Source organism: Quercus lobata, chromosome 5, assembly GCF_001633185.2.
Source record: "Quercus lobata isolate SW786 chromosome 5, ValleyOak3.0 Primary Assembly, whole genome shotgun sequence".
In the NCBI taxonomy this organism is placed as follows: Eukaryota; Viridiplantae; Streptophyta; class Magnoliopsida; order Fagales; family Fagaceae; genus Quercus; species Quercus lobata.
Genome location: NC_044908.1, coordinates 72,016,293 through 72,160,471, shown reverse-complemented (window position 1 = coordinate 72,160,471; position 144,179 = coordinate 72,016,293). Strand labels below are relative to the sequence as shown.

Sequence of the window (144,179 nt, the reverse complement as noted above, 5' to 3'; positions counted from 1 at the left end):
TGAAGCAAATTTGAATTTTACTTTCTGTCCGAATGGATCAGTAGTAATTCCATCATGTTCAACAAGAAAGGGATACAAAGCATTAATAAATGGCAGACCAAGAATCACTTTATCAGTCATATTTTTGACAAGAACAGAAGGAATCTTGAAACAAACATTATCATGGCACACCTGAGCATTATTCAATTCATACTTAATTTTCATTTGAGAACCATTAGCAGAAACCAATCTTTCAGTAGATTTCTCAAAATATTTTGAGGGGATTAATCCTTCTTGGATACAGTTCATATCTGCACCAGAATCAATCATAGCAATAACAGTGAAATGATAATCAGGAGAAACAACAATTTTAACTTTTGTAAACCATTTTGGAGGAAATAATTTATTAACAAAAGCAAGTTGGGGATCAGTAAAAGTATCAGGAGTACCTTTATCAGAAAGAAGAGCTTGTTAACTGGATTCATCTCCATCATTGTGCTCATTTTGTTCCTTACTGGATTTATTAAGATCTTTATCAAGTTTTAACATTGTCAATTCTTGTTTGAGATTATTGTTATCACTTTTCATGCTTTTAAATTCGTGTTTTAATTCAATTATCTCTTGTTTAACAATATGAATTTCATTATGGAGATCATTAACAGTTAATTCTTTAGTTTTCTTTTTATCAAATCTTTCCAAAGTTTCTTCAAAACTTATAGTAGATTTTGGTTTCTTACCAGTTTCATCTCTTATCAAATTTTTCTTAAACCCATCCAAATATTCTTTCTGGAGTTCAGGGTTTTGAATTTGATTTATTAGTTGAATTATCAGTTTTTCATCTTCTTCACTCTTGGAGAGAGTATTAATAACATTGCAACAGGAATCTCTACAACCAATTTTAATATTAGGAGAATCAGAAGAATCATCAGCAGATTGATAGCAAGAATCAGATGAAGAAGAAAAATCATCTTCCAAAGAATCAGACAGGGTGTTTGATTCAAGGATTCTGAATAATTCTTCTTGCACATTATCATCAATGTTTAACATGTTGAACTTGTTTTTTAACTTACCAGGCTTTTCTTTACAGTCTTTACTAAAGTGTCCAGGTTTACCACAGTTAAAACATTTACCTTTATTTGATCTCTGTTTAACATGTTTTTTAGAAACATTTTTCTTTTTAGCATAGAAACCATTGGGTTTAACAAAGTTATTTTTGTGTTTTTTATAGCTTTTATTATGTTTTTTACTTTTTTGCTTAGAAGGAGCAATAGGAGGCAAACCATATTGTTCACAGAAATTTCCCATTTCATATTTAGCTTTTCTTTTATTCTTTAATTGGTGTTTTAACAATTTTTCATCATTGCACATATTAATACCAAGTTTTTTAATAGTACTGAAAATATCACCATAAGTTAAATTATCATAATCAATAGAATCATTTTTACCCATTAATTCTTGTTTTACCTTATGAGCAAAGATTGGAGGCAGACCGTCAATAAACTTTTCTTTCCAATAAAGCTTATGGCAATCTTTCCGGAGCATCACCCTGGAAGTAAAAACATCTTGGTACCATCTATAATCAGACATAGTTGGACAACTCAAATTATTCAAATAATCAGAAACACGGGATGAAATATTGGATGGAGTACCAACAAAATGTTTGAGAATGGTATAGATCAAGGTATTAACACCATCAGGAATACCACAACCAATACTTTCATCAAAAATAGGCAAACCTTCATCATTCTTTTTAACAGCATGTTTAATAGAGTCTTTGGATTCTTCAGTGATGTATGAATCCCACCATCCACGAAGAGTACCAGAAAAACCAGTAAGAAGCAAGTTAACAATTTCAGGTTAATCAAGATCATGGTTGTTTTGATAAGCAATACCAACCATAGACATGTGACTCATTTTATTAATGATTTCCTGTTCAGACAAACCATCAATATTCCATTCATAGAGCTTATCAGCAGAGATAGAAAACTGTGTTTGAAAAGATCTCTCTTCAAACTGCATATCAAGAGGAGTAGGTTTTGGATACCAATTTTTTGTAAAAGACATGGGTTTGGAGTTCCCAAAAAATCTTTTAATTTCTGGGAAATCATCATCAAAGATTCTTTTTGCAGGAACAGAAGAAACAGAAGAAACAGTATCAGAATCTGTATTTTCTTCAGAAACAATTTCTTTTTTGGAAATAGTTCGATTAATTGGAGTACTTGTAGAAGTACCAGTACCCTCAGTTTTAATCTTTAGATTAGAAAGCATTTTGTCAACAATTTCAAGAGTCTTGGACTGAGAGGTTTTAAACATAACTTTTTCTCTTTGACTGGGTAAATCAATCAAAGGTTTCTCAGTTTTAACAGGAACAGATTTTTCAGAAGCAGAAACAGATTTTTCAACAAATTTTTCTTCAATACGGTCAAGCTGTTGACCAATAATATGCAAAGATTGATTAGTGAAATTGTTTTGTTCAATAAGACTAACAATAGGAGTTTGATCATCAGCAATTTTGAAAGGAGAGGCCTTCACTTCCTCTTTTGTCACTTCATCCTTTTTGGTAGTTATCAAAATAGAATCAAGAGGAGGATGACTAGATCTAATAATGGTTTTATCAATCTTAACAAAATTTGATTTCTTTATCACATTCAAATGTTGTTTTGAAACCTCATTATTTGGAACATAATGGTTTTCAAGAAAATCAAAAAACAAAATATGTTTTTTCAATTGATTCATCATTTCCAACCATTTTCTTTTAACACGGTCTTTATCAGACTGAGCAAAATTATCTTGGAAATATTTTCTCTTGGTTTTGTTTGATGCAAGCATAAACTCATTGTACAAAGAATCCCAATCAATTTCAAAATCATCATTTAAAACAGTCAAAACTCGTAATTGATTTTGGTAAACAGGAGGAGTTTCAATAGGAGAATCAAAATCAGATGGAGTAACAGAAACAGAGTCTTCCTCATCTTCATTAGCAGTTTTACTAAATGGAGTGGAAGTTTCAGGTTTAGTTGAATAGTAAACAGAGCTAATTTGGGATTTATCACTTGAAATACCTTTTAGCTTTAAATCAGAGGCTGTTTCCAAATTCTTTTTCAAAAATTCATTGATCTCGCGATCTCTTTTTGAAATACTTTCAGATCCAGCAAAGGAATGTCTTCCTTCGTTGATTCTCAAAGGTGGATTGTTTTGAAAACTTATTTTAACAGTACCATCAAGATATTGTTGAATATGGGTGAGATCAAGCTCATCAAAAATGGGTTTAGCAGGAGGGGTTTCTTGTTCTAACACCCAATCATTAGGAAGTTTAACATCTTGCCATTGAATCATTTTTGGAACTTGGATTTTGGCATCAGGAGTTGAACATTGAATTAACATGGTTTTACCTGAAGGTTCTCTAGGCATTATAGCACAAGGATTCATTTGAGTACCCATAAGTCTATAATAAATGCGGTAAATCAAAGCAAAAGGCTTACTACCCTCTTCCATGTGATAACCAGATGAAGCAATATTCAATGTCAAAGCTTTAACAATATTAGGATCATCCAAAGCAAGAGTAAGATCAGGATAACAGTTAAAATAAACAGGACCATCATACAAAGAAGCAGTGATCATACCAAGAATGCTATCTTTAAAAATCTTAAATCTAGCATCTCTTAAACACATGAGAACAGAAGCATTAATACCCTTTCGGGTGAGTGGTTTAATAGCAACTTGAACCATACCAATATGCAAATAACTGAATTTTTTAGCAGCAATGAAGTCATTAATATTCTTTTTAGTAAACAAACAGCATTTTTCATGAATTCTTGAAATAGAGAAAATTTGTTCAACAGTTCTAGCTTTATAAGCAGAATGAAAAGTACTTTCAACAAAACTAGTTTTATAAATAGTTTTAGTATCAACTTTAGGAATAGTCCATTTACGAAAATCAGGGATCACCTCATTATCATCAATAGTGTGATCTTCTTCATTTACAATATCAGGAGGACAACTAGTCCTGGAGCTGATAGAGGAGTTGGATCTCCACAACTTATCCATACTAACCTAGGTTCAACACTCAGTTATCATGTTTTTCTCACAACCGTTGCATTTCGTAACACATACCCTAACCAACCTTATACCTCTCATGCCCTACACGCCCTCTCTTGGCTCAAACGGGCCTTACAGCTAGGTTCTAGGACTTCACTTTACGACTAGGGTGGCGCCAACGACGGTAAGAAGGGAACACAACAACGGAATATCAAGCGTTCGGGTAGACACAGACAAGAGACAAAGAACACAACCACACTACCACCGGCCAGAAAAGAGTGGCTCTGATACCATAAAGGGGGAAGGGGACGCACTGCTGAAGAGAAGGAGACGGAAGCACAATAATAATGTAAATGGAAATAATGTAAAGAACTTGAAAGTAAATAACTTGAAAATAAATAACTTGAAATGTAAAGAACAATAATAAGGCGGTAGAACCAGCCAAGCAGTATATATCAAAATAATTTAAAGTAAATAAGAACAATAGTTCAAAATAAATGAAAGCAATTTAGAACCATCCGGTATGGCGGTAATCCGTCCAAGGTGGTGGTAGCAACAAGTAAAGTAATGAACATAGAACTGAAAATACTTCTTATTGAAAGTAGGATAAACACTTACAGTAGTAGTAGTGAATACAAGATCTCAACAGTTACAGGTTAACAGTTACAAAGCTTGAACTAGTCCTAGTTACAAGGTTTGTAGAATTACAAGGCTTGTAGTGAACAATGGTGAACAAGGTAGTAGTAGAACAATAGTAGTAGTGGAAGCAAGTGGGTTCTCTCTCTAAGAAGGCTAGTTCTAAGGGAAGAGAAATCAGAACTAAACTTTGCTTCAGAAAAGCCCAAGGGACATCCCCCCTTAAATAGGCAAAACTTTGAGTAAACAGTACTCGTGAACAGTAAAAGTTAACAGTAAAAGATAAATAGCTGAAAGCAGTCTTGGTGTGACTAAAAGTCACGGGAAACACGGAGAATCAACTTTTCAGAACATTATCATCAGGAGTGGAAATTAACAGTGAAAGTCTACTAGTAAACAGTGTAGCATTTGGCCTTTATGCAGGCTAGACAAATAAGCTCAATCTTCTCGAAGATCTGGAGTGTTATCTTCATCATGTCCAAACAGCTCTTGATCATATGGGAAATAGGGATTGTGAGCAACAGATTCTTCAGAGGAGGCTTTGGATTCTTCTTGATCAGCAACAGCTTCTTCTGCCCATTTGAGTAAAGCTCGAAGAGCATCAGGATTCTTTCTCAAATTGTCAATAGAGGAGCTTTTATTCTGAACATTTTTGCCGGAAGAAGAAGAGGGAGCATCAGCAGGAGCAGGGGTTTGAACAAAGGAATGATTTTTTGCCATAGGCAAAGCAGCAGCAGATGAAGATTCTCTGGAAATAGAGGCAACAGCAGTAATGATCTTTTGAGTGTGAGGGAATTTTCCCCACCATTTTACATACCAATGCCTAGAGAGAACATCACCATCTTTCTCATATTGCCATTTCAATATCCAAGGTATTTTATATTTTTTAACAAAATGAAGCAAAGCAGGAAATTTGGCTCCATAAGCATCACACCTATAACATTTCTTGAAACAGTTGAAAGCATCAAGCAATGGTGCAGGAAATAATTCAGTAACAGGACCAAATTGGCCCCACCAGCGGTTGAACCAAAGGGGCAAATCACCAGTGAATTCTTTGTCAAAGTTAACAAACCAGGAATGAGACATGTTTTCATTCTGGTGCAGCATGAATCTTGTCCAAGCCATGATATAATCATAATATGAATAGGGAATGGGGGAACTTGGCATTGTTCTGGTAGATGTAAGAGAAGAGCCCCATTGTTCTTCAGAAATGAAATTGGCCAAGTAAACACTGTGGTAAATAATTTTGGAAGTGTCATTATGATCAGAAATGGTGTTAATAATAATAGATCTTTCATGGCGCAGAAGATCAGAATAATAATTTAAATTCTTTTCCCTATGCTCCGGAATCCAATGAAACTTCGGAGGGAAATAACTCTTAGCAAGTCTGAGAGGATCAGAAATAGAGGCTCTGTTGGGTTCAACATAAAACAGGTGTTGGTAATATTGTTTTTTGATGTATTGGGGGGAACTTTTTGGATAAACAGTTTTGATGGGCCGGTTAACAGGGGTTAAGGCATAAGGATCATAAGATGAAGCAAGAACAGTGGAGTAATTAATCCTAGGGACAGTTCCTAGGGTAGTGAAACGGTTGGTTATGTCAAGGGGAGAAGCAGGTTCTTTTTTAACAATTTGTTTAGGGGTTTCAACAGGAGGATTATCTTTTGGTCTTCTACTTGCCATTGTGACACTGCAGAAATTCACGGGTAAGGAAATCAGGGATAGAATTTTGAGATCCTTTAATATATTCAATATCAAAATCAAAAACGCTTAAAATAGCTTGCCATCTGGCAAAAATATGTTTTGAAGCAATATTTTCAACATCTTTTTCAATAACATATTTAGCACTTTTGCAATCAATTCGTAACAAAAATTTTTGGTTTAACAAATCACTTTGAAATTTTGAAATACATAGTACTATAGATAAAATCTCCTTTTTAATAGTACTATAATTTAACTGTGCATTATTCCAAATGCCTGAATAGAAACGAACAATTTGTTCAGATGACTCAGGAGAGACTTTTTGTTTTAGAATACCACCATAACCAACATCAGAGGCATCGGTCTCAACAATTTTGAAAGCACCAACAGTAGGAATACCAAGACAGGGCAATGTCTTAACATGAGTTTTGATTTGTTTAACAATAGAAGTATGAACATCAGACCAAGGAGGAGGATTACTTTTTAACCGATCAAACAAAGGTTTGCATTGTTTCCTCATATCTTTGTAAAAATCTGCAACATAGTTTAATGACCCAAGAAATCTTTGGAGCTGTGTTTTGTCAATGATAACATCAGGAAACTTATCGGCAAACTGGATGGCTCTATCTATAGGACGAATCTGTCCTTCAGAGATATCATAGCCCAGAAAACGAACTTTGGTTTGGAATAGTTTAACCTTCTTGGCTGAGACAACAAGACCATTTCTTTTGATAGTATCTAGAAACGAATTCAAATGTTTCCAGTGTTCGTCAATAGAGCTAGAGTAAACAAGAACATCATCAATATAAACAATGGTGAAATGACTGAAGGAGTTAAAAATATCATTCATGATGTTTTGAAACTCACTTGGGGCATTTTTAAGACCAAATGGCATAACATTCCACTCATAATGTCCAAAAGGAGTGGTGAAAGCAGTTTTGTACCTATCATTTTCATTAATCTGAATTTGCCAAAACCCAGATTTCATATCAAACTTGGAGAACACAACAGCTTCATTTAGCCTATGGACAAGGTCATTCTTGTTGGGAATGGGATACCGAATCCATTCTAAAACCTTATTTAAGGGTCTGTAGTTAATGACTAATCTTGGGGTTCCTCTTTCAATCTCAGCATTTTTTTGGACATAAAAGGCTGAACAAGACCAGGGAGACTTGCTATTCCTAATCAATTTTTTCTGCAACAAATCATGGATTTCTTTTTTGCAAAATTCAACAGTTTCAACATTCATTTGGATAGGACAAGCTTTAGTGGGAATATTTTTCTCATCAAAATCTTTGACATACGGCAAATCAACAATATGTTTCTTCTTATGCCAGAAAGCATTAGGAACATCGGAGCAAACATCATCAATCAACATTTTTTGAAAATTATCAATTTTGGATTGCAACAATTTATCAGAAATTTGTTCAGCAATTTTCTTGTATCTAACTTCTTGCTGAAGAAATTGAAGATGTTTAATTTTAGCATGAATCATGTTTGAAGCAGTATTAGTATCAATATCAAACTTCGAAGCAAATTTGAACTTCACTTTTTGTCCAAAAGGATCAGTAGTAATTCCATCATGTTCAACAAGAAAAGGATATAAAGCATTTATAAAAGGCAAACCAAGAATCACTTTATCAGTCATATTTTTAACAAGAACAGAAGGAATCTTGAAACAAACATTAGCATGGCAAACATGAGCATTATTCAATTCATACTTTATTTTCATTTGAGAACCATTAGCAGAAACCAATCTTTCAGTAGATTTTTCAAAGTATTTTGAAGGAACCAGTCCTTCTTGGATACAGTTCATGTCTGCCCCTGAATCTATCATGGCAATAACTGTGAAATGATAATCAAGAGAAACAACAATTTTAACTTTTGTAAACCATTTTGGAGGAATTATTTTGTTAACAAGAGCAAGTTGAGAAATAGTGACATCATCAGGAATACCTTTACCAGAAAGAAGAGCTTGTTGACCAGATTCATCTCCATCATTATGCTCAAGTCCTTGTTTAAGATTATTTTTATCATTTTTAATATCTTTAAAATCATGTTTTAATTCGTTTATCTCTTGTTTAACAATATTAATTTCATGCTGTAAATCATTAACAGTTAGTTCTTTAGCTTTCTTTTTATTAAATTTTTCCAAAGTTTTATCCCCTTTACTCTTGTTGAGAACATTGGTTTTAATAACATTGCAGCAAGAACCTCTACGACCAATTTTAATATCAGAAGAGTTATCAATTTTTAATATGTTGAATTTGTCTTGTAAATTACTAGGTTTTCTTTTACAATTTTTATTAAAGTATCCAGATTTTCCATAGTTAACACATCTCTTCTTAGCATGGAAATAATTAGGTTTAACAAAATTATATTTGTACTTGAATTGGTGTTTTAACAATTTTTTATTATTACACCTATTGGTACTAAGTTTTTTAATAGTATTGAAAATATCTTCATAGGTTAAATTATTATAATCAATAGAATTATTTTTACCCACTAATTTTTGTTTTACCTTATGAGCAAAGATAGGAGGCAGACTGTCAATAAACTTTTCTTTCCAATAAAACTTAAGACAATCTTTCCGGAGCATCACTCTGGAAATAAAAACATCTTGATACCATCTGTAATCAGACATAGTTGGACAACTCAAACCATTTAAGTAATCATTAGATGAAATATTGGATGGAGTACCAACAAAGTGTTTGAGAATAGTATAGATCAAGGTATTGACACCATTACAAACAATACTTTCATCAAAAATAGGCAAACATTCATCATTCTTTTTAGTAGCATGTTTAATAGACTCTCTGGATTCTTCAGTGATATATGAATCCCACCATCCACGAAGGGCACCAGAAAAACCAGTAACAAGCAAGTTAATAATACCCGGTTGATCAAGATCATGGTTATTTTGGTAAGCAATACTAACAATAGACATGTGAATCATTTTAGCAACGATTTCCAATTCAGACAAACCATCAATATTCCATTCATAAAGTTGATCAGTAGAAACAGAAGACACAGTATCAGAATCTGTATTTTCTTCAGAAACAATTTCTTTTTTGGAAATAATTAGAGCAGTTGGAGTACTTGTAGAGGTACCCTCAGTTTTTGCTTTTAAATCAGAAAGCATTTGTTCAACAATTTCAAGAGTCTTGGACTGAGAAGTTTTAAACATAACCTTTTCTCTCTGACTGGGTAAATCAATCAAAGGTTTCTCAGTTTTAACAGGAACAGATTTTTCAAAAACAGGAACAGATTTTTCAACAAATTTTTCTTCAATACGGTCAAGCTGTTGACCAATAATATGCAAAGATTGATTAGTGAAATTGTTTTGTTCAATAAGGCTAACAATAGGAGTTTGATCATCAGCAATTTTGAAAGGAGAGGCCTTCACTTCCTCTTTTGTCACTTCATCTTTCTTGGTAGTTATCAAAATAGAATCAAGAGGAGGATGACTAGATCTAATAATGGTTTTATCAATCTTAACAAAATTTGATTTCTTTATCACATTCAAATGTTGTTTTGAAACCTCATTATTTGGAACATAATGGTTTTCAAGAAAATCAAAAAACAAAATATGTTTTTTCAATTGATTCATCATTTCCAACCATTTTCTTTTAACACGGTCTTTATCAGACTGAGCAAAATTATCTTGGAAATATTTTCTCTTGGTTTTGTTTGAAGCAAGCATAAACTCATTGTACAAAGAATCCCAATCAATTTCAAAATCATCATTTAAAAAAGTCAAAACTCTTAATTGATTTTGGTAAACAGGAGGAGTTTCAATAGGAGAATCAAAATCAGATGGAGTAACAGAAACAGTATCTTCCTCATCTTCATTAGCAGTTTTACTAAATGGAGTGGAAGTTTCAGGTTTAGTTGAATAGTAAACAGAGCTAAATTGGGATTTATCACTTGAAATACCTTTTAGCTTTAAATCAGAGGATGTTTCCAAATTCTTTTTCAAAAATTCATTGATCTCGCGATCTCTTTTTGAAATACTTTCAGATCCAGCAAAGGAATGTCTTCCTTCGTTGATCCTCAAAGGTGGATTGTTTTGAAAACTTATTTTAACAGTATCGTCAAGATATTGTTGAATATGGGTGAGATCAAGCTCATCAAAAATGGGTTTAGCAGGAGGGGTTTCTTGTTCTAACAACCAATCATTAGGAAGTTTAACATCTTGCCATTGAATCATTTTTGGAACTTGGATTTTAGCATCAGGAGTTGAACATTGAATTAACATGGTTTTACCTGAAGGTTCTCTAGGCATTATAGCACAAGGATTCATTTGAGTACCCATTAGTTTGTAATAAATGCGATAGATCAAAGCAAAAGGCTTACTGCCCTCTTCCATGTGATAGCCAGATGAAGCAATATTCAAAGTTAAAGCTTTAACAATATTAGGATCATCCAAAGCAAGAGTAAGATCAGGATAACAGTTAAAATAAACAGGACCATCATACAGAGAAGCAGTGATCATACCAAGAATGCTATCTTTAAAAATCTTAAATCTAGCATCTCTTAAACACATGAGAACAGAAGCATTAATACCCTTTCGGGTAAGCGGTTTAATAGCAACTTGAACCATGCCAATATGCAAATAATTGAATTTTTTAGCAGCAAGGAAGTCATTAATATTCTTTTTAGTAAACAAACAACATTTTTCATGAATTCTTGAAATAGAGAAGATTTGTTCAACAGTTCTAGCTTTATAAGCAGAATGAAAAGCACTTTCAACAAAACTTGTTTTATAAATAGTTTTAGTATCAACTTTAGGAATAGTCCATTTACGAAAATCAGGGATTAACTCATTATCATCAATAGTGTGATCTTCTTCATTTACAATATCAGGAGGACAACTAGTCCTGGAGCTGATAGAGGAGTTGGATCTTCACAACTTATCCATACTATTCTAGGTTCAACACTCAGTTATCATGTTTTTCTCACAACCGTTGCATTTCGTAACACATACCCTAACCAACCTCATACCTCTCATGCCCTACACGCCCTCTCTTGGCTCAAACGGGCCTTACAGCTAGGTCCTAGGAATTCACTTTACGACTAGGGTGGCACCAACGACGGTAAGAAGGGAACACAACAACGGAATATCAAGCGTTCGGGTAGACACGGACAAGAGACAAAGAACACAACCACACTACCACCGGCCAGAAAAGAGTGGCTCTGATACCATAAAGGGGTAGGGGACGCATCGCTGAAGAGAAGGAGATGAAAGCGTAGTAATATTGTAAATGGATCTCCACAACTTATCCATACTATATATATATATATATATATTAGTTGTATATCCATTAGTAAAGGCCCATATAATTCGTTTATAATATTTAAAATTATCAACTCATATCTTATTTATTAATTAAGCTCTAGCTAAAATGTTAATTCATTATACTAGTAATATATAATATAAAGTATTCTCGGCAAAAAAAAAAATATACCTATATATATAAAATATAATATTTATAATAGAATTGATATTGATACTTATAAATAAAATAAAATAAATTGATATTGATGTATTAAAATACTAAAATAAGCCTCAAATAAGTAGTCTTGATCATTGTACTTGTAGTGTTCTGATGTGTGGCAGAGCACACATAAATAGTTATAATGTTATATTAATAATAAAAAAAAAGGGGTAGAGTTTGAATTTTCGAATGATGTTCACGTGAGTTGTAAGTGACGTGTCACTTATCAAGCACACAAAACAACAAAAAGTTAAAGATTAAAATAAAAGGAAACATAAAAGGCAGAATAAGATGAAGAAACGTGTGTATAAGCCTCTGAGCAGACAAAGAAGAAGAAGCAGCAGCAGCAGAAGCTGAAGAGAAGATCGCCAAATGGGTTGCTACAGGCAACGTGGTGGCGACAACGGCACCGTGTTAATGACGGCAATGACCCAAGAGCAAGAGCAAGTTAGTAAGCTATTGAGAAAGGAGAGAGATTATTAGATCTAATTTTTTTTTTGTTTGTTATTTCGGTCCGATATGAAGTTTTCGGCCAAAATCTGGTTTGCTTCACGGTATGATCGGAACGACCCGGTATAGCCAGTATTTAAACCGGTACGAAACAAACACATTTCTGTTCTGTTTCAGGCGTCGGTGTGAAATATTCCGGCCATACCGGCCGGTATGGTACGAGATTAACACCCTTGGTTTTGCCAAAAGAAAACAAAATAATATAATAAAGCAAATCTAAAGTTGGCCAAGAAATCTCATACTTCGACCTAGACATCATTGTCAATAGGACACCTTTGCGCTAGTGGTATAGGCAACCAAAGAACATCTCCTTATACATTGGATTTTTCATTAAAAAATAAATAAAAAAATTGTAGGCCTCAATTTTTGAAATTGGATCCAAGTCCGCACGTCGAAACTATGTGAATTTCTACTCCATGACTTTGAAAAATATTTTACCATAACCTCAGTCACCCTATCAATTGCCATGGATACATTATCAAATGACTAGGAAATTATATTCCCAAGTTCATCATCTTCTACCCTTCTTCTTTTCTTGCTTTTAGAAGACATTATATTTTGTGACGACACTTGAGAATGTAAAATATTAATTTTTGGAAAACTCATTTGATCACCTTTTCGACTTTAATATTCTCCAAAGAAACTTGATTTTGGGATATCATTATATCAAATTCCGTTAATAATGTTCGATGTAGCATACCTAGCACGTTTCTCCTTTACAATTTCAACATGATCACCTTTTATTTTATCTTAAGCCGAAAGTTGTGCCATCTTAGGGTAGTTGGGCATAGGTGTTGTCATCCACTTCTTGGTAGCAGGTTTAGATTATTACAAACCAAGAAATATGGTAATACAACAAATATATAATTATGTAATACAAAATTAAAGTCACAAAAAATGGTAATTTACCACTATGAGTGGCTCCCAAACTTTTGGTTGCTATCCATATATGTAAAGAAGCATTCCATCCAAAACCACTCAATTCATCTTTAAATATGTCACAGAATTCATGAATTATTATTATTTTTTTAATATTTTTTTAGTGTCTTTTGTAGATTTTTTACATTATCATTGTTAATCTCTATGTGAAATTTGTCAACCAACTCTTTCACTATGTCATCATATGCCTTAGAGGTAAAAGTTCTATTAACTCTTCCAACAATGTTCACTTGATGTAAAAAAGCATCCACTAAAGCACTATTTATAACGCTAGTCCATTGTACTTCTTTGCTTAGATCTCCATTATTTTTCTTTGATATCTTGCCCATGCCTATAATTAGTAGGAAAAAAACATATATAAAATAAGGTGTAAATATTAATATTAATTATCAAAAGATAGAGAGCAATATCAGAAATTTGCATACATATATGTTTGTTGATGCCCATTTTTGGCAAAAGGGCCCAATGGCAAAAGAAGCCCAACAATATGAAAAGGTGAAGAAAGAAAATTGCAAAGTAAAGATCATTGAGCCCAAATGGCAAAACCCCAAGCCCAAAAAATAACAAAGTGGCTCCAAAGAAAGCAAATGGGCCAAGGAAGTCCCAAAGAATGAAGTAGAAAGCTTGTGGGAATCATGAGAAATAAAAAGAAAGCAAAAATGGGATGAAAAGGTGAAGAAAGAACATTGCAAAGTAAAGATCATTGAGCCTGAATGGCAAAACCCCAAGCCCACAAAATAACAAAGTGGCTCCAAAGAAAGCAAACGGGCCAAGGAAGTCCCAAAGAATGAAGTAGAAAGCCTATGGGAATCATGAGAAATAAAAAGAAAGCAAAAAGGGGCCGGAGGAGCCTAGAGAAATGAATTGATAAATGGGATTGGTTTAAAGGCCAATAAACCCAAAGGAAAAGAATGCGGCAATTGGACCAAGAAAGTCCAAAGGATTTAGCAAAATCCATAGAAATGTAAAAAGTAGGAAAGAACGAAATGGGCCTAAGGATGCCTAAAGAATGAAACGGGCCGAGGATACCCAAGAAATAAAATGGGCTGGGAAAGCCTAAGATATTGTGTAAATTGGTCCAACAAGAATGTTGGGCAGGAAAAAAGTAAAGGGAGGAGTAACACATGAAATTGGGATGGTAGGCACTTCAGCCCACAAGCCCAGAGGTAGTACATCAAACAAGGTTAAACGATATCATGGCAAAAACAATGTAGTGGTGTGGCAAGAGCACAAGCCAGCCCACGGACAAGGGATGAAAGAAGACATAGGTTGAATTAAAGAAGAGAAAGTACACACCCAAGCAATGTCCAACCCGAAGAAGGAATGAGATACAAAGAATGAAGACCTTAAAGCTCATCCACGTCACAAGAGTTAAACAAGCCCCAAAGCGTGCAGTAGAGTCAAACAAACCTAAAGGAAATGACAAATGCATGAACACCAGAACAACAATCAACTTATATGGGAGTGGAGGACGCACACAAGGCTCAGGCACCACCTACTTGTACCTAGCCAATATAGGGGAGGTGGGCTATGGGTAAGAGATAAGAAAGGGTGTGGTCTGGCGGTAGGGAGAAAAAGGAGCCTATTTTGGGGTTCCTGCTCAAGCTCTTTTGGGAGAAATGTCTTGCTAGGATTACATCCCACCCAAAAGAGGCAAACATGAGCTAGAATCGCTAGGTGCATGCTATAGAGGTTAGTAAGAGAGAAACCTAGCCCTTATCCGAATAGGAGTGCCAAGGGAAGTAAAAAAAAAAAACAAAAAAACTTTCGTTTAGGAATGAAGCGTGGTGTGGCCAACACAAGGTAGTGGTGGTGGTTGGGTAGCTAGTAGACCAGTGGGCAGTTTTGGAAGGACACCTATAATAGGCCAAAAGTAGTTGAAGGGTAAAAATGGTAAACTTTGTCATAGCAGGCAGTATAAAAAGCCATAGATGTGCATAGTAAACAATAACACGGAACAATAGAGAGGGATAGGGAACACCAACGGAAAAGAAAGAAAACAAGAAAAACAAGTAAAGAAACAAAGAAAACATGAAAACTAAGAGTAAGGAAAAAAATATGAGTGATAGGATTAAAAGCATGCACCAATAGGCCACTCACTTCTCTCCCTCTCAATAGCTCACTCTCTAGTAAGTCAAGAATCTGAGATCAAGTCACTTAGGCCCATTTTCCATAGTGAGTAATCTCTACAGTAGGATCTCCCTCTGAGGTTACCCATATTAGAGGTTGGTTCCTTTCTTGGACTTGAATCTACTAAAGGGTCAAGCACAATCCTTCAGCAGACTGATTTTATTTTCTTTTGCCATGGTTGATTAAAAGCTAGCATGACTTCTTTTTACTATTAATCTATTCTTGTTGTAATCATATTATCATACTTCTCCTTTGTGGAACTGTTAAAGTATTATTGTTGTCAGCAGGGATATTTTAGTTAAAGTATTTTAGCTATCCTATTGTATTGTGTTTTTCATATTATAATGTTTTGTAACAGTATTTCCTACCATGGGCACACGACATGCTCAAGATTCCTTCTAGGGCTTTAACTTGCGCACAAGCTAGCCTAAGGTGTGTTTCAGTTAGGCTAGTACCGACTCTCCTCCCTAGAATCATAGGGCCGTAGTACGGTAGGATCGATCCAGCCCATGACACAAAAAAGCCCACCACAATGTCTAAGAGTGATTGAAACATGACGGCATATTCTTAAACAACATGACAACAATAAATCCTAAAGATTTCACTTTTGGACATAGTTTTGCCACATGGCTAATAGTCTAATATTATAGAATCTCTTATAATATTTGGACTTTATAATTACTCCAGGAGTATATAAGTATTCCATAGACATTTTATAAAAAGTATCTAGACTTAACATTCAAAAACTAACAATCTATTGTCTAGTGATTCTAAAATTATCCGATGTAGTTTTCCTTGGCTTATTGAGGCCAACAAATGGTAATCACACAGTTATTATTAGGTAAAACTTTCTAACAATTTCATTGGATATGAAGGCTAAACACAGAATTCTCCTTACTAAGATTTAGAGGTTGTAAAGCTGTGATTTCCAACTATCTTGTATTGGCTTTAATTCTCTACCAAATTTGATTGTAATTTCTTTAATCATTTTTCCTATATGTATGTATGTGGGTTTATTTGTAAGGGATGCGTGTGAGAGATCAGTGAAGAATCAAGCTTCAAAAGATGAATCAATAGAATTCACGAGTAGCTCGCGAGAAGCAACCCACGAAAAGGCCATGTGTGAAGTAAATGACTGGAAGTTGAAGAGTCGTGCCAGGTTGACAAGTTCACGAGAAGAGCCACCTCACGAAGTACCCGTGAAAGTTTCTATTTGGCAAAAAGTTGTGTTGCTTTACCAAATTCTTTACCCACACTATAAATACCCTCATTACCTACAAATTGTAAAGAGTTATTTTGAGAGAGAAAACCGTAGCAAATACGTTTGAGAGTTAGAGATTGTTATACCCACAATCATCTACACATTTCCTTGTGGTTTTCGTCAACTCTTACCTCTCCATCTCTAGATCCTTGAGAGGTTGTTAGCTCAAACACTTACTACACCCATTCTAAGTGTCAATTGAGACTTCGGTGCTGTTGGGAAGTATTGGAAGGAGCCATTCATTGGCGGGTGCAATCGGGCTAAATTACGGGATCTGGAAAGCTAGAGAAGACAAAACTCCGAGAAGTATGTTGGTAGCAGGAGCTTGGAGGGCTCAAGTATATGGGGTATATTAGGATTGGAGGGTTTTTTGTTATTTGTGTACTCCAACTTTATTTCCTAGTGGATCGATTTTGACTTGGAGGGTCGTGGAGAGGCTTTTCGCCGAGTTCTTCGGTTTCCTCTTCGATAACATGTCTTGGTATTATCTTGTGTTTGCATCTCTCTTCCCTACTCTTTAAGCTTTCATTTTATTGTTGATGATGGATGAATATGGCATAGGGTAGCTTTATTGGTTCATTGCGCTTATTTACTCTTGTTCCACACTTACCTTAAGTTAGAGTACAAACAATCTAGCCATAATTTTTAATTGGGGGTCTAAACAAGCTCTTGGGTTTTAGCACAAATCCAAGCTTTCAGAGGTATCAAGCACTTAACTATGAAAATATATAGCACTATCCCATTACTGCAAAATTGAAAATGGAAAATAGTTTCTTTGGACTACCTTGTAGACCCAGAGATTGAAGACACTAATAATGAGTTGCATAAAACACTAGAATTCATACACAAAAGACATTGATAGGGACTAAAACTTCATAATTAGCAATATTGTAAAGGAAAATAAAAATATTCTTACGATCGCATAGAGATTTTTATTTATAAAAAATATTTCAAGTTTTATTTTTATACCTCCAAACTTTTCACAATATTAACTAGAGGTATTTTACACAGACAACCCCCCAAATTTCTGTTGAGAAAATAATATGCATTAGGAAATCTTACATAGTCACCCTCCAAATTTCTTCCAATATAACATAATGAACTCAATTTTATTGCAAAAAGATTACAAAATATAGTATCTTGTTTGAAAGTACTATATTTTGGTGAAGATGGCAGACGTGAGAGCACAACGTTTGATCAATGGACGGCAATCATATTATTCATAACCAAAAAATATGCCATATTTACTGTAAAATGTGATAAATTTATATATTTTAGCTGCAGACAGCCATTTGGGTTATTCTAAAATTCCCTGACCAAGAATTAGTTTAATTTACTTGTTTGAAGGCTATAGCTACATCTATGTGTGAAAGCCAGAAAGAAAATGAAATACAACATAAACGCCAGTGTGTTACTTACATTAGTACATAGATAATAACCCTATGAGTTTGGATACAGGAAATGAAACCAACAATATATATCAACTGCGGCCAATGGCAGCTTCAGGATTTTTTTTCAAGGTAATCATTAAGAAACTTAAATTATATAATCAATCAATCAATATATATATAAAAGCAGAGACCACATGTGGGAGTGCATAAGGTTCTACCAAGTGACACATGTTATACAAAGAGAATTAAAATGTTTTCAAGTGCCACATTAGAGATAAGAACAAATTAAATATTAACTTTTTGTTTCATTTGGTTTAGTGTTTCAAGATTTTTCATCCCTCACACATATACACAAAACTCTTTGCATTTTAATTCACCATTTTCGCTTCTTACACTTCTACCCCTATATATACATACATACATACACATAGGCCAAAAACGATGTCATTTATCTTCAATCTTTCGACAACACCTACCTAGTTCTAACATTGTTGTTTCATCTAATCCTAATCGGTATGAGTTGGCTACAGTCAAGGAAGGGAAGCTTGAATTTTATATTGAGTGACAACGGCAATTACAATTTTGATGTTAAGGTAAAATGTTGTGGATTTGTGGGTTTTGTAAATGACATGATTGAATGTGGGTGTTAGGGATGTATATTTTGTTTTAGAATTAAGGAGAAAGAAAAAGACACATTCTATATATATCAACTTTTATTCTATAATATTTCTCCAAAGTTGTAATTTATATTATTATATATATTTCTCATTCATTCAATTGAATAATTATAATAGATATGTGTGTGCAATTTATAATTGTTACTTTTTATGTTAAACTTATTACTAATAAAGTTCTATAACAATTATGTTAAAATACATGTACAACGTATTCTAAAATCATCTTATTTAAGATATTATAACGTTATCCATGCATCGCACGGGAAACTTACTAGTATTTAATAAAAAAGATAGTTATATCTCATTATTGATGCTACAAGCTATATCTCTTTCAAACTAAAATTTTCTTGGATTTTTCTTTTTGTTTGTAAAGGCCCAATATATTGTTAAAATGACCAAAATTTGACTACAAACTTAGTTGTAGCTTTAGACTATAACTTTCACTAAACAAATTAACATGACTACATATTTTGAAAATTTAGTTGTTGAATTGTATGTTTTTTATGTTCTTAAAAGACACGTCAAGTTTCATGTCAATCAGATGTTATTTACTATTTGATCCATAAACTTATTTTTTGCGTATAATTTTAGATTACAAAAACTCGAAAATTAAACATTTGATTAATGACATAAGTTATTTATCTTTAATCTTTTTGAAGTTTTGCAAGCATGGAGGATATAAGAAAAAAAATGTAATCTAATTGTAGAATTGTTAAAATTCATATCTAATAAAACAATATTGAGTGGAGTTGTAGCTTTAATCTACAACCAAGTTTGTTGCTATACTTTGTCCAAAGTTTAATTATATTGGACCTAAAAAAATTTAGGGTGGTCACACATTTTTTTTTTTTAAGGTAAAAAAATCATAAAATTTTTAAATTTTATATATAATAATGATTTTTTTTTTCCAGGTCAGGTGGTCTTCTGACCACCCTGACTCTAACTAGGAGCTGCCAGTGACTGCGGCAACAAAATTGAAGTTTTTTAATGTTCTCTTTGATCTTGTTGTATGTAAGATTTCTGAAACGAATCCTTTGTGATAGCATGGTACATTTATCCATAGAAGCTGACACATATAAATCGAAGTCCTATGTTGTATTACATATGATGCCACTAAATTTTATTGTGGCTGATCGAACATTTCCTTCATATGTGTCTGCCTGTTGGTTTCCTCCAAACGAATGCTAAATTCTCAATGCAACCATGGCCCAGATGCATAGATTCAGCTACTCGAAAGAATGGAACAATTCAAGTAGAAGCTGGAACATTTCTATGCCTAAACATGAATTAATATGCCAAGCAAAGTCATACAAACACCAGGTAAATCACGCCCAATGAATGGTGACACAAAATCTTAAGAGACTGAAAACAAATTGACGTAAACTACCACACAATATCTACATTTCTTCCACCTTTCAAATCTCCTAGGGTACTTCGCAACAGAATTTAGAGATGATTGTTGAGACGACTTTTTCTTCAAGAGGTCACCTTTGAAGCCATGCATCGCCAGTTAACATGAGGCTTCATGAGCATCCTCTTCCAGAAATTAGATGGACTAGAGCAGGAATTTTCATAGAAAGAACCAAAATCCCAATCCTCAGTTGAAGATGAAAGCGACACTAGTGCAACCACTATAGACCTCATGCTTGGCCTTAGTTGAGGATCCTCTTGAGTACAAGCATTGGCAAGCTCAACCAGCTGCAGCCGAATCAGCCATAAAATCTTTTTAGAAATAATATTTTTTATTTATTTATTTATTTTTGACAAATGTCTTTGAGCTATAAGACTCTTGGTAGAAATAAGTCTATAATTTGCATGTTTATTGTGAGTGAGAAATCACCTTACACACAGAGTCAAATGGGTAATCATCACCAAGTCTAGGGTCCACAAGTTTATGAAGATATTCTCCTGGATTAGGCCGGCTAAGCACATTTTTAAACTGCATCATATCATTAGATACAATTTGGGTAAATTCTCATATAAGCAATTGTTGAACTACATTCAAATAGTAAGCAGAGGAAGGGCAGAGAAAACAACCAAAGCAACAAGTCCCACTGCCTCCATGCCCGATATTAGTTCAAAGAGGACAACTCCAAAAGCATATACATCTATCTTCGGGGAAATCTTACCATATTGAGTATATCTGCACACAAAATGTTGCATTCAGTTTAACTGTTTTTGTATAATAAAACTCGGAAAGATCCTTGAGTTCACAATTAGTTTTCCTGTCAGTGGTGTCCTGGTAGGCACCAAATGTCATGTTCACAATTTAGGCTCATCCAAAATGTAAAGAATTGTGTGTATAGATCCTGCTCCTTATTCTTTGTATGGTCCATATAATGAAGGACAAAGCAATCCTTGCAACTAAACACTGATGAGAAAAAGCTACCTACCATGTCTTGAACATTAGCAATAAAAGTTCAAGAACGAAAGTAAATAAAATTTGAAAGATAACTCAAACATGGATATGTAATACAAATTTTGCCACTTTATAATGTGCAAATGAACAATTTCTGCTTCAAGAGTAAACAAATAAATGAAATGAAAAATTGAAAAAAAAAATTAGGAAATTCTTACTCTGGAGACATGTATCCAAATGTACCCGCAAGACTTGAGTTCAGCGAAGCAGTTCCATATTCAGTCAATTTTGTTAGCCCAAAATCTGCTACCTGTTACCAAAAAAAGTTTAGAATAATGATGGTGATGTCAGTGCTACTACGTCAAAACAAGCATACCTTTCCCCGGAAGTTCTTGTCTATTAGTATATTTGCTGATTTAATATCACGGTGGATGTAGACTGGAACGGTATACTCATGGATGTATTCAAGTCCTCTTGCAGAATCCAATGCAATGTTCACTCTAGTAGACCACGGCAATGGATCCCTTCCTGAAAATCAAAGATACAATAATGCAGTCATGAACATACATTGATAGAAATGAGATGTTCAGTAAGCAGATGCATTATCATTCTCACGTGAGCTGTGCAGATGTTGACTTAAGTCGCCTTTCTCTATATACTCATAAACTAGGAATAAGGAGCCTTCAACGCAAAATCCTATTAAGCGAACCTGCATGAAGTTTAACATAGAACGAAAGAGTCACCTTAAGATAATTGAACGATGCAACTGTTAGTTGGGCAAAATAGGCAACTTGATATTAGCTAAGCACTCACAGAAAGCAAATACTGGTTTCACAAAATGTTCTAATAGTTATGTATATACCAAAATCTGAAGCCAGCATTTCTCCCGAGCAAAGTGTCATGTCAAAGAGCGTTATGGCAAAGAGCTAAGAAAATTGTATAAGCCTCTAATAACCAATGAAGTTCAAATAATAAAGTAAGCCAAATACTTATGCTTGCATATACATTTACTTAGAATATTAATCATCAGTAACTAGTTACAACATGATTGGAAAGGTGCAGAATCCATCAGCTAGAAGATTCTGACTTGAGTTTTCTAATGTACAATCTGCTTCTAGTCTCTAACCAAGTTGGCATGATGCCTCAGCCATCAATCGGATTTATTTTGAATTTGAAATCTACCAAAAGAAATTGAAGTAGTGAATAAAATTACAGGGAAAGAATATTACCAGGTTCAAGTGATGAACATTGTTTAAAACCTTCAGTTCAGAAAGAAATTCTTTAGATGCTTGCATATCCATCTTCTTAATTGCAGCTTTCTGCATGATAGTAGGACGAAAGAGTCTGTTAGAATAAATTTTAAATGCTTAAATTTATTATTTCCTAACAGCTTAACCTTTGGAATAAGTGGTAGTTTATCATGGTATTAGAGTAAATGTGAAAAAATTACATGGTTTTTGAATTCTCAAAGAGGACTGCTAGTGCTACGACATACAACGGTTTGAATTTATATGATTAGATCCTAAAGTTCTGACAGTTTGGATGTCTACTCCAAAAATGCCAAGAGATTTTATGTGACTTCAGAGATGACGGTGGACCTTTTGCTCTTACTATGGTGCTTTCAAGCCAATAAGGCTCATGTTACATCATGGTTGGAATGTATATAGGACTCAGATTCTGAAGTATGACAGCAAGACAACAATGTAAGATTCAACAAACCTCTCCTCGTAATTCTGCATGGTAAACAGATCCAAAGCCACCCTGCCCAATCTTATTATTTAGGCTGAAGTCATCAGTAGCTATTGCAAGCTCTTCATATGAGAACTCAACAGATTTGTCCATAGTAATACCTGTGAGCCCTGACGAAGGAGCACCAGTAAAAGAAACCGATTCTTAAGCTTTCTTTTGGAATTGTGTACAAAAGCTATGTCATTGCAAGAAAAAACTCATTATATGTGATTATAAATTTTGGCAAAATGTGAGAGAAACATGACCTTGCAAGTGATGCATATGGTACACCCTTTTGCAATTTTTATGTGTTTTCCTATTGGAACCTTACAAATAGTTTGACCCAATAACAGATGAGTTAGCAAGGCTGTCAAATGATGTTACTAAACTAGCTCTAATCGTAGCCACAAAGAGTAGCTTCACCATTTCTAACCAATATTGCCGCCAATAAGTCCTAGGCTAGAGGTGATAGCCAAGAAACAAGAAAGCAATAAAGCAAAACGCACCGAGGGAGAGTCACCTATATTTGTTGTTTGGCTCTGTTTTTGAAGGCAATAGAGGTCAATATCTTGAAGCATGCCTTATTATCAGGCTTTATTAGAAACACAATTGTGGGTTGGATGCATATGGTAAATGGGGTGTATGTTTCATGCATGGAGGCAATACCCAAGACTATGCTTCAACACATCCAATGTGCTATTAAATGAAGGTGTAAACTTTCTTCATTGAAAATTTCTTTATGGGTCTTATGATACTGCTCAAGAAGTATCTATTCATCCAAATTCACATTTCTCATAATTTGAGATATAAAATATATGCGATAAATGAAAATCAAAGCATGGAAAAATATGCAGAGAAAAGGCATTTCCCAAAAATAAGTTTTGCAACTCATAACAATTAACTCTTTATCATTATTCATATAGAAATGAGTGGCACTTACCAAATGATCATTTCAAATTTAAATGTCTCTCTTCAATAAATAAAATCGATAAGATGGTTCACCAAAGCATAAGTATTACCATTTCTACGTTGAAGATACTGGCGTCGGGATAGGGGAGTTGATGCCACCACAACATTCCCCGCATACAGACAAAATGCCAAAAAAATAGAAGCTCCAGCAACTGCTACTATAGGCCTGCAAGCAATGGCTCCACTAAAATACCTTCTTAAAATGCTACCGCAATGTAAGCTTGAAATATTGGAATAATAGTTACTTGATTAAATTCACCATTTCTATCAACTTAAAATTTTTGATTTAATGGTAGTTTATCATCATATTACACTAACTGATTCTGAAATGAAATCCTGTATCTAGCTTAAACTTTTGAAATAAGTGGTACTTTATTTTAAATAACACTAAAGCTCATCTTGGCATATAACTTTTGGCCCCATACAGCAAAAGGGAGAACAGATAAGAAACACTGAAGAAATTTTCGTGAGAAGACTCAACCACGTGCTGCAAAAGAGGGGGTAAATGGAAAATTTTATGTAATTGTTAGTCAACTTGAAGAAGTTTTTGAAGCATAAAGCAAGAATATTGTTAGAGTCATATTTTCTATGTAATTTGTTAATTTTTTGACAAAACGCACTTTACTTGTAACTATTCACAGATCTGTGAATTGCGCGTGATAATATTATTGTTTTAGTTATTATTTATTAATAGTTGGATTTTCATTATTTTTTAAGTTAATAAACCATATATATACTTTTTCTTAAACCTTTATATCCACACACACACATACTTTTTATTTATTTAATGTGAATTTTTATATATATAAACACTATATATTTCACTTTTTTCTATACATAAAACAATAGACTACTACTCCAAAATGATAGTGACTAATTAGTTTTATCATTTTTTTCATGATCTCATTTGTAACGTTTCTTACTGATAATTCTCTCTTTACCAGTGGGTTGATAGGACTCGAACGTTGATCTTTGGGCTATTTCCTGCAATACAAAGGACACAGAATCAGAGGGGACCGGCCAAAGATCCTCCGATGATCAAGTCAGTTATTTCGAACTCTCTGTAACGAAGAAATGATCTCTCAAAAGTAAAAGTGTCTGAATCCCTTTACCTTTCATCGAAGGAGCCTTATATAGTATGTGTGTGGAACGGTTTATCTGTTTACGAACCGTTCCCAATGTTGAGGAATCCAGCGAATTGGGAGTAACTTCCATAACCGCTATGGAAGTTACCTAGGTCGGACGGGCCGATGAACTCGTCCATCCTTAATTATGGATGGACGACACCTCCAGGATGATCTCGTCCATTTTTAGTGGAAGATGGACGAGATCATCTTGGAAGGCTTAACGTTCATAAATAATAAATAAATTTCACAAGGTATTGCTCGTCCATGTATGGACGAGGTTCGCCAGTACTCTCGCAATTTTCACCGCCTATTGTAGCTTCTTACGATGGACGAGACACGTGGACGAGTTATGGACTTGGGATTATTTATGACACCATCACTTACTATTATCGTATATTTACTGACTGATGATTTACATAATAGAAACGTTAAATGAGAGGTAGCATCGTTCATTAGATTTTCAAAAGTAGGAGTGAATGAATATATATATATATATATATATATTAAATCAAGTTATAAGAAATCTTGAAAAAAGGATTTTAAAATTTTCTAATTTTATTTCTTATGTAATTGCTATATTTAGTGCAATATCCTCATTAATTCTTTTTTTTTTTTTTTTTAATTTAGTGTTTCTAAATTGACATTTTTTTTTGTATTCTATTTTCCCTTTGATGCATTGGGTGTGAGAATGAATGTGTCCCTAACATTCCTTCACTTTATGAGGACAATTTTATTAATTGAATTTAAGTAAAATGTTTATATGTTTAATTTTTTAAAATAATGAATAATAATATGTCAAAGATAAAACAATATTTTAATCTCACTAAGTTGAAGGTAGTATTCTATTCAATTATTTTGCCAAATTTTTGTATTGAAGTTATAGATTCTATCTTTGGATAGACATTTGTGTTAGATGATTTATATATATAATCTATTGTTCAAATTAAGAATTCTCTATCATATGTTACTCTTTAAAGATATTATTAGCTATATAGATGGTACTTTTGGTTTATGAGACAAGATCAATAAAATGATATTTTTATATAATAATATCTAGATGATATTGCAATGTCATGATGGATAAGTTGGTCTTATTTTACTATATAATCTACGTAATCATGTGTTTTATAAATTTGAAGAGTTATATATTGCGGAATTTATTCATATGTTCATATGATGAAAAAAAAATTGTTTTTTCATTTTATTTTATTTTATATTTCCACTTTATGATATATGATTTATTGATTGTGAGAAAGAAAAAGATGTTGATCTATGTTTTGGAGAAAAATATACTTATAAGAGTTGATTCGCATACATATTTATAGTATACATTGCTATAAGTTAATATAATAGTTCTCACACTATAAAATAAAAGATAACTTTTTTATTGCATTGTGTTTTCATACATATCTTACTATATATAATATCTGACTACAAAATAATGAAATATATTATGTTACACTACAAAAAACTTCTAATTTAAAACATGATTTCAAATAATACATATTGACTTAAAAAAAAAAAAAATACTACAACAACAACAACAACAATAATAGAGCATATGGAGGACGTGGTTGAATTTAAATGCTAATAAAATAATATGAGAACAAAAAAAGTAAAAATAAAATATATAACAATAAACACCAAATTAATTATTTCTAATGAATACCAAATTATCCAAATCATGCTATGTAATATAATAATATTACATTCTTATATGCTATCTTCAATTATTTATAATGCAATATGATAAAATTTAACAATAAAAGTGAACCAAAAAAAAAAAAAAACTTAAAACACAATTAAATTGCATCAACCTAAAGTAGAGTTCTAAAAAAAAAAATTATCAACCTAGAGCAGAGATGTAAAAAAAAAAATTAAAAAAAAAATCACCAAAAATTGAGAGAGAAAGAGAGAGAAATAAAATTTTTGTGAGGAAAAATTATGCATATAATGGAAGAGAGAGTGTCAAATTTATACTAAAAGGATGATAATAAGAAGAAAAAAAATAAAGGAAGATAAAGGGAAAGATGAAGAGTGAAATTAAAATAAAGAGTAGTGGAAAGATGAAAATGTAAAGGGAATGAGAAAGGTTGGAGAAAGTATAAATGTTAAAAAAATGAGTACAATTTTATTTATTTTAATTTAAATAAAATATTATATGTTTAATTTTTTAAAATAAAAAATAAGATAAAATATAAATAATTTAATTATATGGAGGATGTGGCTGAGTTTAAATATTGAATAAAAGAAGATGAGAAGAAAAAGAAAGTAAAAATAAAATATATAATAATAAACACCAATTACCCAAATCATATTATGTAATAGAATAATATATATATTATATTATATTCTTATATATTATCTTTGCCTTTTTTAATAACACAATACAAAACTAAATCGCATCAACCCAAAGTAGAGTTATAACGAACACAAAAATAACTTAAAACAGAGATGCTAGAAAAAAAAAATACTCCAAAAAATATTGAGAGAGAGAGAGAGAGAGAGAAAACCTTTTTGTGAGGGAAAAGTATGTAAAGGATGGAAGAGATAATGACAAATTTATAATAAGATAGTGTGAATATGAAGAGCCAAAATAAAGGAAGATGAAGGGAAAGATTAATAGCGATATTAAGGTTGAGGGTAGTGGGGAGATGAAAAAGTAAGAGAGTGAAAGATGAAGAGACAAAATAAAGAAAGATGAAGGAAAAAATGAATAGTGATATTAAGGTTGAGGGTAGTGGGGAGATGAAAAGGTAAGGGAATGAGAAATGTTGGAGAAAGTGTAATTATTAAAAAAAAAAGTAAATGTTAAAAAACAATTATGACGTGAATGTTGATGTGGCTCAACTAGAGCGTAGTAACAATAAATACTATGTTTCAATTTTTAGATGTATATAGATTTGTTAGGGTCATATTATCTATGTAATTGGTTAGTTCTTTGACAAAACGTTATTTATTTGTAATTAGGTAGATCTAAATTGGGTGTAATGTATTAAGAAATATGTTGTTCAAACATATTAAGTGGTTTCATCAAAGACATGAAAAATTGATCCAAGAAACAAGTAAAGAAAAACTGATTCATTAAGTCTCGACAGAAGCTCAATAGATACTACTATTAAGGATTAATGAAGAAGCTCGACACAAGCTCAATCTATTGAGATTTACAATTTCAGAATTTTCAGATCTGAAATTCGGCCTATGAAAACTTGTTAGATTAGGGTTTCTTTTCTCACAACCCATATATAAGGCTTATTTTAAAAGTCATCAAGTACGGAAATAGAGACTTAGAACTCATATACTTTGTGTGAAGCTACTGCATTTGTGTGCCTTAGGATTTTGTAACCAGATGCTTCCTGATATTCATTGTTTATGAAGTTAAGAACTTTGCAGCCAACAATAATCATTCAAGTTGTTGGAGTTAGTCACGTGCTAAGATCCGTGCAAAGGAGTTAGTCACAGATTAGAGATTTGTGCAATAAAGGAAAGAAGACTACTACAAAATCAAGTCCAATTGGGTATTGGAGCGAAGGTTTGACTGTAGATTGGTATCTTGGGATAGGCCAGAGTAGTGGTAAGATTCCTCATATTTGTAATTGCTTGATTATTGATTAGTGAATTTTTGGGAGTGATGATCTTAAATTCACCCAGTGGGGTTTTTACCTTGTGAGAGGTTTTCCCCATTTGTCAACAAATCACTGTGTCAATTTAATTTCTGCTACATTTAGTTTATTTGGAGATTTGTTGGTGCCTCCACAATTTGCATGTAATTTGACCTAATTAATCAACTTGGGTAATTGAATTAATTAACCGGGGTCTATCTATCTTAACCTAGCATAATTAGGTAGATCTAAGTTGGGTTTAATATATCAAGAAGTATGTTGTTCAAACATATCAAGTGGTATCATTAAAGATATCAAGGTTGATCCAAGAAATAGAGATTTGTGCAATAAAGGAAAGAAGACCATTACAAGATTAGCTCCAATTGGGTATTGGAGCGAAAGTTTAACTGTAGGTTGGTATTTTGGGATAGACCAGGGTAGTGGTAAGATTACTTATACTTGTAAGTACTTGATTATTGATTAGTAAATTTTTGGGAATGAGACCTTATTCACCCAGTGGGGTTTTTGCCTTGCGAGAGGTTTTCCCCATTTGTCAACAAATTATCGTGTTAATTTAATTTCCGCTGCATTTAGTTTATTTGGTGATTTGTTAGTGCCTCCACGATTTGTATGTAATTTGACCTAATTAATCAACCTGGGTAATTGAATTAATTAACCGGGGTCAATCTATCTTAACCTAACATAATTGGGTAGATTTAAATTGGGTTTAATATATCAAGAAGTATGTTGTTCAAACATATCAACTGATATCATTAAAGACGTGAAGGTTGATCCAAGAAATATGTGAAGAAAAACTGTTTCATTAAGTCTCAACAGCAGCTCGACAAATGTTGCTATCGAAGTTTAATGGAGAAGCTTGATACAAGCTCGATTTATCGAGATCTATGATTTTAGAATCTCTAGATTTGAAATTTGGCTCATGATGACTTGGATGATTAGAGTTTCTTTTCTCATAACCCTAGTCATAGATAAGACTTATTTTAAAAGTCATCATACACGAAAACAGAGACCTATAACTCATATACTCTGTGTGAAGTTATTGTGTTTATACGCCTTAAGGTTTTGTAACCAAGTGCTTCCTAATCTTTATTGTTGATGAAGTGAAGAACTTTGTAGCCAATGACAATCATTCAAGTTGCTAGAGTCAGTCACATACTAGGACCTGTGCAAAGGACTTAGTCACAGATTGGAGACTTGTGCAACAAAAGAAATAAGACTACTACAATATCAAGTTCAATCTGGTATTGAAGTGAAGGTTCAATTGTAAGTTGGTATTTTGGGATAGGCCAGAGTAGTGGTAAGATTCCTCATACTCATAACCGCTTAATTATTGATTAGTGGATTATTGGAAGTGGTAACTTTAAATTCACTCGGTGGGATTTTTTCTTTGCAAGAGGTTTTTTCCATTTGTCAACAAATTACCGTGTTTATTTAATTTCTGTTGTATTTAGTTTATTTGGTGATTTGTTAGTGCCTCCACGATTTGCATGTAATTTGACCTAATTAATCAACTTGAGTAACTAAATTAATTAACTGAGACCAATCTATTTTAACCCAACAAATATAACATTTATTTCAATATGAGAGCATGTCTATATGGCATTGGCATGACTTACTTTAGTGGTGGAAATGTTCGATTTTGATCTGCAAAATAAAAATGAAGCCAAATTAAACTTTAGAACCATGCAGACGTGAGATACTTTGAGGAGCAAAACCATATTGCTAATAATAAATGATACACAAATGGAGTAGACATCTCAGAGAAGAAAACGCCACCACCTGTTCTGCAAGAGAGAAGAGAGGAGGGGAGGAGAAAAAAAAAATTGTAATGTAATTATTAGTCAACTTGAAGTGTTTGAAGCATAAAGCAATAATATAACATTCATTTCAAACTGAGAGCTTGTCTATATGGTTTGACTTACCGTGGTGGCGGTAGCAGAAATTTTCTACTTTGATCTGCAAAATAAAAGTAAAGCCAAAAAACTTTAGAATGACTGCTAGCAATGCTTCTACTATGCAGTCATGATGTGCTTTGAAGAGCAAAACCATGTTTTTACTGATAAAGGATACAAAAGTAGAGTAGATATTAAAACCTTGAATTTAAATTCTACTGCATAACAAGGTAACTCAGTAACAATATCAACAAATAAATGCACTTTTAGCTGAAAACTTAATAGCTTTTTGTTGAAAATTTTTTACTAAAAATATTATAGATAAAAACTAAAAATTAAATAAAATAAGCTAATTATTATTATTATTATTTGGTTAAAAGGAACAAGCAATAAAAGAGACAAGGGTGAGTTTAGCATTAGTTTTAATCTTTAATTTTTAGCTTTTAATTTTTACGTGCATCTTTTTATTTTATTTTTTTCTTTATGTCTTTAAGTCTTTTGAAAATACAGATATACTTTAACATATTTTTATTAAAACTACTCTAGAAAAAATTAGATAAGTTATTCCTATATGAACACTAAGAAATAGAGCCCAGGATTAACTTGGGGAAATAAAGAGTCCAAAGATAAAAAAGGAAGAACACAATCAAAGGGAAGGGAGTAATACAAAAGGGGATCCACTTGGCAACAACCCATCCTTGCAAGAGAGTCCACTGCCTTGTTAGCCACCCTGTAGCAGTGCTGAAGCTTGAAATTACTGAACAAAAGGGCGTCCCTGCATTCATTAATAATGAGGGAGATTAGTCTTAAAAAAAAAAAAAAAAAAAAAAAAGGAGAGAAAGAACTTTAAAAAAATCCCTTCAAAATTAGGGTCAAGACTCCTCCAAATACACGAAAGAAAAATCTTTATATATCTCTCATAGCTGCCGTTCCCCCCCCCCCCCCCCCCAAAAAGAAAAAATCCTTACACCGCCAATTCTGCTTTGTATATCGCTCAAATCCGCCCCTGTTCCTTTTCATCCAATCAACTCCAGTTGATCCAATCCGCAACAAAGGGCGACTGGTGTCCAGTGAATACAGCCTCCTCCTCCTCCTCCGCTGGGCTTCTTTGGCATCTCTCATCTTTGTGTTTGTGTTATTTTATTTTACACCCAGCTTCTTCTTTTTCTGTTTTCTTTATACTCAAAAGTGTCTAATGGTTTCAACTTGCTTACATACTAAGCTAACATTATTCTATTTTAATTTCTATTCCAAATATGATAAGAGTATATTTACATCAGCTTCCGCATAAATTTTTCTAGTTTGCACGTCTAAAATCTATTTTTTATATTTTACACATTTATTTTTATAAAATATCTACATCAATTTATTTATTCTATACATTTTTTTATTTAAATAATATTTTTCTCACATTTTTTTTTATTGTTCACAACAATCCATAGCCCACCAACTTTAACCCACACGCCAAAGTATATCTGATCTCTCTCTCTTTCTTTTTCTTTTTCACTTTTCTCTTTTTTTTTTTTCCTTTTCCTTCTCCTTTCTTTTCCTCCATTTTTTCTTCTTCAGCGTCTTCGTCTTTCTTCTTCTTCTGCTAATGCTGAAACAAGAAGCTAAAGAGAGAAAACTCTTGGTGGGTAAGCTTTTTTTTGCATTTTCTTCTTGTTCTTTTGCAATTTCGGTTTGATTATTTATATGGGTTTGATGATTTTTTTTTTTTAGGAGAGGGTTTGATGAATTTGGGATCTTGATTTAGATCAAGTTTGAAGAATTTTATGATTTGTTGTTGGATTTAAGAGAAGATAAAAGGATTAAGAGGGCAGAGGAAGAGAGAGATCGAATGAGAGAGGAGAGATAATAAGATGAGAGTTGATAGAGGAGAGAGCAAAAAATATAAAATAATAAATAGAAGAGCAATAGTAACCATGCATATATGTATGGTTACTGTAGCAATTATGCATAAATGCACAATTTTATACCCACTGATGTGGGTGTTTTTTTGCTCAAATTGTGTAAAATTAGCCACTTTTTCCATTTTGTACAATTATGCATCAACTGATGCAATTGCTCTAATAGGATGCTCTATCTCGTACTGTACTGTCAATCACTTTATCAGATTGTGATGCTCTATATCGTACTCAATCACTTTATCAAATTGTGTTGTAGTAACAGAAACTTTGTCATTAGGCTATGTTTGGTTCATGTAAAATATTTTTTGGAAAATAAATATTTTCTGGAAATGCTATTTTCGAGAAAGGAAAATGTATTTGGGTTGTTTGACTACCTCGGAATTCGTTTTATGGAAAATCAATTCCACTGTTTGGTTCGTTCAAACATTTTATTGAAAATGCTTTCCGTTTTACGGAAAATCAAGCTTTGCAACCAAAATAGAAAAAACAAGAGAAGAGAAAATTTGATTAATCATTCCACTGCATCAAATGGGAAAGTAAGAGTAATCCAATTCAACCCAATTCCACACTCACATTTTCCCACAAACCAAACACACCCACAAAAGAAACAAAACCTAGAAAAAAAATTCATCAAATCCAGTCAAATTGAGAGAAGAAGGAAGAGAGAGAGGCGACTAGGTTCGATCTAGAGGCAAGATCGCGCGGTGGAGGCGAGATTGAGCGGCGTTGGAGTCGATCTTTGCTTGATCGGCGCAGTGTTGCGATCGACGAGACTGATGGAGTATGGGTCGTCGGACTGGAGCTCGATCTGAGGAGTGCGTTGCTGTAAGAGAGCTCAGACTGTGTTGTGTGAGGAGTGGAAATGGTTCGTGGCGTGATTTGGGCTCTAGGTTCGCTGGCGAAGTCGAAGGCGTGATCTGGGCTCTCTCTCTCTCTCTCTCTCTCTCTCTCTCTCTCTCTCTCTCTCTCTCTCTCTCTCTCTCTCTCTCTCTCTCTCTGCGTGAGTCCGGAAATGGTTTGAAGTGAAAATTTTGACTGAAACCAATTTCCGGGTCAAAACCATTAAAACACACGGTCAACTGAAAATATTTTCCGAAAAATTTATTTTCCATGCACAACCAAACATCCGCATTTACGGAAAAGCATTTCCGGAAGTGATTTGAAGCCAAAACAAACACAGCCTATATTTGACAATAGTTTCATGGGTAATTATTATATAAAGATATTGAGATATATATATATATATATATATTTTTTTTTTTTGATTATGTACATTGTACTCTTTAAATTTTTGTAAAGAATACATAACCAGATTAAAATTTAATATTTATGTTTTCAAAGTATTAATAATAATTAATAAGAAAATTTTAGTACCATGAAAGATAGTTAAAAAATTTAATTCAAAATTAATTATTAATAATTTGGAACTATGAAAGAATATAGCGTAGAACTTTACTTAAGGCTTCATTTGAGAGTTTATAAAGAAATGGAATGGAATGGTCATAATAAAGAAATAAAATTGAATGTATTTAAGTAAAGAAATTAAATGGAATTGACTATCGAGTAATCTTGTTTGGATGTTTTAAAATAAATTAATAGAAAGAAATGGAAAGGAATGGAATGTAAATAACATTGTTTGGAAGTAACATTAGAATGAAATATATATTAATAGGCAAAACTCAGAGAAGTTCAAATTATAAATCCAAATTAGAGTCCAATTTTGCGTCATATGCCTAGATTTATGTGGGGACCACACCATAAATATCTTTCTAGGTGTTCAATTCAAAACTGAGAGAAAATTCAAATAGATTCCCAATTTTGCACCACATATCCCATCTAAGGTTTTCAATTTTTATGCCAAGTAAGTTATTGTGTCAATTTCATTTCTTAATTTTGTTGTGTTATTGGATTTGATGCTCGTGTGTGTGTTAATTTTGTATAAAGATGGAATGTCAAGGAATCACATTCGTGATTGTCAGAAATTATGCAATTTGAGCAGAATCTATGGCTAAAGCCTAAAATCCAAGCATAAGTCAATTCGATTTGCACATAAGGGTCCTCCATGAACAACGCATTAGTCCCCTCTATTTTGCCATCTAATTTCTAATATTTATCTCTCCAACTTTTCTTATTGATTTGTTAATCTTTGTTTGAAAAATTCCTTATATCTTTGTGGCTCAAAGGCTACCTTTTCCATTTAATTTGATAATATGCTATCTAATATCTAATCTTTCTCTCTCTAACTTTTCTCATTTTCATTTGTTAATCTTTCTTTGAGGAATCCCTTTTATCTTTGAGGCAAAGGCCACCTTTTTTTGTTTGTATAATTTAATAATATATAATATCATATGATTTTGAGTGTTTTATGTTTCTTCCCATTGGTTGAACAACTTGGAAAGTGATAGATTTAAGAGAGGGAATAGATAGCAATTGACATCAACACAAGACTAGCCATGTATATATTTGGATTCTAGGTCTGTTAGTGTTTAGTCCAAGGGAGTCAATACCGTACCGGAGGCTGTACCGGTTTGGCCAGCGGTATGATATATTTTGGATACCGGTCAATACCGATATACCGTTTTGAGTTTACTGCTATTTTTTATACTTATAAATATATATATATATATGTATGTATGTATGTATGTATGTATGTGTGTATGTGTGTGTGTATTATAATAAATATAAAAGTTTACCATAAAACATTTCCTCAATTCAGAACTAATTATTCATGGTTTTAGACTTTAGTATCAATTAAAAAAGAAAAAAGAAAAAAAACACACACAATATAAAAAATAGAAAGCTTAAAAGTTACCATTGCATACTAAGAAAACAAATAATACTAATAAGTTAATGCAAATAAGTTATCATTCTACCTTAACAAAAATTCAAAAATTACAAAACTTAAAAAAAAAAAAAATTAAAAAAAAAAACATTTTTCAGTACCAGTCAGTATTTCCCGAAATTGGCCGGTATGGCCAGTACATGGCCGGTATTTAAACTGGTATGAAACGTTGATGTTTCGATACCGGTATTCATACCGGCTGGTACGGTATTGACTTCTTTGGTTTAGTCATTTGTTGGTTCAATTTTGATTTATATTAAGCAAAGTGCTCTCTAATATGTGTTTTTAAAATTCTGCTGGTGAATTAACATTTAATATTGTTTTTTTTTCCCAAAAAAGTGTTTGATATAGACATAGTATTGTTAGTTTATTGTGTGAATTAAAATTCTATATTAATTTTTTGTTCATTTATTTAGGCCAATTTATATAATTTTTTAGCTTACCAAGTAATTGAAGTTCTGATATCTAATTGCAACTCTCTTACGAAAAACTTTTAGTTAAGTAAAGCCCATTACAGAATTAATTAAAACTTTTTTACCATCTATGAGTAATTACATTGGAACAATTGTGTTGTTAATTGGTCTAGACTAGCTAGATAATAGATGCACAAGCACAACAACTGGATGTTTGTTTTGGATGGATATGCTTAGAATGGTAGATTCTAAATGGAATCCATATTTTAAAGTTGAAGCAGAACCAAAATCTAAATAAAATCCATATTAGCTTTTAATTGTAATTTAATTTTACGTTAAGTGCCCATTTTAATTTTCTTAATTTTGCTATCAAGTAACTCATTCATAATATTTAACGTGAAAATCAAAATCACTTCTTTATTATCCCTACTATTAAAAGTTACAACTTAATTATTTTATAATAACATTGCTATATACCCCTCATTTTATAGAACAACCAAAAAAAAAAAAAAAAAAAAATTCTAGCGTAAACTCCATGTGAACAATGTTGTTGCTTGTTATATGCTTTCAAAATTCAATATACAGTAGCTAAAAATCAAACTATGTAGATTTCGAAGTGTGCTGTAAAGAATTTCATTTTTCACATATTTATTCAACAAAATAAATATTTTCTGAAAAGGAAAAATAAAAATTTAAAGGTTCATGCATGGTATAAAAAAGCTCCTCTAATGAGTGTTGCCAAAACAAAACAAAAATGTATAATAAAGTAAATCTAAAATTGGCCAAGAAATCCCACACTTTGACCTAGACATTAGTGTCAATAGGACACCTTTGCGCTCGTGGTCTAGACAACCAAATAACATCTCCTTATACATTGGATTTTCCATAAAAAAATATGTAGGCCTCAGTCTTTGAAATTGGTTCCAATTCCAGTATGCCCAAAACTATGTGAACTTCTACTCCATGACTTTGAAAGCATTTTGCCATATCCTCAATCACCTTATCAATTGCCATGGATACATTATCAAATGATTGAGAAATTATATTTTCAAGTTCATCATCTTCTGCCACTTTTCTTTTCTTGCTTTTAGAAGACATTGCATTTTGTGACAACAATTGAGAATGTACAACATTAATTTTTGGAGACCTCATTTGATCACCTTTTTCGACTTCAATGTTCTCCAAAGAAACTTTGGGATATTATTATGTCAATCTCATTAATAGTGTTTGATATAGCATACCTAGCACGTTTCTCCTTTGCAACTTCAACACGATCACCTTTTACTGTATCTTAAGCCCAAAGTTATGCCATCTTAGGGTAGTTGGGCATAGGTATTTTCATCCACTTCTTGGCAATAGGTTTAGTCTATTACAAACCAAGAAAATGGTAATACAACAAATGTATAATTATGTAATACAAAATTAAAGTCACAAAAATCATAATTTACCACTATGAGTGACTCCCAAACTTTTGGTTGCTATCCATATATATAAAGAATCATTTCATCCAAAACCACTCAATCCATCTTTAAATATGTCATGGCATTCATGATTTTTTTTTCCAGTGTTTTTTGTAGATTTTTCACATTATCATTGTTAATCTCCATATGAAATTTGTCAACCAACTCTTTCACTATGTTATCATATGCCTTAGAGGTAAAAGTTCTATTAACTCTTTCACCTATGTTCACTTGATGTAAAAAAGTATCTACTAAAGCACTATCCACAACACTAGTCCATTGTACTTCTTTGCTTGGATTCTTACCATTTTTCTTTGATATCTTGCCCATGCTATAATTAATAGGAAAAAAAAAAACACATATAAAATAATATGTAGATATTAATATTAATTATCGAAAGATAGAGAGCAATATCAAACTATAAAGAGAAATTTGCATAACATTTATGTTTAAGAGCGATTGAAATTTGAAACATGATAGCATAGTCTTAAACAACACGATAACAATAAATCCAAAAGCTTTCAAATTTTGACATAGTTTTGCCACATGGCTAATGGTCTAATACTATAGAATCCCTTATAATATCTGGACTTTAAAATTATTCCAGGAGAATTTAAGTATTGCAAAGACATTTTATAAAAAGTATCTAGACTTAATATTCAAAAACTAACAGTCTATTGTCTAATGATTCTAAAATTATTCGATGCAGTTTTCCTTGGCTTATTGAGGCCAGCAGATGGTAATCACACAGTTTTGATTAGGTAAAGCTTTCTAAAGATTTCATGGATATGAAAGCTAAACACAGAATTCTCCTTACTAAGATTTGGAGGTATAAAACACTTAATTATGAAAATATATAGCACTATCCCATTACTGCAAAACTGAAAATGAAAAATAGTTTCTTTGGACTACCTTGTAGACCCAGAGATTGAAGACACTAATAATGAGTTGCAGAAAAAATTAACTAGAATTCATACACAAAAGACAATGATAGGGACTGAAACTTCATAATTAGCAATATTATAAAGCAAAATAAAAATATACTTATGATTGAATAGAGATTTTTATTTATAAAATATATATCAAGTTTTATTTTTATACCTCCAAACTTTTCACAATATTAACTAGAGGTATTTTACAAAGACAACCTCCAAATTTCTGTTGAGAAAATAATTTGCATTAGGAAATCTTACACAGACAGCCTCCAGATTTCTTCCAATAAAACATAATGAAGGCAATTTTATTGCAAAAAGACTACAAAATATAGCATCTTGTCTAAAAGTACAATATTTTGGTGAAGATGACAGACGTGAGAGCACGACATTTGATCAATGGACGGCAATCACATTATCATAACCAAACAATATGCCATATTTACTTGTGAAGTGTGATTAATTTGTATATTCTGATTGCGGACTGCCATTTTGGTTGTTCTAAAATTTCTCAGCAAGAAGTAGTTTAATTTACTTGTTTGAAGGCTATAGCTACATCTATGTGTGAAAGCCAGAAAGAAAATGAAATACAACATAGACACCAATGTGTTAAATACATAGATAATAACCCTCTGGAGTTTAAATACAAGAAATGAAACCGACAATATATATTGACTGTGTGTAACATGCTAACAGTGTACAAGAGACCTTTTTATGCATTGGCAAGAGTATGTGTTGTTTACAAGTAAAGTGCAGTACTATATTACAATGGACCTAAGCCCGTTGAGCTGATATTCTAACACAACAAAATCAAATTTTCTGAAGTAACTCTTTCATCTTGTTGTATCTGAGATTTCTGACAAGAATCCTTTGTCATAGCATGGCACACTTTTATCCATATCAGCTGACACATACATCAAAGCCCTGTGTTGCATTAGATAGGACGCCTTTAAATTTTATAGTGGCTGATCACACATTTCCTTCATCTTTGTCTGCCTCTTGTTTTCTTCCAAACTAATACTAAATAATGCAACCATGGCCCAGATGCATGGATTCAGCTAGTAGGAAGAATGGAACAAGTTGAGGCTTTACAACTCCAGGTTGCACATCAAGAAGGAAACCATTGCACAAATCTTTTAGCTAAAGGAAGGAAGTAGTTGGACTCTTTTGTGTTTTATTTGCATCCTCCTAATGCTATTTTATGCCATAATTGTTGGCTGATACATGGGGTGTTAGTTACTCTAGATGGTGTTGTACTTAATTTATGCCTCTAATTTCAAAAAAAAAAGGGGGAATAAGTTCAAATAGAAGTTGGAACATGTCTAAGCCTTAACATGAATTAATATGCTGAGCAAAGATGTATAAACACCAGGTAAAAAACTCACAATGAATGGTGGCACAGAAAAATCTTGAAAAACTGAAGACAAATTGACATAAACTACTACACAATATCTACATTTGTTCCACCTTCTCTCAAATCACCTATGGTACTTATTGACAGATATTTACAGAGGATGGACATATCCAAAACAATTGTTAATTAGGACTTTTTCTTCATGGGGTCACTTATCATTTATCAAGGCATGCATCACTAATGAGCATGAGTCTTCATGGTTATCTTCCTGTCATTAGATGGACTACAGCAGGATTTTCATAGGAAGAACCAAAATCCCAATCCTCAGTTGAAGATGAAAGCGACATTAGTGCAACCACTATAGACCTCATGCTTGGCCTTAGTTGAGGATTTTCTTGTGTACAAGCTTTGGCAAGCTGGACCAGCTGCAGCCAAATCAGCCACAAAAGCTTTTTAGAAATAAGAATTTTTTTTGGTTGATAACTTGATAGTTATAATTTACAACGATAGGGAGGTGGATTCAAATCTTGGTATTACTAATAAAGGAGAGAAGGCTATGCCACTAAGCTATAAGACTCTTGGTAGAAATAAGACTAATAGTCCATAATTTGCATGCTTATTGTGAATGAGAAATCACCTTCTGGACAGAGTCAAACGGGTAATCATCACCAAGTCTAGGGTCCACAAGTTTATGAAGATCTTCTTCTGGGTCAGGCTGGCTAAGTACATCTTCAAACTGCATCATATCAATAGATAAAATTTGGGTAAATTCTCAAATAAGTAATTCTTGAACTACATTCACAAATAGTAAGCAGAGGAAGGGCAGAGAAAACAACCAAAGCAATAAGTCCCATTGATTCAGGAACATATTCATCTGTGTTGACAATAGCTTCCTTGCCTGATATTAGTTCATAGAGGACAACTCCAAAAGCATATACATCTATCTTTGGGGAAATCTTACCATGTTGAGCATATCTGCACACAAAATTTTGCATTCAGTTTAACTTCTTCTTTTTTTGTATTATAAAACTTGGAAAGATCCTTGAGTTCACAATTAGTTTTCCTGTCAGTGGTATCCTGGTATGCACCAAATTCACAATTTAGGCTCATGCATGGAGGAAAAAACTAATTGAACCCCCCCCCCCCCCCTCCCCCACAAAAAAAAAAAAAAAAAAAAAAAAAAATCATCTAAAGAATTGTGTGTATAGATACTGCTCCTTATTCTTTGTATGGTCCATATAATGATGGACAAAGCAATCCTTGCAACTAAACACAGATGAGAAAAAGCTACCTACGATGTCTTGAAAATTAGCATTTAGCAAGAAAGGTTCAAGAACGTAAGTAAATAAAATTAGAAAAATAACTCAAACATGGATATGTAATACAAATTTCGCTACTTTATAATGTGCAAATGAAAATTTTCTGTTTCAAAAGAGTAAACAAATAAATGTAATGAAACATTGAAAAAAAAAAAAGATTAGGAAATTCTTACTCTGGAGCCATGTATCCAAATGTACCCACTAGACGTGTGTACAGCGAAGCACTTCCATATTCAGTCAATTTTGTTAGCCCAAAATCTGCAACCTGTACCAAAAAAATTTAGAATAATGACGGTGATGTCAGGCCTACTACGTCAAAACAAGAATACCTTTCCCTGGAAGTTCTTGTCTATCAGTATATTTGCTGATTTAATATCACGGTGGATGTAGACTGGAACGGTATTCTCATGGATGTATTCAATTCCTCTTGCAGAATCCAATGCAATTTTCACTCTAGTAGACCATGGCAATGGATCCCTTCCTGAAAACCAAAGATACAATATGCAGTCATGAACATACATTGATAGAAATGAGATGTTGAGTAGGCAGATGCATTTTCATTTTCACCTGAGCTGTGCAGATGTTGACTTAAGTTGCCATTCTCGATATACTCATAAACTAGGAAAAAGGAGCCCTCAACGCAATATCCTAATAAGCGAACCTGCATGAAGTTTAACATAGAAACAAATAGTCACCTTAAGATAATTGAACGATGCAACTGTTAGTTGGGCAAAATCAGCAACTTGATATTAGCTAAGCACTCACAGAAAGCAAATACTGGTTTGACAAAAAGTTCCTAATAGTTATGTATATACCAAAATCTGAAGCCAGCTTTTCTTCTGAGCAAAGTATCATGTCAAAGAGCATTATGGCAAAGAGCTTAGAAAAGTGTATAAGCCTCTTAACAACCAATGAAATACGAATAATAAAGTAAGCCAAGTACTTATGATTGTCATATACATTTACTTGGAATATTAATCATCAGTAACTAGTTACAATTATTAGGGTTTATGCCCTAAAATCCAATTTATTGACATGTTATAAATAATTAAATTGTTTAATTATATGAGACTATTTATAAATGAACTAATAGAACATTATCATAGTTCTTAAGATGTATTGTACGTGATTTAGTTACAAAATACATAAATCACAAGTTCCTTGTAAACTCAAAATATAGTTCGTAGTCGGTGATGAAATTAGGCGTTTTATTTGCAAAGACTATAACGCATCAACTAAGATGGTTTGTCTGGATCATAGAAGTGGAGACTTCTAGTTGATGTGCTGATATGTCTTAAGTGTGTAAGACATTGAACTGGACCGCTGTGAAATTAATTATTCAATTAACAGCTATCACCTGAATAATTAATCTCACGACTTCTAATTTCATAGACTCTCAATCCTAAGAGAATAGTAAACCCGATCAAGAAATTTAGGTTACTTTGGTATATCAAGAGTGAAATCTAGTTTCACGGTTAAAATCTTAGTATATTGGGTAACCACACATAGTATTGAGGCAACACATATTTTCAAGATGGAATCCATAATCTCTTTCTATAGAGACATGAAATATCCCATTGAGATAAGTTTAATGAAACTGGTTATTTAGGGTCGGTCACTTTAGTAAAGTGTTACTAAAGTTCATATTTTATTAAATTAGATTTCATAAATATGAATAACTAAAAGATTAAACTGGGTACTCAAGGAATAAAATAGTTGTTTACAAGATGACAGTTTATTATGACTTTGTTCACTATGAATGTTTTATGGAGGGGTTAAATGATATCATATTAGAGTCTTGGGATATAATTTATTAATAAAATCTAGAGTGCAATTATATTTCTATAGTGATACTTGTTATATAATTAATGGTAATTTTGGAGTTGTCAAGAGTTGACAGATAAGTGTGAGGCCCATTGGAGCTAAAGTCTTATTAGTCCATTTGGTCTCATCCCAAGCCACACACTTAAGCCCAATTGGGCTGGCCCAAAAAGATAACCCAATTAGATAATCAGTTATTTATTTAATAATAGTTATTAAATAAAGTAACTACCAAAGTAGGTAAAAAGTATGTATGATTAAAAGAAGAGAAAGCAGTTTTTCTGTACAAGTTTTTTTTGGAATTCACTTTTCTAAAGGAAAATTAATTGAGAGACCACTCATCTTGGACACTATGTGGAATTGGGATGAAGATTGAAGGTATTCTCAAATCTTGTTTTTGAATTTTACTGCACTAAGGTACGCTTTCTTTTCTTTGTTCTAGAATTCAAGGTTACATGTTATCTCTCATGAATGAAGTAGATCCTTGTATTGCTTCTATTGTGGGTTTTGTATGAGATGCAAAACCAGTTTTTCCGACAACAACATGATTGGACAAGGTGCAGAATCGATCAGCTAGAGGATTCTGACTGAGTTTTCTAATGTACAATCTGCTCCCAGTCTCTAACCATGTTGGCATAATGCCTGAGCCATCAATAGGATTTATTTTGAATTTGAAATCTACCAAAATAAATTGAAATAGAGAATAAAATTACAGGGAAAGCATATTACCAGGTTCAAGTGATGAACATTAGTTAAAACCTTCAGTTCAGAAATAAATTCTTCAGATGCTTGCATATCCATCTTCTTAATTGCAGCTTTCTGCATGATAGTAGGACGAAAGAGTCTGTTAGAATAAATTTTAAATGCTTAAATTTATGATTTCTTAACAGCTTAAGATTTAGAAATAAGTTGTAGTTTATCATGGTGTTGGAGTAAATGTGAAAAAATTATATGGTTTTTGAATTCTCAAAGAGGACTGCTATGACATACAACGGTTTGAATTTTTATGATTAGATTCTAAAGTTCTGACAGTATGGATGTCTAAATGCCGTGAGACTTCAGAGATGGGGTGGACCTTTTGCTCTTACTATGGTGCTTTCAAGCCAAGAAGGCTCATGTTACATCATGGTTTGAATGTATATATGACTCAGATTCTGAAGTATGACAGCCAGACAACAATGTAAGATTCAACAAACCTCTCCTCGTAATTCTGAATAGTAGACAGATCCAAAGCCACCTTGCCCAATCTTATTATCCAGGCTGAAGTCATCAGTGGCTTTTGCAAGCTCTTCATATGAGAACTCAACAGATTTGTCCATGGTAATACCTGTGAGCCATGACGAAGGAGCACCAGTAAAAGAAACCAATTCTGAAGCTTTCTTTTGGAATTGTGTACAAAAGCTATGTCATTGCAAGAAAAAACTCATTATATGTGATTATAAATTTTGGAAAAATGTGAGAGAAACATGAGCTTGCAAATGATGCATATGGTACACCCTTTTGCAATTTTTAAGTGTTTTCCTATTGGAACCTTACAAATAGTTTGACACAATAACAGATGAGTTAGCAAGGCTGTCAAATGATGTTACTAAACTAGCTCTAATCGTAGCCACAAAGAGTAGCTTCACCATTTCTAACCCATATTGCCGCCAGTAAGTCCTAGGCAAGAGGTGGTAGCCAAGAAAGCAATAAAGCAATACGCACTGAGGGAGAGTCACCTATTTTTGTTGTTTGGCTCTGCTTTTGAAGGCATTTGAAGTCAACATCTTGAGGTATGCCTTATTATCAGGCTTTATTATAAACACAATTGTGGGTTGGATGCATATGGTAAATGGGGTGCATGTTTCATGCATGGAGGCAATACCCAAGACTATGCTTCAACACATCCAATGTGCTATAAAATGAAGGTGTAAACTCTCTTCATTGAAAATTTCTTTATGGGTCTTATGATGCTGCTCAAGAAGTATCTATTCATCCAAATTCATAATTCTCATAATTTGAGAAATAAAATATATGCAATAAATGAAAATCAAAGCATGGAAAAATATGCAGAGAAAAGGCATGTTCCAAAAATAAGTTTTGCAACTCATGATAGTTAACTCTTATCATTATTCATATAGAAATGAGTGACACTTACCAAATGATCATTTCAAATTTAAATGTCTCTCTTAAAATAATTAAAATCGATAAGATGGTTCACCAAAGCATAAATATTACCATGTCTATGTTGAACATACTGGTGTTGGGATATTGCAAGGAGAGTTGATATCTCCACAACCTCCTCCTTCTTCTTCTTCCTTCCATATACCCCCACATACAGACAAAATGCCAAAATAGATGCTCCAGCAACTGCTGCTATAGACATGCCAGCAATGGCTCCACTTGAAATACCTTCTTAAAATGCCACCGCAATGTAAGCTTGAAATTATTGGAATAACAGTTACTATATTAAATTCACCATTTCTATCAACTTAAATTTTTGGATCTAATGGTAGTTTATATTAGAGTAACTGATTCTGAACTGAAATCCTATGTCTAGCTTAAACTTTTGAAATAAGTGGTACTTTATCATAAATAACACTAAAGCCCATATTTGGCATATAACTTTTGACCCCATACAGCAAAAGGGAGAACAGATAAGAAACACTGAAGAAATTTTCGAGAGAAGACTCAACCACCTGTGCTGCAAAAGAGAGGGGGAAAAAATGGAAAATTTTATGTAATTGTTAGTCAACTTGAAGGAGTTTTTGAAGCATAAAGCAATAATATAACAGTTATTTCAATCTGAGAGCACGTCTAGATGGCAAGACTTACTGTAGCGGTGGAAATGTTCCATTTTGATCTGCAAAATAAAAATAAAGCCAAAAGTTTAGAACTACGCAGACGTGAGATGCTTTGTAGAGCAAAACCATATTGGCTTGCGAATAATAAATGATACACAAATTGAGTAGATATCTCAGAGAAGAAATCTCCAACACCTGTTCTGCAAAAGAGAGAAGGGGGGGGAATGTAATTGTAAGTCAACTTGAAGTGTTTGAAGCATAAAGCAAAAATATAACATTCATTTCAAACTGAGAGCTTGTCTAGATGGTTTGAATTACTGTGGTGCTGGTGCTGGTGGAAATGTTCCGTTTTGATCTGCAAAATAAAAGAAAAGCCAAAACTTTAGAATGATTGCCAGCAATGCTTCTACTATGCAGTCATGAGATGCTTTGAAGAACAAAACCATATTTCTAATGATAAAGGATACACACATTGAGTGGCTATTGAAGCCTAAATTTTTAACCTGCATGCTTTAAATTCTAATGCACAAGAAGGCAACTCAGTAGCATCATCGAAAGATATCAACAAATAAATGCACTTTTAATAATTTTACGGGAAAATATACTCAGTTTTTTGGAATATGGAAATACTTAATGTACTCCTTGTCTGTTGAAAGCGACATAGCTTGTAAAGCCAACATGTGTGTCAAGTGGAAGTGGTACATATTCCATCTCAGATGGTGTTATGATCGGACAGAGGAAACCGAGCCTAGATTAATGGGATGTTATGTTAAGTCAAAGACCTAGGAAACCTAATCTAAATCTATGGGATACACATGTTATTGAGTCCATAGGACTAGGTTGGGAAACCGTGACCATTTGTAATCAACTTAGGGAATCTTAGGGGGTGTTTGGTTTGTGTTTTCAAACAATCATTTTCAATTCTTAAACAACATTACACGTATTTCTACACACTTTTTCACCCACACGTATTTTCACAAATGTTTTCAAATAACAATTTTTAATTTTTAAACACATGTATCAAACGGGCCCTTAATGTGTCTTGAGTGTATTTTGAAGTATGTTCAAGTCCAAGACAAGACCAAGGTTCTACCCAAGAAGACCCAAGTTTCTGGAATCTCGACACCAACTCGATCCCTACTCAACCAATCGAGATTCACTAGACTCGATCAATCAAAACAAGATCTCAATTGATAGAGATTCATGTAAAATCAGGTTTCCAATTCATTTCAGCCAACTTTTTTGATCTAGGGTTCTTGGTTTTCATACCAGGTATAAAAGCAATCTAGGGCAAGTTTTTATAGACTTTTTGAGAGTCGTGTATTTTACACAAGCATTAGAGATTTTTCAAGCTCTTGTCAAGCATGAACTAGAGATCCAAGTTCAAAGTTCTAAAGATCCAATGATCAAGGTGAAGTTGCTACAATCTGGTTACATTAAAGTTGCTAGTGTGAATCTTCAAATGGGTACTTGAAATTGTGAGCGAGAAGTTCAAGTTCAACAAAGTCCAAAAATAGAAGAATCCATGCAAGGCAGGCTCAAGGCAAGCCACACTTGTACAAACAAAAAAAATAAAATAAAATAAAATGAATAAATAAATAAAAATAAAAATTAAAGAGTTTTAATGCTCCCAAAACATTGAGATAGTAGAAATCCAACTTAATTGAAACTATAAACTATTTCACCAATAAAAATTATTATGAATGTGCTGAATAATTATTGACAAAAATTTCTTAACAACTTGTGAAAGAGATGTAAATAAAACTTAATTAGCAATTTTACGTCTCAAAAAACAAGAATTTTTTTAATACAAAAAAATGTATATAAAATAGAAAGTCAACTAAATAGTATTTAATTAATATTTAGAATTGAAAAAGCTCACTAAAATTTTTCACTTTAGGCCTCATAATACATTGAGCTGGCCTAATTAGTTATTTGGAGTTGTATGAGGTCACGTTAGTAAGTATTATGCAAGATAGCTATAGATTTATAATTAAATTTATTGTATAAACTTACATTCAATTCTAGTGGATATTATTTCCTTGGGGTTGATAGGTTAAACCACCTCCGTGATTTTTATTTTGGAATGAGTGTTCCATTGGCCCACCCGGGGTCACCATATTGCATGTCATTGTGCCTGTTGTCTTGTGTGATATGGTATATGCGTTAACCACTTAAGATCTAGCACATAATTGAATTAATAATCAACTTGGTTTAAAATTGGTAATTTGGCAAAACCAGGGCATAAATCCTTTAACACATGCAAACTCCATATTTTAGGTGGTCTCCTAAAAAATAGGACTACTTCCATGAGTTGTTATCCTACAATATCAAAACAGCAAAAACAAGCTTTAATCTCAAATTTTTAGAGTTATTCTTTTCTTCCATTTTATTTTATCTACAGTCATATCCTCTTTTACTTTCAAAATTGATAAGTCATTTTTTATTACTTCTACAAAAATTATCTTAGGTCTTCATCTACTTTTTGTTACTTAAATTATATTGTTACTTAAAATGAAAAAAAGAAAGCAGCCGTACCTGTAGAACCCGACGACGGCAGAAGTTGTAGAACCCCACTGGATAGATGATTTTCACGTTTTAATAAGTGGGGCCCAGGGACTCCTTGACTAACGGGACCCACTTGCCAAACATGGTTCACCTTCTCAGTCTTCTCCGGGAGCCTCCAAGTGGCGAAGATCATGATAGTCGAGTCGGAAAACCAGGAGCTGAGGTTCGACACATCGTACGACAGCTTGGTCCCGGACGACGAGAAGTTGTAGGAACTGATGTTGTAGGTTTTTACGGTCGGGATGGAGCTGTTGGGTCTGTAGGCCAGCAGGGCCTGGGATCCAAGCATCCCGGTGGATGAGGGATTGATGGCCCACGACACCCAGCCATCGGCTTGGGGTGGATTGGCCAGGAAGGCTATCGACAGTGTGGCACTGGAGGCATTGTAATTCCAGTATAGATAGGCACCCAGGTATGGAAGATCGGTGCAGTTGGCGTAAACCTTGTCTGTGAAATTCTGTGATGTGCAGGTCAGTGACTCACCAGGTGAGACTACCAAACCTAGCACCACCACTGCCGCCACCCGCATCCCCAACATCACAAGCCTACCCATAAACTTGAATTTTTTTTTTTTTTTTTTTTTTTCCTTTTACACTTTAGAATAGAAAGTACTGATATGAGAACGAACAAACATGAATTATTATTTGTCAGGGAGTTAACGGTCTTCTGACGCGCTCATTTATTTTTGCCCCTTTTTTCTTTTCTTTATTTTTTGAACCAAAGACTAGCTTTTAGGCCGCAAATTCATGTTTGTTTATTTATAAATAAGTGAAACTTGAATCTTACTTTTCGGCCTGAGTCAAAAAATTTGTCCGTGAACACAAGCCAAGCTGAAGCTTGCGTATAGTTTAATTCAAAAAATTTGTCCGTGAACACAAGCCAAGCTGAAGCTTGTGTATAGTTTAATAAAAAGCTTGATATATATATTTGCTAAATAAACTAAATATTTTTACATTATACATATTTTAATAATAAAATTTCTCACATGAGACCACCTTTTAGTATCCATTACTTTAAGTTTTTTTTCTTTCCTTTAAAAAATAAAACATTAAAAAAAAAAAAAGACTGGAGACTTCTTTTAGTAATTCACGCTTTTTCTACACTTTTCAATTCCACTTCTAGAGTTCTCTAGTACAACAATACTTCATGCATACAGCTGGACTTCACTTCACCATCTTAGGTGTACCTTGGTTGTCTTTTCTTATTATTTTCATGTGTTACAGTTTACTAGTTTAGTCATTTACTAAGTATCATTTCCATCTGAATACACTATATCTTAATACAATTTAGTTTCTTTCTCTACTGAAACTTCACAATTTAATTCTATCATTGAACCAAAAAAAAACCCAATTCAATTTTATTCAAACTGAAATTCTCAACTGTCACTCAATGAGTCCATGTCTATCATATGCAGTCTGCAGCCTAAATCCGGTGTAGTGGGTGTGCAAAGAGCTCCGACAACAGCTCTAGATTCGGTGTAGTATTTGGCATCACTACCATCTTCGCTCTCTACCTCCATCCTCCAAGACATTTATAGCCTTCTCTCACCATAGGTAAATTTTCATATTTAAAAATTTTCTATATATTTTTTATAGTTGTTTGCACTGTAGTTTGTTTGATATTGCAAAATCGTTTTGATTTCCAAGTTATGGTTGTTTATGAAATTTCTATATAACTTAGAAAAATCTTGTTAGTTGAATTCATTTGATAATAACTTAACTTTGTAATTAGTGAATTGTGGTTGTGGAGTCTGGTATGTAGTTTGGAATGGGTCAGAGCTTTTCTTTTCCTGAGTTGCAAAGTCCTCTGTGGTTAGCTAATCACAGGTGGAATTAGAAGCATGAACAAATGAGTATATTATTTTCTTATTTTTATTTACTTGATTGTTGGAGATTTGAGCACTTGATAATGCAATTTTGTTAGATCCCAAGCAAAAAAACTTGACTTGAGCTTAGGTTTGAGCTTGATGTTAGGCTCGAGCTTGCCTTGATTAATTTATCAAGCCGAGCTCAAGCTTTTGGGTTTTCCCACGAGCTCAGGTTCAAACATCATATTTAGGCTTGTCTCAAGCTCGAGCTAAGCTTGAGCATTTGATTTTTACTGACGAGCCAAGCTCAAACAAGCACTACTCGCTTGAGCTTGGCTCGTTTATAGCCCTACTAGCTTTGAACCATACAATGCATCGGATTTATATTTACATGATAACCTACTTTCTTGTAAGCTAAACTAAAATAATTTAATAGAAAATTTAAGAAACTACACCATTATATGATTTACTCTAATATAACTTTAGGGTGAGTTTGATTTAACTTTTGAAATTGGGCTTTTTGAAAAAGTGCGGGTTTCAAAAAGTGCGGTATGAAATTGGACTTTTTTGAAACTGGACTTTTTTAAAAAGCTAAGTATTTGGTAAAAACCGTTAAAAAGTGCTTTTTAAAAAAACTGAGTGTTTGGCTAGCACTTAAAAAAGTGGCGGTTTGAGTTATAATTGCCAAATAGGATAATGTATATATAAGGGAGATTATTTCATACTTAAACCAACTACTTAATAATACTTACTTAAAAAAATTACTTAATAATAATAACAATAATAATTTATTGTTAACTAAAATTTGTTGTAAAAATATTGTTAACTAAAATTTGTTTTACAAATATTTTAAAGATAGCATTTCTCTAATACAATTTTTTTTTTCATAAGCATACTTAAAATAATAATAATAATAATAAATTGTTCAAGCCTGTGCCCCACATCACACGTATAACCAACACAAAACCTTTTTTTTTTTCCCTTTTTTTCTCAGCCACATCTTCTTAACCTTTTGTCTTCTTTATTACTCCCTTATCTCTATTTTCCTCCACACAGCACACATTTCTTCACATTTTTTCTTCTTTTAAGTTTCAACGCCTTGGATTTTTTTTTGAAAATAACTATAAAAACCAAACTATATTATTAGTTAGCCAAGGTTTGAAACTATTTTGGTATCTAACAAATCAAGTGTGTTACTTTTGATTTTGGGATTATAAATCGAGTATATTGCACTTAATTTTCCCATTGCACCAGCAGCTGAGGTGGACTAACTATCCACGTAGGCCTGTAAATCTAGCCCAAAGGACTCGGTTTGGTATAAAGGAAATCTAGCCCAAAGGACTCGGTTTGGTATAAAGGAAATCGAGCCCAAAGAACTCGATTTAGTTTTAATGGAAACCGAGCCTACTGAACTCAATTTCAGTTCAGCCCTCCACGTGTTAAAATCACTCAAAACATCACTCAAACTCAAACACACTCAACAGATCACTTAAACACACTCAAATTCAAACACACCGAGTCCTCACAATTTCTCACTCTTCAAACCCCCACTCTCACTCTTCAAACCTTGTGCCACTACTTAGCCTCATCACTTTTCAAACTCTCACTCTCACTCTTCAAACCCTCACTCTCAATCTTCAAACCTTGCACCACTGCTCAACCTCATCACTCTTCAAACTCTCACTCTCCTTCAAACCTTGCGCCACGCCACTACTCACCCTCATCACTCTTCAAACTCTCACTCTCAGTCTTCAAACCTCATGCCACTACTCAACCTCAATCTAAAGGTAGGTACCCCTTCTCAATTTGCTTGCTTTGATTAGATCAGAATAATTTTTTTATTCATTAATGCTCCAGATTTATTTCTTTTTTCTAGGTTTGCTTTAGATACATCATATATACGTTCTTGTTACACTACAGGCTTTTTTTTTTTTTTTTTGCTTGAAATTTTGTAGTGTTAATTATGTTTCATTGGAAATGGAAAAAACCCCCCCAATGAAAGTGGTCCCCAGTGATTGTAGATAGGCATTCATAACAAAACCATTTTGATTGTGAGATGAACCTATAGTGGAGGTGTGAATGTGATGAGGGGAGTATCGGTATCATGCTGCAATGGAAGTTGGGATGGAATGGTCAGTCCATGAAGGTTGTTAGACAATATCCTATCTAGGTAGTGGCGAGAAGAGTGGTATTTTGTAGCCTAAGGGTGGATGATTCCATTGCCAACTGCTAAAACATTGATAACTTTGCCATAAGAATGGGGATTGATGGAATAGTATAAATTGAAGAATAGGGAAAATGCAAATTGCTTTTTGGATCTACATGTTAACATACTACTCTTTGCCTGTCCACCTGTTTGTTCGTATGCCAAAACCTATGATTTTTTGGAAATAATAAGCACTTGGTTTAGCTTTATAAGCTGTAGTGACCGAAATTGAGAAGGAAAAATCTTCAAATGCCTGTCTTTGGTTGTACATCATCATTTACTAAAAGGAAAATGACTCTTAGGTTCTTAGCATTGGATATATTAGATGATCAATCTGCAACTAGGGAAGTACCCTCATTCTGTAATTAATGCAGCCAAGAGGTGATTCCATTATTATTATTTTTAAATTGCTGAATACGAAATCTAGGTTTGTGGTTAAGGAATGATGCTTGATGAAAGCCACTCAAAAACGTGATTTCTGAGGCATATTATGATGAGGCTGAAGGTGTAAATTCTAACTCCTTAGAACACATTTGAATGAAAATGGAGAAATGTAGAGGGCTTAATTAATTTAGCTCATACTGAGTTTTTGGCAGCATATTGAGTTTTTTTTATATATCTTTATTCCCTGTGGTTGATTGTCATACTTATCGTTTGTGCAAGAAATTAGGCTATACATTGAGATCCTTGCCAATTTATCTTCAACATGTGCTTATATTACTCTTGACTCCCTAAACTTCGTGCAGTATGGCTGTCGTTGCTGCTGAGATCCCTAATGAGTTCGGTCCTGGTCCCATGGAAGGTTCGGTGTTAAGGTTTCTAAAAGAACATCGATCGTGCGCTGTTTAGGAAGGTGAGGTAAAATTAAAATCGACCACCTATTGAATTTCTATATTCTCCTCTTATCCTTTTACATTATGTTGAATTTTTTTTCCATTTCTAAAATTCTAAGTTTGTCAATGGTACTACTAGCTTTGAATGCATAGTCATGCCTATTAGTTGGGTTGAGTTAGATTGGTTGACTGTTGCACACCCTTAGACTCGATTTCCATGCCTACGTGGACAGATTCTCCAGCTCAGATGCTGGCACAACGCGAAAATCAAGTACATCATACTTGATTTATAACCCAAAATCGAGAGTAAAACACTCAATTTGTTAGATACCAAATTAGTTTCAAACCTTGGCTAACTAATAATATAGTTTGGCTTTTATAGTTATTTTCAAAAAAAAATCCCAACGTCTCTCTCTCTCTAACTCTGTTTCACCTCCTCTAAACTATTACTTCATCAAAGGGGAGAGAGTGAAAACTGAGAAAGATCAAAATGAAAGATAGAGAGATCTTGGCAAACCCAAAGAAAATGAAGAACAACAAAGATAGAGAGGTGGTCGCCGGTCATTGACTGAAGATTGGATCAGAGCAAAGCAAACGAAAGCATATGGTCAATCATAGTGTTACCCTGTTCCTTCTTACGCCTTTGCTCATCAATAAGTGCTTGCAAGAACTCATTCATCCTCTTGGAGAGACTCTTCAACTTCTTCTCCAAACCTCCATAATCCATCCACCGCAAGATGGGTATAAACTCCATTTGAAAGATTTTGCTATATTTTGATGTTTTTTTGTTTTGCATTTTAAGGAATCCTAATTTGCAAGGGATTGATTTTTTTTTTTCCTTAGTTGATTTGGGAATTTGTTATAGATTTTTTTGTGTTTAGACTTGGAGATTTGTTATTGAATTGAACCTGGGCTAGACACTATTTTTTTGTGGTCTTTGTAGCAATTAATTTATTAAAAGGTTCTGCCATTCTGGGGCTGCAAACACAGTGGGCAATTTGGGAAATAGCCGGTGGCTTTCCAACGGTAATGCTCAAAAAGCCCTTTGGCTTTTGCAAAAGCAGCTGAGAGCTGCCTTCCTGTTAAAGTGCTCTTCCTTCACAAATTCAAAATGTAGCTTTTTAGAGAAAACAACTTTTAAATTTTACCAAACACACTTTTAATTTTTTTGGTTTCAAAAAGCCCGTTTCAACTTATAGTACCTGAAACAAATGCACACTTAATCTGTATTATAATTTGATTAAAAAGTCATTGATTGAACGTGCAATAGTTTACAAAGAATATGTCAGTTTCAGATATTGCAAAAAAAAAAAAAAAAAAAAAACTCAAAATTTTAGATATTAAAATTTCTAAAAGACAAAAAAATATTAAAAAGTCAGATGATTCACTAATTAAAAATTATTGAAATAAAACAAAATATATATGATTAAACAATAGAGAAATATAAGAGAAAGATGGGTTATGTTCGAAAAAATAATTTCAATTATAGCAAGCTTCTTTATCTTGTAAAAAACGGCTAAAGAGAGTTTGGTGGTTTATGTATGAAAATTATTTTTTTTAAAATACATGAAAAACCATAATATATATATATATATTTTAACAAAGTAAAAGAGAAGAAAATAACATAAGAAGAGCTCATACCTCTACTGACTTTTAAAAAAATATATTAGGGTTTGCTTTGTTTTTATAGTGTTCATGATTAACCTCGCAAATTTGGAGATAAACTATCAATGTTTGAGTTTGAATTTAAGTTTGACTTATTAGAGAGATAGAGTTTCACTCAATTCGCAAATTTGGAGATAAATTATCAATATTTGAGTTTAAGTTTGAACTTATTAGAGAGATAGAGTTTCACTCAATGTTAATTTGGGTTAAACAAAAATAATTTAAAAAAAAAATGATAACGATGAGTTTGAGTTTAAGTTGGACTTGTTAGAAAGATAGAGTTTCACTCCTTTTTAAGTTTGGACTAAACAAAATAATAAATGATAATTTTATTTAAATATTTTACTGACATGGAAAATTATGAAAGCTTTAGAGGTTTCGGTTTATATAAATATAAATATATATATATTGTAATGCCCCAAAATCATAAATAATAAAAGTCTATTCAATCTAAATAATTCATAAAAATATTAAATAAAAGCAACCAGCAACCTAAAATCTCATCACGAATGTCAGAGCTCTAATCCACCAAAGATAAAACATCCTTAAAATAATTCTCCAGTACAATGTTTAACGCCATAAAAATAATAATAAAATCCTCAGTTCTACAAAATAGTTTGTAACTGTTGTCTTTGAAGAATCTCACCCCAATAATCCATCTAATGTATCTGTAAGGGAAAATAAAGGGGGGGGGGGGGAGGTGAGATAACTCAATAAATGGAATTTGCTAACATTGGAGTATGGGAACAAACCTTTCAAATAAATAATTCTTACAACAAATTCATAACTTGTAACTCATCAATATTTTATCATCAGATACTTCATATAAAAAAAAAATATTTATATTGTAAGCCATCATAATACATATATCAATACCATCATATATACAATTTCTTAGGTTTTTCTCGTGGTCAACGTTTACATCCTGTTAATAGGGTTATGTTGTCCCCTTTTAAGACTAGAACCTTATTTTCATTAATTTTCTTAAGGATGGCTCATTTGGAACCTAAAGGTGCACTCCCTTGTTAAAGAGCTTCCTTTTTGGATTCTCAATAGTATACTCCCTTGCTAAAGAGCTATCAAATGTGCACTGTCCCCTTTTCTAGGACCATCCCTTGCTAAGAACTAGCTGCAGTTTGATTGTCTTTTGCTAAGGACTAAATACAATACTGAGCTTTTAATTACGACTTGCCATAGGTTTTCAAAACATATTCAATATGCTCACAAAAATAATCCATTCATAATTCTCAAAAATATAAAGATATGTACACACATATAAGGTTAAAAAAATTCAGGTTGTCCCACAAGTTTTTCATAAAACGAATAGTTAATGTGCACATCAAACATTTATAAAATATCAATTTATATATAGAATATCGACATATTTCTTGATATGAGAATAGTTTGATAATCAATACTATTTTGGAAAAACCCCTAAAATTAATAAACACCACTTACCTCTAATTTGCAAAAATATGAAATCAACCACCCTTAAGTCACACTAAATTAGTAGAATTAGAACCTAGCAACACCAAAAATAGGTTCATCAATACACAAATTTCCTGCTTAAAATCAGTTTTCACACTTGAATAGTTTAATCTATCAATATTAAAGCCTACGGAGATGTTAGATTCTCCGTGCCACTCTAATTGCGGTACTGAGGCTACCTTATAATTCAAACTATATGTAGGGCCTAGTTTTGCTCAAACTTCTTTTCCCTCTCTACTGCCCAATTTCATTCCTAGTTAGTGGACGTTTTCTTTGCTAATATAGAAAGACAATGAAAGCGTTATTTTAATGTCATTGGAAAGGGTATAAGAAATATCTAGATATTTTCTTTGTTGGAAATTTCTTGTTTTAAGAAGGCATCTCAACCTACTAGTGGCTGAAAGGTTAAGACTATATCTGAAGATGAAAATAGGGGAAAACAAAAAGGCTATATGCATCATTCTTACTCCAATATAATAACAATTATAAGTTGAAGAGGAAGAATAGTGAAGATGACGGATTAGAGTTATGGATGACGGGTCCATTTGTATGGGCCTAAAAGGTCAAGGTAAGTGGATGGATCCAATATGATTGGGCCAGGGTGGACGGACCAATGGGCCACGTGGCGCTAATTTGGTCATTATGTGGTCTCCAAGGAATCTTAAATGGAAACGACTTGCGTCTCACGATTAACCCTAGCTTGTGTAAAATCCGATCATGAATAGAATTCTAACACAAGAGGATTTTGGAAAATACGCCCATTAATGAGGATCTTTCCTATATGGAAAAGACTTGTTGCGCAAGCATAGGAGTTTGATTCTACACTACTATAAAAACCCAAAGACCCTCACAAAACAGGTACGCATAATTTACCCCTCTCTAGCACTCTAGAGTTGTGAGAATAGTTTTAACTTGACCTTCGAAGGGTATTTAGCCGGCACCACACCGGTGCTCTCTATTAGGTCTTCGCTCTTTGTTGTGCAGGTCTTCCTTCGAGTGCGCGAGGACTGTGTGGCTCACTGGTGATTTTTACAGCATCATCATAAGTCATCTTCTCCATTAATATAAGGATAGGTGGAGATTGATAGGTTAAACATATGCCTAGAAGTCCTTTTTCTTTTAATATATTGATAGGTTAGGTTTTATAAAGTGATGCCTATTATCCTATTAGCTACTAAAGTAATTTCAAGCACAGCTCTTTCCTGCAAACGTGGGACAAGTCTAGCCATTGAATATTTAACTCCCTAAATTTAGAGCTAAAGGAAACCAACCTACAACAGTCTCACGTTCAGCTGCAAAGCAGAAAAAAATAATTTGTTCAACCGTCGGCTAAAACAAAAGAAAATCTTTTATATATATATGTGTATCTTAAGAGGTAAAAGACTAGGGTTTTTAAAAGCTTATCAAGACCCATATATTTACTTATGCCACCTCACTTAGGCTTCATATTCTATAATATTTATCTTATTTTTAATATCTTAGGACCAAATCAATTAAATCCATTTAATTGTAGGCCTCCTTTTTAATTTACGTATAATAATGAAATTGGTATCAAAATTATGAGATGTTACATACATAGATTAGTCGCAGACCTGGGCGTTGTGTGTGATAATATTATTCTTTTAGTTATTATTTATTAACAATTGGTTTTTCATTATCTTTTAAGTTAATAAAAACCATACATATACATTTTCTTAGACCTTTATATATATATATATATATATATATATATATTACTTAATGTGAATGTTTACTGTGCAAGCCTAAAACGAGATTGTTGGGCTCAACCTCACTTGGGCTCACAATTTATTTGTAAGGTAGGCTTCAAGATTTCCTACTTTGGGTTGTTCTCGGCACAGAGACTCAAAGTAATATTCCTCCCCTCTCTAAATGACTGTTTTCACTCTTTTCTTTTTGAACCCTTTCATCTCCCCCAACTTCTGCTATTTATAGCTTAGATAAGTGGGGAGATCATGATTACTACCATCGCTAGTGCAATTGAAGGTCCAATATTATCTGTTTTAAGTGGGTGTTTAGGTGAGAGTGGGATGTAACAATTATGGCCTTGGAACTTGGTTCCAGTCCAGGCAAATCTACTCAGTAATGATGTTCCCCGAGCATCCCATGACTTGCCCAGACAGGGTTTATATGATTGTTCGGGAGGTTCTATGCCGAAAGCAACTCAGGATCCGAGGCCCAAAACTCGTTCTTTATGAAGGTAGTTTCAAGAAGGGTTTAGGGTGATGGGGTCGTTCCATTGGGCCTGAGCCCAGGGCCTATATGGGTCTTGGGATCTCGGTGCCGTACATTAGCCCCCCTTGATTCATACCCGGTTGCCGGGAAGAATCAAGGAGCCAGCCGAGCCTTTTGGTCTCGAAAGTCCTATGGCCTGGGACTCATGCGGTTATGGTTTCTCATTAATGCTCATCTCAAAAGACGCGCTGTTCCGCGGCGCCAAGTTCAATTGTCATTATTGCCTGACGGTTCGCAAACCGAAGCGGCGCGCGTGTCGGTTATCTTTGGCATCCGCAGGGTCATTCGTGAATCGTGCCCATTTATTGCTTGATTGAACGTTCCTTTGCCCCTTTTCTGATCCTATAAATAGCCTTCCTCAGAACATTCTTTCACTTTTTTTTCACCTCTGATCCTTCGAGCTTACTCTCTATCGACCAACTCTTTGTGCGCTTACTCACCTGCCCAGAGTTCTTTCCTTCCTTAGAACCCAAAGTAAGTCCTCTTCCCCTTCCTATTCCTTCAGCTTATTTCTTCAAGTTCCCTTTTATAGCATTTAGCGTCACAGATGGGCTACTCTCATCTCTTGGAGGCCCCAGCTACCCTGGCCACTTTTAGGCGCAAGTTTAATATTCCCAATGACGTGGAAGTGGCTTACTGCCACGAGAGTGAAATTGCTTTCCACCGAGGACAAGGCACAGCCTTTTTTCCTTTAATGTCAATTCTAGAGGGTGGGGTTAGGTTCCCCGTGGATCCCCTTTTAGCAGATACACTTAGGTATTACGGACTGTGTCCCGACCAGCTTCCCCCCAACTTTTACCGGGTAATTAGCTGCGTCAGTAGGTTGAACCACACCTTTGATTTACAGTTAAATTACCATGATATTAACCATATGTATAGCCTCTGTAGGAACAAAGCTACCAGCTATTACCTAAAAACAAGAGATAATCGGGTACGACTGTAATCATGCCTACCTTATTCGAACAGGAACTCCGCCGGGATATTCGTACACTGGGACGGACAGCTCCGGGCCTCGCACCTGATCCTCGGAATAGAGCCAGTTTACTCCACCTGGTAGACCTTTAAGCAGGCACTATTAGTTGATAGTCCCCTACTGTCATATATTAACGTCCGGTATGCGAGCTTCTTGCCGCCGAAGCTTACAATCGGGGAGGCGAGGGAGTTTGGAAGGCGCTACACTTGCTCGGATGAGCTAGCTCCTCTGCGGGACGAGTCCGCGGAACGTGTGTCTCAGCGTCTTAGAGAGTTAACTCACGAGGCAATTCAACAAGAGGACCCTGTTCAAGAGTAAGCGCAGCCCGAGAACCCTATTGCGGATCCCGAGCAACCAGCGATTGAAGTGACTGCCTTGTCGGCTGAAGATACCTAACCCGGCGAAGACATGGTGTCAAGGAAGGTTATGACTATTGATCGCTTCGTGCCCGGTGCACGGCAACCCATCCTGCCCCCACCTTCTCAGGGTTAGAGCCAAGCGCCTCACCCTCCACCCTCTTCTCAAGCTGGACGAGCCCGTAAGAAACAGAAGGTCGTCGATCAACCATCCACGGGTCTGGGAGATGCTGTCGTCCAGACTCCTCCCCGGCCAACAGGGGGGATCGTTATCTGTGAGCCGCAGACCCAGGTCGGTCCGAGGGTTGCGTCCTCCTCCCAAGCGACTCCAGCGTGGAAGCCCAAGTTCTTGTTGAACGGCAAGCCTTTGCCTTCGACCGCCTGTGTGCGGCTGTGGGAGAAAGGGGAGGGTGGCCATATTGTGCAGACCCTAGCCAAGGGTCTTCTTCTTCCCGACGATGTGCATGCCTTCGAGGAGGGGTCTAAGGAGTCTGTAGGGCGCCGGTTAGAGTGGCACGCTATTGCGGTAACTCCTTAGTTGTCTATTCCTTTCCATACATTTCTTCTACTTCCGTACTAACTTTTGTGATTGTCAGGCTGCTCAACTGGCTCATATACTGGCTGGCCGTACACGGGATCCTGCTGAGGAGGTCAACCGTGAGAAGGGGGCGCAGGAGTCAGCGTCCAAAACAGCAAAGGAAAAACTAAAGGTAGTTGAATCCGCCGAGAAGAAGGCCGCTGCCGCGAAGAAAAATAGAGCGCTGGCGGAGAAAAGGTGTGCTAAACTTTTGGTTAAGCAGAACGAAACAGACGTGAAGCTGGCTGAAGCCATTAGCCTCAACACCTCTCAAGCCGAGGAGGTAACCGACCTGAGGGCAGCCCTAGAGGCCTGCGAGCAGAAGTGGTACAACGAGGGATTCGCTGATACCGAGCAATCTATAGAACCAGTAGTGGCCCAGGCCCGGAAGCTGGGTTTTGAGGCCGGGTGGTTTGTCGCTCTTCAAGCTCTGGGAGTTCCCGAGGATTCCCCTCTAAGAGACCCCGGCCAAATTCCTTTTCCGAGCCCCATTACTGCAGTGCAGGATCCACCGGCTGCCGTTGAGGAGGAAGAAACGGCAAGCATGAGGGAGCTGGTTGAACAGATCGATGCTCATGCCGAGCCAGATGAGATGGAGGCCACCAGTATCCCAACTGTACAGGACCTTCTTGGTGAAGACCCGCATTACCCCTTGACCGTCCAGCAAGAAGTGACAGATCCAACCCGGCCCTCTAGCTGATTATCTGCAGTCTAGTTTTTTTCATGCTTTTACTTATCTTTATAGCATTTTTAGTTTATTTTTTCAATGGTATATTTGCCTACGTCACCGAGTTGTGGTGAACGAACAATTTCCTTATTTCACGGGGATGATCCGAAAACAATTGCCGAGTTTTGGCGACGAGATATTAACTCTGCTTTTTAACTTTGCTTTCAACTCGTTCAATGACTCTCTATTTATTTGCGTGCTTAGATTATGTTTGCGGTTTCTTATACTGTAGTAAGTCCGGTCAAGAGCTGCCCAAAACCTGTTGCGCGGTGCTTTGGATAATCCGAGAATGAATTTGCAATTAATGTTTGTAAAGGGGTTAAGGTTTCTACCTGCTCGGCGATTTGATCGAACCGATGACAAGGTTTCTGTCCTTAGAAAATTTTTTTGTAACGATAAGGTTTACGCCTGGTCGCTGATTTTGATCGAACCGAGGACGAGGCTTCTGTCCTTAGAATTTTTTTTGTAACGATAAGGTTTCCGCCTACACGGTGATTTTGATCGAACCGAGGACGAGGCTTCTGTCCTTAGAATTTTTTTGTAACGATAAGGTTTCCGCCTGCTCGGTGATTTTGATCAAACCAAGGATGAGGCTTCTGTCCTTAGAATTTTTTTTTTTTTTTTTTAAAGATAAGGTTTCCGCCTGCTCGATGATTTTGATCGAATAGAGGACGAGGCTTCTGTCTTTAGAGTTTTTTTTGTAACGATAAGGTTTCCGTCTGCTCGGTGATTTTGATCAAACCGAGGACGAGGCTTTTGTCCTTAGAATTTTTTTGTAACGATGAGGTTTTCGCCTGCTCGGTGATTTTGATCGAACCGAGGACGAGGCTTCTGTCCTTAGAATTTTTTTTTTTAACGATAAGGTTTCTGCCTGCTTGGTGATTTTGATTGAACCGAGGATGAGGCTTCTGTCCTTAGAATTTTTTTGTAACGATAAGGTTTCCGCCTGCTCGGTGATTTTGATCGAACCAAGGATGAGGCTTCTGTCCTTAGAATTTTTTTGTAACGATAAGGTTTCCGCCTACTCGGTGATTTTGATTGAACCGAGGACGAGGCTTCTGTCCTTAGAATTTTTTTGTAACGATGAGGTTTCCGCCTGCTCGGTGATTTTGATCGAACCGAGGACGAGGCTTCTGTCCTTAGAATTTTTTTTTTTAACGATAAGGTTTCCGCCTGCTCGGTGATTTTGATCGAACCGAGGACGAGGCTTCTGTCCTTAGAATTTTTTTTGTACAAAACATGCAATTCTCTTAATGTGCAATGACGGGATCGAAAACAGTTTAGACAAGTAACTTCATCATTATCTTGACTTTAGAGAAGTACAAAGTTTTGACTTACATTTACTATATGGATGGTCACGGGTAGAACTTCTTTAAATTGTGAGCATTCCATGGCCGAGGGAGCGGCCTCCCGTCAAGATCCTCCAAGTAGTAAGCCCCCGCGCTAGCGATGGCGGTAATCCTGTACGGCCCTTCCCATGTTTGAGCAAGCTTCCCAACAGCTACGTCTCGCATGTTTCCCACGACCCTCCTTAGAACCAGTTCCCCGGCGCTGAATTCCCTCCCCTTTACATCTTGGTTATATCTCCGAGACAGTTTCTGCTGGTACTCCGCGAGCCGTATGGTTGCGGCCTCCCGGCATTCTTCTAACCAGTCCAAGCGCTCCATCATCAGGTCGGCGTTCTGGGCAAGGTCAAATCCTGCGACCCATGCACTGCACAAGCTTACCTCGGTTGGTATTACGGCCTCTGCCCCATATGTCAAAGAGAATGGGGTCTCACTTGTGGATCTTCTGGGAGTCGTACGGTAAGCCCATAAAACGTTAGGCAGCTCTTCAACCCATCTTTCCTTTGCCCCGTCCAACCTCCTCTTCAACCCGTTCAAAATCATCTTGTTCACTGCCTCAGCTTGGCCGTTGCTTTGAGGGTATACCGGGGTTGAGTACTTGTTCTTAATGCCGAGATCGCTGCAGAAGGCTCGGAAAGCTTTGCTACCGAACTGTAGCCCATTGTCTGATACTAGTGAGTTCGGTACCCCAAACCTTGTGACTATATTTTTCCACACAAACTTTTTCACGTCGATATCCTGAATGTTGGCTAAGGCTTCGGCTTCCGCCCACTTCGTGAAGTAATCCACAGCCACTAATACAAAACGGCGGTTACCTGTTGCTCAAGGAAACGGGCCGAGGATGTCTAGCCCCCATTGTGCGAACGGCCATGGGCTACTGACGGGGTTTAGACGACCTGCCGGCTGGTGGATCAGAGGGGCGTGCTTTTGGTATTGTTCACACCTCCTGACGTATTCCGCGGCATCCCTCTGCATCTGTGGCCACCAAAACCCCTGGGTCATGGCCCTACGCGCTAGAGACCATCCCCCGACATGGCCACCACACACTCCATCATGCAACTCGGTCAGAAGTTCGTTCACTTTCTCAGGATGTAGACATAAAAGGTAAGGGCCTACGAAAAACCTCGGGTACAACTTGCGATCTGTCGACAGCCAGTACCGGGAAGCCACCCGACGGATCTTTTTGGCCTCCTTTTCATCGTCCGGAAATTTATCCTCGGCTATGAAGTCTATGATCGGGTTCATCCAACACGGATTTGCCATTAACATCATGGCAACTTCAACCCCAGCCAGGTTGTCATCACCTTTCACCTCGATACTTGGCTCCCTTATAAGCTTTATCTTGACCAGCCGAGGTATATTCTCGGTAGAGGATGAAGCCAACGTGGCCAGCAAGTCAGCATGTCTGTTTTGTGCCCGACCTACCTGGGCTACCTTCACTGTCCCGAACCGACCAATGATCTGCTTAGCTGCACTCAGATAGGCTTTCATCCGAGAGTCCCGAGCTTCGAAGCTTCCCATGATTTGATAAACGACCAGCCGAGAGTCCGAATAAATCTCAACATCTTTTGCGCCTAAACACAATACGGCCCTCAACCCGGCCAGGAAGGCCTCGTACTCGGCTTCGTTGTTTGAGGCTTTGAATCCTAATCTGAAGGAGTGTTCTAATCGTATGCCCTCCGAGGTGATGATGACAATACCAGCTCCAGCCCCCATAGCATTCGAAGCGCCATCTACAAACACTTTCCACGGACGGCGCTCCGCATTACAGATTATCTTCTCGTCGCTCTTAGGGTAAATTCTGCAATGAAATCAGCAAGAACCTGTCCCTTTACCGAGCTTCGCGGTCGGTACCTTATGTCGAACAAACCCAAACGAGTTCCCCATTTGGCTATTCGGCCTGTGAAGTCGGATCTCTTTAGCAACGACTGCAAGGGATACTCGGTGAGGACGAATACCGTATGAGACTGAAAGTAATGCAGCAACTTCCTCGTGGCGTGTACTAGTGCCAAAACTAGCTTCTCAAGGGGCAGGTATCTCGTCTCGGCATCTACTAAGGTTTTGCTTATGTAATACACTTGCTGCTGTACTCCTTGATCCCTTAGCAACACAGCACTCACGGCATGGTCAGACACTGAGAGGTACATAAACAAATCCTCCCCGGACTCTGGGGCTGTTAACATGGGTGCTTTTGCCAAGTACTCCTTCAGCTCTCAAAAGGCCTTGTCGCATTCCTCGTCCTAATGAAACCCCTTCCACTTCTTCAGAAGTTGATAAAACGGTCTGCGATGATCCGCAAATTTGGAGATAAATCGGTTTAGGGCGGCTAACATCCCGGTTAGCACTTGTACTTCCTTTGGATTGCTCAGCGGTATGAGGCGATTCACGGCATTTATCTGGTCGGGATTGGCTTCTATACCCCAAGTAGAAATCAGATAACCCAAGAACTTGCCAGCCTCCACACCGAAAGTATACTTCTCAGCGTTCAAGCGCAACTTGTGCTGCCAGAGTATCTCAAATACTCCCTGGAGGTCTTCCGTGTGTTGTGACTCCTTTTTGCTCTTTACCTCCATGTCATCAATGTATACTTCCACCGTGTACCCAATTTTCTCTCGAAACATCCTTGTCATCATCCGCTGGTATGTGGCTCCGGCGTTTTTCAACCCAAACGACATGACTTCATAGTAATAGTTAGCACTCGGAGAAATAAATGCTGTCTTTTCTTGGTCCTCGGGAGCCAAGGCAATCTAGTGGTACCCCTGGAAAGCATCCAAGAAACTCATCCTCGGGTGCCCATACGTGGCGTCTACTAGTTGGTCAATCTTGGGCATTGGGAACGGATCCTTGGGGCATGCCCTATTCAAGTCTATGAAATCCACACAAACTCTCCATTTACCATTCTTTTTCTTCACCACCACCATATTTTCTAACCACCTCGGGAAGAATATTTCTTTTATCGCCCCTGCTTCCTTCAGCCTCTGGACTTCCAAGTTCACCACGTCAGCATGCTCCTACGATGCTCTCCTTGGTTTTTGCTTTTTCGGGGGGAATGATGGGTCCACGTTGAGCTTGTGGACAATGAATTCAGGATCTACGCAGGGAACTTCGTACGGACTCCAGGCAAAGACATCCACGTTCTGTAAATGAAACAACAACATTTCTACCTTTTCTCAGTCGTTCATGCCCGCGCATATTTGGAAATACCTGTCTTCGTCCAGAAAAATTCTAACCTTTAAAACCTCCTTGGCAACGTCCGCCCCCGTTTCCCCTCGGGGCTTCTGTGATTGCTATAAAGGCTCTTTTTCGGTCTCCTCCGCTCGTCAGAGCTGTTCGTTCTTCCATCTGACCGCAACGACCAGACATTGCCTAGCCACTCGTTGGTTCCCTCGCACCACGGCGACTCCATACTCAGTGGGAAATTTCACTTTCACGTGCAGGGTGGATGGAACGGCCTTCATTGCGTGGATCCACGGCCTTCCCAGGATTGCAGTGTACGGTGAGAATGACCGAACTACTATGAAGGTCACTATTACTTCCTTGCCTTTCATGTCCACCGAGAGAGAAATTTTCCATTCGGGAACCACGACCCTTCTGTCAAACGAGACCAATGGCGTGTCATACTTCGTCAAATCCTGACTCTTCAATCCGAGCCCTTCGAACAGGTCCAGTTACATCATGTCGGCTCCGCTTCCTTGGTCTATCATCACTTTTTTTACCAAGAATCCGCTTATCCGAGCTGTTACTACCAACGCATCATCATGAGGTTGGATCGACTCTTACAAGTCTTCTTCGCCAAAAGAGATGGTTAGCCAACCAACTTTCTTCCTCTTCTCGAATGATTCTCCTTCTATGCAGGCCACCTTCAGTACCCCTTTAGCTGCTGCCATACCTCTCGGGGCAGCGTGGATGACTTCGATCACTCCCAACGGTGGTGGGAGGGGATTCCTTCTCTGCTGAACGCCCTGGCCGGAATCTCGGTCAGCCGAGTCCACTACAAATTCTTTCAGATACCCTGCTTTTACTAACTGCCGAGATGATCTTTCAGTACCCGACACTGCTCGGTGGTGTGTCCTTTGTCCCTATAGTATATGCAATACAAATTTTGGTTCCTCCGAGATGGGTCACCCCCCATTTTGTTCGGCTACCTGAAGAATGATTCGTTCTTAATCCGATCTAGAATTTTGTGCACAGGTTCTTTGAACGCCACATTAACTCCCTCAATTTGCGCCTCTGGTTCTTGCATCTTGAAATCTTTTTTCAGTCTTACTAGGATAACACCCTGTCGAGATCTCCCGAGTAACGGGGCTTTCCCCTTATTTTGTAGCCGATCATCTTCCTAGCGTTTATACTCCTCAATGCGCCTCATAAGTTGCCTCATATCCTCAGGAGGTCTTTTCGTCAATGACTCCCGCAATTCAGAATCTTCGGGGAGCCCCATCCTGAAGGTACTTGCCGCTATCCTCTCATTTCCTCCACCGATCTCGTTGTAGAGTTCCCAGTACCGGCTGGCGTAACTCTGAAGGGTTTCACTGACCCTCATCTTTATGGAAAGTAGCGCATCCACCGGTTGAGGCACTCGGCTGCATGTCATGAATCTACTGCCGAATTCTTGAATCAACTCGGCAACGCTACGAATGGAGCCTTTTTGTAACCCGTTGAACCATCTCAGGGCCGTGGAACCGAGACTGGAGGGGAATACCTTACACATCAAGGCATCATTATGTGCATGCAAGGATATCATGTGGATATAATGACTGACATGCTCCACAGGGTCCGTCTTCCCGTCGTAGGAATTGAATGACGGTCTTGTAAATCTACTCGGCATAGGGGCTCGTTCAATTTCGTCTGAGAATGGTGATCGAGCAGCCCTTCGTAAGGCTCGGCTCATGGCATCCATGGCAGCACTGTGGGGTCGCCGTTCCTCTGGCGAATCAGACCCTCGGTCCTCGTATCCATGCGAACGAGAACGGTTCCAGCAGTGACGTGTCTCTTCAGAATGTGAGTGATTCCTACACCGGTGTGATTCTCGAGAGGGTGATCGGTTTTGGAATCGTCATGTACCGGATTGGCTAGAGCTCTCTTCGCCCCGATCTCCCGTGCTATCATTTCTCCTTTGCTGGTGGTGGCAGTCCCTTTCTTGGCGTCGACCCCTTGCTTCCAGTTCTAGATCTATCACCAGTCTGTGCAACCACTCCAGTTCTCGATCTCTGTCATCATACTGCCTGTGTCCCGAAACACCCGACACCGTTTAGCGGGTCTGATCCGACCCTTCTCCCAGGCCAAACTCTTCCTCTCCTCGCGGGCGCTCCCTATCCTCGCGCCTTTTCTGTCTTTTTTCCCGCCATGTGGACCCCCGAGAAGATCCCACGGAACCACTCTCGGCACGCCCTCCCGAATGTCGTTCGGACATTTTCCTTATTTGAGTCTCAGTCGAACCACAGCTTTGTAGGAGAGCCCCACAGTGGGCGCCAATTGTGCAAGCCTAAAACGAGACTGTTGGGTTCAACCTCACTTGGGCTCACAATTTATTTGTAAGGTGGGCTTCAAGATTTCCTACTTTGGGTCGTTCTCGGCACAGAGACTCAAAGTAATGTTCCTCCCCTCTCTAAATGACTGTTTTCACTCTTTTTTTTTCTGAACCCTTTCATCTCCCCCAACTTTTGCTATTTATAGCTTAAGTTAGTGGGGAGATCATGATTACTGCCATCGCTAGTGCAATTGAAGGTCCAATATTATCTGTTTTAAGTGGGTGTTTAGGTGAGAGTGGGATGTAACAATTATGGCCTTGGAACTTGGTTCTAGTTCAGGCGAATCTGCTCGGTAATGATGTTCCCCAAGCATCCCATGACTTGCCCAGACAAGGCCTATATGATTGTTCGGGAGGTTCTATGCTAAGCGCAGCTCAGGATCCGAGGCCCAAAACTCGTTCTTTATGAAGGCAGCTTCAAGAAGGGTTTAGGGCGATGGGGCCGTTCCATTGGGCCTGAGCCCAGGGCCCATATGGGTCTTGGGATCTCGGTGTCGTACATTTACATATATAAACTTTATATACTTCATTTCTTTATATACGCAAAACCATAGACTACTACTCCATAATGATAGTGGCTAATTAGTTTTATCATTTTTTTATAATGCAATATGTTGAATAAAATAATATGAGAAGAAAAAAAAAGTAAAAATAAAATATATAACAATAAGCACCAAATTAATTATCTCTATTAATTATTATTACAATTTTTATTTATTTGAATTTAAATAAAATATTATATGTTTAATTTTTTTAAATAAAAAATAAGAAAACATAAATAATTTAATTATATGGAAAATGTGGCTGAGTTTAAATATGAATAAAATAAGATGAAAATAAATAAAAATAAAAATATAATAATAAACACCAAATTACCCAAATCATGTTATGTAATAGAATAATATATATTATATTCATATATATTATCTTTAATTTTTTATAACGCAATAAGATAACATTTAACAATCAAAGAGAACAAAAAAAGTTAAAACACAAAACTAAATCGCATCAACCCAAAGTAGAGTTATAACAGACACAAAAATTTATCAACTTAAAGTAGAGATGCAGGAAAAAAAAATACTCCAAAAAATATTGAGAGCGAGAGAGAGAGAGAGAGAGAGATATATACCTTTTTGTGAGGGAAAACTATGCAAAAAATGAAAAAGAGAATGACAAATTTATAATAAGATGATTGAATATGAAGAGACAAAATAAAGGAAGATGAAGGAAAAGATGAATAATGATATTAAGGTTGAGGATAGTGGGAAGATGAAAAGGTAAAGGAGGGAAAGAGGAAGAGACAAAATAAAGGAAGATGAAGGGAAAGATGTATAGTAATATTAAGGTTGAGGGTAATGGGGACTGGGGAGATGAAAAGGTAAAAGAATGAGAAAGTGTAATTATAAAAAAAATAATAATTAAACATTAAAAAAATTATAAGAAAATTGGAATGAAAAAAGATAATGATGTGGATGTTGATGTGGCTTAACTAGAGTGCAGCAACAATAAATTCTACACTTCAGCTTTGTTGAGGTCCAAAATATCACAAGAAATATTACAAGTGTTGTGTTAAGGCCCAAAATATCACAAGTGTTGAAATTTAAAACCTAAGGGGGCCCTTAAAAATAGGCAAGGCCCAATCCGCCAGCCAAGGTCCACTTAAAATGAGCAAGAGGAAGCCCAAACTCATGAATGGGCAAGATTTGGGCCTTAGAAAAGGAAGGAAAAGGAAAAAAGGAAGCTTTGCCTAGCCTTTGTGAGGAAAGTTTCCTAAGGAGCCTAGAAAGGGACTGGACCAGGATACTTTGGAACTTCCAAAACTATGGGATCCTCAAAAAATGCAAGAAGGGATCAGCTGGGATTGGGACAACTCAAGGAAGCATACTCATGGACACAAGGAACGAAGATAGGCATGTTCCATCAGCTGCCTATGGTTCAGAAAAAGGCTGATGACTTAGGAATCAGCACTTCTTGAAAAGAAGCTTGGTACCTCAGGGAACACAGGAAGGTGGACCATGAAGGAAGGTGATTGGGAATCTTTCAACTTAACAGGGAGGAATCTGCCCATTTAGAGAAAATGAAAAAATGTGAAGCAAGCCAAAAAGGTGGGTCTAAAAAGGAGCATCTAGAAGTTTTGGGAGGAAAGAATTGAAAGTCAGCCCTTAGGACCCCCTAAAAGAAGAAGGCCAGCTAAGAGATTTTTGGAGGGAAACCTTAAAATGAGAACATAGTGAGAAAATAAAGAAGGGACCAGTCACCAATGTTGCTAACACAACATTAGTTTTGGTACCTAGGGCAGCAAATGGAGGGAATCAGTAGTACACCAAAAGCCCTAGGAAGGTACTATAAAAGGGGGGGAAGCCGTTAGCAAAAACAATTCAGCAATAACTAATGAGAGCCAAAAAACTCTTTGAAAGACTTCTCTAAAATTCAAAAAAGGAGAAAATGGGGAAAACACTGTGAAGGATCCTAAGATAGGCACTAGAGGATACACTTGGATTCAAAGGGATTCAAACTTCACAAGTCTTAGAAGCCTACAAAGAGCTATCTAAGTCTGTGATTTTTAAACTTATTTGGACCTTGTGACATATCCCAGTGGAAGAAGGGCTCAATGTACTAAAACTCAAAATAATGAAATATCATTTATCTTTTTGAGGATCCTTAACGTCCTTATTTGCTTTTTCTTTATTTCTTTACTATTCCCTAGCCATTTGCTTTACCATAAATATAAATATATATATACATATATATACACTATTCCCTAGCCATTTGCTTTACAATAAATATATATGTATATATATATATATATATTTGTATGTATGTATATGTATGTGTTGTAAGATCCATGTTTTGTGCACAATTTGGTTAATAATCAGCCCAACATAGCTGTGGTGAACTAAGCCTAGTCCACCAAACAACAAGTTTAAAACTCTTTGGGGGCCTAGGATCCTTGTTTCTACTTGGGCTTGGGAACTGTAAAAAAAAGGAACCCCCAAGCTTTTAGATATATATAAATATCTAGAATAAATATTTTGTTTAACTAGCCTAATCAAATTTATAAAATCTTAAAAATAACACCTAGTACGATTTCCAAATTAAATACATAGATAACTATCACAATCAAATTCTTAAATTATTGAATTATACTTAGTATCTACAAGTCTCTGAGCACGCACGAGAGGTTCTTCTATTTTTTTGGTAAAGATTAATAATTTGTATCCATTAGAAATTGGGTTACTACATTTTTCAATCACAAAAATACCTAGGGTTGTGATGAATATTATGCGTGGAAAAATGTTAATAATTTTAATATTTGGTACAAATGCATAACAATCATCACACTCCTAGGTATTTTTATGATTGAAAAATGTAGTAACCCAATTTCTAATGGATAGAAATTATTAATCTTTTGGGTAAAGGTTAATAATTTGTTGTAATTATAATTTGGGATTACTACATTTTTCAACTACTAAAAAAAATAAATAAATAAATAAACCTTGGAGTGTGATGAAAACCTAGGGGTGTGATGAAAAAATTATTTCACCCACAAACGCATAATAGTCATCACACTCCTAAGTTTTTTTGTGGTTGAAAAATGTAGCAATCCCAAATTATAATCTCTACAAATTATTAATCTTTATGCAAAAAAATAGAAGAGTCTATAAGCACACGTGTGATCGCGTGCTTAAAGGCTAGTTTAATTGTTAGGCTGGATTATAATTGATTGATAACTAATTTTGAGTGTAATATATAATTTTGAATGTCTTTCACATTCTCATATTTAATTTTCACAAAGATGTAGATTTCTTTTGTAATATGGACATCTATGAACTCATACGGGAAATAGAATTAAGGCTTTGTTGAAGTAAAATAAAATTTAAATAGTATTTATTTTTTAAAACTCCAAGAATATCAATATAGTTTGAGAAGTCCACCTATTCTCTAAGTTTAATATCAAGCGAAATAATTTTTTTTGGTGTATCTATTTTTTTTTTTTTTTTTTGAACTCAAGCCTAAAAGTTTAATGAATGAAAATTATTCCTTTTTGGATTGTGAATTTTGTAATTGCAGAAAAAAGATATATGGTTTATAAATGAATAAACCCATGAAGTATGAACAAACACTCAAATAGAGGTTTATGCCAAAGCGATTTGGAAAAAAGATTAAAAAAAAAAAAAAAGAGTAACCGAACAATTAAGAGTATTTGAGTTCTTTCTTAAAAAAAAAAAGGAGGAAGAAGGGACTAAGGAGTAACCGAATTCAAATAGAAAAAAGAGTATTTGGTTACTCCTTAGTCCCTCCTTCCTTTCTTTTCTTTAGTTTTTTTTTTCTTTCTTCTTTTTTCATTTTTATAACTCAAATACTCTTTTTTTAAAAGTTTGGGAAAAAAATGTAAAAAAAAAAAAAAAAAAACGTGAGAATTGAAATATAATTTTAAAGAAACCGCAATTTTAAAAAAAGAGAGATAAAATTGGCTAAAATTTAGGATTTGAAAAAAGTAGTTTAGTTTTATGTGGGAGTTAAAGATATGATTTTATCAAATTATCCTCAAGTTTTTTTTTTTTTTTTTTAACAATTATCCTCAAGTTTTGTTTGTGTTTGATTAATTCCTATTTAAAAATAAAAAGGGAAAATTTTTGGAAATATGTTACTGAGAGTTTGAGTGAAAAGTTTGAAAATATCCACACAAAAATGGAAAAGATAAGAAAAAAAAGAAAGAAAAAGAAACCTATTACACGTTGATGCAAATGACAAAGGTATACTATGAAAATTGAAACACAAAATACATAAATGAATAGACCCATGAAGTATGAACAAACACTCAAATAAAGGTTTATGCCAAAGTGACTCCTTTTGGGCTTTATAGTTTCTATAGAGTCTATAGACAACTTCCAAAAAAAAAAAAGAGTTTGTGCGAGTGAAAACTGAAAAGTTTGAAAATATCCAAACACACAAAAAAAAAGGAAAAGATATGGAAAAAATTAAAAGAAAAAGAAAAATTACATATGTTGGTGCAAAGGAACAAAAAAGAAGAAGGAAAAGATGAGAAAAAAAAATGAAAGTAGATTTTTGAGGCACGATAGGTAATAAACAATAGTCAAATACCATTGAATCTCTATAAAAATCTCATTCACCCATGGGTAAGCACACTTCAAACTCTGTATCATTGGTGGCCATGGCAAGTAAGAACTTAAACAATAGTCAATGATTAAATAAAGAAAAGAAAGAACAACTTGCTAATTAGATTAGAGATGTAGAAGATAGAACTTGAAAAGTCATTTGTATTGTGTAAATTATGCTGAATTGTTTAGAACCCAAATATAAAAGTAGAAGAAAGAAGATAATGTAGAGCTGAAACCAAGGAAGTCAATACCATACCGGAGACTGTACCGGTTTGGCCAGCGGTACGATATATTTCGGATACCAGTCAATATCGATGTACCGTTTCGAATTTACCGCTATTTTTTACTATTTTATACAATATACAAAGTTATATTTCTAATAACTCAATATATCACATTGGCAACTTTTTATATTTTTTGATGGAATTATCAACATATAAATATATAATAATGAGAAGGACACTTACCTCAAATAAAATAAAATATTTAAATCATCTAATAATTTAAAAATTAAAATAATTATTTAATAATTTATAATTATAAGTATAAGTATATCTATTTCCAAAAAAAAAATTTAATATTATAGCAATATTAGTATTATAATACTTCACACAACTTTTACCACAACTTGTTATATGATAAGTTGTGAGAGGTGAAAAAAATTGGGAGTGTATGTGGGTTCACATTTTCATCATTCACAACTCCTCACACAACAAATTATGACAAAATTTATTTAAAATGTTGTAATATTAGCATTGTTCTAAATATAAATTTGTTGCAATATAAAGGCAATCCGGCAATACACGTACATTATGTCACATCATTGGGCTCAAAGGCCAAAGCTTTTTTTTTTTTTTTTTTTGGGTTAATGCAAAGGCTAAAGCTGAAAAGAAGTAATGGATTCCATTCATCTTTTATTCAAAAATTAAAAGTTTTCAATATTTCCAAATCCAAAGCTAGTGTCAGTAGTCACATGGAGAGCTTAGGAAACTTCAAAAAGAAATACAAAGCAAAGAAAGAGAAAGTGAGAAACCACATACATAACAGTGTTCAGCAAAAAAAAAAAAAAAAAAAAAAAAAAGAGTGTATTAAGTCATTTACAGAGTAGTGGAGACTGGAGACAGACAGAGAAGAAAAGTGTTCAGCAAAAAAACAGAGAGGTATTAATTCATAACAGAGTAGTGGAGACGGACAAAGAAGAAGCTACTTCGTGGCGCCACCCCTGCTTCGTCGTCATCTTCTTCCTTTTCTCCTTCTTCTCTGTTTTCTTTCATTTCAAATGAGACTTTTCATGTTTCGGCCTGGTATCCATTTACTGGCCGAAACAGTCGGATTTTGCCGGTATGGTGGTTATTTTTTCCGGTACAAAATAAGGGGGTTATCTGTACCGGTGCATTGGCCGATACAATATATACCGGCCGTACCGGCCGGTACAATACAAAATTGACTTCCTTGGTTGAAATGGTACAGCCGGTACAATACGGAATTGACTTCCTTGGTTGAAAATGAGAAGAAGAAAGAAGAGGATGTAGGGTTGAAATTGAATTTATGTAATTTGAAGAAGAATGAGAGCAGACGTTATTGGGTTGTAAACTGGCAAAGCATATGTGAGTTTGTGGGTTATTAAAATAAAGAGTTTTACTTTACGTATTTATCCTTGTTAGATGAAAACTTATAAGTGAATGGTATGGGGTATTTTAGAACCATGAAAATGAGGAATCCAAACCGAAGAAGCCCCTTAAATAGTGATACAACTATTTACAATAATAGGAATTGAATAAACAAGAAAAGTTTAAAGAGGATTCATAGAAATGAACATCTAAATAAACATTTTTTTTAGGGAATATTAACATATGTTTGCTTTAATAAGTGAAATAAGTACATATTAATATTAATATTAATATTATTAGTAGTAGTAGTAGTAGTAGTAGTAGTAGTAGTACTATTTTTTACAAAGGAAAAATAATGATTATTATTGTGTGCTTCCTTCTTCTTATTTTACCCATTTTTTCCCAGTTTTTCCTAGATTGTGATTGAACAACAAAGAAAATTCTAATTAGATATATAGTGTAATTGGCTTTTGTGAAAATCATTGGTTGTTGTAAATTGTAATTTTGTCATTGATATTTTTATTTATTTTATATATTTTTGTCTTTCTTTATCAGCAAATTGTGTGAATAGTAAATATGAATCTAAGAAATATTTTTGTGTGGAAGAGATAATTTTGGATCTGGTCTTTTGTTTGATGTTTCAAGTGGTACTATTGATGATATAATTGACTGAAATTAATTATGATCTATGGTGGTTCGTTCTAAATAACCTTGGGTTGGTTGGGCCTAGACCCCTAATTTACTTGTATCTTGGGTTGGGCTTATTCCATAATGGAAGGATCAGGGAAACAGTTGATAGTGTCACTTGTGATCTTACGGTGATGCTTTAGTACTGAACTACCTAAAGTTCAGCTCAGCTGTGGAGGTTATCACAACCAAGCCCCCCTTTTGAAGTCCGAGCAAGACTTCCTTCTCCCTAGGACAAATTTCTCTCTCTATTCTCTTGTGTCTCTCTCCCAATTTTTTTTCCAACCCTCTTTTCTTCCTCCTCTCCCCCTATTTATACTCTTCCTTGAGTGGAATGGTTATGATGAGGGAATCTCTGTCATGTCATAGGTTCCTCCACCCAAAAGGTATAAGTGGCTTCTTCTATCTAAGCTACTGTTCCTGTGCATCGAGTAGCTTGTTAAAAGGGAGGGCCTGCCTTTCTGCTATCGAGGTGGCTTCCTCATAACTTGTTCTTGACGCTAAGTTTTGTTTGTTCAGCAGGCGGATTTCTCCAAGGCATTATCTCTTGTGCTTGGATAGTGCTCGGACTACAGTTTGGGTATTCTCCTGACCTTTGGGTCGTAAGGGCCCTTGCCAAGTTGAGGTCATCCCAATGACCACGTGGCCCAACATGACTCAATGAAACGAACAATATATTTCAATTGTTTGGCAACAAAATCAAAATTTTTAAAGTTTCTCTTTCATCTTTTTTTTTTTTTTTTTCCTTGAGAAACTTCTCTTTCATCTTGTTGTATATGAGATTTCCTGCTAGATTTTTGTTATAGCATGGCATGCTTAATCCATACCAGCTGACACATAGACATCAAAGAACAGTGTAATATTAAATACGATGCCTCTAAATTTTATGGACAAAACTTTCCTTCAAACTAATTTAGAGGAATTTTCTTCGATCTATAAAATTATACACGTTTATTATTTAAAAAAGTCACATAATTCGTTAAAAAATTTATGTGACAAAAAGTACATCTGGATGGTCTTTTCAACCGTCGTATAGTGAACTGGAGGTAAAATTTTTTCAAATTTTATGGCTGATCACACATTTCCTTCAATGGCATCTGCCTGTTGGTTTCCTCCAAAGTAATACTAATTTCTCAATGAAACCATGGCCTGGATGCATGACTTAAGCAAGCAGGAAGAATGGAACAAACTGAGGCTGTACAACTTCAGCTTGTACATGAGAAGGAAACCATTGCACAATTCTTTTGGCTTAAAGGCAGGAAGTAATTGGACCCTTTTGTGTTGTATTTGCACCCTTTTAATGTTATTGTAAGCCATAATTGTTGGCTGATACATGGGGTGTTAGTTACTCTAGACGGTGTTGTAATTAATTTATTCCAATTTAATTTAATCTCCATTTCACCAAAAAAAGAATTAGAGGAACAAGTTCAAGTAGAAGTTGGAACATCTCTATGCCTTAACATGAATTAATATGCCGAGCAAAGATATATAAACACCAGGTAAAAAACTCACAATGAATGGTGGCACAGAAAAATCTTGAAAAACTGAAGACAAATTGACATAAACTACTACACAATATCTACATTTCTTCCGCCTTCTCTCAAATCATCTATGGTACTTATTGACAGATATTTATAGAGGATGGACATATCCAAAACAATTGTTAATTAGGACTTTTTCTTCATGAGGTCACTTATCATTTATCAAGGCATGCATCACTAATGAGCATGAGTCTTCATGGTTATCTTCCGGTCATTAGATGGACTAGAGCATGGTTTTCATAGAAAAAACCAACATCCCAATCCTCAGTTGAAGATGAAAGTGTCATTAGTGCAACCACTATAGACCTCATGCTTGGCCTTAGTTGAGGAGTTTCTTGTGTACAAGCTTTGGCAAGCTGGATAATCTGCAACCAAATCAGCCATAATAGCTTTTTAGAAATAAGTTTGATAGTCCATAATTTGCATGTTTATTGTGAATGAGAAATCACCTTCCGGACCGAGTCAAATGGGCAATTATCACCAAGTCTAGGGTCCACAAGTTTACGAAGATCTTCTTCTGAATCAGACTGGCTAAGAACATCTTCAAACTGAATCATATCAATAGATAAAATTTGGGTAAATTCTCATTTAAGCATTTCTCAAACTACATAAATAGTAAGAAGAAGAAGGGCAGAGTAATCAACCAAAGCAACAAGTCCAATTGATTTAGGAACATATTCATTTGTCTTGACAATAGCTTCCTTCCCGGATATTAGTTCATAGAGGACTACTCCAAAAGCATATACATCTATCTTTGGGGAAACATCACCACATTGAGCATATCTGCACACAAAATGCTGCATTCAGTTCAACTATTTTTTGTACAAGTCACAAACCCACGCAACGTTGGAAAATGTAATATAATTATTTTATAAGAAGAAAATGTAAATTTTTAGGTTAAATAGTATATGTGTTATATAAAAGTATTTTCTATTTTAGCATTTATTTTTCTTTCCAAATATATGTATAATGCCTATATTATTAAAAATTGAATTTTAAGGTAATCTCTTAAATATTTATCATTTTTATTACTTTTTAGAGCCTATATCTCTAATTTCTAATACCTACTTTCTTTGTATGTTTTTGCCTAAAACTTAAGAGTTTGGCCTAGTAGAATAAAAATTCCTGCTTTTCAACCCAAAAATTAAGAAAAAAAATTTTGAGCCCAAAACTGAATAAGAAAATCTATGAAAAGAATCAATTTAAGACCCAAGTAGTCCAAAATAGACCAAAAGTGCACCGAAATAGACATAAGGTAAATGAAATAGACCGAATTGGACCAAAGTGGACTGAAGGGAAACGAAATGGACTGAATGGACCAAATAGACTGAAGTGAACTGAGTTGGACTGAACTGACCGAATATATTGAAATGGACTGAATGAACCGAAGTTGATGGAAATGGATCTAAATGAACTGAATGGACTGAAATGCTAGGTTGAAGTTGTTTAGAAGGATCCATACAACAATAAATACTATGTTTCAGTTTTTAGATTTTTTTTATGAATAAAAAATGGATAGGGGGCAACTTGAGTTGGCTTTTAGATATTATATAGATGAGAGATTTGAAATATATTTCCTATTAGTGGTATCTTGGTATATACCCAAATATAATGTCCACAATTTAAGCTCATCCATGGAGGAGGAGAAAACTAATTGATTTTCTTTTTCCAATCTAAACTTAAAGGATTGTGTTTATAGATACTGCTTCTTATTCTTTGTATGATTCAGATAATGAAGAACAAAGCTATCCTTGCAGCTAAACACTGCTAAGCAAAAGCTACCTATCTTGTCTACAAAGTTAGCAAAAGAAAGACTCAAGCATGTAAGCGCAGTAAATGCACCAGGGGTTCAGTGTAATTCTTTTTTGTTCATGAATATGTAAGACTAATTACACCATTTTCTAATGTGAAAATTCAGAATTTCTGTTTCAAAAGAGTAAAAAAATAAATAATGAAAAGTTCAAAAAGAAAAAAATAAAGAAAAAGAAAAAAGTAAATTCTTACTCTGGAGGCATGTATCCGAATGTACCCACAAGACGTGTGGGCAGCGAAGTACTTCCATATTCAGTCAATTTTGTTAGCCCAAAATCTGCAACCTGTACCAAAAAGAGTAAATTTTGGAATAATGAAAGTTACTTCAGTGACACCATTAAAACAAAGAAGGAAAAAAAGAAGTGATTTCAGTGTCTACTACATCAAAACAAGCACTCTCACTACCTTTCCCCTGAAGTTCTTGTCAATTAGTATATTTGCCGATTTAATATCACGGTGGATGTAGACTGGAATAGTATGCTCATGGATGTATTCAAGTCCTCTAGCTGAATCCAATGCAATTTTCACTCTAGTTTGCCATGGCAATGGATCCCTCCCTGAAAACCAAAATATAATATACAGCCATGAACAAACATTGATAGAATGAGATGTTCACTTCAGGAAGTAGATGCATTACAATTCTCACCTGAGCCGCGCAGATGTTGACTTAAGTTGCCATTCTCGATATACTCATAAACAAGGAATAGGGAGCCTTCAACACAATATCCTATTAAGCGAACCTGCATGAAGTTTTAACAGAGAACCAAACAATCACTTTAAGATAATTGAACAATGCTACTGGTATTTGGGCAAAATAGGCAATTTGATATTAACTAAGCAATCACAGAAAGCAAATACAGGTTTGACTAAAATTCCTGTTTCACGGTAAGTTTTTAATAGTTATCTCTATCCCAAGTTTAAAGCTAGCTTTTCTCATCAGAAAAGTGTCAAATCAATGAGCATTATGTCAATGAAGTTCAAATAATAACGTAAGCCAAGAACTTATGCATGTCATATACATTAACTTTAGAATATGAATCATAGGTAACTAGTTACAATATTATTGCACAAGGTACAGAATCCATCAGCCACGGATGAAGATGATTCTGACTGAGTTTTCTAATGTATAATCTGCTCTAAATTCTCAAACCAAGTTGGCACGAAACCTCAGTTAGTAGTCAGATTTATTTTGACTTTGATCATGTTAAATCTGCAAAAATAAATTGAAGTGATGAATAAAATTACAGGGAAAGAATATTACCAGGTTCAAGTGATGAACATGAGTTAAAACCTTCAGTTCAGCAAGAAATTCTTTTGATGCTTGCATGTCCATCTTCTTAATTGCAGCTTTCTGCATGATAATAGGAGGAAAGAATCATTAGAATAATGGTTTTAATGACTAAATTTACCATTCCTTATAGCTTAAGCTTTTGGGATTAGTAGTAGCTTATCATGATATTAGAGCAAGTGTGAAAAAATTGCGTGGTTTCTGAATTGAAGAGGACTATTATGACATACAATGTTTTGAGTTTATATGATTTTATTCTTAAGTTCTGACAATATGGATGTCTCTTCCAAAATGCCAAGAAATTTTATATGGCATCAGAGATGTTCGTGGACCTTTAAAGGGCTCATGTTATATCATGGTTTGAAACTTTGAATGGAATATAGGACTTGGTTTCTGAAATATGACAGCAAGACAAGAATGTAAGATTGAACAAACCTCTCCTCTTAGTTCTGCATAGTAAACGGATCCAAAGCCACCTTGCCCAATCTTATTATCCTGGCTGAAGTATTCAGTAGCTTTTGCAAGCTCTTCATATGAGAACTCAACTGATTTGTAAACACTACTACCTGTAAGCCCCTGCGAAGGAGCACCAGCAAAAGCAGCTGATTCTGAAGCTTTCTCCGGGATACTTCCAGAACCTATTTCATGGGATAAGGACATATCAATTACTAAAATGTCAATAATTAAAATTTGACATCTAATAGTGTACAAAATCTATGTCATTGCAAGAAAGAACTCACTATATATGATTCTAAATTTTGTCCAAATGTGAGAGAACCATGATCAAGCAATGCTAATTATGATACTGGTGATAGACCCTTATGCAATCTTTATATGCTTTCCCATTGGAACCTAAAAAAGTTTGACTCAATGACGGATGAGCTAGTAGGGCTGTCAAATAAGCCTTGATGTAACTAAACTATAATCATGGCCATTAAGGCCTAGGCAAGAGGTGGTGGCCAAGAAACTAGAAGGCAATAAAGCAATAGGCACAAAGGGATACCTAGCTTTGAAGTTTGGCTCTGCTTTTGAAGGCATTCAGCGTCAACATCTTGAGGCATGCCTCATTATAAGGCTTTATTAGAAACACAATTGTGGTTGGATGCATATGGTAAATGGGGTGTATGTTTCATGAATTGAGGCAATTCCCAGAACTAAGCTTCAACACATCCAATGTGCTATAAAATGAAGGTGTAAACGCTCTTACGTAACTGATTAAATTCTTTGTGTCCAATGATCCTGTGTTGAAGCTGAAGGAGTTAAAACGGCAAGAGGTGCAAAACGACAACAGTGACAGAGAGTCTAAGTGTAAAACGGCAAAGAAGAAAAGGAAAGGAAAACGCACCGTTTGATTTAGTAGGAGTTAGTTATTTATTGTGCCACCTGTCATTGTATTATTGGTAGAAGGTTTGAGAGTTAGTTTGTGATTTTAGGCGCCAAAAGTCTCAGCCTCTGTTTTCATGTATATAAGTAGATTGTAGTTGATTTTGTGACTGCTTGTAACAAATTCTTGATTAGTGAATACAGTTTTCTTTTCTCTCTCGAATTTTCTTTCCAAGCTCTTCGTGATTTTCTGGTTTTACATCCTGCTTTTGAAGTATCTGTTCTTCCAAATTCAGGATTCTCAAAAGTTGAGATATAAAATATATGTGATGGATGAATATCAAAGCATGGAAAAATATGCAGACGAAGAGCGTGTTCCAAAAATATATTTTTGAATTCATGACAGTAAATTAATTTGCTTTTATCACTTATCTAAAACATTCATGACATTTAACTCTTATCATTACTAATATAGAAATGGGTGACACTTATCATGATCATTTTAAATTTTCTTTCTAAAAATAAATACAATCGATGAGATAGTTCATCAAAGCAGAAGTATTACCAAGTCTATGTCGAACATACTGGTATTGGGATACTGCAGGGAGAGTTGATGCTTCCACAACCTTCTTTTTCCTTCTATAAATCCCCAAATACAGACTTAAAGCCAAAATTGAAGCACCACCCACTGCTGCTATAGATATGCCAGCAATGGCTCCACTTGAAATACCTGCTTAGAATACCACCACAACAATGTAAGCTTGAAATTTTTGGAATAATAGTTAAGTGATTAAATCTTCTCTTTCCTATTAGTATAAGCTTTTGGGATAAATGGTAGTTTATGATGATATCAGAACAAGTAATCCTGAACTCAAACCCTGTCTCTAACTTAAGCTTTTGGAATAAGAGGTAGTTAATCAGAAATAACACCAAGGCCCATCTCTGCCTATCATGTTCAATCCCATACAGCAAAAGGGAGGACAGATAATCAACATTAAAGAAATTTTCAGAGAAGACTCAATCACCTGTTCTGCAAAAAACAGGAAAAAAAGAAAAGAAAATGGTATGTGATAATTAGTCAACTTGAATAAGTGTTTGAAGCTTAAAGCAGCAATATAAAATTCGTCTCAATTTGAGAGCATGTCAAGATGATATGACTTACTTTAGAGGTGGATAGTTTCCGTATTCATCTGCAAAATAAAAATAAGCCAAAGCTTCAGAATGATTGCTAGCAATGTTTATACCATGAATAAGTGAGATGCTTTGAAGATCAAAGACCATATAGCTACTAATATATGTTATGCAGCTGGAGCAGATTGTTCAGCCTAAGTTTTTATCCTACATGTTCTACAACAAAGTAACTCAGCAGTATACCCAAAAGGATTTAACTAATACATCCACTTTTTATAAACAAAAATACTCAGTTATTTGGAAACAATTAATGTGCCTCTAGTGCGTCGAACTATTCAACTATAAATCGTGACATAGCTTGTAAAGCCAACATTTATGTGTGTCAAGGTGGTACTCATATTTCACATGTCCCATCTTAGAGCTAGGGTGTTATTGTTAGAACGCACAAACCTAACCTAGATCTATGGGATACATGCACAAACAAAAAATCTGTGGAATACCTATACACACACAAATGCCAAAATTTGCGCAGTTCACTCAGAATTAGGACTGCGTCCACGTAGCTAAGAGTTATAACTTAACTTGCATATTTTAGTGTTTACAAATGAAATGTTAAGTTTAAATCTCCCCTTTCCAACTTTTGAATTAAAAATTAAAAAACACCCTACATCCGCAAAGTTGACAATTTGACTTTGTTTTATTATGATTTATGACAGCTATAAAAGGAGTTACAGGGATACATATGTCAGCCCCATTACTTGGGCTATAGGACAAGTAAAATTACAATTATAAGTTTATAAAATTAATGTGTGTGTTTGGCATGTTTAATTTTGCCAACTTATTTTACTATTTAACTTATTTTTGGTACTATTCATAGGTCTCACTGCACTTTTTGATATTATTCATGAGTCCCACTATACTATTTCAGCTAACACTTTTTGGTATTATTCATGAGTCTCACTATACTATTTCAACTAACTTTTATTTTTATTTATAGTACTTTCAGCAAAAACTTTTTAGTTTTAACAAAATAAGTGAACCCTAAACAGAAATGTGAGATAAAAAGTTCAAAGCAGCTTATTTTCAAGAAGCTAAAAGTAGAAGTCTCCAAGAGAGAACTTCACACACATATACACCTAGATTAGACTAGAGTAGAAATTTTATCTTGTATAAAAAAAATAAAAAATAGAAACTAAAAGTTATATTATTTAAAATAAAACTAAGACAAAAGATAAAAAGCAAACAAACACACCTAGTGTATTGTCAAATATTGGAAATATATCCACTAATTGTAACTACACCAATTTTTCCCTTTTTTATCAGCCTCCAAACTTCCAACATAACTAACACAGTAGATCAAACTCCACACAGATATTACATCACCTTACACTAGCTTTTCTGAAGAAAACAAACAAGAAAAATAAGGCCTATAATTCTACCAAATGTCCCCACTTCACTAGAATTTATTCGGTACAACGGGAAAATAGCCATGCTATCCTCACCGCCAATAATAATAAATTATTTATGCCAAGAACCTGATAACTCAACTTACACTTCTTGATATTTTCAACAAAAACTTTCATGATTCAAATCCTAAACCCCCAGTTATCGATGTAAAATTATATATATCTTTATTATGTATATAAGAGGATTCACCTCTTTCAACTGGACTTTTATATGGTTTTAAAATATCCTTATTAATGAAGGGTAACTTCATTTAGAAATACAATCATGTCAACTAATAAATTTCATTTTGAATTCAAAAAGAGAATTCCTAAAATTTAGAATTTTTTTCCTTTCACGTTCAAAAAAGAAATTACAATTACTGTTTATCTCTAAAGTTTATCATTTTTATTTGTTTGAAAAATAAAAATATATATTTCTAAATTATAATAGATGCAAATTATTAAATGTAGAGATATAAGGCCCAGGAATGTATATTGGGTCATGGGCCTTGTCCAAGGACGTTTAGTAATCCGAGAACAAGGAGATGTTAGTGAAGGAGTACAAATTAGTGAGTTATGGAAGGACTATGACCAGAAAGGTTTATGGAGGTATTCAAGGAGGAATGCCTCCTCGGACTAAGCAAAACAGAGGTCAGAAGGCCCGATTTGCCATCTAGAGCAACACTCCAGGCGACTCTATTGAAAAAGATAAATATTGGGAGGGGGTAGGACAAAGGGAGGCTGAGAAATATCTAAGAGAAAGCTGTTACTACTACATTGAATACTCTGCAGCAAACTCTCTAATTGCATTTATGTGGAGTTGATATCTGAACAGTGATTTTTAGCCTTACAACTATTTCCAGGAACTTCAGGAAGGTGCTGATGGGATTAGTATCTAAGCCAGCAATCTGATCTATACGTGAAGGGCTGAGATGAAGTACTGAAGGGGAATATAAAGAAGAAAATCCCATTGTAAAGGGATCATCAGACAATCTGTAGAAAAATCACTATGCACTCAAGAAGTGTAATTGTGGTTAAGTCTAAGATAAATACATAAGAACCACCTTCCTTGGACATTGCCGAGGAGGATTTTCCTTACCCAAAATTGTTCATTTATGCTTTCAAGCTACAACTAGCCTATTATGATCGTTGTCGAAACTCATTAAAGTTCAGTTTTTAGCCCATCCTCTACAAATTCATTATTTTGGGCTCTTTGGGCCTTGGTCCATCTCGTTTGGGCTTAAGGACGAAATGCTGCCCTTACATTAATCGTTACCAAAAAAAATAAAAGAGTCTCTTACGCACATACTCGTGCTCAAAGGTTAGTATATATATATTGTCAATTGTAAATTTCAAAAAGTTTACTTAATCATTGAAACTCAAAAGTCTTGTATGAATTAACACATTTTAGTATTTCTAACATGGGTCCAGTTAATGTGTATCCTTAGGGCATACATTAACTATTCATTTTGGGAAAGTTTTTACAGGGAACATGAAAAAACTGTCAAATCAGTTAATTACTTTTTTTGTTTTTCCATAAAAACAAAAAGTTAATTGTAAATTCAAAGGTTAGTATATATATATATTGTCAATTGTAAATTTCAAAAAGTTTACTTAATCATTGAAACTCATAAGAGTCTTGTAGTTGAATTAACACATTTTAGTATTTCTAACATGGGTCCAGTTAATGTGTACCCTTAGGGCATACATTAACCATTCATTTTAGGAAAGTTTTTACGGGAACATGAAAAAACTGTCAAAACAGTTAATTACTTTTTTGTTTTTCCATAAAAAGTTTCCTAAAATGGTTTACTAATATATACCTTAAGGGCACACGTTAGTAAATCCCTTCCAACATATACATCCAAAGTTCAAATCCACTTCCACTGGTTGCAACTAATGGATTATTAAATAAAAATAAAATAAATCCTAATCTCCACTCAACGGCACACCGTTTATCCCTGTTCTGCCTACCCAAAGGTACTGCCGTCTGCCGTTTAGATGCTCAAAACGAGCCGCCCGAAAAAACGGGACGAGCCCTTTCCGTTGATATTCTTTTGGGCCATAAAGGTTGATATTCTGTTTTTCATTTGGATTAGAGAGTAACAATCAGAGCCGTGACTTTGTTCTATCAAAAATCAAAAATGCTTTTCTCTAATTCTCTCTCCCCACTGGAAAGGGCCCAAGGAGGCAAGGACACAGCTAAGACTTCATAACAAAACAAATCCCCCACAATGTTTTTGGCTTCTAATTCCAAAACTTCAATAACTTTGATAATATAATAGTAACCAAAAATGTCACCATCACTTGTTATAATGGAAAGCTTCTAAAATATGAAAATTACCAATAAAATGTCAAACTAATCAGCCAAAACTAAATGATTTTTCAAAACAAGACACTCCTAAAATTTGAACACCAACTAAAATATTAAGTACACAATAAGGAGTAATTATATAATGTGGAACCCGAATATAGGGCATATATAATATACAGTTTGAGCAATAATTTTTCATTAATAAATGGGATATTCATCGAATTTCATCAATTTTTTATTAGCTGCAACTTGGCTCCAAAATAAGCATAATTCTTTAGTCATGCCGCATTAACTTGTACACAAAAACTAAAATAGGTAATGATGAACGTCATTGGATTCTTGTGTTTATCTTTTTTCCCGAACATGTTAGAGTTATAGGTTCAGGGTTCCAAACATGTCGCATAATCCTAGTCCATATTGTACCAAAAAATTTAGTCTTATATATTAATTGTACTAGTAGTCCTAATTTATATTACAATTTTGTTGTAAGCCTAAGGTTTAACCTACCTAGTATTATATTAATAAATAAACCATATATATTCTTCATGAGTTGTTTAGATTGTATCGATCTTAAAAATTAAAATAAAAAAAGATTGTAATATACAAAACTCAACAGTAGTATGTAGCTGTTTAAGATTGCAATAAAATGCTACGATAATCCCTATGTGTTATTTCTCTCTCACCTATTCTTATTTTATTCTTAATATTCTTATTTTATATTTTAATAAATTTTTAATTAATCATGATCTTTTCAAAAGCATACGTATATGATTCAATTATCAAATAATTTTTTGTTATCTGCTTGTCCATATCAAAGCTGTTAAGCATGGAATACGCTAAAAGCAAAATGATATCTTCTTAAATAGATGGTCCTATACGCAGTGACTGTAAAATGTAAATAGTAGTCAATACCGTGTTGACGAGGCCAACTCAGACTGGTCCTTTTTGACTGAAGAAGGTAGAACTCAGACTGGTCCTAGTCTTCAGTGATTGTCATTTTTTGAACAAGCCGAAATGCCAACCAAGAAAAAAGTACGAAACTCAGTGATTTTCATGATTCATTTGCCTAACTCTATGGTGTCATCTTCCACTGGCCGTGAGTCATGGAAAATAACAAAATTACTATAAGCTTTCATGTGGCTCATCTAGATTTTACTCTTTTACTCTCTGATCAAAACCTATACTGATCACAACCATACCAACCAGCCCAATCAACTTATGTTCACTCAAGCTTTCATTGGTGCCAACCCTTTTGTTTTTTTGTTTTTGTTTTTGTGAAGTGTTCAAACTTAAATCACACGCACACATGCATATATACAAGTAATAGAAAATGTCATATGTTCATCACTTTTTTTTACTATGACTTGTGACTTTGATTACTAACCTTTTGCCGGCACAAACACCAGACCATTCCCAGCACTGAAATTGGACTCCGGGTTGTACAACTCTAGCAAATGGGCTGGGACACCGGACTCCGCCGCCACGGAGGACAAATCCTCACCCGGCCGGAGTGGATACGTGGCAAACAACGCATAATCTTTTGACACGTCTCGGTCTCCACACGAGCAATTAACCGTGACATTGATTGGAACATAGTCCGGTATCCGAGTTGGTTGATAACTATTCACTCTTTGCAACCAATCCTTGTTGGTGAGGTTAGAGTATGGAAATTTAGCAATTGAGTCATAGGTATCACCAAATTGGGTTATGTAAGTAAAAGTGTGGCCCAAAAAGTCACCATTTAAGCAATCACATGAAAAGGGTACGTTAAGACGAATACCAGTGTTGATGCTATCTTTGTTAGTTACTTTGGGATTGTATTTGAGAATTTCAGGTACTTGTTGGCTAAAGAGATCGCTAATATATGATAGGTTTGTACCTTGCCGCACATAATATGAGGCTATAGCAAGGTGACAACCAGTGTTGCACTTGGCTTGGGTTTTGAGAATTAAAGAGAGAAAGATATGGAAGGAAAAGAGTGTGATTGCTAGATTTCTCTTTGGAAGTAGGATCATTTTAGTTTAGGGAGAGAGAGAGAAGTTGGGAAGTTTTGTGAGAGGTTGGAAAGCATTTGAAGATGGAAACATAGGCTGAATGGATTTATTGGTTTTGGGGTTTTGGTATGTGATGGAATGGTCTATTTTTGTTTATTTTAATGGGGGTACAATTCATAGTTTGTCATTGCGGTCATGCCTTACAGCCTTAGTCCATGATTAGTTGGTTAGAAAATTATGTCTTTAATGGGTTTTTTTTTTTAATTTAAAAATAAAATTTTAAATAAATAAAACCTTGAATTGTTTAGAAAGAAGAATTCAATTTCAGAGCGTTATAATGGGAAGAGAATAATTAATATAAAGTATCAAACCCTGAATTAAGACTGGGTTCTATTGGGTCAAGTAGGGAGATAGGCTTATTAAATTACTTTTGCCTAAAAAAAAATTAAAAAAAAAAAAGAAAAAAGAAGAAGAAGAAGAAGAAAAACAAGTCCCTAGCAGGCCCTAGTCTCACATACTAGCTTTTCTTTTTAATTCCTAATTGAGTCAAATCAATAACTTTTAAGCCCAAATCTCTCCTATTATATTGGTTTAAATTAATTAATACTCCACTAATCATAGAATGATCACCCAGTATTCTCATTTTTTATATGCTATTATCTTAGCCACAAATCTCAAAAATCAAAATCACCTTCACTCACTGTCAATGAAACCTCCTTGTTTGGAAGCAGCTATACTGTGACTAATGAGAAAAGGGTAGTGATTATTATTTATCACACACTGGTAATTGCATATTTAGTACTGTACACGTACATTCACTGTTTTACATGAGTTGAAATTAAAATTTAAAAACATGATTTTACAATTTTAACTAAAATAATGTTTGCAAAACACAGTTTTACAAATATAAGCTTAAACAGACTTGTAATTTAATAGAAAGTATGTATCAAGATTCTGTCATTCAAAAAAAAATGAATATAATGAAAATCAAAATCACCTTCACCCATTGTCAATGAAACAATCCTTATTTGAAAGGAGGTGTGCCGCAGAGAAAATTCTTAGATATTCTCAGAATATGGAGAATTAGTACTATTTCCTCTCATATTAGATTCCACCATGAATATAATAAGTGGATTCCACCATGAATATGAGAGAAAAAAGTATTATTCTTCATGTTTCAGGAATACTTAAGAATTACTAGTGTTGCAGTATCGGAACTAATGAGAAAAAGGCAATATATAATATGGGTTTATGCCAGCCTAACATAAGCCACAATTAAAAAAATAAAAATTAAATTAAATTAAATTAAATAAATCTAGGTATACTAGTTTTTCAATATGTCAGTAGGACTATAGTGAAGGCCCAACTGTTCTACACAGTACACAACTTTTTTTAGCCCAAACCATTGAGCTCTGGGCTTCCTGAGTGTTAAAAAACAGGAGTCCAATAAAAGCCCATAAAACCTGTCTAGTAAATGCTCTTATTTTTGGTCTAATTCCTTTTTTTTTTCTTTTTCTTTTTTCCCTTTACCTGAAACCAAACATTACAGTTTTTTTTTTTTTATTAATTTTATTTTTTGTAAGATATGAAATGAATACTTGTAACCCACTCTATAAATTTACAATCGACCCAAATTTTTGATGTTCAAGAAACTTTGGTCTCTCTATAAAATTCAATACCTAAAAACCTAATGAGGGGAAAAAAAATTATAGAGTTATGCAAGTTGAGAAGGATATATACACAATTTTTTAATCATAGATTTTCATAAGATCAACTCCATGTCTCCTTGAGTGGAACCCAGTTCTTTCTTTCTTGCTGCCAAATTCTTGTCCATGGCTAAGTCGTCATTTTTATGGTAGGAGCCAAGACTCACTGGCATCTAAAATGTTGAGGCAGTACTTTGCACCTTATATTTTGCACTTCAGACTTCAGAAGTTGGATTGCAAAGAAATTCTGTATTTTTTTTTTTTTTTTTAAGTGCTAACCATATGGAAATTGCAATTTTTAAGTTTGTAAAGCCATCAATTTAACTTTTCCCTTTAATTTGATAAGAATTGGGGCGGAAGGTTTTATTAAAATCCTAAGAGTGTTTATTAGTAATGGTAATAGTCATGTTACAATTCAAAAACTGGGATTTTAGTCTCATAATATATATATATACATATATATATTGAAATTAACTAGGTAAAAGGAATAAGCCATTGAAATACTTTCAATGAATAAATAATAACTACTAGAAAACAATAACTTCTAGAAAACAAATAATTGCCTAGTTCAATCTTGAAAAGACGGACAAAATTAGTCTCCTGAAGATGGTTCTGGTGCTGAAGATCATCAATATAGTTCTGGCGTTGAAGATGATTCTAGTGATGGTGATGGTGATGGTGATGGTGCTGATGATTATGATGAAAAGTGGTGAGAGTGAGACATTTGAGCACAATATACATTCAATTTATATTGTAAAAATGGGTTTTCAAAGCGCGCAAACACAATCGAGGCACAATCCTCATCAACCTCTTTGATAGCTTGGCAACAATCTTGCCTCAGAGAAGGTTTTTGGGTCCAAAAAGATTGAGAGATCTCGTACATGCATGTACTTCCTTCATCGTGGAAGGCTGAGAAACATTTTTTAACTTCAGGGTTCAATGGTTGCAATGCTGTTGGATGCTGTTGGCGACCCAACAAATTCGGAGGCCATATATTTAAATAAGTCTTTTTGTTATCACTTAAACTATTTAACTCGTGTTTAATATCATAATTTTTTTTATAACAAAACTCTATTCTTTTTATTATGTAATATGCTTTTTTTTTTTTTTTGAAAAAATGTTAAAACTATAACAAATTTGCTATAAAAACTGAAAAACACTTACAAAAGATGTTGTAATGAATGTTGTAGGGTCACAATTCGGGGGGTCCAGGCCCAACAAGTATGGGGTTCTGGCCCAAGGAGCCCGAGACAATGAATTTATAGAGAGTGGGTTACAGAACTAAGCCCTAACGAAGTGCATACTAGTTAACATTAGGCCATACAACAATTGAAAATAAGAAAATCTCCTTCATGTCCATTAGATATACGATCCGAGGAGACATAGGGGATGTATCTCTGTCCCTACTCAAAGACTATAGTTCTCACCCTCTTCTTCTGTTCTAAGTTCCTCCTTTTTTCCGTCCCCTTCTTCATAGGAACTCCCCCCCCCCCCTTATATAACCCTCTTGAAGTCATCAGGACCTTACACTTGTTGATCATCTAGACCTTCACTTAAGTGTCTGTCCCATCAACATCTCCTCCATCTTTCTGTGAGTTGTAGTAGCCAAGGTAACACTGTTCACAAGTCCTTTCCACATTAATGCGGCAGGAAAAGTAGCTGTCATGCATTTAATGTGGCAGCTGTAACCTCTCCCTTGGCATCCTACACTTTCCTCCCTCTTACGAGTTTGTGGGACTCATCCTTGTTACTAATACTCATTGGAGTGAATCCTTATACCTGGCAGAGTGCATGTTCGAGCCACATTTGGTACGTCTAAGGAGACGTTTCTCCTCAGACTGTCTTTTAAACAATTTTGGGCCCATAAGAATTGGGCCTGGAGCTCTTTTGGTACCCACACCTTCTCCTCAAACGTGGTCGAATTTTATATGGGACCCAAGGCCCATTGTATGATCTTGGGACTTTACCCTTACAAATGTGATTAGTAATACACAAGTTTTTGTATCCTAGTGACGAGTGAGACTAGAATGATGAATTATAATGAGATGTGGCTATTTATATAAAGCATATAGAAGAGTATTCCAACTACACTACAAGTACCCCTTTAAATTATTTTATTATCATTATCACTTAATTTTTTTTTATCATTATCAGGTTATCATGTAGAGGTAAGATTTTAATATCACTAAAATTCAATTTTGTAATTCTTTTTCCGATTCTCATCTTAACTCCCATAATTTAAAATAGCGGTAAAGAGTCTAAAGACATACATTTCATTACCATTTTTTCAATATTTTCTATTGATTATTGCTATCTTTTAATTTTTTTGAGTTTTTTATTTTTTATTTTTCCAAAAAGGCAGATTAAAAGAGTTGTTATTTATATATTAATATTAATTATCCTTAAAATAGTTCTAATAAGTAATAACAGCAAACAATGTCAACACCCATTTTTTAACTTATAAAAAATCCCCCTCAAACACAAAATATTAGCTAGAACCTAAAATGTGGATACGTGCATAGCAAAACCGTGAACTAATTGGGTTTGACTTACCTCTAATACTTTTTTAACTTGAATTTCCTTTTTGTTTTAATAAAAAACTGTCACATTATTTACTAATTAAATAAAATGTGAAAATTAAAACTCGCTATCACTTACAATTATGTATTTAAAACAAAATGAAATTTTCAATTAAAAAAGTACTAGAAGTAAGCCACACCCGAGCTAATTAAACACATGTCACACTTTTTTAAGGTTTTAATTTTTTAAATGCAATAATGTTTAAATCCAATTTATTTTTTAAATAATAAATAAATAAAATTATTTTAAAGAAAACCCTGCAAAACTAGAAGACATGCACAGGTGGGTTCCACACTAGACTAAGTAGACGTGGAAATCCCTGAAAATTTTTGTGACTCCCCCATGTGCCATGACCCAGAGATATTTTTTGCACTAATTTTTTTTTTTTTTTTTTTTTTTTTTTGAGAAGATTTTGCCTAAAAGTTTAATTGGAAGATATTTTTGTTGTTTGAGAGATACACTATCACAATCTGTATTTGCATATTTGGACTTTCAGGGAATTTGGTCTTATACAATAGCTAGAGCCTATACCTATCCCAAAGTCTTTGGAATCTCAGCTTCCCTTCCCAGCCCATTATATCCATGGAATCCTCTGCAATTCTCACACCCTCTCAGCTCCCTTATCTTTTCCCTTCAAAATCCAACAAAAAGAAAGCTTATCCTTCCTGGCCATGCAGCAAGCCAAGGACCTCTCAACCCACTCGCTTGCACTGCCAAAAGATGTATGTCCCTGGTGGGTATTTGCTATTTATATCTATGCTATGTGTGTCTGATATATATCTATCTCTACAATATATAAGATATGTACAAAGTACAAATTCAGTATGTGTTAAGTGTTTGTGTTTGTGTGTGTGTGTGTGTGTTAGTTATGAGGTTAATTTTCGTGACTGAATGCAGGATTTGGAGAAGCATCACCAGAAGCTAAGGGAGCCCAAAACCTCCACAATTTCTTCACTTACATTGCAGTAAGGATTGTCGCAGCACAGCTTCAGGTTCCTCTTCTCCCCTTGTTTTTATTTTGCTTAGCCTTAACTTCTTTGCATGAGTTGAATTATATGCTTAGGATGAGTGCATGAGTTGAATTATATGCTTAGGATGAGTTGAATTCATTTGTTTTCTTTTCAATGTTTAGATGCTTTTGTTAACCATCCATGGATTGTGGGGAATTATAAATCTTTTCAATGACTAAGGAATGATACTCTCTTTTCTTAAGAGTCAAAAGTTGTTTGTGGCTTATTAAGATGAAAGTGAGACTGAGTGCATATAATACTGCATCTAGGATTGGTTGAATAATTTATATTGGATAAATTCATCTTTTAACAGTTGCTTGCCAGAGCAGAGCTATAACACTGAGGCATACAAGGAGTTAATGGAATTCATGGATAGACACTCATTGAATGATGGGGACAAGTTCTGTGCCAGTTTGATGCGAGAATCTTCAAGGCATAAGGGTTTAGGTACGTTAATGATAAACCTATTTTCAATTTTATGTTATAACATGTAAGATGTCCTGGATTCTTACACAAACAGAATGACTATATATGTTATATTGTTGGCGTGTAAGATCTGACTTTTTAGAATATGCATGACTTGTGATTTGATCAATGGGATTCCACTATATTCTTCGTACAAACTATGGCATCTGCATGAAGCTCTTCGTATATTAGAGGTCAGTAAATTACTTGTGATGCTCAATTTGTTTATTTATTCACTAACTTATTAACATCAAGAGGTAATTCGGAATTTTAATATAGGTTCGATCTGCCTATTGTAAAAATGATTTTGAATGGGACAACCTGAAGAGAGTAGCTGTTAAGGTCAGAGATTAAATTTAACCTTTTTTCAGTTTTATCCTATTTATGTGTTTTTTTTGTTCTTCAACTTTTGTTTGCATTTTTTTACCTCCTTGTAGATGGTCGACGATTCTAACACGAGTATCATGAGAGATTATGTCTTAGAAACCAGTCAGGCAGAGAGCGAGAAGTAATCAATCACTATACCTGCTTCTCCAATTGTGATTGTGAAGTCCTGCTCCATAAATCCATAATGATTTAAAGAATTAATTGTTGAATTAATAGATATAACCTCATAATATTCAACTTTGAGGGCTCTAGCTTGTCTTCAGCATTGTAAGATGATCAATGTCCCAGAAATATTCTGAAGAGTGAAGACCCAAACAGTTTTACCAGAAAAATGGTAAACTTAAGATGATAGAACAGTTTAATTGAATGAGGATCAACATTTTAATTGGAGCCAGTGCCATGCATACCATAATTGCAGCAAATCAGGGTACACTCATGAAGACACGGAAATTTGTAGAATTGCCTCCAGTGTTCTTACTTTGTTTTGGTATTTATAGACAATTAGTAAGCATACAGTTATAAGAACTGCTTGAGAACCATGTGTTATCCTTTTATAAGATCACTTTGTTATTAATAGTTGCATTTTATCATGAGATGAAATACCTGGAACCATGTTATACATTATCTATACCATCAAACATGAAAATAGTAAAAAAGCGTTATTTCTATATTGCTTCTCTTTCATCTATAGATGTCTCTCCAAGCAAAGAAAAATGCCTAAAATTATATAATTTGTTAAAATAATAGTTAAATACTTAAATGATTAAATTTGTCAGTGCTTTTCTATCTTAATTTGTTTTATGTCTAGGACTAAAAGCAATGTTCTGGAAAGGGAGATTTAAAATCCTAAGTCCTAACCCTTTGCCAAAGTGAACCAAGGGAGGCCTTTGCTTCAAACAGTAGATTGACTACCAGCTTCACATCATTCTATAACAAAGGTAGGGCTGGTAGTCAATATAAAACAGTGTCCTGACAGCTCTTAGAAACGGATTGTCCTATAAGAAAAGTCTTTAAAATCCAATAAAATCAACGTATATGTTTAAAAGAAAAAGAATAATATGGTGTAACTTATCTGATAATAGCTTTCTGTCCAGAGTATAAGCCGTATAATATATACTATGGCCATTTGTTTTCCAAATAAGGAGAAACAGAATTTCTATGCAAATAAATACATAGTGGGAAAGCAGCAATGCAAATATTGTCCTCAGTACAAATATCTGTGGCTGATATTTACAGACATAAGCCTGCTTAAATTCTCGACTCATACAAAAACTAATCTATATTGAAACAAAATCATATCCTAAGGGTCTGTTTGGAATCTGTTTATTTTGCTAAAAGTACTGAAGATAAAGGTAAAAGTTAGCTGAAATAGTACCGTGAGACTCATGAATAATATCAAAAAGTGTAGTGGGACCTATGAATAATAGTAAAAATGAACTGAATAATAAAATAAGTTGGCTTTTTAATTTGTTCCCAAACGCACACTAAGAATCTCTTCAGACAAACCTCCTAATCTGTTCTTTCTCCGTGTTCCTTCAACTGTTGCAAACCAAGTAAAAACAAGGATAGCAATTAGGAAAAATAAATGACTTGTCTCTAGCTTGTGAGTTTGCTCACTCTTACTCTGTGAGTGTGTGCATGCAAGTGCATATAGAAGATGCGGCATGACTAATATGAAGTCATACTCCAAGGTCTGACTTTCATGCACAACATATTACCTTAACCAACCGATGTAGATCAGCTGAAGCATTGATATGCCCTTTGCTGAAATATGACTGAGCATATTCTTCTATATTCTCCAGCCTGCAATTCAGGGTTCAACATATTTCACGTTATTGAAGGCCAGAATTTCCATTGAAATTATAAGCAAGGTTTCTGTTCTTTTTCTTTTTCTTATATTTTTTGGGTAAGTTACACATGCATATGGCGAACCTTGAACACATGATCTCACCCTCCATATTTCTCCTACAATCAAAATTCATGCTCTAAAACCTACAAAATGATTTGTTTGGCCCCCCAATTAAATCCAAAAAAATAGCCACAAACTACCTGAGCCTTCTTTGTTGTATATTTAGGCAAGTATTCCCAGAATATTTCATAAGACAATTTATGGTCACTGGTCTAAGATGGGGCATGTCTTCCATATCAAAACAGTCATATGACGGATCTAATCCAATTCATGAATAATGTGTGCGAATCACGGATTTCCTCAAAGAATTGATGACATGATTAAAAAAAAAGGATCTCAACAGGAAGATTACCTGTATACATAATTCACCATGAGACCTCCACTTTGACGAAGACCTTTTTCTGATCGGTCTGCCATCCAATTTATTCTTTCAACCATCTGTCCATATTAAGAAAATCTGCAATAAATAGAATGAAATTTCCAACTAGGGAAACGTGCTATTTTTGGTTACCCACCAATTTTGATCCCTTACGTAATTGTAATTTCTTGCAGTTAGATTTTTTTTTTCTTCATCAATTAACAAATATGGGAATTACATATCACTTGAAACATATCCCATCCAATATCGACCCATGTCACTGTTAGTTTTGCCCTGAATATATGTTGCCTAGAAGGATATAGATTACATGTTATACCAATTAAGGTTGCATGACATACCGCTCCATTTTGCAAGTGAAAATTTGCTACAGAATCCAAAGCTTTTCCTCTTTTTTTCTCTTGCAGAAGGTACCTATAGACAGAAAACAAGTATCATTTATTATATATTCAATAAAATGCATAACAGTAAAAGCTAATGCAACAATTCAAAACTTTATTCTATGACATCATTTTCAATTCCCTCAGGTCTCACTCCTAGCTGATATTTATAATGTTACCTGGCACAAAGTCGAATTAGAGGGGATCTTAATGCTGAAAGCAATTCAGATGAATTGGTCCACTCATAATTTGCTGAATTCAGCAAATTCAGCATCACTTCCATACCATTTTTCCCAGTAGCAACACCCCTGCAACTCAAAATATTAAGGTTTAAAACATATGTTTCAAGAACATGAGAAGAAAAGTGGGATGTTTTGGTTTCTTTTAGGTAATAATCTTTATTGATATGAAGAATTACTTCATGTTCACGATGATGAACACAAAGAAACTAAAACAATACAATGAATCAAACAGAAAAGCTCAGAGAAGTATGAAACTCAAGAATGGAAGTACAATGTGTAAAAGTAAAACCCCAAGCCCTAGACCATTATTAGGATGTGCCAGGGGCAGTATCTTTCATGCTGATTGGCCCAAGGACATTAATGAAGAGTAATAAATTGCACAATCACTTGATTTTTTGAAGATAACCAGTTCAGCTTTAGTGGGGCTAATTACCAAGAATTTATTGGGAGATGGACCTGACTCCATAAACAGCTCCAAAAGTTTCACATTGCTTCTATCTAGAAGTAATGCAGTTCATTTTTATTTTAACAACTAAAGATATAGTTAAAGAAAAGAGAGAATCAGGTACAAAGGGATGTTTTAAAAAATAAATAAATAAACCTCCTATAGTTGCAATCTAATGTTCTGAATGTAATGTAGTTCATTGTAAAAATTAATCTAAAATTGACAAGTTTTTAGCGATGGACTACTACAGTTCTTCAAAGAAAGCAAGTGCCCAGGGATTCAGATCATTCATCTCATGTGCAGACATAAATGTAAAAAACAACCACTTTCCCTCTAAAGAAAAGAATAATCACACAACCATGGATCTAATAAGCATTTATAATCTCTTGATGAGACATAAATCATTCATTCAACTTAATGAAATAGCTTCATTTCTATGAATAGGCATATTGGAAAGAAGATGAAGCTCACTCAGATAAATCCATAAGTGCTTTTTCCTCCTCTGGTTCAAGTATGTTCTCCCAGAAAGCAGAACCAGAACTATCAACTGACGACAGTGACACGTCTTCTGCTTCAGCTAGCTTTGACTGAGATACCAACTTAGATAGGAGCCACTGCATGAACCCAGGGATGGGGCTGAGAGTTGCAAATGTCTGCGGAAAAAAATGAGGACAGTAAGTAATGTCAGGATAAAGACAGAAAAACCATGACTAGACAAATGAGATTGACAGCAGCCTTAAAGACATACATAAAATTTGATAGCACATTTCCTCCAATGTAATTTGATTGCATATGTGACATATATTGGACTTATTATAAAAATAAAACTTGAACAAAATTACGGTAAAGTTACTAGCTAAGCAGAAAGTAAACCGGTAAATCAATAAACATTATAATGAAAATACTAATCTCGATGAAGAAGGGAGCTAATATTACCACTGTGTTCACAGGATAAATAGATGATCAACACAACTTAATAGTTGTGTAGTACAAAGCTAAGTTTTTATGAACCAAACAAAAAAGAGCAATTAAAATCAATGGCCAAGAACAAAAATGATCCAAAAAGCTAATTAGCCATATATAAATAAACAAAAAACATTTAAAAAACAATGATTCTTTTGCTTGAAACAAGTCTTTGCTCTTCAAATTCATAAATCTCTATAAAGCTACAGAAATACTTACAGATATACGTGGCATTTCTCTTTTCACCAGTGTTATCACACGTTTAATAAGAAACTTTCCTAGGTTGATCCCTGATAAACCAGGCTGCAAAATTTCAAAGCATGCAGATCATGGACATGGAAGAAGACTATTAAAATGAAAAGTATGATATTCAGTACTCTAAAAAGCAATTAAAATAAGTGAGGATAAGAAAAGAATAATAAGTAGATAGTTTAGAGACTACAGATATAATTTACAACCATCAATGTCTCTATTTATCCATCAACTTTGGTAGTTACCAATGCTAATAAATTCCAATAATCAATGCTTATAATGTGGCGAACAATTTGGAAAGATTGCAGGTAATTTTCTGTGGGGAGGGCTAGGCGATGAATTTAAATTCCATCTTGTGGAATGGAATCATATTTGTTCTCCAACTGAACTGGTGGCTTGTGGTGAGAAAATTGGACACTTTTAACTAAGTTTTATTGGGTAAATAGCTTTGGTGCTGTGGGGAAAAAGATGCACATTTGTGGAGATGGGTTGTTGCCTGCAAATGTGGGCAGGATTGGGGTCGATGGTCCATGAAGAAATACCCAAGGTTGTAGTTTATGAGGAGTACTAAGGGGGTTGGGATGGATCTGTGGACTATGTGCAGCTTGAGGTAGGGGATGGTAATCGAGTGAGGTTTTGGTAGGAAAAGTGGTGTGGGAATCAATTTCTGAAGGAGATGTACCTGAAGTTGTATGCACTTGCAGCTGATAAAGGTGCCTCAATTAACACTTATGTAGAAAAACAAAATGAAGAGACAACACACTCTTGGAGTGTCATTATCATCAGAGATTGTTTTTTTATTAGTAAGTTACACATGCACCCAATAGGTCTTGAACCCACCTCGCCCTCCATCATTATTATGGGAGAAGGAAGAGTCAGTTGAGATATAGTTCATTGGTGTTCATGACTTTTGTAAACTTATGTTGCATGTGTAGGTACTATGGATCATCTATTGTTACACTATGGCATTGCATAGCATTGTGGAACCTTTGTTTAATGGTGTTTGGGGTTTAGTGGATAATGCCAATGAGTGTTGTGGATTTACCATCTGGATGGAAGAATTGGTTTGCCTCCCCTTATGCCTGATGTGGACACCATGAAGAGAGAGGAATCATCATACTTTTGAAAATGAGAAAACCTCAGTGGTTCATTTGAAGGCGCTTTTTACTAGAATAATGTTTTAATGATTTAGTGTCTTCAGTCAGAGATATTCTATAGTGAACTTCACTGATTCTCTCTCTTTTGGATTGTAATTCTCATTCTTTGTAATTCTTTAGGCTATCTTATATATGCATCCTATGTATATAGGGTAATTCCTCTACTTCAATAAAAAATTTATTACTTATGAGTAAAACACTTGTTTGATTACTAGAAAAATTACAAACAGGTTAAAAAATAAAACAAACAGAAATGGAGCAAATAATGAACAAAACAAAGAAAATTCTTTCAAAGGTAGACGGCATACAAAGTAAAGACAATTTTTATCTGCCAAGATTTCCAATGAAAAGAGTTCAACATGGAAGTTAGCAACATAAGATGTAAGCAATAAATGGCACGGAAGTATGATAAACAAACCTAAAATTATGGGACACTTAAAATGCACAACTGAACTTGCATCAAGAAATAAAAATACCACAAAAACATCAATATGATATCTGTTATGTGTTTCCATTATGTTTTATAAGTTATACCATACCTGAGTTGATGATATAGAGTAAAATAATGCACATGTTGCCTCACATTCAGATATAGGAGGATCATCCCACAAAACTTCCTATCAGGCAATAAAATATGTTAATTATACATCACCGATGGAATAAGATAAGGTTAAAATAAATAAATAAATAAATAAACCAACCTGTATCGACTGAGCCACATCTTTCAGGAGTGCAACTTCAATAAAAATAAGGGGTTCACCTGAATCAAAATTCAGAATCAGACTGCATTGATCAGTTATACACATAACAAAACAAGATAACTCAAAATATTTTAGTACGACTTTTCCAAAACTAATTTCCAAGTTAATTGTCATGTAAAACATACAGCCAAAAGCAATTGAGACATTGACACAGTACGAAACCAAAACTATTGCAAAACAAGATTGAAGAAAAAAAAAAGCCTAGGAATCAGCACCTAGATTTAACTAGAATTGGTACCAAGCCATTGGAAAAAGTTCCAACTGCAATTTTATTCATCATAGCTTGTCTCCATAGGAGTACAACAGCACATTTATATGGACTACTAAAACTAAACCTGAATTCTAATTGACTTAGGGAATTCCAATCATTCCAACCTAGGTAACTAATAAGATCGAATAAAAAATCCCAATTGACTCCAAAAATTAAACAAGAGTAAATTATAATATATTCTTTGCTCTTCCTACATTAGCCATCCAAAAAAACCTATGACTCCATGATATTAGACATAATTTTGCCTATCACTATTACTGCTAAATTGCAATCCTGCTATGACAGATTCATGCTATTGCCTCAATAAATGCAGACTCAATCTATTTCAAACTGGTCGAACCAATGATTATAAATTTATAAGATATTTCTGTACTATTAGGGCATGTTTGGATGGAGGGAGGAAGGAGGGGGAGTGGAGGGGAATAAAGTAGAGTCAGTTGAAAATAGGCTAATTTTGGGCTAAATCTACTCTACTCCCCCTCCCTCCCCCTCAATCCAAACGGACCATTAGTAAATTGGCAAAACTGAGAAGTTGCAATGACAACAATAATCTATATGATGCAATTTCAGACTTACTAATAGAAAACTTGAAATTTCTGTCAGACATCTACCATGATACTTGATAATAAAACAAAGTCTGGGAAGTAAGAGATCAATATATCTGATAATGGCAATCAACACTTACGAATTACAATGCATAACCACTGAATTGCCACAGGACAAACAAAACTAGTATGAAATACATGACTATTGAAGATAAGCCTAAATCAACAGATACAGAAACTAGTACTATGAGAAGCAATTTTGAAAGGGAATGCTAACCAGGTATTGCCGGATGTAGATATCCAAAACAACGACGGCCAACACCCAGCCTTCTCTTAAGATCTATAAGATTGCTGATTGGATGCACAGCCTACACAAAATATGCTTATTACAAACAACGAAAGCTATACCACACAAATTTTAAATCAAAAGGAGTGCAACACGGGGAAGAGACAAAACACCTCATAAGCCACAATTTTCTCCAGCAAAGAAGCAGGATCATCCCATGTTATTTGGTGAAGCTCTAAGGCAGCAGGACTAAGCCACGTACTAAGTTTCTCCTTTAAATAGGAGTCCAATGCTCGCAAAGATATAATATTTTCCTCTCTGCGTATTTAAAGAAACAATTCTCCTTAATTATGATGTTAATTATGTTGTTCACTGTTTAAGATATCTCAGAATTTGAAAACCCAATATGATGAATTGATAATTTAATAAAAATTTATCAAATTTAAGCTCCGATAAAGACACCAGGTCCCAAATTCAAAGACCCTTTACATCATTTAGCAAGTTAGATTTTTCTCCAACCTAAACATTACTAGCAGCATCCAACACGTTATTGCTGTAAATTCACAATGCATCACTACCACTCTTAGGATTTGTCACTGCTGTTTCTCCCAATTATAGTGTATGTCTATTTTGATGAAGTAACCTTATGACTATACAACATGGAGCATAACCTTACGCGAGAATGGATAGAATATCAGCTCGAAGAACAGTCAAGACCTTCAACCCTCCGGGATGAGTGTTGAGCCGCTCAAACAGAACTTCATACACCGGCTTCAGCGCATGCCTCAAATTACGCTCAATACGATAGAAAGCAGAAAGCAAGGCTTCATCTTCTACTCCAGTTGGCGATTCAGCATTCTCACCTAAACCTACAAAAATTTCCCACACCAACTCAATCTCACAAAACATTAACAACAACAACAACATATCAATTCAAAACTCACCACTAGGTACTTCAAGTCCAAGATATTGCTTAATCAATTGGCGAACTTGCGCCCTATTAAGATCATACTCTTTCGCAAGCAATAGAAGTAATCTCCGGCGGTTTTCATGATCAAGGCTAGAATAACCCTATATTATCATCTTTCATCATAAGAATTGCTACCAAAAATTTTCTAATTAAAAAAAAAAAAAAAAAGCATTAATCACAAATTATAAACTAACCTCAGAAAATTCATTAAGCACAGAATCTAAAACCTCAGTTTTGTTCATCGATATAGCCGAGTGCATCGACTCTCTCACAAGCTCAAATTCTCTGTAACAATAATATCGATTTATATAAAATTCAAGAAATTGAATTTTATGCAAGAAATTAAGAATATAGACCTTTCAGTGTTACTCGAGGCATTGAGATTGTTGTTTCCTTGAAATTGCGAAACGCGTGGACTCGATCGGTTTGGTTGAGAATTCTGTGCCATTTGATCGACTTGGTTCTGTTGAATTCAAAAAATCGGAGAGTGAGAATTTCAAGTAGCGAAATGCAGTGAGAGAATTTGGAAAGTTTAAGAGTACACTTATACAGTGAGAGGAGAGAGAGTGAGCTTTGTAGAATCGCTGGGTCTCATTCTGGTTCGCATCAAAATGGCTAAGCCTTTCTTGTTCATGCTTTGTTAAAAAAACAACGTAAAGTGCAATTTCTCTAACAACAGCTCTCTCTCTCTCTCTCTCTCTCATTGACCGTTGATAAATCGATTTCCAAAGCCGCCCACATAATTTCGGTTCCGTTTCGAAACGTCTTGTTTTTTTGGGGGCCGTTCTGAAGTTCGAACAGGCGCGTGTTTGTTGCAGAAAACGGGGTGTCGCTGATTTGGAAAACGACAATAAGTAAAAGGATGGGTGAATGATAAATTATGTTTTATATATTTATTTATTTATTTTTGACAATTATATGTTAAAAGTTTAATTTGATTTATCTGTGTATATATTAAGAGTATTCAGAACGCTAGTTATTACTTTTATGTCCTGTAAAAAATATCCCTAAATTAATTTATCAACAACTTAAAAATGGGGTTAAAATAGTAAATTGGAAAAAAAAAAAGTTAGTTATTACTTTTTCTACTGTCAAAAACACCCCTACCTAAAACTTAAAAATGAGGCTAAAATAGTAAATTAACAAAAATAATAAATTCCTACTTCTACGTTGAAATGCCTTCCTACTTCTAATAAACTCCTACTTTTTAGGTTGACTTAAATTCCTACATCTACTCACTAACTCCCTACAAAATAGGATTACTCTTATGTTAGTTTTAAAACTCTTCTAATCTACAAAACTCACCCCACTTTTTTTTTTTATACAATGTCACAATGTATTTGTTTCTTCTGCCCTCCCTTTTTTTCAATTTAAAAAAAAAAAAAATTCATTACACCCTTAGTTTTTTTTTTCTATTATATATTAAGAGGATTCAGAAAATTAGTTATTATTTTTTTTTTGTCAAAAATACCCCTAAATTAAGTAATCAACAACTTAAAAATGGGGTTAAAATAGTAAATTGGAAAAAGAAAGTTAGTTATTACTTTTTTTACTGTTAAAAATACCCCTACCTAAAACTTAAAAAGAGGCTAAAATAGTAAATTGACAAAAATAATAAATTCATACTTCTACATTGAAATGTCTTCCTACTTCTAATAAACTCCTACTTTTAGGTTGATTTAAATTCCTATATCTACTCACTAACTCTCTACAAAATAGTATTACTCTTTTGTTAGTTTTAAAACTCCTCTAATCTACAAAACTCATCCCACTTTTTTTTTTTTTTTACTTCATCACAATGTTTCTTCTGCCCTCCTTTTTTTTCAATTTTTTTTTTTAAAATTTCATTACACCCTTAGTTTTTTTTATTTGTGATTGGAAAAAATAGAAATCTCAAATTATAATAAATGCAAATTATTAATCTTTACCCAAAAAATAGAAGAGCCTCTGAGCATGCGCTCACGCATGTGCTCAGAGGAGCGCATGCTCAGAGGCTAGTTATTATTATTTTTGTATTAAATGTGTCATGTGCTTTAATTAAATTAAGAATTTTTAGCTAATCATCACCGCACACACTTAGTGCGATGGTCACTCTACAAGTATAAATGCTTATGAGTCGTGATTTATTAAACTTTGATTGTAGCTTACCAAGTTTGACTGAAGGCCAACAAAGCTTAAAAAGGGAAATAAGTTTAGATTGGATCATAAATTCTCTCTCTAGAATCTTCTCTTCTTCACAATATGCACATGACTAGGGGTGTCCACGGGTCGGTCCGGGTCGGGTTTGTTCCCAACCCAGAACCGACCCGACCAGATCGGGTCCTCAAAATTTCAACCCGTCGCCGACCGGAGTGTTGATCGGATCGGGCGGGTCGGAGCTTCCACAGAGTTCGGGCGGATCGGTCGGGGTTGATCTGTATGGAAAACGGCGAGAAACTGGCGAAGAAAAGATGAAAAAGGCAGAAATCCGGCGAATTTTTTTTGAAAAACTGTGGAAATCCGGCCAGATCCAGCGAGATCTTGACCATTTTCGGCAAGATCTTGGCTAGATCTAACGAAATCTCGCCGGATCTAGCTTAAATCTTCCCAAAAAAATCTAAAAACTCGCCGGATCTACACCTTTTCGCTGGGAAAAATGATGAGTCGGTCGGATCGGTTTTCACGGATTTGAGAAAAAGAGATCCGATCTCCGACCCGTTGATCTCGGATTTTAGAGAACGAAAACCGTCGCCGACCGCCGGAGCAGTCGGTTCGGTCGGCGGTGGGTCGGGTTCGGTCGGCGGCAGCGGGTGGGTCGATTCCGGCGGATCCTTGGACAACCCTATGCACATCCCCTTTCTTTAAACTCTAAATACAAAAACTTATGCAAGACCAATATTACTTGCATTTTCCAACTATTTATATATAGATATACTAGCTTCATCACATGTGCTATGCGTGTGAGATGAGGCTTTTTTGTAGCAAAAAAAAAAAAACATTTGTTTTTATTTTATATATATAATTTTTATTTTAAGAATCTAATTTATAAGCAGATAAAGCAATTTGAAAATCAACAGGAGAGTGGCCCTATTTTTTAAGTAATATTTTAATGGAAGTTAGAGTTGTATTTTTACCGGATTGTCCTTTAGTTTTGTCTCTACTTAAACATAGGGGTATAAGGGCAATTTTGAACAAAAAAATGAGGATCACAAACAGGGGAAGTCCCTTAGATAGTAGTGTGTATGTGTGTGTGTATGGATTGGTTTCAAGTTACACCTGGTGTGACTTTAAGTAATGTTACACCACCTAATATTTTTTTATCAAATGTGAATTTTGATAAGTCCATCGTTGGATTATATTATCTTCGTATATTCTTCATACTTATAAAATTTAAAAATGATCAAAGATCAATAGTCATGTCATCATTCAATTTTTTAAATTCAAGTTTTTGTAATTTAAAACAATTTATAAAAGATGAATTTATGGATCATGTAATTCAACATTGGATTTTCAACATGTTCTAGAAATTTATTTCCAACCAAAACCCAATAGATAAATAATTTCAGATTCTTTTCATTCTGAGAACAAGAAAGAAGAAGAATATATGTTAAGAACATATAGAACATGTAATTCAACATTGGATTTTCAAAAATTGAATTCAATAACAAATTATTAGGTGGTACAACATTGTTTAAGGTTACACCATGTGTAACCTTAAACCCAACCTTATATATATGGGGCTAGGATCAAGTTAAACCTAGTGAAACTCTTAGAAATGTTACATTATCTAATAATTTTTTATTGGACAAAAATTTTAAAAATTTCATCGTTATATTACATATTCTCTACGTTCTTAACAAGTTCACCAAATTCCATGCCAAACTTTGATCATATTAAAATTTTCAAGTAAATGGATTATAAGAAGACAATTTGTTAAAGAATTAAAGTTATACCGGATGTAACTTTAACCAAACTATATACATATATGTGTTAGATTAGCAATTATAATTTCCCTATTAAGTTCTAAGAAATAAACAATTTTATGTTTGATAAACTAAAAACATAAATATATACATATACATATGTTTATATTGATATGTATTGTTAAAAACGCATTTGCTCCTAATGAAAATGAATGAGAATAATTTAGGTAGTCAACCTCTATATGAAAGAGATGAAAATGATATTGAATTAGTTCAAGATAGTCAACCTCTATAAGAAACAAAGAAAGAAATCAACAAATGCAATAATTTAGGTTTCCAACAAATTCCTCCCCTTCAAAACACATTGCCTAGAGGCCATCAAATTGCCAATAACATATTGATAGGAATTGATCTTGCAAAGCATTGAATTTCTTATCAAAAGTACAAGAAATCTCAAGCAATTCATGAAATTGTTTTACTTTTACTTGGGAAGGAAATTCTCATATTAGTAACTGTTCAAAGGAATGTAAAATATTAGCAATTTGGAGAAGAAAATGACATTCTTTGAAACCAACATCCGTAGCAAATTACCCTTGCCTAACAAGCGAGATTCTCTAGTCCAATTTTTTGAATTTGGATAAATCCATATTATATTTTCCAAGCAAATACTAAGGTAACATTTAATGATTAATTATAAAAGAACTCGACAAATCATGTCATCATGTATATATAAAGTATTCTCTAGAGAAATATCATTTATATCTTGCAACCAAAACATCAAGCACAATACCCATTTTTTATGCATAATTTTAAAATACAAAATTTCAGATAAAAACAATTAACAAATGATATAGTTATTGATCTCAAGTTATCTTTAAATTTTACAAGCATGTATCTTATAAGAAGTAAATATAATTTAACAGTAGATTTGTTAAAGTTATATTAGGTTTAACTTGAACCTAACTCATATATTAGATTATCGATTATTATTCCCCATCAAGTTCTCATGAATAGGGATTTTGTGTCAAGAAAACACAAACATATACATACACATACACATATGTTTACATTGACGTATATTGTTGGGAGAAAAATGCTAGAACTACAAAATTGGGCTTTCAAGAAAAGGACAAGGCCCAAATTCATTAAAAGTCAATAGAAAGGGGCCCAAGCCCATGAATGGGCAAGCTTTGGGGCCTCATGGAAAAAGAAAAAAAAAAACTGAGCCCAACCCTTAAAGGAGAAAATCGCTGGGGAACCCAGAGAGAAAACTGAATCAAGATACCTAGGGATTCCCAGAAGCCTGAGATCCTCAGGATATGCAACAAAGCCAAGTTGGGATTGAGACAACTTAGTGAAGCATGCCTAGGAACATAAAGAACAAGAGCAGATGTGTCCCATCAGCCACCCAATGATGTGGAAAAAGAGCAAAAGACTTGGGAACCAGCAACTCATGAATAAAGGTCTGGTACCTCGGGTAATGCAGGAAGATGAATCATAAAGTAAAGTGGCTGGGGATCATTCAACCTGATAAAAGGGAATCTACCCATTTAGGGAAAATGAAAAAAGGTAAAACAGCCAAAAAGTGGGTCTGAAAAAGTGGTATCTAGAAGTTTTGGGAAAAGAAAGATTAGAAGTTAGCCCTTTAGGACCTCCCAGAACAAGAAAGTCAACTAGAGGCTTTTGGAGAGGGAACCTTAAAAGAGGGAAATAGTGAGAAAATAAGGTAGGGACTAACCACCAATGTTGCTGACACAACATTGGTTCTGGTACCCAAGACAGCAAATGGAGGGAATTAGTGGTACACCAAAAACCCTAAGATGGCACTATAAAAGGAGGGGCAGCCAACAGTGAAAATCATGGAGCAATAGTGAATCAAAGGGAAAAGATCCTTTTAAAAATCCCTTTAGAATTCAAAAAGAGAGAAGGGAGGGAAAACACCGTCCGGGATCCTAAGATAGTCACTAAAGAATACACTTGGATTCAAAGGGATTCAAACTTCACAAGTCTTGGAAGCCTAAAGAGCTATCTAAGTCTGTGATTTTTAAACTTATTTGGACCTTGTAACATATCCTAGTGCAATAAGAGCATGATGTATTAAAAACTTAAGAAAATAATGAAATATTCCTTATTATCCTGAGGATCCCTTACGTTTATTTCAGTTTTCCTTTTATTTATATCATTTTTTACTGTTCTTTGTTGTGCAATACGTATGTATTTTCTATGTGTTAGTATGTATGTGTTGTAGGATCCATACTTTGCACACAGTTTGGTTTGGAATCAGCCTAACTTAACTGCGGTGAACCAAGCCCAATCCCTTAAACTTAAAGCATTGGGCCTAGGATCCTTGTTTCTACTTGGGCCTGTGTGCTGTTTTACAGAAAAGGAACCCACATGTTGTAATTGTGCCTATAGCATTACTCTTGTCAGGAATCCGCTAATTCCTAAAGATCATATAAAAGTTTAGCACATCCATGAGGGTCATGACTCATGGCATAACAGTTTTCACTCACTTTCTTTTTGCATTAAGGAATAGAAAAACAAGAATTCTAATGATGCAAGCCTGCAACACCCATTTGGTGATGCATTGAGACATCAAAGACTAACATATACAAAGACCTAAAATATTATATGAATTATCTATCTAATTTCTTAAGAATGATTTTAGAAATCATACATATTACACTAGCCTCTAAACACGCACTATGCACATCATAGCGCATGTTCAAATGCTCTCTTTTTTTAATTAAAAATTATTTGTATTTCTATATTGCATTGACTGTTCTTTTGTGTTTCTATATACAAAATGACCATTTGAAATATACACTAATTCTAGTGTAGTAGAGTATTTCAAGTTCGAATATCTAAAGAGAGTTAAGGAAGATCTTTTCAAAACTATAAACTTGTGTAAAATAAAGACAGACATTCAAAAATGTGAGGAAGAAAACATAAAAAAGATTAAGTATTAAGAAAATTACCGCTTCTTATGCTTCAAAGAGAAATAGAGGGAGGGGAAGAGAAGACATTTACTTATGTTTTGTTTTGGCAACTAGGTTGTAGTTCTAAAAAAAAAAAATTAAAGATACATAGTAGTACTATCATTTATGGATGAGAAATTATAATAATACAATTTTTTTTCTAGTAGATGTGTTTTTTTTTTTTTTTAACTCAAAATAAAGAAGAAGTGATTCGAAAAAAAAAACAAAAAAGAAACAAAACAAACAAAAAAAAACAAACAAACAAAACAAACAAAACAAAAAAACAAAAACAAAAAACAAAAAACAAAAAAACAAAAAAACAAAACAAAAAAAAAAAAAAAAAAAAAAAAAAAAAAAACAAACAAAACAAAAGCAAAAACTTGAGATTAAGAGTAAGGAAATCGCAAATTAAAAAAGAAAAAGAAAAAGAAGAAGAAATGGTTAAGATGCATTTAGGTTGCCAATGGTATGTAGGCAACCTAAATACATTATTAGGTATAGCCACAAATAAATAAAAACACATATTCCCTCAAACACACAAAAATAAACTCATGTACAAAAACAATGTGGTTGGAATCAAAGAGTCTTCCCTTGAAACAAGAGATTGTAATAGAAAGATACGTTATCTTGAATGAGCACTGCTCACATCAATGAAACTCATATGCCCAAACACTTATGGATGAAATTATGTTTGATGGATTTTACTCAATAATAGTTTTAAACATACTAATTTGGGGTTGATGCATTATCTGATCACCAAAATTCTTAGGGGAGTGATGAGATGTAGCACAAAAAAATTATTTCATTCACAAACGCATAAATCTCATCACACTTCTAGGAATTATGGTGATTGGTTAATACATTAACCCAGAATTAGTATATAAGAAAAAATTTATTCTTTAGAAAAAAAGAAATAGAAGAGCTTCTAAGCATGAGCAACAAGCGTGCTTAGAGGCTAGTTATATAATGGGAATGTCATGTGCACTACTGTTAATGCAAATCTTACTTATGATTGAAGAAAATGACAAAAAAAAAAAAAAAATATATATATATATATATATATATATATACATGACAACCGGTGGGATTTTATGCTTTCTTCCATTTGTAATAATAATAATAAAAAGCATTGCTTTGTTATTACTTTGCTCGCCCTTTAAGCCACGGTTGAAGAGTATGACTCAGGGTTATGAAATGGACAATGTTACTTACAGTGAGAGAAGGGAGGGAGAGACCTTAGTACAAAGCCTTTCTTGTTTATGCTTTGCTAATAACGAAATTTAGGGTCTGTTTGGGATTCGCTTATTTTACTAAAATTGAAAACATATTACTAAAGTACTGTAGATAAAGGAAAAAGTTAGATGAAATAGTACCAAAAGTATAATGGGACCTATAAATAGTAACAAAAATAAGCTAAATAGTAAAATAAGTTAAATAGTAAAATAAGTTGGCAAAATTAATCACGTCAAACATACACTTATATTGAACACGCGCGTATTGGTTTGCATTGCTGAGTTACTTCATGCAGAAAACGAGGTGTCGTTGATTTGAAAAACCACATAGTAAAAGGATGACCGAATAAAGAGACAAAAGTGTGCTTGGGAGTAAATACCGAAATTAACATAAGACAAGCTTTCTCTTTTTTTTTCTTTTTTTTTCCAAATATTATGTTTATATTGAAAAGATTATTAAGAAGTCTCTATTCAAACTTATTTAATTATGTAGTACCTTTTTGAAACTCGATATGTAGTACCATTTTAAAACTCAAGTTCCAAGCATAAAGCATTGAGTCTGGATTAGGTCCAATGTCTAGTGTCCAGTGACACGTGTCCATTTTTGGACATATGTTACCATCCTAACGAGTCCAGTATACTAAAAGCACTGGACACAAACTGCCCCCTAAAGCATTATGGCAAATCAAATGTTATATAACTAAAAAAATTTTAGTTCCTAAAAATAAAAAATAAAAACTAAAAAAGTTTCAATATACATCGAACTTGAGTTTGGTAATGTTGGGTTTCATTTGGAAACTTGAGTTTTAAAAATTGGCTACATAACTAAATAAGTTTGAGTAAAGGCTTTTTAGTAAAAAAAATTTCTAAAAACAGAATATTTGGCAAGCAAAGCTAGGTTTTTTCTAAATTATTTTAGAGAGAAACTCTTCAAATATTTTTTTATTGAATGTGAATTTTTAAAATCTAACCGTTGGATTATGCATTTTTTATTTTCTTAACACGCATGTCAAATTTCATTTAAAAATATTTTGGTCTCCCTTTAAATTTTTGACAAGATTTCTCTCCAAATCTTTTAAGCTCCTTCTATATTTTTTTTTATTGAATGTGAATTTTGAAAAACCTAATTTTTGGATTGCATATTCTTTATATTATTAACACGTATGTCAAATTTTGTTCAAATCAGATATTATTTACTGTTCAATTAATAAACTTATTTTTTATGCATAATTATAGAACACAAAAACTTGAATTTAAACATTATATTGATGACATATCTATTGATTTTTAATAAAACATATATTTCAACAGTTAAATTTTCAAAATTTACATCCAATAAAAATAATAGAAAGAATTTGAAAGGTTTCTTTCCAAATTAAAGTGAGGAGAAATGTTTTCCTTTAAATTAGGACTCTCTTTTTTAAGACTGAAATGTGGTGTGTTGTAGTTAACTCAAAATTTTGAGCTAGTTTGAATCCTAAATTATTGTACTTTAATTGTGGCTGACCAAGTTTGATTGAAGGCCATTCAAAAGGGAGATAGCTTATTAGCAAATTTTAGATTTGAGTTCCGATTGGGTCGTGAATTCTCTCTCTCTCTCTCTCTCTCTCTCTCTCATTTGATCCATGTACTTTATGTTGAGGGGAAAAATCATCAAATTTTACTGCACCTAATTTTTTTTTTATTGGACTAAAATTTGGAAAAATTCATTATAGAATTATATGTTCTACATGTTTTAAAACTGAGAAGAGAAAACAAGAAAAAAAGTTGAAGGAAACGGCAGCGTTTTGTGATAAAGCGACTGAAGAAACAAAACCTAGAAACGGTGTCGTTGACATTAATAAAGAGAAACAAGAGCGTCGTTCAATAAAATGAAAAGGAGCCAAAACTAAAGAAACGATGCCATGTAACTTAAACTATAAACATGTTTCAGCACGAGAGATTAATGCAGAGTTCGTTATTAGCTTGTACACGTGTTGTAATTATATTGGATATTCTTTTAACCGTTGCACAGTAGTTAGTTAGATCTGTTTTTCTGTTTCCCGCCTATTTTCTAGGCTTGTATAACTGATCTGGTATGTTATATAAATAGCAAATCAGAGTTTGTTATTAGCTTGTTATGCTCTCAGTTTCATTCTCTTCTTCAATAAATAATTTCAGTTCAGAGAGCCCTCTTTCTTTCAATTTCATTCAGAAAGTTTTATTTCTTTACGCTATGTTCTTAGCAAGTTTGCCATATTCCATACCAAACTTTAGTCATATTAAAATTTTCAGGCATGTAGGTTATAAATAGACAATTTAATCCAACAATGGATTTGTTAAAGAATTAAATTACATTATACTTGGTATAAATTCAGCCCGACTATATACATATGTGTGTATTATATTAACAATTATTATTCCCCTATCAAGTTCTAATAAATAAACAATTTTGTGTTTTAGCAAACATAAGCAATAATATATACATATGCATATGTTTATATTGTTAAGAACTCGTTGGTTCCTAACAGAAATGAATGGGAATTATCTGAAAATTAACTTGATTCGAGGTAATGAATAATGAGTCCTCAAAGAAAGATAAGAGATGAGAACGATAATTAGTTTATAGTCCCTTATATGGAAAAGAAATAAAGAAACCAACAAATGCAACAATTTGGGTTTCTAACATATTCCTCCCCTTCCAAACACCTTGCCTACAAGTGTTCTTATGGAATGACACCTTCATAAAGGGTGACCAACCACTAAATCAAAATACCACTATCATATTAATATGAATTGATCTTGCAAAGCGTTAAATTGCTTGATCAAAAGTACAAGAAATCTCAAACAATTCATGAAATTGCTTACTTTTATTTAGGAATGAAATTCTCTTATTATCTAAATGTTGGAGGAAAAGACAAAATTTTACCAAACTTTAACCGAATCCATTGATCTAACGCTAGTTTACCCTTCTGAAACACTTAATAATTTCTGTGGGGCCCAATAATTTATGGGCCAGGCATATTTGCTCGTGGGGAGTCCGAAGACCCAAGCCGAGGAGAGTTATGGCCCAAGCCCGATAACATAGAGCACAAGACAGTTTTGGAATACAGCCGAGGACAGTTCAGTCCTCGGTAGATCCAAAATCCCACCGAAAAAAAGGGGTAAAACTGGTATAGGACTAAACTTGAAAAGAGACCTAAAATATCTTGGGAAAGTTACCCTTATGACCCTTCCCAAATAAGACTCTGCACCTAGCAGAGCCGTATTCTTCAGCTTTATCAATCATCCCCAACAATTCTGGGATTAGACTGATGGGACAAATATCAGTCTTGTAAAGGTTGACCCTACACGTGGACGGAGGACAGCTAACGCAAGCAAGTATAAAAGAAAAAAGTAAGTAAATCTAGAGGAGGGCTCCCATTCCACCTCCAAAAAAAAGGGCTCCATGGGGGAAAACACCAGGAGAACACCTGCACATCACAGAAAAACCCCCCTTAGGGTAACCGGGGTAAGACCTTAATGATCCTCGGATCAAGTCTGAGGAGTCCAACCCCATAGGATGTGACACTGTAGGGCTTAAATGTTCAAACCCAACTCCTCTTTCTATATGAATTCCTCTAAAATTAAGACCGGAACATCGCCCCGTGACCAAAGGCAAGCTTTTCAAGCCCACTCTCTACAAATCATATTGTAAGGGATCTTTCATGTGCGAGCCCAACATCTTTATTGGGCCCCAAAAGAATCGTGTCCCTACAATTGGCGCCCACCGTGGGGCGGCTTGCGCGTTGGCGCAGGTGGTGGTGGAGTCAACTCTCTAGCAAGCAGAAATTCCTGGGGTTTCCTCCGTCTCCGGCGACATACAGTTGTTGCTCTGGCATAAACTTCTGCTAGGGGCTACGCCTTGCAGTGCCAAGGGCGCCGGCATCTCTAGGGGCTTCCGGCCTCAAGTCAACTTTCCCCGCCCTGGTATAAGGGCTTATGGTCGAAAAGTAAACCAAGTAAAGAGAAATCTCATAGGTTTTGGACAGAACCAAGGCCTTGTATGGTCCTCGGACCCAAGCCTTGTATGGTCCTCGGACCCAAGCCTTGTATGGTCCTCGGACCCAAGCCTATGGGGAAACCAAGTACAAAATAAGTTTTGAACAGAACCAAGGCCTTGCACGATCCTCGGACTCAAGCCTGTGGGGAAACCAAGTACAAAATAAGTTTTGGACAGAACCAAGGCCTTGCACGCTCCTCGGACTCAAGCCTGTGGGGAAACCAAGTACAAAATAAGTTTTGGACAGAACCAAGGCCTTGCATGGTCCTCGAACTCAAGCCTATGGGGAAACCAAGTACAAAAATAAGTTTTGGACAGAACCAAGGCCTTGCATGGTCCTCGGACTCAAGCCTATGGGGAAACCAAGTACAAAATAAGTTTTGGACAGAACCAAGGCCTTGCATGGTCCTCGGACTCAAGCCTGGGGGAAACCAAGTACAAAATAAGTTTTGGACAGAACCAAGGCCTTGCATGGTCCTCGGACTCAAGCCTATGGGGAAACCAAGTACAAAAATAAGTTTTGGACAGAACCAAGGCCTTGCACGGTCCTCGGACTCAAGCCTATGGGGAAACCAAGTACAAAATAAGTTTTGGACAGAACCAAGGCCTTGCATGGTCCTCGGACTCAAGCCTATGGGGAAACCAAGTACAAAAATAAGTTTTGGACAGAACCAAGGCTTGCATGGTCCTCGGACTCAAGCCTATGGGGAAACCAAGTACAAAATAAGTTTTGGACAGAACCAAGGCCTTGCATGGTCCTCGGACTCAAGCCTATGGGGAAACCAAGTACAAAATAAGTTTTAAGGCTTGCATGGTCCTCGGAGCCTGGGGAAACCAAGTACCTAGGCCTTGCACGGTCCTCGGAAGTACAAGCCTATGGGGAAACCAAGTACAAAATAAGTTTTGGACAGAACCAGGCCTTGAGGCCTGTGATGGTCCTCTCTCAAGCCTATGGGGAAACCAAGTACAAAATAAGTTTTGGACAGAACCAGGCCTTGCATGGTCCTCAGACTCAAGCCTATGGGGAAACCAAGTACAAAAATAAGTTTTGGACAGAACCAAGGCCTTGCATGGTCCTCGGACTCAAGCCTATGGGGAAACCAAGTACTCAAAAGGTTTTGGACAGAACCAAGGCCTTGCGTGGTCCTCGGACTCAGGCCTATGGGGAAACCAACTACTTGTAAGGAAAAACTACATTACATGGACTTTAGGATGTATCCGAGGAAAACTCTCCACTAACAATTGGGTTAGTTCCTAAATTGCGAGGATTCTCAAGTCTGCTTTCGGATCTGCAGCACCAAAAGGATCGATGCAATATAGAGCAATAGGTCGCCTGAAAAACAATCTGAGTTCTCTACTGCTCAGTCAACTACTCGAATGGATTATTCAGAGATTATCATTCTCGGACAGTATTCTCGCACTTATCACAGAATATTCAATTGTTACCTCGGTTAGTTTCCTAAGTTTAATTTACTATGAATTATCGTCGTAATGCCTGGTAGAGAGTTGGTAAATTAGAATTAGTTGGATTATGTTTCAAGGTTTCCCGCTCTAAGTATCCTTGAAGAAACGCACACATGGAGCACACCCTTTCACAAAGTAGTGTTGCCAAAAAGAATAATATTCAAAACAAGTAAATAAATTTCCCTTTTTACTAAAACAAAGAAATAGTACAGCATACAATGAAAAGCTGGAATCAGCTTATGTCAAAGCTCACTACATGATCGGAAGGAAAGATACAAGAGAATAAGATAAAGCCGAGGAAGTAGCACAGAGGAGAGGTTGGCTACTGCTTCAAGACCTTGTTCTTCCTCAATGCTTTTGCATGCCCATAACTCAGGCAGCAAAAGAACCCAACTTGAGCCTCACACCGCTGAAGGAAAGGTGCAGGGAGCCGGAAGTTGAGGAGCCTTCACCAAAAATTTGCTTGCAACAAGGCAGAGGCGCTGATGGCGGAGAATCTTTCTTCTGACACACCAAAATTCTGGCATGAACAGAACTTGCTTCGGATTTTGACTAAAAGAGGGAGAAACGCCCTTTCCCCTCTGTCGAAACGGAATATTCCCTTGAATTTATGCCTCCTTTGCCCGTACCTCACTATTTTGAGTCTCAGGAGGACACGGTGCCTTTGTGGCGGAAAGAGTTCCTTTTCCCCAACCCTCGCCTCAAACATGATGTACTAAGGGAGGAAACTGAAGGATTTGTGCGTAGGTAAAGCAACTCTCTCTCCTATTTATTTAAAAAGATGAGGTGGTGGCATTTAATTCACGCAGCGTCCCAAGGAACGCTACAGACAAAATGTCTCTGGCTCGATTTCCAACGCCGTCTGCAACCCTGAGATTAAAGGAGTCTCGTGAAGGCGCACCTCGAACATTGGGATGCCAAAAAGTACCGCATGACCAAAGACTACGGGAATACCTCTTAATTTGTGGGCCTAGTAAATTCGCGGCCCAGGCCCGTTCAGCATAGGGGCCCAGGGACAGAACCAAGGCCTTGCATGGTCCTCGGACTCAGCCTATGGGGAAATCAAGTACAAAAAATAAAAATTACAAGTTTTGGACAGAACCAGGCCTTGCATGGTCCTCGGACTCAAGCCTATGGGGAAACCAAGTACTAGTGTTGGACAGAACCAAACTCAAGTGGGGAAACCAAGTAAAAAAAAAAATAAAAATTACAAGTTTTGGACAGAACCAAGGCCTTGCATGGTCCTCGGACTCAAGCCTATGGGGAAAACCAAGTACAAAAAATAAAAATTACAAGTGTTGGGCAGAACCAAGGCCTTGCACGGTCTTCGGACTCAAGCCTATGGGGAAACCAAGTACAAAAAATAAACCTTACAAGTTTTGGACAGAACCAAGGCCTTGCATGGTCCTCGGACTCAAGCCTATGGGGAAACCCATAGTTCGGACTCAAGCCTATAGGGAAACCAACTGCTCGGATGGGGAAAGTTCCCGGCTCAAATACTGTAAAATGTTAAGGCCAATAAAAGTGTTAGGATGATGGTGGGGTACTCCACTATTCGGTAGCCTAAGGGGGCTGTTCATTTTTGCGGGTGATATGTCTTCGAATGATTACTTCCTACACCGAATAGAGCATCCAGTTCTAATCTCGGCATTGTTTCGGGCAAGTATCATTATTCACAGGTACGCACTGCTATGTCAAACAATTCTGTTAAAGTTGTGGTGACATTTTTTTATTAGCAAGTATTTTGGCCTTAGTTGTCATCGATTCAAATGTTATATTATTGTGCCGAGCAGCGTTTGCAAATTTGTAAAAACATAGAGACAGAACATGCGAAGTAAAATAACAACAATTTTTATTAATATGAAAAATTATTACAACGTACAAAGAGAGGCTCAAACAAGCCTATACAAAAGGTGAGCTGCCGAAACAACACTAACATCCGCAGTACAGATAAGTAAACAGCCAGGTGTCTTTTAAACTCGTCTTCAAAGTCTCTCCAATCTCTGCATCAATATTGCTCATATCGAAAGAAGAACCTTCTTTGGAAAAAGATGAAGGAGAAGGAAGAAGAATTTGAAGGAGAAGGAAGAAGAGGGTGGAGGAAATGGATGAGGAAGATGGAGGAGATGAATGAGGAAGATGGAGGATATGAGTAAAGAAGGAGGAGAAGAAGAGAGAAGAGATGAAAAGAAAGAAAAAGGAGCAAAAGAGGGAGAAGTGAAAGCACCAGGAGGGATCTGGTGCTGGGAAGACTAAGAAAGAGAGGCGGAGGGGGCCACCAGTGAACGAAGAGAGGAAGAAGCGGAGACACTTAGTCCCTGCCTCGGTCCTGACTCCTAACACGCTGGGGTCATATTAGGTGAACTCATAAGAGAGCAGTTGGTTATGATGACGGGAGTTATCGACTCAGTCACGCCGAAAGTTGGACGTGATGAGCCCCTGCTTCGGATTTTGGCTGAAGGGAAGGTGAGACAAATCTTAAGTCTCCGCCACCCTTGCCCTGACCGAGCCATTTCGAGCTTTACTAGAACATGGTGCTTTGAGGAGGGGTATGGTTCCTTCATCACTCGTTGTGGTAAACGTATTCTGATTGGGTGTATAACAATTGGGTTAAGTAAACGCTAAGGAAGAGGGGCTGAGGATCTCGGATCTCGGAGAGGCAAAAGGGTCTCTGTACGAAAGTGATGGCCTCCTACTTGCCTTCTTATAGGGAGGGCAAAATGGAAGGTATTAAATTCGTTCTGGTTTCCAAAAGAATCTGAAAAACAAAAGGTGCGTCCGTTCCACTTCCCCACCTCATCAGATGAGCCGTCGGACGTAAATGAGTCTCGTAAAGGGAAGTCATTAAAGGCGCGTCTTGGACAGCCAAACGGCAGGAGCGTGTCACGAGCAAATTAAAGGGAGCGCCTTGTAAGCCAATATATTTTCTGGGCAGGTGGAGAAACCGTCAGCATTAATGGAGGGCTAAATTAAAAAAACTGTAATAAAGGCTCGGCATTGCCAAAACCCCCATTTCCAACCGGGAGGTTGGACAGCTGGGTTTTGAGGGGCTATTGTGGGGCCCAATAATTTATGGGCCAGACACATTTGCTCGTGGGGAGTCCGAAGGCCCAAGTCGAGGAGAGTTATGGCCCAAGCCCGATAACATAGAGCACAAGACAGTTTTGGAATACAGCCGAGGACAGTTCAGTCCTCGGCAGATCCAAAATCCCACCGGAAAAAAGGGGTAAAACTGGTATAGGACTAAACTTGAAAAGAGACCTAAAATATCTTGGGAAAGTTACCCTTATGACCCTTCCCAGATAAGACTCTGCACCTAGCAGAGCCGTATTCTTCAGCTTTATCAATCATCCCCAACAATTCTGGGATTAGACTGATGGGACAAATATCAGTCTTGTAAAGGTTGACCCTACACGTGGACGGAGGACAGCTAACGCAAGCGAGTATAAAAGAAAAAAGTAAGTAAATCTAGAGGAGGGCTCCCATTCCACCTCCAAAAAAAAGGGCTCCATGGGGGAAAACACCAGGAGAACACCTGTACATCACAGAAAAACCCCCCGTCGGGTAACCGGGGTAAGACCTTAATGATCCTCGGATCAAGTCCGAGGAGTCCAACCCCATAGGATGTGACACTGTAGGGCTTAAATGTTCAAACCCAACTCCTCTTTCTATATGAATTCCTCTAAAATCAAGACCGGAACATCGCCCCGTGACCAAAGGCAAGCTTTTCAAGCCCACTCTCTACAAATCATATTGTGAGGGATCTTTCATGTGCGAGCCCAACATCTTTATTGGGCCCCAAAAGAATCGTGTCCCTACAATTTCTTATTTAAGTTGTTGAATTTGGACTAATCCATATCATATTTTTCAAGCAAATCCTAGGATTACTTTTGATGATTAATTCTAAAAGAGCTGGACAAATCATGTCATTATAAATATATGGAGTATTCTCTAAATAAATATCATTTATATCTTGCAAGTAGAACATCAAGCATAAGATCTATTTTCCATCTTTTAAGCATAATTTTAAAATAGTAAATTTCAAATAGAAACATTTGATAAATGATATAATTATCAATCTACGATTATCTTAAAATGTTGCAAGCATGTATGTCATAAGAAGTAAATGTAATTCAATAGTAGACTTGTTAAAATTATGCCAAATTTCACTTGAACCCAACTCATATATTAGATTATCAACTCTTATTCCCCCATTTTAAAGGCTCAAGGATATTAATACTTGGCGAGATATTATATTGTAATTATTTAAAGTCCAGGGATGAACAATGTTTTAAGTTCTTAAACCTATTACTATAATAAGCCCATAAAATTTATGGCAACTATCTACTTTCAAAACCCATGGCAACCATTTTGTTGAAACCTATGGGAAGTTATGGTTATTTATCCTAAACCCATGACGCCTATTTCATAACATATTATAAGTTTATGGAATTTACATGAGAACACATGTTCACCATCTATTTTACATCACTTATTTTTCGAAACCCATTTGAATCATACTTATGGTATGGAACTCATTACTTCAAATAGTAAATATCATTTACAAATCATTTTGAAATAATTAAAGCTCATGCTATTATTTTGAGTATTACAAAATCATTATCCAAAGATCCATTACAAATATTTATCATAACCTAAACTATACAGAATATCAATTAACAATGAGAGCCCATGAGGAATGAAATCTCATGGCAAAATATATCATTTTGTAGGTCCAAACATCTTATGAAGAGAGGACAAGCCCAAGTAAAAAGGGAGCAAGCACAGCCCAACCAAGGGGCTTGGCCCACGTAAAAAAAGCCCAACCTTAAAATCCCAGCAAAGGCAGAAAAGTGAACTAGATAATTAGCTCCTCTTGTTCACCCTTAACCAAGGTCCAGCTGAGAATCTCCACAAGGGACAACCAAATCTCTAAGAATGAACTAGGGGTTGTCACATCAACTTTCTGCCACCATTTTCTGACGTGAACAGTGCCCAGAAGTTGTACTAGCAGCTAGAAGTCTAATAGGTAATGGCATGTCATCATTTTCCTTAATACTCCATCTCCAGCTGAAAGAGACCACAACCAAGTCACTTGAATCTCAACAAATCAAGTCTATAAATGCCTAAATCGTTCAGGAGCTGGTTCATGTGCCAAGCCCATGAATCCTAAAAGGGGAAAATTTGAGAACATGTGGTTTGGAGGGCATAAGGGGATCTCCGGCGAAACCCTCTGTAGTGGGCTTAGAATTTGACACCTGACTTAGGATGTTGAATCCTACTTCCTAGGGTCTCAATCTCAGATGCAATACCAAGATTCTTCTCTAGTACCTGCCTTAATCCTACTAGTTAAACTCAGCTTTAGAAATCTTGACATTTAATGCAAGATTACCCCAAACACTTACCATGTATCATATTACCCAAAGTAGCAAAGCAGCTCCAAAAGAAAATCTCCCACTTATGGCCAAATCCTCGGATGATTAAGCCTGCTATTCTACCCCCTAATCAGTCCTACGTTTTTGGACTTTTGTTAATTTATGCTTCCCTAAGCTCCACTATAAAAGCATAAGCACACCAACCCATAAAACACACACCAACCCATTTGAAAATTCTGTTATTCTTGCTACTTTGCCAAAATTTCTGCTTGTAGCTTAACTCTCCCCAACTCATAAATCACCCTCTTAGCCCACACTCACTTAGCCTCAAACATTCCCTTTCCTTTTTTGCATACCTTAAGCTCATAAATGCTCTCCAATCAGCCACAAATAGACCTTCTCCCATTAAAGACTCGGTTTAGCATCACCTTCACCATCCCACTATAAGCCTACACACTCACTCACTCAAACTACCCCTTTTGCTATCTTACTCATGTACCACATACATATTCCTTGAGAATCTTGGATTGCATTTGCTGCACTGAGCTGGAATCTCTCTCTCTCTCTCTCTCTCTCTCTCTCTCTTCACACCATGCCAAATAACCCTTTTCTTTTCACCATGGAACCATTAGTCTTTACTTCTTGTTTTACTATTGAAGGATATGATGTATTTGTAACAATAGAATTCTTCCCTCATATTAATGTAATGATGGCTAAAAGTATCGTAAACCCTTCTAAACAAGACACTTAAGGACTTCCAGAAATGAACACTTTCCTAAATTTGTTTAATAACTGAATATTGGACCTTAAGTATAATTTTACCCTACTGCAAGAGAATTTGTTCTTCTTGTAATACCATAAAGGACCACTAACCCAAATAATTAAGTGTTTGCTGGGCTTTATTGTTGTTTTTTGTCAGGGTGCAGCCTTTATCTTTTGCTTGGATAGGCTAATCACTACACCAAAAGCCTTTGGGTTTTACCTCCATCGTTGAGTTTCGGTTTGGTTTCCCCACATTGTACTTGGGAACATCAAAGTTTACCCCCCAACAAATAACAATTTGAATAGTTTCTCATAATTTTTGCCATGGATTATTTTGTAAACAATATTTTCTTTGGGGCATTTAAATAATGACCTCCAATATTTCTTGAGAATAATATTTACCATGGGTTTTAAATAGAGGCAATATCCATGGGTTTCAAATAAAATATGGTAACAACCACTATAATGGAAAAATGTGATATTCTCACGAGTTTTTTTATAGATAATCATAATGGGTTTGTAGGATAAATAATTATCATGAGTTTTGGAAATAAATATTATGAATGTTCTGATATAAGATAAATAATGACCATGAGTTTATAATATGATATGAAATAAATAAATGTCATGGGTTTAAGATAAATAATCATAACTTTCAATGGGCTTTTATAAGATGATTGCCATAAGTTTTGAAAATAGATAATTACCATAGATTTCATGGGCTTGTAATATTATAGTAATAGGTTTAAGAACTTAAAGTATTGTTCATTATTGGACTTTTAAGTGAAATACTTATGATACAATATTTTGCCAAGTATTAATAACCTTGGGCTTTTGATAAAATAGTGTCAAATAGTTAGCTTGGTCTTTTAATAGAGTCAACATAAATTGGGTTTTGATATTGCCAATGAGAATTGGGTTTTTGATGTTGCCAATGAGAATTGGGCTTTGATATTGCCAATAAAAATTGGGCTTTTTGATATTACCAGCGAGAATTGACTTTTAACAAATAATTTTCCATGAGGTTGAATCATGAGCTTTGCTTATGGGATTTGAATTCCATTGATAAAATTTCCATGGGTTTAAACCATGGGCTTTGATTATAGATTTGAATTCCATTGATAAAATTGTTTTGCCATGGACTTGAATCATGGGTTTTTCAAATATTATCAAGCATAAGTATTCTTGGGCTTTAAATAGAATGGGATGTGTGCATTGGGCTCGTATGACTGGTTTTGGGTTTAGCTAAATAATGATAATAAAATTGGATAAGATATAAGTTTTTTGGGTTTTTTGTGATAGTTTATATTATGACCCAATTTAGATAATAAGATATGAAATATTTGTGGTTAACATAATAATAGGGCAAAAAATATTTGAGAAAGCCCAATAACTTATCAGTGGTGTTTGAAAATAAATAGGTGGTATTTAAATAAAATCAGGTGTAAAAAAAAAAAAAAAAATGTACCCTTGCAATATTCTTAACAAGTTTGCCAAATTCCATGCCAAATTTTGGTCTAATTAAAATTTTCAAGCATGTAGGTTACAGAATTTTCAACCAAACTATATACATATGTGTGTATTATATTAGCAATTATTATTCTCCTATAGAGTTCTAATAAATAAACAAATTTGTAGCTAGAAAACATAAACATAACTATATACATATGTTTATATTAGTGTATATTGTTAAGAAGCCGTTGGTTCCTAACGAGAATGAATGTGAATTATCTAAAAATTGACTTGATTCGAGGTAATGACTCTTCAAAGAGTTAAGAGATGAGAGCAACATTGAATTAGTTCGAGATAGTCACTCTCTCTGAGCAAGAAAGATAGAAATTAACAAATGCGACAATTTGGGTTTCTAACATATTCCTCCCCTTTAAAACACCTTGACTACAAGATGTTCTTTATGGAATGACACATACATAACAAGTGATCGAACTCTAAATCAAAATATCATTGTAATATTAATATGAATTGATCTTGCAAAGCGTTGAATATCTTGATCAAATGTACAAGAAATCTCAAACAATCTATAAAATTATTTACTTCTCTACTTGGGAAGACTATTCCATTATTAACTAAATTTAGTGGGGCAGGATGGAATTTCTCACTAAATTTATACAACTTTTCCTTGGAATACTTTCTTTCTGAAACATGCAATGCGTTCTTATCCAAATGTTTGAATTTGGATTAAATTATATTTTATTTGCCAAGCAAATCCTAAGGTTACTTTTATTGATCAATTCTAAATGAACTGGACAAATCATGTCATAATAAATATATGAAGTATTCTCCAAATAAATATCATTTATATCTTGCAAGTAGAACATTAAGAATAATACCCATCTTTTATGCATAATTTTAAATACAAAATTTCATAATTTTAAATACAAAATTTCATATAGAAATACTTGATAATTGATATAGTTATTGATCTATGGTTATCTTAAAACTTTGCGAGCATGTAGGTTATAAGAAGTAAAAGTAATTTAATAGTAGATTTTTAAAGCTATACCAAATTTAATTTGAACCCAACTAATATATTAGATTATCAATAATTATTCTCCCATCAAGTTCTCATGAATAAAGAATTTCATTTCTAGAAAACACAAACATATACATGCACATATGTTTTTGTTGATGGATATTGTTTGGAACACATTGATTCCTAAAGATCATATTAAACTTAATCACATCACTGAGGGTGTCATGAATCATGAAATACCGGTTTTCATTTACTATCTTTTTGCTGTAAGTAACAAGAAAACTAGAAGTCTAATTTACAAGCCTAACATATGCGAAGACCTAAAATATTATACGAATTATCTACCTAATTTCTTAGGAATGATTTTAGAAATCATATATACGACATACTCTTTTAAGAGGAATAAACACCTTCTTTCTCTTAGAATATATAAATTGCATATTTGTTATAAATGTGCATTTGAATTAACCTTTTGTTCTTTGTTCTTTTCCTTAGGATAGGGTGTCATGCCCCAAACCCAACTATAAAGATAGGCACGTGCCAACCGCCACACACTTATAAAGTAAGCACCCTAAAAGTGTGCAAGACCTTCTTAGTAACTAAAATTTATCCTCAAAATTTACAACAATTAAATTCAAAATACCTCAACAATTTCTTTATTCTTTATGAATAGATCTCCAATAATTTAGAAGAAACAAAATCCAAATCTCATGTACATAATGCCAATCAGCCCAAAGATATAAGAATATCAGAAAGCCATCCAATCCCAAAATTCACTAAGCTTCTTTTCCTACTCACAACACAACATCAAAACTCCCAAAACTTGCTATTCTTCACAATCTGAAACTGGAGGGGAAAAATGGGTGAGTTAACAACTCAATTAGTAACCAAAATCCTAATAAGTTCTATCAAGCAATAGATCTGTAAAGTAATAAGATGTAATATGAGTCTTCAAAAATTATAATATGCTATGAGTTTTCAAAAATAACTAAAGAAGTTCCATAGCCTTAAAATAATAAGTTGCAAATAGATCACATACTTTAATCTTACAAATATATCATAGATGGTTTAGAAAGTAGTCAGTTTTCCATATATCAAAGCTATAACTTACAATAAGTTCCAAAAATACATAAGCAGTTTTAATGACCCAAAATAGTTCAAATACTCAAACATTTCCAAAATCAAATATGTAAATTTAAGGACTCAAAATAATTCAAATATTCAAACGTAATTCAAATTCTTAACAATCTTATGACTATGGTCACGCTATATCCCCGTGACTAGGCATCAGAGTACCAATGAATAACCTTCATTGGTTGGATATCAGAATACCAATGAATAACCCCCATTGGTTTAGGTATCAGAATACCAATGAATAACCCTCATTGGCTGGTTATCAGAGTATCAATGAATAACCCTCATTAGCTGGATATCAAAGTACCAATGAATAACCCCCATTGGTTTGGGTAACCCCCATTAGTTTGGGTATCAGAGTACTAATGAATAACCCACATTGGCTGGGTATCAGAATAAATTCATAGTCAGATTGTTCATAATCACATATATGAAATCATAGTTTCTAACAAAAATATATCTTATTCAAACATGTATATAAAAATCATATATTAAATATTAAAATATATTTGTAATAATCCTTTACTTGAAATCAGTAATACAATAGAAATAAATATTCTAACAATTATAAACAATTTTCAGTAGTTAAAAATACATTAATATAAGCAAAATAAAACCCGATTAGGATAAGGTTACTTACCTCTAAAAGTCATACCAAAAGGAACTTCTCCCTAACACTTTTTCTAAAATCCTTAGATATCACCTAAAAAAAATTTGCAGGTATTATTTACTCAATAATCAAGTAATTTAAAAATGACTTATAACGGTATCTAGCCAACAGAGCGACTACTAATAATATCCAATAATTTCTTTTTACTACCTCAAAGTAAAAATTCTTGTATATATCCTCTACTGCCTCTAACAAAACCTAGGATACATATTGTCATATAGGGTCAAAAGCATCGCCTAGACCATGTTCCATGATCACTTGTTGAATTCCCCAAATGCCTCAATTACCAAACCAATTGAACAAATATAATAATAGTAATAATACCAATAAAGGAAAGGTGCTGGCGTTGCTTTGTCAAGGTGATAATTCCATTTATCATATATACATATATAAATTTTTTTTTTTTTTTCCTACCACTGCCCCCGGCCCTTGTTCTCTTTTGGCATGAGGACAAAACTAAGAAAAGCACCATATCAAACTTGAATCAAGCTCCTGACATGCTGTTACGGAAAAATACTATTTGACACATATATTTTTTACCTCTATAATTTATCACAGTACCGGCCTACACCATAACTTTTTGCTATTCACCAAAACTCAATTCGGTAAACTTGTGCAGCACTTACAGTTAAAGCAACACCGGTACAGGAAAAATAGATCTAATTCCTTCTTCGTTTACATCATCCTATTAATTGGATTTTTTTAAAGTAGTCTCATTATTGGCCAAAATACTCATATAAAAAAATACTTTAATTCTAAATAAAACTTAGATTTGATAAGAAAGAGATTCTTAGGCTCTTACCTCAATTGTACAGTCAAACCTTCTCTACTTGAGTAATTTGAGTAGTCTCCTCTTTCAAAACTTAATAAGCTTATATATTGTTAGGGTTTCAATCTTATTTTATAAAAACTTCCTTACAATTATAAATTATAAAATTGGCCCCATAAGAAATTTACTTAAATACCCCACCTTTAAATTTTTTTTTTTCTGGTTATTACGTAGGGAATTAACATTATGTTGATTTTCTAATCCACTGATAGTGGACAAAAGTATTACCTATACTAAGAAAAATATAAGTTTTTAAATATTATACATAAAGAAATAATTAAAATAAGGGTCCGGTTAATGTGTGCCCTTAAGGCACACATTAAGCTTTCTGTTTTTGAAAACATTTTCTCGGAATAATAATAATAATAATAATAAAGGCTGAAAGTTAAAAGCTAATACAAACATTGCTGTGTAATGGTCTACAGAGATCAGTTGATGTATGTGTTTTATTTATTTATTATATGATGTGAACTTCATCAGCAAGAGTCCACAGCTAGCTATTTAAACCCAAAATTAAAATGATGCTCATGTGCACTACTGTTAATGCAAATCTTACTTATGATTGAAGAAATTGAAAAACAAAATGTATACATGACAACTGGTGGGATTCTTTGCTTGCTTCCATTTGTAGTTTAAAAGAAAAACACTGTTTAGTAATAGTGTAATACTTTGCTCTCTCTTTGAGCCATGGTCCTCCATGATAGCTAGGTTGAATTAGAGTATGACCCACTCACCGCAACCTGCCAAATTTCCTTTCAACTCTGGTCTTTCTCATTTTATTATGTTACATTTTCATCTCCAAGAATTTTTGCCCCATCCTTCTGCCTGAAACAAGGGGAACATGCTCGGTTCCTCACTTATACCTTTCACTATCTTTTTTTCTATTCTTTGTTAGATACAAGGTACCGGGTACACCTTCCATACGACAATAAGTGTTGAAAATAGTGTCATACTTTTTGCAGGTTTAATTATTTGAGCACAGAACATCTTTGCCAATTGAGTTGATTAGAACTCAAAGAAGTTTTGAAACTGTGTCATACTTTCTCATGCTATAGCCTCAATAAATGCAGACACAGTCTATTTCAGACTAACTAATAGATAATTTGAAATTGCTGTCAGACATCATCTAGACTACCATGATACTTGATAATAAAACAAAAGGCTGGGAAGTAAAGAGGTCAATATATCTGATAATAGCAATCAACACTTACCAATTATAATGCATAAATCCATGCACTAAGTGATTTTGGAAGTTGTGAGAGTACTTACAATGAGAGGAGAGAGAGACAGAGACAGAGCTTAGTAGAATCGCTGGGTCTCATTCTGGTTCGCATCAAAATGGCTAAGCCTTTCTTGTTCGTACTTTTTATTTATTAGCAACCAATTTATATTAAAACTAAAAAGTTAGTGCAATTTCTCTGACGATAGCTCTCTTTGTCTCTCTCTGTGTCTCTCTAACATTGACCGTTGATCCCATCAAAAAAAAAAAAAAAATTTGACCGTTGATAAATCGTTTTCATAAGAGCATTCACAACAGTAGAGGTAAAAATATAGTAATTTAACTCCACCAAAAGTTATTTTATCTATTTTACCTATACACATGCTACAGCAGTGGATCTATTTTAGCTTTCAATACAATAAAATAATATAAACACCACAATAAAATAATATAACCACTACAATAAAATAATATATTTCACTACCCAAAAAATTTTCACAACACCAACCACAACCACTTCTACAATCAACCACAGCCGCCGCCACCACCACCACCACCAGTCCACAGCAGAAAAAAAAAAAAAAAAAACCGATATCTCCAATCTTTTTCCTCTACCAGACCAAACAAATTCACCGATCACAAACAAAATAAAAAATCACAAATCACAAACAAGCAGCACGTCGGCAAGCTCCATGGGTTTCAGACCGGCGACTTGATGAGCAAGCGATTGGCGGCGTGAGATGAGACGATCGGCGGCATGAGGCGATTGGCGACACAACGTCGGCAATCTTCGATGAGCTTCAGACCAGCGGCTTCGATGAGCTTCAGACCGACGGTTTCGATGAGCTTCAGACCGGCGACTTGATGAGCAAGCGATCGGTAGCGTGAGGTGGCGTGAGGGGTGAGGCGTGAGGCGTGAGGCGGCGTGAGGAGATTCGGCAGTGGAAGAGAAGTTTGCTTGAGAGAGAGAGATGAGAGAGTGACTGGGGAGATATTCAGCAAAAAAAAAAAAAAAAAAAAAGGCTGGGGAGATGAGAGAGAGACTGAGAAAGATGAGAGATGAGCGAGAATACCTATTATTTTATTAACCGGCCGAATAAAAAATTCATTTTTTTTTTTTTGCTATCAGCTATAGATGTGCACTGTAGCAGAACATCTAAATTTTTTCCTTATACCTCCACTGCTGCAGCGTGTCTTTTGGGTAGATGGAGCTAAATTTTAGCAATATAGCAATATGCCTCCACTGCTGTGAATGCTCTAAGCGGCTCAATTTTTTGTGAGCCACCAAATGAAGAAGACGCTAGCGTTTTTTGCGCAATCAACCAATTTATATTTTTTGTCAGACACTCTATAGCCGCATTTTTGTAAACGCCGCTTAAAAAAACGCAGCTAAAGCTCGTATTTTTTGTAGCGGCTGTTCCCCAAAATGTGTTTGTAAAGTAAAGTTAACATGTTATTTCAGCTCCATTTCAAAACCTTTTTTTTTTTTTAGGCGTTCTTAGGTCCGAACACTCGCTAATTTGTTTGCATCGCTGAGTTTATGTAGAAAATTGGGGTGTTGAAGATTTGGAAAATGACAAAAGAGTAAAAGGATGATGGAATGAAGGAGAAATTATAAGATCCACATGGTGGACAAGTGATGTGGTCCACCATTCCACTAAAAAACTTCCACCAGTTTAAAATTGTTAGTTAGAAATTTTTTTAAAATAGAAATTAATTACTGACTCAACAATTTTAACCAGGTGGAAGTTTTTTAGTGTAATGGTGGACAAGTGACGTGGTCCACCAAAGAACTCTATAATTTCTCGAAATGAAGAGACAATTGTGTGCTTGAGGGTAAATACCATAAATTAACATAGGACTAGGTTTCTCTAGCTTTTTTTTTTTTTTCAAATATTCTGTTTATATAAAATAAATTATTGAGAAGCTTTTGCTCAAATTTATTTAATTATATAGTACTTTTTTAGAACTCGAGTTTCCAAGCATTATAGCAAAAAAAAAATTGTTATATAACTAAAAAAAGTTTAGTTACTCAAAAAAAAAAAAAAACTAAAAACTAAAAAAGTTTCAAGATAAGTCGAAGTTTCACTTGGAACATGGGTTTGGTAAAGTTAAGTTTCACTTGGTCGAATTTTAAAAGAGTGCAACATAATTAAATAAGTTTGGGTAGTAACCTTTTAATAATAAAAAAAATTCCAAAAACAGAATATTTGGCAGACAAAGCTAGGTTTGTTTCAAAACTATTTTGAAGAAAAACTCTTCAAACTCCTCAAATATTTTTCTATTGAATGTAAATTTAAAAAATTTAGTCATTAGATTGCATATTCTTAATACATATGTCAAATTTCATTTAAAACTATCTCGGACTCCCTTAGAATTAGGACAAGGTTTCTCTCCAAATCTTTCGAACTTCATATATATATATATATATATATATTGAATGTGAGTTTTGAAAATCTAATTATTAGATTGCATATTCTTTATATTCTTAACACACATGTCAAATTTTGTTCAAATCTTTTTCAAAAGCAGTCCGATTTTTTGTCGGCCGCCAAATGAAGAAGACATTGTTCCCCGAATCTTCTTTGTAAAGTTAACGGATTATTTCGGTTCCATTTTCAAAATGTTTTTTATTTTATTTTGGGCATTCTGATGTCCGAACAAGCACGTATTTGTTTTTAGCGCTAAGTTTATGCAAAAAAACGAGGGTGTCCATTGATTTGGAAAACGATAGAGTAAAAGTATGACTAATTGAAGAGACAATGGTGTGCTTAAGGTAAATTAACATGTGGGACACGCTAAGGTTCTTTCAAACTGCTCTTATTTTTTTTTTATTAAATGTGAATTTTGAAAGTATAATTGTTGGATTGTATGTTATTATTATATTCTCTATGCTTGCAAAATTTTAAGAATATCATAAAAGCTCACTAATATAAATACTATAATGAGATTAGACCCCAATTTTTAAATTATGGCTAGATTGCTTTTAATCTACTCTAAACAATGCGGGATAATTAGATTAATAAATGCGCAATCAACTGGAACTAATAACTAATGCATGGATAAACATAATTGACAATTAAGTAAAAGCACAAGTAATAAGGGAAGAGAGGAGCAAATACAAAATGACATGCTACGTGTTATCGAAGAGGAAAACCAAAAAACCCAGCAAAAAAACCTCTTTGCAATCCGCCAAGCTGAAATGATCCACTTAAAAATCAGTTAGAGTACATGAATACAAAGAGACCCTCAAAGTCTAATCTACCAACTGTACTTGAGCCCTCCAAACTCCAACTACCAACGGATTTCATTGAGTCTTATCTTTGCTAGCTTTCTGGATCCCGCAATTATCACCAATTGCTCCTACCAAAGATTAGCATGAACCCAATACTTCCTAAATGCTCCAAATCAAATCTCTACACTCTGAACAAGTGTGGATTGTGTTTGGGCTAAATTCCTTTCATAAGATATGGAATTTGAGAGGGAAGAGAGTGAAGAAAACTAAGAGAAATGTGTAGATGATTCTGGGTTTACAATCTTTAACCCTCCAATGGATATCTAGTATTTTCTCTATGAAACTCTTCTTAAAATTTCATGGGTAATATGAGCTTTATATTGTGAGTAAAGAAATAAGGGAAACACACATAAAACAGCTGTCAATGACCTTTCGCAAGTAAGTCGCAAGTTGGCAGAGTCGCGAGCAAGTCGCAAGTTGCCTCTAATACTTGAGTCGTTTGAACTTCCAACATGTGCTCCTCACGTGGCCTTTCACGAGTTGTAGCATTCGCAAGCTAGTCGTGAGCAAGTTGTGAAATCCCCTGTTCTTCACAGTTCTTCTCCAAATTGAACACTATACCCATTACATTGAATCCCACAAAGATTCAAGTAAATGATTGAATGAATTACAATCAAATTTGACACGGAATTAATGCCAACATACATGAATTGAAAATAACAATTTTACAGATCAAATATCAATAGTTATGTCATCAATCAAATTTTTAAATTTCAACTTTTGTAGTCTAAAATTATGCATAAAAAAAATAAGTTTATTAATCGAAAGTTAAATAACATCTGATTTGAAAGAAATTTGACATGTGTGTTAATAACATAGAGAACACGCAATCCAATAGTTAGAATATAAAGATTCACATCCAATTTAAATATATTAGAAGAGTTTGATAGTTTTCTCTCTAAACTAGTTTGAAAAGAAATATTGTCCTTCTATTTTGGTCTCTCTCTAAATTAGGACAATGTTTCTCTCCAAACCCTTTAAATTCCTCCTATATTTTTTTATTGGATATAAATTTCAAAAATATAATTGTTGGATTGTATATGTTTTATATTCTTAACATACGTGATTTTGTTAAAATCAAAATGTTATTAATTGTTCAATCAATAAACTTATCTTTTATGTATAATTTTAAATCATAAAAATTTGAATTTTAAACATTTGATTGATGACATAACTATTGATCTTTAATCTTTTTGAAATTTTACAAAAGCATGGATGATATAATAAAAACAAGCATTCAACAATTAGATTTTCCAAATTCAAATCCAAAAAAATATATTTAAGAAAAGTTTGAAGGGTTTCTCTCCAAAATAGTTTGAAGAGAAACATTTTCCTCTAAATTATGTGCTATTTATTTATTTTTAGCAATTTTGTGCTAAAGTTTAATTTGGAACTTTTTTTTAAAACGATGAAATGTGTCATGGGTTATAGTTAACTCATAATTTTGAGCTAGTTTGAACCCCAATTCATTACACTTTGATTGTGGGTGACTAAGTTTGGCTAAAGGCCAACCAAGCTCAAAAGGGAGATAGCTTATTAGTAAATTTTAGATTTTAGTTTAGATTGGGTCATTAATCTCTCTCTCTCTCTCTCTCTCTCTCTCTCTCTCTCTCTCTCTCTCTCTCTCTCTCTCTCTCTCTCTCTCTCTCTCTCTCTCTCTCTCTCTCTCATAGATTTGATCCATGTTCTTTGAGCTGAGGGTGAAATTCATCTCCATCAAATTTCAGTCACAATAGCAGATTACATCACCTAATAATTTTTTATTAAATTAAATTTTTTTTAAATGTTAACGTTGAATTACATGTTCTTAACAAGTTTGCCAAATTCCATACCAAACTTTGGTCATATGAAACTTTTCAAGCATGTAAGTTAGATAAGAAATTTAATCCAATAGTGGATTTGTTAAAGAATTAAAGTTATATACCGGGTATCACTTCAACAAAACTCTATAGATATATGTGTAATAGATTAGAAATTATTATTCCCATATCAAGTTTTAGTAAATTAACAATTTTGTGTCAAACATAAATATATACATACACATATGTTTATATTGATGTATATTGTTAAGAACCCATTGGTTCTTAATGGAAATGAATAGCAATTTTTTGAAAATTGACTTGATTCGAGATAATGACTCTTCAAAGAGTTAACATATGAGAACAACATTAAATTAGTACGAGATAGTCACTCTCTATGAGAAAGAAAGAAAGAAATCAACAAATGCAACAATTTGATTTTCTAATATATATTCCTACCATTCAAAATACCATTCCTACAAGGTGTTCTTATGGATTGATACCTTCATAAAGGGTGACCGACCACTAAATCAAAATACCACTAAGAAATTAATATGAATTGATCTTGCAAAGCGTTGAATTGCTTGATCTAAAGTACAAGAAATCTCAAACAATTTATGAAATTGTTTTACTTTTAAATGGAAAGGAAATTCTTATGTAACTTAAATGTAGCAACTAGCAGGGAATCACACATTTTATAAGCATGAAAATATTGAAACATCCAGCACCAATCACCCTTTGAAACATTCAATAAAATCTTATTTGAGTTGTTGAAATTGGATTAATTCATACTATATTTGCCAAGCAAATCCTAGGATTAATTTTGATGATTAATTCTAAAAGAACTAGCAAATCCTGTCATCATAATTAATATGAAGTATTCTCCAAATAAATATCATTTATATCTTGCAACTAGAACATCAAGCACGAGATCCATCTTTTAAGCATTATTTTAAAATACAAAATTTTAGATAGAAACATTTGATAAATGATATAATTGTTAACCTATGGTTATCTTAAAAATTTTCAAGCATGTGGTTTATAAGAAGTAAATATATTTCATTAACAAATTTGTTAAAGTTATATCAAATTTAACTTAAACCCAACTGATATATTAGATTATCGATTATTATTCCCTCATCAAGCTCTCAATGAATAAAGAATTCTATGTCTAGAAAACATGAACATATACATGCACATATGTGTATGTTGGCGTATATTGTTAGGAATTCACAGGTTCCTAAAGATCATATTAAATTTTAGCAAATTGATGAGGGTCATGACTCATGACTCATGGCACAATAGTTTTCTCTCGCTATCTTTTTGCTGCAAGGAAAAGTAAAATTAGAAGTCTAATGCTGCAAGCCTGCAACACCCATTTGGTGATGAAGTGAGACATCAAAGGCTAAAAACCTATGCAAAGACCTAAAGTATTATAAGAATGATCTGCCTAATTTCTTAAGAATGATTTTAGAAATTGTACAAGGCATACTCTTTGAAGAGGAATAAAGTAGCACCTTTTTTTCCCTCTGAATAAATAAATTGCTTATTTGTTATAAATGTACATTTGAATTAACTTTCTCTTAATTTGCTAATCCACTGAGAGTGGACAAAAGAATTATCTATACTAAGAAGAATGGAAGTTTTTAAATATCATACATAAACAAATAAGTAATACAAACACTGCTATGTGTAATGATCTACAGAGGTCAGTTGATGTATAGTGTTTTATATTTATTTATTATTATATAATGTGAATGTCAAGAGTCCACAGCTAGCTATTTAAACCCAAAATTATAATGGTGATCATGTGCACTACTGTTAATGCAAATCTTACTTATGATTGAAGAAAATGACAAACAAAACCTATACATGACAACTGGAGGGATTCTTTGCTTGCTTCCATTTGTAATATAAAAAATTAAAAAAAAAAAACACTGTTTTCTTAATACTTTGCTCTCTCTTTGAGCCATGGTCCCTGATAGCAGGTTGAATTAGAGTATGACTCACTCAGCGCAACCTGCCAAAAATTTCCTTTCAACTCTGGTCATTCTCATTTTATTATGTTACATTTTCATCTTCTCCACGAATTTTTGCCCCATCCTTCTGCCTGAAACAAGGAGAACTTTACGCATGTTCAGTTCCTCACTTGTCCCTTTCATCATCTTTTTTCTATTCTTTGTTAGATACAAGGAACTGGGAACTCCCTTCCATACGACGATAGGCTTTGAAACTAGTGTGTCATACTTTTTCAGGTCTAATTATTTGAGCACAGATAGGAACGGAATCAGGATTTGTACATGGGGACCAAAGCTTAAAACCAGAAAAAAAAAATTATGAAAATAAAAACTAACATCTATTTTATATTCAACAAAATACTACGTACAAAATAAGTATTTCTTAAACATTTCATATTATAAAACACATCAACAAAGTATAATATACAAAATAAGTGTTTTTTTTATTTTATGCACGATTTTTGTTTAGTTCATATTTATTTTTTTATTTTGTTTTTGAAGTTAAAGGGGCATGAATTTTATTTATTTCTTTCTTTCTTTTCTTGTAGGTCAATATCTAAATATTTTAGAGGAGAAGAGACAATATATATATATATATATATATATTTATATTTATATTTAAGAGCAAATCTTAATTTTTTTGTACCAGTTTGTATGCATATATTAGCTTATATGGATGTATTAGTTTTTTTTCTTTTTTTTTTGGGGGGGGGGGGGCATGGCCCCCCTCTGCCCTAGTGTAGGTCCATCCCTGAGCATAGGACATCTTTGCCAATTGTGTTGATTAGAACTAACAGAAGTTCTACCCCATTTTTTTTTTTCTTTTATCTTGTTTTGGAGGGTCATGACCAACGTTAGTTTCCATGGTGGCACTTTTTTCTTTACTTTCTTAAAGCATTCTTCCGACAAATTTGTAATAACAAATCTTGGAATTCAACTCTCTCTCATTTAGATTTTTTTTTTTCAATTTTAATAAAAGATAATTAAACAGTTTGTTTTCTTTAATAGCAAGTTTTCGATAGTAATATCAACAATAGTGGCTTTAGGAATTTTGTTTATGGAGGTCATTAAGAAATTTAAATTAAAAAAAAAAATTGATAAAAAGAGAACTTGAATATATTGAATTATAGACAAAAAAAATACATGAATTTTTACAATTTCCTTCTACAAGTTTTCAAATTCTGAATTGTTACACAATAGTTAATTATGAGTATTTATTGCCAATATGGATAGCTATGACCATTTTATTTTGTTAAGTTTGTCTAAATTTTTATTTTTATGCAGTTAATATTATATATTTGTCATTGTTTTTATAAAAATATTTTAAACTAAATGACTAAACTCAACTCATTGGTTCTATGTTAATTATTGATGCACACAACACTCATTCATACATAAAATAATTCACTACGTGTTTACTTAACCAATCAAATGCTTGAATAATCATTACTTTGCAATTTTTTTCTTGAATTTTTCTAACTTTATGACAAAAGGTTATTATAACATGATAACTATACACACTCATGTAACAAATCCTCTCTATTAATTTCCTAATTATTAAATTATACAAAGTTATATTATATTTATATTGTACACACAAACATCCACGTACACGTTATTATTCACACAAATGACATTATAAAAAATAATAATAATGCACACAATCAATATTAGATACACTCATCCACATATAATAAAAAATTATAATAAAGAGTTACAATTCACAAACACTTACTCTTACTTTAGAGTCAGAATTACTTGTAATAAGGGTGTATAAGATTTAAGTTAGGGTGCGCAAAAATATTTTAAGAAAAAATTAATGTATTAAACTAAAAAAAAAAATATTTTATATATATATATAATATATTTTTTGAAGTCAAGGGGTTCATTTGAACCCCTTGAACAAAGAGTAGCGCCGCCACGGAATATCAATTCCATTGCATCCCATATCCATGAAATGGGATTTTGTACATCTGTCCTATGGTTTGTGCCTCTCTTGTAAGAGGCATGTTCCATAAAACTGGCACATACGATAATTTTTTCATTTTTATAGCTAAAAGCACATAGTTCCTATAATCATAAAACTCTTCAATTGTTGAGAGAGAACGATCCATAAAACGGTGCATGGAATCCATATTCCTGAGAAGTGTGCTTCAAAGAACGGGCGCAGAATTTTTCATATTGATAGCTTGAACATAGTTCCTACATTGTAAAACTCTTCAATTATTCAATTACATCTAAAAAAAGTCCCTAGAAACTTCTAGGGGTACCGTTATCATTCTAATCCTATGGTCTTTATTCAAGAACCTTGTCTAGACTAGTTAAAAATAAAATTTTATTCATCAAAAAAAAAAAAAAAAGGTTTTTAAAAAAACCTTGCCATCGTCGAACAAGAATATCAAAAGTATGGTCAAGCACGAACTAGACAGACAGTAGACACCATGGGATGTCGTTTTCCTATATCCAAATAAATTAGTTGTAACATCAACTTTTGATCGATGATATATACATAGCAAATTATGACCTTCCACTTGTGCACTGGCAGATTATACCCTTTCGGTGGCTTTGTCGTTTGCCGTAAACCTGATTTCTCACTCACTTAAAATGTTACCACCACAACAACTAACAATGAAGATCTGGAGTTTGTTAAAGACTCCGCCCTCGGTGACTCCAATTAAGGAGTTGATATAACATATAAGAGCACTATTTGACTCAAAGATTAAATTAATGAGTTTGGATTAAACTATTACTCTTATTATTTGTTCATTTGAGACTCTACTCACATGTGTATACCTAATACAATAAATATGAATGAATGGATTGCATTATAAAATAATTTTAGAGACTCAACCAATCACATACTCAATTTCACAACTTATAAATTAGTGCAATTGTGAGTAATCAACGTCTTTTATCTTGTGCAACCCCCACTTTATGTTATCCACTCATAACTACACAAATTAACAAATTGCGAAATTGAATGCAGGAACGATTGTGCCTGAGTGGAGTGTAATGACTATAGTTTAAAATGACAAAATTGTATTTATGTATATGTCATTCTGGAGCTTTTTATTATTATTATTATTATTATTATTATTGTTGTTGTTGTTGTTGTTGTTGTTGTTATTTCCCCCCATCATTTTATGAGTCATCCCTTGCTGATTCTGAGAGTGAACATTTCTTTCCAGCCACTGTTATTTGTACCACCCCGCATTGTTAGAGTTAACACAGGTTGTCCTTTCTCCGTGGACAATGGTAATGAAGAGCAGGGACATATCTATATATTGACTAGGGCCTAGGGGCAATGACCCCCCTGATTTTTTTTATATATATTTTTTATATATTAATATATTAATTGGTACTAATTTTAGCAATTTTGTTCAATAAAATTACTTTTTACCCCCTTAACAATGCAATTAATTCTTTTAAGAGTAATGTTATAGTTACACACTTTTCTATAATATTTTTACAAACTATTGAGGTAGCAAATTATTATTAGTTCGCACACTTGCATTATTTTTTATTTATCAATAATCTCACACCACATTAGCAATTCGTAAAAAATTTGTAGTTTTAGCATTTTTCATCTTTTAAAGGCCATAAAAATTAATAGATTAAATTAAAACAAAATTTACAAGTCCAAAAAAATTAGTCCAACAACAAATATTACTAATAATAAAGTTAAAAAAAAATTATGATTAATCAATCTATTTTACTCAAAACAAACAATTTATCCATTTAAAAAGTTTTAAATAAAAATTCTTAGTGATAAAATAGTAAAACCGCCCCTAACTCCCAATTCTGTTCGGTCCCTGACGAAGAGACAAGACCAACACCTTTAAAACAAGCTTGCAATATCCACCATGGAAATGGCCACGGCCGAAGGTTGAACCTTAAATGCTTGTCACAGGCCCTGACCACTTTGCAGTTTGATGTTAATAAGAAAACTTATTGCGCTCACCAGCATTAATTTTTGTGCCAGACTTCCTGTCTCTGCAGCTGCCTCCTCTTCTAAATCTAAGTATGATCCGATCAATGCCTGGGTTTTACTTCATTTTGGGTAATGGCTCTAGAATTGCAAATTGCAATTGCACACTAGTAAGGACTAACTAGACCAATAGGTGACCACATGCAACCTGTCACAATTATTTTCCTTGATAGGAACCTGTCACAAATTGACAATACTAGAGTCAATTTAATGTATAAGAGTTAGAATAGAAGGGATAATATACGGTCACCAATCAATCACCATGGCATTGGAGGTTGTTGTATTCTTTGTTGCTTCTCAGTGTTCTTTATGTTGCTTTTACTCCATACAAATATGCAATAATGGAGAAATAATTTAGCTTATAAAGCACAAAGTTTGCAACAATGATTGGAGAAGAAATGCTGTTGATTCTGACATGTGTAAAATCCCTCTCATGAATTCAATGGTGCATGTATCGAATGCATAGAATAACTTATATGTGGCTGTGCCTTTATGTATATTATTATTAAGGTCACTGTAGAGTTATACTCCACAAAAAATTATACAATGCCTTCCAATAAAAAAAGAAAAAGGAAATTGAGAGTTTAAAAGCCACTTTATCTTTTTTTTTTTTTTGACCTAGTTTACCAAACGATTATAAATAAAAGATGGCATGGTCAACATGTGGGATTGTCTGTTGTTTTATATCCTGTAACTCTGTGAAGGAATCTAAAGACAGATCACGGGCAGAACATTGGCTTTCCCATCCATAAGAAGGAATAAAATTAGAAGCTGTCACAAGTCACGTCGGTAACTTAAATTCATCTTTAACAATATTTCACGTTTTTGAAAATTAAAAAAACGTTTTTAAAATTTAAAACTCTGTTTTGTAATTACAATTGCTCATAACTTTTTTTTAAACGTTTATTTTAAATTTAAAACACAATTTTTAAACAACTTATATAAATACACTCTTAATTTTGATAAAGTTTATAAATAATAAAAAATGTGTTTCTTTTCTACTTTGCAAGCTTGCATATTGTGAGGAGGGTGATTCTCTTAAAGTCAGTTCTACTGGTACTAGTATGATAGGTGGTTCTAAAAGTGAAAGAAACACCAATTTAAGAATATGGCAAGCAAGCCTAGAGCATTTTAGTATCTAATGCTGGCCTAGTATAATCATTTCACACAATTTTTTACGTGGGCTCCATATATATATATATATATATATATTTATGAGTAATACTACAAGTACAAACTATTTTATAACGTTTTTACAAAATGTTGATATGACTAATCTCTTATTGGTTTTCATCTAGGTCCACTATTAATATCACATTTTCATTTACCAATAATCACTCACCACATCAATAGTTTGTAAAAAAATTTGTAAAATAATTTGTATCTCTAGCATTATTCATATACCTATCTTGCTAGATCCATACTTTTTTTTCCTAGTAGAATATTAAATCCATGTGAAAGGCATGTGATTATTGAATCAATGAAGATTTGAGGAATAGAAGGATTAATGCTAATTTTAAAAGGAAGGGCTAATAGTTCAAAAAAAGAAATAAAGTGACAAACCTTTTTTTTTTTTTAAGTTCCACTAATAATATGCGATTTTCTTTATATAGTGCGAATTCTTTTATTAAGTATTCATTTGCTCATCTGCTCCAAAAAAAAAAAAAAAAAGTATTCATTTGCTCTGCTTTAATTTTTTTAACATTTTTTTTTTAAAGAATAAGGTCGTTTTTATTATGAGAAAAGAAGGTCGGCGTTAATAAGTGATTTTTGGGACCTTTGGGTAAGTTGTATCAAAAAAAGGGAAACCTGCCTAATAAAAGCCAAAAATAAAAAATCAAATAATTATTAAAAAAATCAAATAAACCAATAACTAATATAATGACCTTTTTTGTGAACAACTATAATGACTTTTTACCACCGAGCCTTGTAGCTTAGTGGTACTCGGTTCCGTGTGTAACCGTTAGCTCGGGGGTTCTATCCCCTGCAATTACCCAGCAAAAAAAACTATAATGACTTTTTTATTTAAAATTAGAGCACTCCCATCTGGTGATGTATAATCCCTCAAAATGCAAAATAGATTAATTACAAAAAGTATTTTAAAAAAAAGTTACATTCAGTGAGAAATTTTGTGTCCGTCTAGGACAAGTTGAAAATTTCAGTTTATTTGCAATTTCAACTTATTTTTGCTACTATTTATGAGTTCCACTGCACTTTTTGGTACTATTTATGGGTCCCACTGTACTATTAAACTAACTTTTACCTTTATTTACAGTACTTTCAACAAAAAATTTTCAGATTCAACTAAATAAGTTGTTTCCAAATGGACACTTTGCACAAAAAAAAAAAAACTCTCTCTCTCTTCTACTGTCACCCTCCCATTTTCTCTCTCCTCCATTGCTATGTACATAGGTGGTGCATGGTGATTAACTCATGGCTTTTTGGTGACTGTGGAAGTTGACTGCAAGATTAGTGATGTCACAGCTATCATTGAGGCGAGGGGTTGATTCAACTTATGAAGGTTTTGGGCTACATGGCAGAGTTGGTGCACGGTTTAGATTTGTCCATGGTTTAGGTTTTAAGTGGTGATGGTGGGGTTGGTTTAGGTTTAGGTTTAGGTAGTGGTTTGGATTTGTCCATGGTTTTTTTTTTTTTTTTTTTTGTTGGAGGGGGGAGTTTCCCCCTTTATGTTTGGGGTATACATGCTTCATAGTTCACAATTCCCAATTCCTCCCGGCCATCAAATTCTCTATTAAGCCTTAATGAAATATTTCATTGTGTAATGACTAATACACCCTTAACTAATTACCAAACACTTTTTCCCTATATGTTTAAGGTAGTTCAGAATCCCCTTTCTCTAAACTTTGAAACAAAACAATCCTTTATGTTTTGGAAATGAGCAAATTTCATTGTTATTATGCTTGGTTGCCTAAAAGAAAATGAAAAGTAATCGGGTTTATATATATATATATGTTAGGTGGCAGTGAGTTGAATTTGGTCACCATTAATCTACAACTTTGGGTTGTCAAGGGTGAAACAGTGCAAATATGAGATTAGGATTTGTTTGGTGAACAAATGTGAAAAAAATTCTAAAGTGATTGATTGTGTTATGTGCTTGATTGCCAAGTAACTGAGGAAAAAAAATTTTCATTGTTGAAAGGTTTAGGTGTGCATGAGATTGGTTTAGTAACTTTAGTTACTATATGGGGTTTGGGTGTAGTTTATTTTGAGGGTTACTTGGGTTTAATTAAGTTTAAATTTTTGGGATGACAATTTTTCTCCGTCCTGCTTAATCCGCCCTTCCCCGCTTTGTCCCGCGCAATTTTTTTTCTCCCCGCAAAGGTGGTGGGACAGAGATGAGGCAAGATTTTAGCCTCGCACCACAGGGCGGGGCGGGAATGGGTTTAAACTTTTTAAACCCTCCCCGTCCCGCCCCTCTCCATCCCCACCCTGCCTTGCGTTATTAAAAGTTATAATTGTAAAATTTTCATACCCTAAAACCCTACTATTTAAACAAACATATTAATATTAGCGTATTTTATTTTACTCAATGTGGTTCTCTGCTTTTATTTTGTTATGTGTTATACTATGAAATTATTTTATTTTATTTTTTTTAATGGTTGTCTTGTTAAACACTTTGATATATTATTCAATTTTTTTTCTAAAAATTGATTTGATTTGATGGGATAAATTTCATTGTAATTTCAAGTATATTTTTATTAATGAAATAGGTTTCATTAAAAAAATTGTACTAGTTGTAGGGCAAATTAACAAAAAGTAGAGTTTTATAAAGTGGGACGAGGGTGAGAAAGTTTTCCCAGTCATGCGGGGCGAGGTAAGGATGAGACAAGACAAAACGATGCAGGATGGGGATGAAAACTCCATCCTTCGGTCCCGCCCCACCCCACCCCCATTGACATCCCTAAGTTTAATCAAGTTAAATTGACATGGTTTGGTAAGGGGGTATTTTTGGAATTTAGTAATTACTTAGAGTGTTTTAGTCATTACATAGTAGAATATTGCATAAAAAAAAAAATAAAAAAGCTTGCTAGGATTTTACAAAAAAAAATGAAAAGTATTTTTTTTCCCCCTACATGTGAATAAAATATAGTACATAGATGAATTACAAAATAAATAATAGGATAGAGTTTATATTGTTACAATTATTACTTTAAAATAAATAAAGTAACTATTTAATGATATATAAAACGTTAAATATATTTTAGTTTTTTTGCATTTACGTATGTGAGTAATCTTATTAGAACACATATTAACAAACAAAATCAAGTTTAAAATTAAAACATAATTCTATCGCGATAAGTTTTCTAATAAGATGTCAAATCACGTCGCAACAACTTTTCTGAAATTTGCGTTTATTAATTTATTTAATTTTGTTTTATATGGCATAATT

The 144,179-nt window shown here is 34.4% G+C and overlaps 7 protein-coding genes across 9 annotated transcripts; 1 reads left to right on the top strand and 6 right to left on the bottom strand.

Annotated features, from left to right (window-relative positions):
- Positions 1 to 19,851: 19,851 nt before the first annotated feature.
- LOC115989252 (chitin elicitor receptor kinase 1-like) lies at positions 19,852 to 31,580 on the bottom strand. The gene is made up of 14 exons (XM_031112922.1): positions 31,427 to 31,580; positions 31,126 to 31,233; positions 30,489 to 30,522; positions 30,346 to 30,350; positions 30,183 to 30,210; positions 23,867 to 23,982; positions 22,839 to 22,978; positions 22,349 to 22,438; positions 21,735 to 21,828; positions 21,496 to 21,647; positions 21,338 to 21,429; positions 20,798 to 20,903; positions 20,601 to 20,699; positions 19,852 to 20,458 (listed from the first exon to the last, which is right to left on the bottom strand). The coding sequence occupies exons 1-14, from the start codon at positions 31,578 to 31,580 to the stop codon at positions 20,237 to 20,239; spliced, it is 1,440 nt and encodes a 479-aa protein (XP_030968782.1). The 3' UTR covers positions 19,852 to 20,236.
- A 7,770-nt stretch (positions 31,581 to 39,350) lies between these two features.
- On the bottom strand, positions 39,351 to 48,430 carry LOC115989251 (chitin elicitor receptor kinase 1-like). Of its 3 annotated transcripts, none has more exons than XM_031112919.1 (14): positions 47,831 to 48,430; positions 45,611 to 45,647; positions 45,488 to 45,492; positions 45,324 to 45,351; positions 45,188 to 45,192; positions 44,727 to 44,903; positions 43,706 to 43,836; positions 43,239 to 43,328; positions 41,256 to 41,349; positions 41,018 to 41,169; positions 40,862 to 40,953; positions 40,206 to 40,344; positions 40,007 to 40,105; positions 39,351 to 39,794 (listed from the first exon to the last, which is right to left on the bottom strand). In XM_031112919.1, exons 1-14 carry the CDS (start codon positions 48,411 to 48,413, stop codon positions 39,630 to 39,632), a joined length of 1,797 nt encoding a protein of 598 aa, XP_030968779.1. In that variant the 5' UTR covers positions 48,414 to 48,430; the 3' UTR covers positions 39,351 to 39,629. The 3 variants fall into 3 exon arrangements, with proteins under 3 accessions (XP_030968779.1, XP_030968780.1, XP_030968781.1); XM_031112920.1 differs by having other exon boundaries at positions 44,727 to 44,900; XM_031112921.1 differs by lacking the exon at positions 39,351 to 39,794 and having other exon boundaries at positions 40,014 to 40,105; positions 40,331 to 40,344.
- Positions 48,431 to 62,100: 13,670 nt separating this feature from the next.
- LOC115991074 lies at positions 62,101 to 64,274 on the bottom strand. The gene is made up of 3 exons (XM_031114822.1): positions 63,946 to 64,274; positions 62,988 to 63,892; positions 62,101 to 62,906 (listed from the first exon to the last, which is right to left on the bottom strand). The coding sequence occupies exons 1-3, from the start codon at positions 64,272 to 64,274 to the stop codon at positions 62,101 to 62,103; spliced, it is 2,040 nt and encodes a 679-aa protein (XP_030970682.1).
- Positions 64,275 to 66,427: 2,153 nt separating this feature from the next.
- Positions 66,428 to 66,988, bottom strand: LOC115991073. Its single transcript, XM_031114821.1, has one exon. The coding sequence runs from the start codon at positions 66,986 to 66,988 to the stop codon at positions 66,428 to 66,430; it is 561 nt and encodes a 186-aa protein (XP_030970681.1).
- Positions 66,989 to 76,500: 9,512 nt separating this feature from the next.
- On the bottom strand, positions 76,501 to 87,907 carry LOC115991071 (lysM domain receptor-like kinase 3). Its single transcript, XM_031114820.1, has 12 exons — positions 87,277 to 87,907; positions 82,165 to 82,192; positions 81,860 to 81,867; positions 81,568 to 81,735; positions 80,115 to 80,317; positions 79,653 to 79,742; positions 79,038 to 79,131; positions 78,797 to 78,948; positions 78,584 to 78,675; positions 77,224 to 77,362; positions 77,029 to 77,127; positions 76,501 to 76,944 (listed from the first exon to the last, which is right to left on the bottom strand). The coding sequence occupies exons 1-12, from the start codon at positions 87,905 to 87,907 to the stop codon at positions 76,780 to 76,782; spliced, it is 1,869 nt and encodes a 622-aa protein (XP_030970680.1). The 3' UTR covers positions 76,501 to 76,779.
- Positions 87,908 to 92,636: 4,729 nt separating this feature from the next.
- LOC115988814 (chaperonin-like RBCX protein 1, chloroplastic) lies at positions 92,637 to 94,658 on the top strand. The gene is made up of 6 exons (XM_031112428.1): positions 92,637 to 92,905; positions 93,070 to 93,164; positions 93,512 to 93,629; positions 93,825 to 93,841; positions 93,927 to 93,989; positions 94,085 to 94,658. The coding sequence occupies exons 1-6, from the start codon at positions 92,755 to 92,757 to the stop codon at positions 94,157 to 94,159; spliced, it is 519 nt and encodes a 172-aa protein (XP_030968288.1). The 5' UTR covers positions 92,637 to 92,754; the 3' UTR covers positions 94,160 to 94,658.
- Positions 94,659 to 95,447: 789 nt separating this feature from the next.
- On the bottom strand, positions 95,448 to 103,396 carry LOC115988445 (malonyl-CoA decarboxylase, mitochondrial). Its single transcript, XM_031112017.1, has 16 exons — positions 103,142 to 103,396; positions 102,948 to 103,054; positions 102,786 to 102,876; positions 102,566 to 102,692; positions 102,298 to 102,490; positions 101,795 to 101,939; positions 101,613 to 101,703; positions 100,460 to 100,518; positions 100,298 to 100,375; positions 98,569 to 98,652; positions 97,858 to 98,039; positions 96,879 to 97,007; positions 96,661 to 96,733; positions 96,296 to 96,381; positions 95,753 to 95,837; positions 95,448 to 95,573 (listed from the first exon to the last, which is right to left on the bottom strand). Exons 1-16 carry the CDS (start codon positions 103,223 to 103,225, stop codon positions 95,544 to 95,546), a joined length of 1,644 nt encoding a protein of 547 aa, XP_030967877.1. The 5' UTR covers positions 103,226 to 103,396; the 3' UTR covers positions 95,448 to 95,543.
- Positions 103,397 to 144,179: the final 40,783 nt, after the last annotated feature.

What these genes read in the sequence shown, in the direction of transcription:
- LOC115991071 (XM_031114820.1), bottom strand. Translation starts at nt 87,907, where the DNA reads ATGATCCTACTTCCAAAGAGAAATCTAGCAATCACACTCTTTTCCTTC. An exon ending in ATGCAGAACTAAGAGGAGAG is followed by an intron (nt 79,743 to 80,114) that starts GTTTGTTCAATC and finishes ATTATCATGCAG; the next exon opens with AAAGCTGCAATTAAGAAGAT. An exon ending in CATTTGACTCGGTCCGGAAG is followed by an intron (nt 76,945 to 77,028) that starts GTGATTTCTCAT and finishes ATTTGGTTGCAG; the next exon opens with ATTATCCAGCTTGCCAAAGC.
- LOC115989251 (XM_031112919.1), bottom strand. Translation starts at nt 48,413, where the DNA reads ATGGGTAGGCTTGTGATGTTGGGGATGCGGGTGGCGGCAGTGGTGGTG. An exon ending in GTATGTTCAACATAGACATG is followed by an intron (nt 43,837 to 44,726) that starts GTAATATTTATG and finishes CATGGCTCACAG; the next exon opens with GTATTACCATGGACAAATCT. An exon ending in TCAACATCTGCACAGCTCAG is followed by an intron (nt 41,170 to 41,255) that starts GTGAAAATGAAA and finishes TTTGGTTTTCAG; the next exon opens with GAAGGGATCCATTGCCATGG.
- LOC115991073 (XM_031114821.1), bottom strand. Translation starts at nt 66,988, where the DNA reads ATGGATGCCATGAGCCGAGCCTTACGAAGGGCTGCTCGATCACCATTC.
- LOC115989252 (XM_031112922.1), bottom strand. Translation starts at nt 31,580, where the DNA reads ATGAGAGATGCCAAAGAAGCCCAGCGGAGGAGGAGGAGGAGGCTGTAT. An exon ending in TACAAAGCAGAATTGGCGGT is followed by an intron (nt 31,234 to 31,426) that starts GTAAGGATTTTT and finishes TAATGAATGCAG; the next exon opens with GGACGCCCTTTTGTTCAGTA. An exon ending in CATTTGACTCTGTGTGTAAG is followed by an intron (nt 20,459 to 20,600) that starts GTGATTTCTCAC and finishes ATTCGGCTGCAG; the next exon opens with CTGGTTGAGCTTGCCAATGC.
- LOC115991074 (XM_031114822.1), bottom strand. Translation starts at nt 64,274, where the DNA reads ATGTTAACAGCCCCAGAGTCCGGGGAGGATTTGTTTATGTACCTCTCA. An exon ending in TTGGGTTTGTTCGACATAAG is followed by an intron (nt 63,893 to 63,945) that starts GTACCGACCGCG and finishes ATTTCATTGCAG; the next exon opens with AATTTACCCTAAGAGCGACG. An exon ending in TCTGATCCACCAGCCGGCAG is followed by an intron (nt 62,907 to 62,987) that starts GTCGTCTAAACC and finishes CTTGAGCAACAG; the next exon opens with GTAACCGCCGTTTTGTATTA.
- LOC115988445 (XM_031112017.1), bottom strand. Translation starts at nt 103,225, where the DNA reads ATGAACAAGAAAGGCTTAGCCATTTTGATGCGAACCAGAATGAGACCC. An exon ending in TCTACATCCGGCAATACCTG is followed by an intron (nt 100,519 to 101,612) that starts GTTAGCATTCCC and finishes ATTTTGATTCAG; the next exon opens with GTGAACCCCTTATTTTTATT. An exon ending in ATGTGGCTCAGTCGATACAG is followed by an intron (nt 100,376 to 100,459) that starts GTTGGTTTATTT and finishes ATTGCCTGATAG; the next exon opens with GAAGTTTTGTGGGATGATCC.
- LOC115988814 (XM_031112428.1), top strand. Translation starts at nt 92,755, where the DNA reads ATGGAATCCTCTGCAATTCTCACACCCTCTCAGCTCCCTTATCTTTTC. An exon ending in CCAAAAGATGTATGTCCCTG is followed by an intron (nt 92,906 to 93,069) that starts GTGGGTATTTGC and finishes GACTGAATGCAG; the next exon opens with GATTTGGAGAAGCATCACCA. An exon ending in TTGTCGCAGCACAGCTTCAG is followed by an intron (nt 93,165 to 93,511) that starts GTTCCTCTTCTC and finishes TTGCCAGAGCAG; the next exon opens with AGCTATAACACTGAGGCATA.